The sequence below is a fragment of the Peromyscus leucopus genome, chromosome 3, assembly GCF_004664715.2.
Source record: "Peromyscus leucopus breed LL Stock chromosome 3, UCI_PerLeu_2.1, whole genome shotgun sequence".
Classification (NCBI taxonomy): domain Eukaryota; kingdom Metazoa; phylum Chordata; class Mammalia; order Rodentia; family Cricetidae; genus Peromyscus; species Peromyscus leucopus.
The window spans coordinates 88,935,518-89,075,124 of NC_051065.1; the positions used below are offsets into that span (position 1 = coordinate 88,935,518).

General features: G+C 49.6%; 6 protein-coding genes across 17 annotated transcripts in view; 2 read left to right on the forward strand and 4 right to left on the reverse strand.

Moving 5' to 3' along the window:
* Sh2d6 (SH2 domain containing 6) overlaps positions 1-6,048 on the reverse strand; it is an 8,660-nt gene extending 2,612 nt beyond the window's left edge. Inside the window, exons 1-12 of one of the 4 annotated variants that reach the window (XM_037203820.1) lie at positions 5,759-6,048; positions 4,800-5,663; positions 4,573-4,702; positions 3,879-4,000; positions 3,139-3,202; positions 2,072-2,094; positions 1,651-1,711; positions 1,208-1,286; positions 701-731; positions 549-573; positions 274-351; positions 37-92 (exon numbers count right to left, since the gene is read on the reverse strand). In XM_037203820.1, the coding sequence (XP_037059715.1) occupies positions 37-92; positions 274-351; positions 549-573; positions 701-731; positions 1,208-1,286; positions 1,651-1,711; positions 2,072-2,094; positions 3,139-3,202; positions 3,879-4,000; positions 4,573-4,702; positions 4,800-4,898 (768 nt within the window). In that variant the 5' untranslated portion in view covers positions 4,899-5,663; positions 5,759-6,048. Of the gene's footprint in view, positions 1-36; positions 96-273; positions 352-548; positions 574-700; positions 732-1,207; positions 1,287-1,650; positions 1,712-2,071; positions 2,095-3,138; positions 3,203-3,878; positions 4,001-4,572; positions 4,703-4,799 lie in introns of all 4 variants that reach the window. The other 3 variants (XM_037203819.1, XM_037203821.1, XM_028855169.2) reach the window with 3 other exon arrangements.
* A 19,037-nt stretch (positions 6,049-25,085) lies between these two features.
* Positions 25,086-46,453, forward strand: Capg (capping actin protein, gelsolin like). Its single transcript, XM_028855193.2, is given in 12 exon segments — positions 25,086-25,135; positions 26,622-26,675; positions 38,857-38,892; positions 39,060-39,232; positions 39,333-39,341; positions 39,344-39,486; positions 39,673-39,840; positions 41,257-41,406; positions 41,736-41,828; positions 42,666-42,798; positions 45,075-45,163; positions 46,262-46,453. Coding segments are annotated over 10 exon segments (1,047 nt in total). The 5' UTR covers positions 25,086-25,135; positions 26,622-26,675; positions 38,857-38,869; the 3' UTR covers positions 46,328-46,453.
* Positions 46,454-48,540: 2,087 nt separating this feature from the next.
* Positions 48,541-83,160, reverse strand: Elmod3 (ELMO domain containing 3). Of its 7 annotated transcripts, none has more exons than XM_037203822.1 (13): positions 82,780-83,160; positions 81,346-81,474; positions 78,544-78,834; positions 72,960-73,034; positions 71,912-71,981; positions 67,850-67,918; positions 67,221-67,312; positions 64,949-65,072; positions 64,642-64,764; positions 61,653-61,783; positions 51,062-51,138; positions 50,673-50,800; positions 48,541-49,446 (listed from the first exon to the last, which is right to left on the reverse strand). In XM_037203822.1, exons 3-13 carry the CDS (start codon positions 78,595-78,597, stop codon positions 49,244-49,246), a joined length of 1,146 nt encoding a protein of 381 aa, XP_037059717.1. In that variant the 5' UTR covers positions 78,598-78,834; positions 81,346-81,474; positions 82,780-83,160; the 3' UTR covers positions 48,541-49,243. The 7 variants fall into 7 exon arrangements, with proteins under 7 accessions (XP_037059717.1, XP_028710998.1, XP_028710994.1 ...); XM_028855165.2 differs by lacking the exon at positions 82,780-83,160 and adding an exon at positions 82,180-82,276 and having other exon boundaries at positions 78,544-78,741; XM_028855161.2 differs by lacking the exon at positions 82,780-83,160 and adding an exon at positions 82,180-82,276.
* Retsat (retinol saturase) lies at positions 82,349-93,002 on the forward strand. Its single transcript, XM_028855159.2, has 11 exons — positions 82,349-82,652; positions 85,418-85,600; positions 85,932-86,173; positions 87,113-87,314; positions 88,107-88,304; positions 89,950-90,069; positions 91,067-91,205; positions 91,490-91,599; positions 91,683-91,849; positions 91,980-92,139; positions 92,389-93,002. Exons 1-11 carry the CDS (start codon positions 82,484-82,486, stop codon positions 92,526-92,528), a joined length of 1,830 nt encoding a protein of 609 aa, XP_028710992.1. The 5' UTR covers positions 82,349-82,483; the 3' UTR covers positions 92,529-93,002.
* Positions 93,003-94,206: 1,204 nt separating this feature from the next.
* Positions 94,207-103,208, reverse strand: Tgoln2 (trans-golgi network protein 2). 2 transcript variants are annotated; one of them, XM_028855173.2, is made up of 5 exons: positions 102,728-103,208; positions 101,617-102,491; positions 100,283-100,366; positions 99,465-99,523; positions 94,207-97,809 (listed from the first exon to the last, which is right to left on the reverse strand). In XM_028855173.2, exons 1-4 carry the CDS (start codon positions 103,191-103,193, stop codon positions 99,497-99,499), a joined length of 1,452 nt encoding a protein of 483 aa, XP_028711006.1. In that variant the 5' UTR covers positions 103,194-103,208; the 3' UTR covers positions 94,207-97,809; positions 99,465-99,496. The 2 variants fall into 2 exon arrangements, with proteins under 2 accessions (XP_028711006.1, XP_028711007.1); XM_028855174.2 differs by lacking the exon at positions 99,465-99,523.
* Positions 103,209-116,782: 13,574 nt separating this feature from the next.
* The window catches only part of Tcf7l1 (transcription factor 7 like 1), a 166,455-nt gene continuing 143,630 nt past the window's right edge, over positions 116,783-139,607 (reverse strand). For both annotated transcript variants that reach the window (XM_028855171.2, XM_028855172.2), the window contains 8 exons: positions 124,354-124,486; positions 123,278-123,380; positions 122,982-123,065; positions 122,405-122,548; positions 121,600-121,759; positions 121,358-121,465; positions 120,398-120,473; positions 116,783-118,207 (listed from right to left, as the gene is read on the reverse strand). In XM_028855171.2, the coding sequence (XP_028711004.1) occupies positions 117,771-118,207; positions 120,398-120,473; positions 121,358-121,465; positions 121,600-121,759; positions 122,405-122,548; positions 122,982-123,065; positions 123,278-123,380; positions 124,354-124,486 (1,245 nt within the window). In that variant the 3' untranslated portion in view covers positions 116,783-117,770. The remainder of the gene's footprint in view (positions 118,208-120,397; positions 120,474-121,357; positions 121,466-121,599; positions 121,760-122,404; positions 122,549-122,981; positions 123,066-123,277; positions 123,381-124,353; positions 124,487-139,607) is intronic.

Sequence of the window (139,607 nt, forward strand, 5' to 3'; positions counted from 1 at the left end):
AGGCCTCCCGCACAGTCTGCGCCCAGCTTGGCTCACCTCAGCAGCAGAGGTGCTCAGGGCGGGGGCTATAGAGGGAGCAGACAGTCTCCGGCCTGCTGAAAGGAAGCAGAAAAGCGAGCTGGAGCCACTGCCCTCTTCTGGCCAGGAAGCTGGCCAAGAAGGCTTCACGGGTGGCTGCAGCAGCCGAGGGAGCCACGCCAGTATGTCTAAAGCCCGACATAGGGCATCCGGTGCTCCCTCTGTCCCCAGGCCCAGCACCCTGGGGGGACCCACCAGACACTCCTGGCGTGAATTCCAAATGAGAACTGATCTTGGGACATACACTGGCAGCCTCCCAATTTAGTGCAGACCCTGGGAAATGGCCAAGAGGGTCCTCTCAGGCCCCATCTTGGCAGAAGCCAGAGCTGCAGGGACCCCCATGATGAAGTGAAGTGGGTCTGAGATCCCGGGGTGGGGGCGGGGTGATAATCTGTTGTCTGCAGGGCTGGGGGCAGGGAGTGGGATCTTAGGAGAACAGTCCCATTCGGGCTGGAGATGTCCATGCTCACCTTTCATCGTGGCATCCTCTGCTCCCTGGGACACAGGAGGGCTGGTCAGATGAGAGCTGGTCTTCCAGGCTGCTACCCACAACCTGGAGTCCCACCCTGGGCCTCCCTCCCACCCCCCTGGGCTCATTTCCTCCTGAGCACTAGCCTCTTACATTCCGAGCCTCCTGGTGACCAAGCATGGGCCTGTGCAGAATAAAGTGGGAAACAGAGCTCAGACGATTTCTTTTTTCTTTTTTTTTAATTTATTATTCTTTTATATACATTGGTGTTTTGCTTTCATGTATGTCTGTGTGAGGGTGTCAGATCTTGGAGTTATAGACAGTTGTTAGCTGCCATGTGGGTGCTGGGAATTGAACTCCGGACCTCTGGAAGAGCAGCCAGTGCTCTTAACCGCTGAGCCATCTCTCCAGCCCCTTATTTTTATTTTTTTAATTAAAAAAAAAAAATTCTTTTTGAGACGACAGGGTCTCACTATGCAGCATCAGATGACCCAGAACTCTCTAGGTAAACCAGACTGGCCTTGAACTCACAGAGATCTGCCTGCCTCTGCTGCCCAAATGCTGGGATTTAAGAAAGGTGTTTGCTGCCATGTCTGGCCTCTGGAGTTTCCGTCATTAGTGCACATGGTGTCTCAGGTTGTTCCTACTGCTGTCGCTTACCTGGGCAATCCAGATGTTCTTGGCAGAGGGACTGGGGGGATCAGGGCTTTAGAACTTGTAGTCCTAGTCAAGGCTGGGACTAAAACAGAGAGGGCACACAGGGTTTGGCCGGGGACCAGACAGGGAAGTCTAGGCTGACCAGAAGTGGCTCGGAACAGTCTAGGGGTCTATTACTGTCCCCTCTGACCGGGGCTCTCCTGAAGCCCTTTGAACCATAGGGAGATACCAGCTTGGTGGCCTGGCTGCATCAGATGAGAGGCTCCACCCAGCCCTTGCTCTAAGGGCGTCACCTCCTTTGTAGGGACAGTGTGGGTCTACCTGGGCTAAAGGCAGAAATGAAGGCAGCCAGGTGGGGTTTGGAGGGGACAGAAATGGGGCGAGGTGAGAGTGTGTTCATGGGCAGCCGAGGGCTTCAGGGATGGGATAGGGCAGTTTCCGCTCACGTGGGTCCGGCTCACACTCCAGGTAGATGTCCTCCTCGTTTTTCTTTGCAAGGTCTGTTACCTAAGGTGTGGGATCATGGGCTTGACTAGACCTGTGGTCCTTTCAGGAATAAGAAGGCTGTGCCTCGATTAGTGAGGAAGGGGGACAGGAAAGAAGCCGCTGATTGACAGGGGCGTGGATCAGGCATTGCACTCCTTCCCTACACAGGGGGGGGGGGCCTCTCCTCAGGGGTTTCTCTTTTAGGAGTGCCCACAGAGAATGGAGAAGAGGATCTGGGGGACACCCTCTTATACCTATACCTGTGGGAGAGGGGAGGACTCTGCACCAGACCTTTCCCCCGGCTACTCAGGGGCCCATTCCTCTCCTGTCAGCGTTCTAGAAAAATCCCTGGACTGCAGGATAGAGAAGGAGCCAGCTCACCATTCTAACAGATGCACCTTGCCCTGTAAGGAAAAAGGAGAACCAGCACTCATGAGAATCATCGAGGAGGGGCCTGGGCACCCTAGTCACAGTGCTCCTCAGAGCACTCATGAGCATTGGTGAGAGGCCTGGGTATCCTAGTCACAGTGCTCCTCAGAGCACTCACGAGCATTGGTGAGGAGGGAGCCTGGGCACCCTAGTCACAGTGCTCCTCAGAGCACTCATGAGCATTGGTGAGGAGGGGGCATGGATACTCTCAGTCACAGTGCTCCTCGGAGTCAGCTTTGAAGACCCAGGAGAACACACTTCATCTGCTCATCCTCTCTCTTTGAAACCCTGAAATGTCCCCAGGCTTGATCTCTCACTGAATTTGCTAGGCTTGGCTGCAGATAACTTCATGGTGGGAAAAGAAAAAACAAAAAGAAAAACAAAAAGCCAAACCAATATAGCCACCCTCAAGGTCATGAAGGTCTTCCAGCTTGTGAGGCGGATAAGATGGATTGCACCTCAAGTGAGCTGTGTGACCTTGGGCAGAAAAGTGCACTCCCCTGCCGCCTGTTTTCCATAGGAATGGCTCAAGCGTCCATCCTGTCCTGACATCCTAGGGTTCTGGGGTCACAGGCCTCAAGGCACTGACCATAGGGGCCAGTCTGGATCTGCCGTGGCATGGATGGAATCAGAGTGGTGGCCCCAGGGAGCCCTAGTGATGAGGGATACTATTCATAGGCTTCAGTAGGGAGGGCCTGAGGTTTGACCTCTTCATTCTTGGGTGCCCCTCACCTGATCCAGAGATCACAGCGGCTGAGGACAGGGCCTGGCGGTCAGGCCTGTGCTTTTGAACTGTCTAGGGCACACAGTTCATGTCTCTGAGCCTGTCTCTGCACCCTTTCACTGCTGATAATGACACCCGCCCTGACTGCCGTGGGGGCTTGGCAAGCAGAAAGGATGTGTGGCTGGGAGGTGTGCAGCCAGCCTGGGTCAAGGCAAACCCAAAACTCTGGCCTGTGGAGGAGAGGACTCCCCTGCCCATGGGAAGCCAGGGAGAGAGAGGGGACACTCGGCTTTACCTCGCCTTCCAGAAACAGGGCCCGGCTTGGGGGTTGCAGGCTGCAGACTCATTGCCGGCTTCAGCTGTGGGCAGGAAGGGGGTTAGTGAGGGAGGAGGGAACCGCAGGCACTCCAGGAGCAAGGAGGCTGGGGCGGGCGTGAGCGGGGAGAGCTATGTGCTGCTTTCAACACCGACCCTGAAGTGGAGGCGGGAAGAGCAGGGGTTCGAGGGCAGCCTGGGCTCTGTGAGACCCTCTCTCAACTGCACCTCCCCCAGAAGACCCATCCAAACAAACACATATAAAACATTCAGCAAGAGAGGTGCAGGAGAAGGGCAATGCTTCTCTCAGCCTCTCTTGGGGTCCCTCTCTTTACTGTGAATTTTCCCCTGTTTATTTATTTATTTGTATTTACAAAAGCAAAGTGATACTTCTCCAAATGGATAACCAGATCCTAGTGGGAGTTGGGAGGGATGGCGGCTGACCCCTCTGACCAGAGGGAGGTCCTATGGCCCAGAGCCTGGGTGAGGGCAAGCTGAGCTTACCAACCCCAACCCCAGCAGGGATGGAAGAAAGGAAGAGTGTCCTGCCAAGCAGGGTGGATAGGGGAGGAAGGGAGGACCCTCTTGGCAAGTGGGAGGAGCTGCTATTGTTTATTTCCCTCTGGCTTCTGATGGACCTGGCACCGAGGTGTCTCCTAGAATAGAAATGTGTGTTGGGGGGAGGGGCTTGCATATGAGACGTCGGTAAGAGTCACTCACCGGCAAGTGGTAGCCAGAAGCAGGGCGGGTAGGGAAGGAAGGATTTGTGGGGAGTCCTCTGGCCATGGTGAGCTGAGGCAGGGGTGCTGACGGCTTGGATGGACCCAGCGGCCCAGGACGATCTGAAAAAGACCCTGTGCTTTGTGAACTGCGGGGGTGCGGGGGGGGGTTCCTCCCTAGTCTGCTCCCCGTTTTCAAGGCTCCCCACCTCGCCCCATCTCTCCCTCCCTCCCTCCTCCTGCCCCCTCTACTTATTGGCTTCTTGATAGCCCCGTCTCCATGGCAACTGGAGGCAGTCAGCGTCCCTGCCCCCACCTGGCTGAGCCCAGTGGGTGAGAGATGCCAGTGGTGGGGGGCATCCCAGGGAACTCCCACCCTGGCTGGAAGGATGTGCCGAGATTTGGGGGGGGGGGGGACGCAAGGCCCTGGGGACTGGGTCGGGCTTCCTGCTTTGCTTTGTCGATGTTGCCGTAGTTACTTCGCCCCTCCCTCCTCCTCCTTCCCATTCTCCTTCTTCCCGGTTTATTCTCTCCCTCCTTTCCTCCATCCCTCTGGCCTTTGCTGCCCAGCCAAGAGGCCACAGTGGCAGCCAGTTGAGGCCCTTCCCACCCCAGCTCGGCCCTCCTGGACTCCTCCTTTGTTGGGCCCTCTTGTCCTGACCCAACCTCCCAGCCTCTCCCTCCTCAGCCCTCACCCAGATACAAGGAGTCCTCCTTAGAGCCAAGAGACTGTGCGGGGGCCAGACTGAGGGGTGGAACCTCGCAGGGGGGCAGCTCATATTTATCCTCCTCTTCGACCTCCTCCTGGGCCTTAAAGAAGGGATGCTGGGGGCCCAGGGAAGATGGAGGATGGAACAAGTCAGCCCCGGAGCGGATGGCTCCCGCTCTCCGCCCAGCCCCCAGCCTCAGCAACTGGCCTTACCCTGTGTCTCCAAGTCTCTGGGCCAGGCAGGAAAGAGGGGCTTGGGACATTTTCTCTCCGAAGTGGGGTATCTGGATGGACAGACTGGTTTTGCTCCATCCCACCCACTTCTAGCTCGAGGCTTTACTCCCTCTCTGGTAAATAATAAACCATCTGCCCTTAACTACGGGCTGCAACCCTACACCTAGAGGAACCCATCAAAATGGACATTTCTAGCAGCAGAGGCAATGAGACAGGTGTGTTGAAACATGGGGACCCCAGCAGATGCCTGTTCTACCTAGCAAGTGGTTCCTGACCCTACACCAAAGGCAGGTAAGGGAATCAGGCCTGAGTGCTCAGCCTCAGTGGACAATCGGTGGGACAGGTTATCTAGAGTCACTCAGGGAGATCCAACTGCGGGGGACCCTGGTCTGCTGGGGCCCCATGACCCACACTGGGTCACTTACCTACACATCTGGCAGGTGGCAGTGGTGGCCCCATCCTGTAAGCAGACTCTGCTCAGCTCTGCCCAAGGGGACCTTCCGCTGTGTCGGGGTGACATTGCACTCTAGACTAATCACACCTATAACTGAATGCTCCCGGCAGAAGCTGTGTGACATGGTGGACCTGAGATCCCAGCAACAGAAAGCTAAGACTGGAGGGGGTGGGGGGGCAGAACTGGCGGCCTTTGGTGCACCTCGGCACGAGTTGGTACCCTAGGGGAGCGGGCCACAGTGCTGACAGAGTGGGAGCACACAGCTGGCCGGTCACATGGGGTAGAAATAACGGCTGCCGCAGGGAAAGAGGAGGTCGGTGAAGACCGACGGGGAAGAGCAGGAGAAAGCGGAGGAGTACTCACCGGGCCTTGCTGCCACTGTGCCTGTCCTAGAAGGAGGCAGAAGGGGAGCAGAGAGAGTGGTCAGGACAGCTGGGACTCCCCCTGCCCAGAGCCCCGAGGCTCCCGTGGGACCAGGCCTCACCATGGCAAGGTAGATGAGCTGAATCCTTTTGCCTCTCCAGAGCCTAGGAGCTGCCACAAATGTCCTGAGGGGACAGGGGCCTATTGTTCCTGTTATTTGCATATTCTAAGTATTAGGAAGGTGTCCGCCTCTACCTGTGACCTCCCACCCCAAATGGACTTTATCCAGGACACGCCCAGGAGCCCACTCTCCCTCTCATGGCTGTGGTCTCCAGCCCTCCTGCCAAGCTAGAAGAAAGACCAACGACGGACCAGGTGCAGCTCTCTGATAGCGTCCACCTTTGCAGACCTGGACGGGTTACAGGAATGGACAGATCGCTTGCGGTCACTTTTCCTGATCCTTTACTCCTGTTATCACTTGTTGTGGGTGGTAACCACCAATCAGAGAAGCTAAAGGTTAGGGAACATCCAGAAGCTCCCATATTTCAAGGGACTGCTTTGTTCTTTAACGGCGGTGTTTATCAATCATTTATTTATCAAGCTGGGCGTGGTGGCGCACACCTTTAATACCAGCTCTTGGGAGGCAGAGGCAGGCAGATCTCTGTGAGTTTAACACTAGCCTGGTCTGCAGATGGAGTTCCAAGACAGCCAGATCTACTCAGAAAGACCCTGTCTCTAAAAAAAAAAAAAAACAACCAATCAACTGAACAACAACAAAAATCGATTTATCAGACATCTACTACACTGTTCCAGCCGGTGAGGAGCTACAGAAACCAGGCAAGCCTTTCATGTGTCATTTCCTCACCGGACTCTCAAAATAGCCTCCTGACGCAAGGCCCAGTTTTCATTCCCTTTCAGAGGAAGATGCTGAGTCTCTTAGTCAGCTCTCACTGACGGAGCAATGCCACGACACTGACTGGGCTTAACACAACTGAGATTTTATTGCCTCCGAGCTCAGGAGGATAGAAGGCCAAGACTGGGGTTGGTTTCTGGGTGGCCTCTGTTTCTGCCTTGGATTCCACTCCCTCTCTGTGTGTCTTCACGTGGCCTCATGCCTGTGGGCACAGAGGGAGCCTGAGCTGGGCATTATTCCGTCTTATACAGACAGAAGACTGTAGGATCAGGGTCTTCCTCTTATGACCCCATTTCATCTTAATTGCCTTTCTTCAGGCTCTAGGACTAGAGGTTCGACAGACAAGTTCTGGAGGAGGGGGGTCCTCCATTCAGTTCGTAATACTGAGGCTCTGAGAAACCGCGTTAAGTTTCCTGGGCTGGGGGCGTAGCTCAGTTGATAGAGCACTTGCCCGGCATACGGGGAGCCCTGGCTTTGATCTGAGTGTGGTGGTGGTGCACACCTGTAATCCTAGCAGGAGAATTGGAATTCAAGGCCACCCTCTGCTGCATAGCACATTCAAGCCAGCTTGAGCTGCTTAAGACCCTCTCCATAAACAAACAAAAACCAGATTTTTTTTTTTTTCTTTTTAAAGCCTTGAAAAGCCACTAGGGTAACTCAGTAGAGAGCCCAGGTGGTACCGTGGGAAAGTGGGGGGGATGGAGAAGACGGAGGCTCAGCCCCTCCCCTGGCTCAATGTTCTTCTGTTTGGACCAAGAGTCAAAGGGCAGCTTTCTCACCCAAGGGAGCCTCTTGCTTATACAAGAGGAGAGCAAGGTCTGGAACCACTAACTATGGGGTCAAAGTCCACAGGTCAGACTGAATGGAACATTCTAGATACCACCCCACCCCACGCTGAAGTGATAGAATTTCCCAGTGGTACCACTCTCCCACCCTCCTCTCAGCCATCCCTTCCTGCCCAACCCTTTGCATAGGCAAATTGCAAGGCCTGGGGAGCAGGAAAGGGCCCCAGGGAGGACAGAGTCTGTGTTGTCTCCAGGGGACCCCAGCTGCACAGAGGTGAAGGGGGAGGCGGCAAGAGACCTGCTTCAGCCGGCCTGGGCCTGTCGGAGGGTGGATCTGAACGTCCCCTTTCTCTGACTTTGGGCAGCCCCTCTGGATGAATTCCTAGACTGGGGCAGGGGAGGGGGCGGATTGCAACGGCCCACATTCTGAAGGCTGACTCCCTTACTGGGTGGCAGCACCTGAGTGTCCATTTCATGGTGTTTTCAGAGCACCAAGTGATTCCTCAGATTTCTGACGTCTCAGCTTCTGACCCCCCAATGGGAACAGTCCAGAATTTAGGCCAGGGGAGTCAGCTAACCCTTAGGGAACACAAAGCCGGTTCCTCCGCTTGCCCTGTCACTGGAGAGCTTATTAAAAAAATCTTAGGTCCCCCGATCCTCTCCAAGACTACAAGAATTAGATGCCCTCGGCAAGAGCTGGGGGGCTACACCATCTGTAGTACAGACATCTCATCCGAAGTCAGTAGAAGATCTGAGTATGGCTTCTCGTAGGTCATTTCGGTATCACCTGGAGCCCTTAGCTCCGGCTAGCACAGGGCTACCCTGCAGGGGTGGAGTGGCCCAGCCCAGCCCCTTGGGGCTGCTTGAGTGATGGAGAGAGCAGAGAGAATGTTAGCTTCTCTGAACTTCGGTTTCCTTTGGATGCATGGGAACATTAACAGAAGGATTCACAAGGTGCAGTGGGGGCTCACGACTGCAATCCCAGGCTGAAGCAGGATGATCACGGAGAATTCCAGACCTGCCTGCCCTAGATGGCGAGTTCACCACAGCCTGTACTACTTACAGTGTGAGAGGTTATATCTCAAAACAAACAACAGCCCAAAAGACATCCTTCATTGACAAGGCTTCCTGGGGTTCAGTTAGCTAATGGCGTGGGTTAGCTCACCCGAACTCAGGACACCAGAGTTGAAGTTGTAGTTGCCCCAAAATGGAGGAGGTGGCTAGGTTGGGTTGAGGTCCCTGGTGTCAGCAGAGGGCAGGCAGCATGTGATGGTCTGGGGTGGCTTCTGTGGACCTGAAGGAAGGACAGGGGAACAGGCTGTGGCCCGAGGTCTCAGGGAGTGCAGTGTGTGGAACAAGAGTCTCTGAGGTTCGGGTGTCTGGGCTCCTGGAAGACTGAAGGAACAGAAGCCAGTCTACTGGGCACGCCGTCATCTTTAGGGGTGCGGTAACCTCGCTAGTAATTTTCCCTCCCATTTACAGAAGTCAGACACCTTCCAAACTTGCTACCCAGACAGGTGCTGGCATTGTGCCAGCAGGATGCCTCACGACAGGCCTTAAGCCAGATGCGGGTCCTAAGAGAAATGTCCCCAGGCAGTGGAGTGGCCCTAAGACAGCCAGTGACAGGTAGACTCTCTCCAGAAGCTTCTAGGTCTGAGAGAGTGGTCAGATGGGCAGTACTGGCAAGAAGTGTCTGCACCCAGCATGCCTCTGCCAGGTCAGCTTGGCCAGGACCTTTGGTACATTGCTTCTGGAAGGTTCTCTGGTCTTCCTGGAGATGCTGTGAGCTGTAGAATATTTTTGCCCTCCAATATTCTGAATACAGTGTCCTGAACTTGCTGCTTCAAAACATGAGACCAGCCTGGGCTACCTGAGACCTTGTCTCAAAAACCAAACCAAACCAGCCTCAGGCAGTAATGCATACCTGTAACCCTAGAATTTCAGATGCGGAATCAGAAGATCAGGAATAAGGGTCATCATCCTAGGCTACTTAGTCAGTTCAAGGCCAGCCTAGGCGACATGAGAACCTATCCCGAAAGAGGGTTGTTGAGACGATCCATCCGATAAACTCATCTTCGATAACCTGTTCCATACCTGGGACCCACATGAAGAAAGGAGAGAAATGACTTCCACAAGTTATCCTCTGACCTCCATGTGCCCTCTGGCAGGAACACACACACACACACACACACACACACACACACACACACACACACTCAGGCTGGAGAGACAGTCCATCAGGTAAAGTGGATACTGTTCTTCCAGAGGACCCGAGTTTGGTTTCAGCACCCTCACCAGATGGCCCACAACCACTTAAAAAAAAAAAAAAGATTTATTTGTGTATTTTATGTATATGGGTGTTTTTGTCTGCATGAGCATTGGCCCACCAGAAGAGGATATTGGACCCCATAGGACTACAGTTATTACTTATTTATTTATTTTTGTTTGTATGAGACAGAGTTTCACGTATAGCTTTGGCTGTCCTGGAACTCACTCTGTAGACCAGGCTGGCTTCGAACTCACAGAGATCTACCTGCTTCCACCTCCTAGTTAAAGGAGTAAAGGCATGTTCTATCACTGCCTGGTGGGACTACAGTTATAGATGCTGTGAACCACCACATGGGTGCTGGGATTTGAACTCAGGGCCTCTGGAAGAGCAGCCAGCGCTCTTAACTGCTGAGCCATCCCTCCAGCCCCAGCAGGATCTAATGCCCTCTTCTGGATGGGGACACATCACACACATACACACACACACACACACACACACACACACACACATACACACACACACAGTGTAAAATAATAAAATAAACATTTTTTAAGTCAATCAGGCTGGGCATGGTAGCTCATGCCTTTAATCTCAGCACTTGAGAGACTAAGGCAGAGGCAGGCAGGTATGTGAGTTCCAGGCTAGCCTGAGCTACATAGCAAGTTTCAGGACAGCCAGGACTACATAGTGAGACCTTGCTTCAAACAACAAAAGTCAATCAGTGACTATTCCTCTCCTGGGGCCCCTCCCACTGTTAGGTGTTCTTTCTCACTTTTTCTTAATAAAACTATGCTCGCTCTGCTTTTGTTGTTCTTGTTATTATTTGTGGGGAGTCACACTGACCCGAGACTTTCTCAGCGGTCCTGATGAAGGGACAAAGGGAACTCTAGTTCTGTGTCCTTGTCCGGCTGTGGACTTGGTAAGGCCCGTCTAGAGGAGGAGCCAGTGCCTCGAAGGAGTCAAGGTTGCAGCTTCTGGACCCACCTCTCCCCCTCGGCTGTGGTTGTCAATCCTAAGACAGCTGCGTCTGAGGCATCCTGGGCTCTCTTTGCCAACACTGTCTGACTTCGCTCTCTGCTGACCCTGGCCCGTTCTCGCCCTACAAACAGTAATAAAGTCGCTTGGCATAAACCAGCAGCTTGTGGGAGCCTTCCTGACCCCGCCATGGCTCTTGTCTGGTGTTTCTCATCCCAGGCCCCCCATTTGACGCCCCAGGTCCCCCTTATCCCTGCTGGTTCAGCTCAGCTGTATTTATGGTCATAGCATCTCACTGTGTAGCCCTGGATGGCCTGGAACTCACTATGTAGACTAGGCTGGTCTGGAACTCATGAGATCTGCCTGCCTCTCCTGAGTGTCAGGATTAAAGGTGAGTGCTAACGCACTTAACTGCTTTTTTTTTTTTTTTTTTTAAGTCAAAGTCAGTCAGTAAAGCATAACGGTGTACCTCTACAATCCCAGAGGTAAATGGAGGCAGGAGGTTCTGCTACATAGCAAGTTCAAGGTCAGCATGGGCTACATGAGACAGTGTCTCAAAACAAAACAGAACTCACTCAATAAAGACAGAAAAATAAAATGTAGGCGATGAGGAAGAGGTGATGTGGATTTCCAGCATAAAGAAACCAACACTCAGGCTGGAGAGATGGCTCAGCGGTTAAGAGCACTGGTTACTCTTCCAGAGGTCCTGAGTTCAACTCCCAGCAACCACATGAGGGCTCACAACCATCTATAATGAGGTCTGGTGCCCTCTTCTGTCCTGCGGGCATACATGCAGGCAGAACACTGTGTACATAATAAATAAATAAATCTTAAAAAAGAAAAAGAAAAAGAAAGAAACCAACGCTCTAGGAGAAGGCAGGGCCCTGGGAGTGGGGAGCCAGGCCCGAGGCCAGATCTCGGGGTGAGGAGTCAGCACCAAAACTGTCAATCAAGCCGGAGCCCAAGTGTCCCAGAGGAGGCACGGTGTCCCACTGAACTCTGTCTTCCCCTGGGTTCAGGCTGATGCCAGGGACAGTCCCAGAGGGATGTGGTCTGCATCAAGGAGAGGAAAGGGCCAGCATGGGTGGGTCAAGCGGCCGGTTTATCACAAGCTGCCTGCCGGAGGCCTTTACCTCCCACACCGTTGTCCTCCCAGGCCTGTGACTCAGCTGACTTTAATGAGGTATTTGATGGTCCACAGACAAAGAGACGACTCCCTAGGGAGTCTGTGTTCCCTGCTTCTCCCTGGCACATGATCATTTATCGCTGTGGCCTCAGAGGCTGGTGGCAAACCTTGCCTCCCCGACAGTGGACAGGAGGCTTAGGGTACAACGAGTTTGTCTGCTCAGTTCTTTCCAGGCCAGTTCTCTGTGTCGGTCAGATTCCCCAGAGTCGAGGTTTGGGTCCCTGGTTATAGTGCACAGTGTCACCGCCCTGCTGGCCTCTGCCTGGCAAGGTGCTACATCTGCATTACTCTCCTGCCCTGCCCAGTGTGACCCTCAGCAGAGCTGGCCGTGTCCCTGCTGTGCCTGAAGCCCTGAGTGACTCCTCGCCGCTCCTCTGATGGACACTGCGTTTCTTACCGCCTTCTAAGAGTGGGGCCGACCTACTGCTGCAGCCTCGCTCCTTCATTGTTTCCCAGTGGCTCGTCGACACTAGGCTTCCCCTGTGTTCTCAGAACGCCCTCAGAAATTTAAGTTAGAAAAGACTGAGAACGTCAGTAAGGCTTGGAAGAATACAACAACAACAATAAAAACCCAAAGGAACATAGGTGTGTGTGTGTGTGCCTGCGTGTGTGCTTTGCATGTGTGTGTGTGTCTGTGTGTGCCTGCATATGTGCTTTGCATGTGTGTGTGTGTGTGTGTGTGTGCCTGCAGATGTGCTTTGCATGTGTGTGCTGCAGCACAAGCCTACATGCATATGGAGAGCTGAAGCTGACATCTGGTATCTTCCTCCATTACTCTTGACTTTGCTTACTGAAGTTTTAAAAAGATTTATTTGGGGGCTCGAGAGATGGAGCAGAAAGTTAAGAAAATGTGCTGCTCTTTCAGAGGACCCAGGTTCTGTTCCCAACACCCACCCGGTGGCTCACAACCATCTGTGATTACAGTTCCAGGGGCCCAACACCCTCTCCCGACCTCGGGCCCTGCGCACATGTGAAGCACTTACATACATGTGGGCAAAACACGAAAAAAGAAAATACATCTTTAAAAAGACATGTATGTGCGTCCGTGTCCGTGTGTGCATGTGAACATGTTCTAGCTGCCTTTGGAGGCACCCAGGATAACCTGGAGCTGGAGTTCCAGGCAGCTGTGAGTCAACCCATGTGGGTGAAGCTGACCGCAGTTCCCCTGCGGGAACAGAGCGGCCTCTTGTTAACTGCCAGCTCATCTCTCCAGATCCTTCACTGCCTTTCTGTTTTGCTTTGTTTTTGTTTTCTGAGACAGGGTTTCTCTGTGTAACAGCCCTAGCTGTCCTGAAACTCACTCTGTGGACCAAGCTGGCCTCGAACTCACAGAGATCCACCTGCTTCTGCCTCCCGAGTGCTGGGATTGAAGGTGTGTGCCACCACCGCCTGGCTTGGAGAAGGTGTTCTTGAGATACGGGAAAACGCAGGGGCATTGAGATGTAGCTCAGCTTGTAGAGTGCTTGTCTACCACGCATGAAGCTCTGGGTTTGATTCCCAGCATCATATAAAATCAGGCCTATAAATTCAAGGTTTTCTTAGCTACATAATGAGTTTCAGGCCAGCCAGGGCTACATGAGACCCTGCCTCAAAAACAAACAAACCAACAAACCCGTAAGAAGACAGGGTGAGGCATGTAGTCCACAGCTATCATTGGCACTTGGCAGTGGTAGAGGCAGGAGATTCGGGAAATCCAGGCCAACCTTGGCTACATAGAATGTTGAAGTCAGCCAGAGCTACATAAGAATGTCTCAACTCGCCAGGTGGTGGCGGCGCATGCCTTTAATCCCAGCACTTGGGAGGCAGAGCCAGGCGGATCTCTGAGTTCGAGGTCAGCCTGGACTACTAAGTGAGTTCCAGGAAAAGGCGCAAAGCTACACAGAGAAACCCTGTCTCGAAAAACCAAAAAAAAAAAAAAAAAAAAAAGAATGTCTCAACTCACCAGACAGGGGTGACACACGCCTTTAATCCCAGCACCCGGGAAGCAGAGGCAGGCGGATCTCTGTGAGTTCGTGGCCAGCTGGGTCTACAAAGAGAGTTCCAGGCCAGCCAGCACTGTTAAACAGAGAAACCCTGTCTTGGAGAAAGAAAAAAAAAAAAGTCTCAACTCTCCTGCCCCTTCCCCTAAAGGAGAGAAAAGGAGGAAGCCTCTTGTTTACACACATCACACTTTAAAAATGTTGGAGGGACTAGGACATGGCTTAGTGCTTAAGAGCACACACTGTTCTTCCGGAGGACCTGAGATGGAGTCCAGGTACCCATGCCAGGCAGCCAGTAACTGCCTGTTACTCCAGCTCCAGGGGTATCTAAGACCTCAGGCTTCGGCAGGTCCATACTTGAGTGTGTACACACACACACACACACACACACACACACACACACTTTAAAATAATACAAATAGATCTTTTTTAAAAATCTTGGGCCAGTGAGTAAAGGTGCTTGCCTGATGATCCAAGTCGGGTTCCCAGGACCCATGGGGGAGGAGGAGAAAACTGACTTCAGCAAGCAGTGCTCTGACTTCCACATGCGTGCTGTGACACTGTGACACACATACAGTCGCACACATGCGACACACACAAACGTATATGAGCATGTTTTAATCTTAAAAAAAAAAAAAAAAAAAAAAAGGACCTGTCTCTTTTCAAATGAATGACACCCCCCCCCCCCCCCCCCCCCCCCCCCCCCCCCAGAGTCCAGACCTCCCCCTCCACTTCAATGCTTTTTCTGGGGCTAGTCATACTTAAAACATGACGCTTTTTGTTTGGTTTTCTTGGTTTGGGATGTGAGTATGTATGTGTGTGTGTGTGTGTGTGTGTGTGTGTGTGTGTGTGTGTGTGTGTTTGAGACAAAGTCTCATGTAGCCCAGGCTGGCACCAATCTTTCTTTCGACTTTGCCTCCCAAAGTGCTGGAATTCCAAGGGAGTACCACCACACTCGCCCACAGCTTCTGCTCAGACAGGAAATGGCCCAGGATTCAGGAAGCCTGGGTGAGGCTGCGGGTGGTGGTCCAAGTCGCCTCACCTGGGCCTTCCCTCTGGCTAGCCTTTCCCTGGACAGCCTCTCTTTGTCCTCTCTTCCTGCAGGCCACAGCTTAGAAGAACTTTCCTCAGCAGCCCCCAAGCCCTGCCCTCAATGCTTCCATGGCAATTAAGCTCACAGGCTTGTTCCAGAGCTAGACTGTACCGCCTCCAGGGTGCTGTAAGCTCTAAAAACGGCAGCCCTGGTTTCTGTAGAGTTCACAGCCAAACCCCGGCACCTGGCTCCCGGCTCGGCACAGCTAGCTCCTACTCACTCTGTGGAAAGCCCTGGTCTCTCTGAAAGGCCCATACCTTGCTCCTCTCCTGCCCATCACCAAGCACTAGGCCTCACGGGAAGGCACCGAGTCCTGTCTGCCATTCTGTATCTGTGGGCAACAGTTCCCTTGGCAAACACGGAGAACTGAAGACTGTCTTTCTGGATAGCTTTAACCAACCTCTCTCACTCCGCCGGACCTTCCCCCACCCCCACCCCAACCCCGTTTATCTTCCAGAGGGGGCTAATATTCTCCCTACTGCACTTTCAGCACTGCCAGCTCCCCCCCACCCCAAACACACACCACACACTCCGATTGTCCCACAGGTATTATATGACCCTGTTTAGGAATCTGCAGTTCAGAACCTGTCAGCCGATCATCTTGTCCCGGACTTCTTGTTCCCTCTCTTCTAGGTCCTACCATAGGGGAGAGGAATCCCAAAACTACACTGGCCGGACTTTCTTCCTTCCCTTAGGAGACCCCACACATGGTGGGTCAAGGTGCTTTCCCAACCCACACCCTTCCGCCACAAGTGTTGAGGGCCCTGAAATCTCCTGCCTACCTTTTACTAAAGGAAAAACGGAGACCAGAGAACAGGGATGCTCGGCCTTAGGCCTAGGCCCACTGTCCCCTTGCTTGTGTCCCCGCGCGGCCATAGGCATTAGAGGATTGTTCCTCGGGAGAGGGCGACTCCTGGTGGGGATGAAAAGAACGACAGCCTGTAGCTCAATTCACAGGACCCAGAGGCTGACGGAGGAAGTAGGTCATCAGAACCTGCGGCCTTAATAATCAAGAATGTACATAGAGGAAAGTCCCTTAGCAGGGGAAATCTCTCTCCTCAAACCTTGTCCTCAGTCATGCTCCCCATGATGACTTAATAACACTGCCCCGTGGTTTTAATTGAACCCTAAAGAATGGATCTTCAGGAAACAAACACAGTCATTATCAAATGGTTTTTGGCACCTGGCAAGCCACACAAGCTTTTACGATTCAGGAATCAGGTGCTGAGCCCTATCAGAATGCAGAAGCTTGCATTCTAATAAGACTTCTAGGTCACCACGACCTCAGGGTCCCAAGCGAGCGCCGGGCCGTGCTTCCACAGTAGCCCGCTAGGCGGCGCTCCAGCCCAAAGTCGTCCCTTCCGGGAGTCCAGATCTGTTTCTTACTCTGAAATACAGCTCCCCAGAAATGCCTTCTTGCACCAAATGATAAATGTGTGCCTCCAAGCCTAAAGAAAATATTTCTCTAGCCAAACATGGTGGTGCCCAACCGTAATCCCAGCACTTGGGAGACGGAGATGAGTTCAATGGTCTAGTTTTAATTGGTTTGGGGGTTTTGTTTTGTTTTGTTGGGTTTTTCAAGACAGGGTTTCTCTGTGTAACAGCTCTGACTGTCCTGGAACTTGCTTTGTAGACTAGACTGGCCTCGAACTCACAGAGATCCACCCGCCTCTGCCTCCCTGGGATTAAAGGCATGCGCCACCACTTGGGCTAGTTTTTTTTTTTTTTTTTTTTTTTTTTTATTTGAGTCTGACTTATCACTCCCAAGCTGGAGCTGCAGGCCTCCCTCCACCTCTGCCCCCACCCCAGCTCCTGTTCCTTCTTCCTTCTCCTCTTTCCAACAGTCTCTTAGCCCAAGGAGGCCTTGAGTTCAAGATCCTCCTGCCTCAGCTTCCTGAGTGCTGAAATTGCAGGCATGTACCACCACACCTGGCTGAATTTATAACGTAATGAAATTTGTTCTTTTCTTATGAATTTATAATTTCAAAATGAAGAAAATACATAAAATGGAGAGAAGATAGACTATGCTAGTCAAATAATGGATGCTTGGGTTCCTTTTATTTTTGGACAGGGTTTCGTGTCAGGCTGGCCTTGAACTCACTATATTATCAAAAAGGTGACCTTGAATCTCCTGATTCTTCTGCCTTCAACTCCCCAAGTTTTAGGATGATAGCCATGTACCACCATGCCTGGTTTGTGGTTCTTTTTTTTTTTTTTTTTTTTTAAGTTTTTATGTTCCCTTATAGCTTTAAAACTTTTTATAAGTGTTTGAGATGGCTGAGTGGACAAAGGTATTTGTCCCCAAGCCTGATGGCCTGAGTTTGATTCCCTGGACCCACATGGCTGAAGGAGGATTAATTCCTATAGATGTCCTCTGACCTCTACATAGACAGGTCTCACACACACACACACACACACACACACACACACACACACACACGCACACGCACACGCACACGGGAAATGACTTAGTGGGTACAGCACTTGCTGCACAAGTATGAAGGCCTGAGTTTGAATCCCCCAAAATTCATATAAAACTGGATGTGGTTAGACATGCCTTACATACATACCTTTAGTCCCAACACTTGGGAGGCAGAGGCAGAGGCAGACAGATGTCTATGAGTTTGAGGCCAAATGGTCTATATAGTTCCAGACAGCCAGGGCGACAAGAGAGACTGGGAAAAAAAGAAGAAAAAAAAAGCTGGGTGTGGTAGCACAGGTGAGTAATTCTACTGTTTCTATGGCAAGGCAGGAGGCAGAGACAAGGAGAATTTGGAAGCATGATCCGGCTAGCCCGGCCTAGGCAAGGCTGAAGAGAGGTCAGCCTGAATTACACGAAGTTCAGGCTACCCCGGCCCGCAGAGTGAGAGCCTGTCTAAAGAAACAACAAAGAAGGTGAACTATATACACACTTCAATGATAAAAACCAAGTGATGAAAAAGTGTAAAAACCCTAAAGGAATGCTTTTAAGATGTTTTATTCTGCAGCATGCGTAGTCAGTGAGAGGTGGTGTGCCGGTGCCCACGGGGGCCAGAAGAGGGCGCAATCACTCAGGAGCCGGAGTTACAGGACACTGAGTGTCCAACATGGCTGCTCAGAAACAAACTCAGGTCCTCCAAGCCATCTCTCCAGCCCCACTGAAGGAATTCTTTATGTCCTGAGCATTTTATTTTGATAATGCTTTTGATTTAATCTGGGGTACCTTTAGAAGGCTGCTTCGTGTTTCTTCATAATCTTGCAAGAATTTAGAACTATGATTTCTGCTTGGTTCTCCCTCTCCCCTTCCACCCTCTGTGTGGTAGTGGGGATTGAATCTGGGGTTTCACACATGCAGGTGAGCACTCTGACCCTGAGCTACAACCCATCTGTCAGTTCTCAAACCCAGGACAAATGGATTTCTCCCTCGTATCTACAGTAAACCTTCTCCTCCACCATACCTAGGAACGGCATGTCCTTTCTTTTCAGTTCCTTTTTTTTCTTTTTCTTTTTCTTTTCAGTTCTCTTTTTCATCCACCATCCTCTTTGCATGTCTGACTTTGAGACAGGGTTTCACAATGTTCCAGGCAGGCCTTAAACTTGCAATCTTCTTGCCTTGGCCTTCTGAGAAACTGGGATTACAGGCCTGACTGACTGAAACATTTCTGTGACAGCCCAAAATAAAACAACTACAATAACCCGCCCCCAACAAAAAATTAGTAATAAAAATAAATTCCAACAGTGGGAGAATAGGCTTTTCAAAGCTAGGGACTGGAGCAATGGCTGTCCCCAAACTTTTATATCATTTACCTCTAACCTCTAGTGGCAAAAGTCCATTTAACATGATGGCTTTTTGTTTTGCTTTGCCTTTTGTGGGCGGGGGGGGTAGGGGGTGCGGGGTGGGGGGGGAGGGTAGAGGACACGATAACAGTCTCATCATGTAGTCCAAGCTGGACCTGAACTCAGGACCCTTCTGCTTCAGCTTCCCAAATGTTGATTGTCTTAACAAAAAGACTCAGAACTCTAAGAAGTCTCTGAGAAATTTCCAGGCCTAGATGGACATGCATGGAGACCACCAGGACCCAGCAATACGAATTTCACCTTGCTACTGGAGAATGTGGGCAATCTACTCTGAGTTCTTCCTGGAGTCGTTTCTAATTGCTTCACGACAGCTGGAGTACTTCCAGGAAGTAGCTGCTCTCACCCTAGCAGCAGAAGAGTGAGATCTTTCTCAACAGGGTCACGGCCACACCTTCAGAGCCTGTGTGACTTCTGGATCTACACTGACCATCAGGCATGTAGCTGTACAGGAAGTGTAAAAACTGAAAACGGGGTCGGAGACAGATAGTCCAGGTGTTCCTGGCCACTGCGGTGTCTCTGCTCCCAGTACAGGTGTAACCTGAGTCCCCACTGGGGAGCCAGAAATCAGCTGAGAAGAGACTCCAGGAGAGAGCAGCCCCAGGCGGAGGTGGAGGAAGTGGGGGCCTCAGCTCCGCTCATCCCGTCTAGCTCGGTTTGCACTTGAAGGGTCTGGGTAAGTCCCTTCTCCAGCATCTCAGAGGCTCTTTGGGGCAACCTGGGAAGTTGGGGCAAGAGCTGTGACACATGGGTTGTGGGCAGAGGCCTTGGAGAGAGGGGATGCTTACGAGCGTCTTGGTTATTGCCCCCATAGTAGCCTCTCATCCTGATGCCCAGGGTCAGGACCTCAGATCCCTGGGACCTACATTTAGGAGACAAGGAGGACCCAGGTCTTTCCTGGGTCTCTCCAGAGACTTGCAATTCATACAAGGGCGCTCACAAGCTCCGAGCCGCTGCAGGGTCCGGGCTGACCCTCCTCCCTCCTGTATAGGGAGTTAGCCTGGGCAATGCAGTCAGAGCCAAGGAGGCGCACTGTGTGCCTATCGGCCCTCGCCAGCACCCATCACGGCTGCACCAACAGTCTGTAGTTCGGCCCTTCCCGAAAGGATCGCCACCACACCTGCCGACTCTACTTCCGGAGGAAAACACCGACTCTAGGCCCCACCCAGCATCCCGTTACCTGCTGGGATTTGTAGTTGGTGGCGGCGTCGGGGCGGGCGCATGTGCGTGAGCGTGTAGTGTGTTTGACTTCACCCGAGGGGGCCCTCGACCTGGGTTTGGTTGAGGCAGCATAGGTCCGGCCCTGCAGCCCACTGCCTGCTGGGACTTGTAGTTTGCAGCCTTTTCCCCTGGGCAACGGTGGGGCCTTCCTGTTTGTGATCCTGGGCAAACTAAAGGACCAGACTGTAGGTGGGAGAAGCTGTAGGAGGGGCATTCTCTGGCAGGGTCCATCCCTTCTCCAGTGAGGCTTATCCTGGAGATACACTGCCTAGCAAAAATGAATTAGGCCAAGGGTCCTGTGTCTTTTCTCTTCTGCGATAATGGTATCCCGAAATAATGAACAATCCTGCCCAGGACTGGTTGTATATACAAGTTCATTATCTTTTAAGATTCATTGATAAATATTAATTTCCATGAATTTGCTAACTACTTCACCAAGGAAGGCTTTAATCACCAAGAAATTGGCGAGACACACATTGCTCTTGAAGAACCAGTCTGCCTCCGTCTTAAGGAGGCTTAAAAGCCATCTTATAATAAAGACAAACTAGGTTCATTCCTGTTTATGATTAAACCTCTGTCTCTCAAGGATTGGGCTGTGCCCCACCTGTGAGCTTAACTAGAAATGGTTCTGTACTGCCTGTTCCAGGAAATGGCAATCATGGCTTTGTTTCAAAAAGTTAATAACCATCTTGCAACCCTACCTTTGTTTCTAGAGGGTTGTTATGGCTACCTTGTTATGATTGACTCTCTGTTGTTAGGACCACCTTGTAATCATGTCTTCATTTCAGGAGGTCGTTATGACTAACTTATGTTCTGCTCCTATAACCCCACCTATTTTGCTGGCCAAATCCCCCATTTGGAAACTCCCTACCCCTGAGCTATAAAGACCTTGTCTTCCTCAGGTCCAATGCTCAGGTCCAATGCTCTTGAACCCTGCCTTAGGGGGAGGCAGCCTGTGTACATGAATAAAAAAGCTTTAATTAATTGCTTACTTTGATTAATTTGGCCATGGTAATTTGGGTTGGTGGTCTTTCTCCTCCCATCTTTGGGATTAATACTCGTGTATGCAAACACATTTGTGTGTGTGTGTGTGTGTGTGTGTGTGTGTGTTGTATGCATTGTTGAAGACCATATTAATGTCATTTTCTTCTTCTTCTTCTTCTTCTTCTTCTTCTTCTTCTTCTTCTTCTTCTTCTTCTTCTCCTTCTCCCTCTCCCTCTCCCTCTCCCTCTCCCTCTCCCTCTCCCTCTCCTTCTCCTTCTCCTTCTCCTTCTTTGTTTATCTACCTTTCCAGGTAGGATTTCTTATTGAAATGAGCTCATCAGTTCACTAGACTTTTGTCTTCTCCCCAAGCACTGGGATGTAGGCACTCACTGGCACCAGCTTTTTATTTGATTGCTGGGGATTGAGATCGGTTCATCATGTTCGTGCAGTAAGCTCTTTATGGAATAAACCATCTCCCTAGTCCCCACAGTTTGCTTTGAGGACCAAATAAGTGGATTTGTGTGGGGTTGAGGATATTTAATAAAGTGTAAAGCACAGGGTATGTGAGGTGTTCACACCCACATCAGAGCGTGGTATGTATATAGCTTGATGCTGGTAAGGGTCCTAGGTTGCCAGGTACAATGTTTGGCAGAGGGGTACTTATTATCTGCAGGTAAGGGTCTCTGGCTTCCAAGTACATTGTGAGAGAAGAGGGGTGTGCACATAGCCCAAACAATGAGGAGTCCTAATTCGCTAAATTATTCCCTATGCTTGTCTACCTCATTCGCAGCAATGGGGTTACAAGGTGCCATATCTGAACGCTTTTAAAACATGGGTTCTGCCCAGTCGGTGGTGGCACGCGCCTTTAATTCCAGCACTCAGGAGGCAGAGGCAGGCAGATCTCTGTGAGTTGGAAGCCAGCCTGGTCTACAGAGCGAGTTCCAGGACAGCCAGGGCTACACAGAGAAACCCTGTCTCAAAAACAACAACAAAACCCAAACCACTCCCTCCTCAAAAAACAACCAACCAAACAAAGGCGGGGTCCGAGATGCAACTCAGGTCCTCCTGCTTCCAAAGCAAGTGTTTTCTTGACTGAGGCATCTCTCCAGCCCCATCTGGGGGGAGAGTTCATATTAGAGTTGTTAGATACTGCAGTCTTCCCTGTCAGGCCCTCAGTGAGGAAAGACAGTCCACACTGTACCTCTGGATTGGAGTCGGGAGAGCATCTGTCTACTAAGCTAGGCCTTCATGTCACCGATGAGGAAGAAAGGCTCAGAGAGGGCCACATGTCAGGCTGGGCGTGGTGGCTCCTGTTTGTAATCCTAGCACTTGGGAGGCTGCGGCAGGAGGATTGCTGTGAGTCTGAGGTCTGTCTGGGCTACAGTAACAGTCCTTGTTTCAAAAGATCAAACAAGGCAAAAGGGGGCTGGAGGGATGCTCAGCGGTTAAGAACACCAGCTGCTCTTGCAGAGGACCCGGGTTTGAGTCCCAGCACCCATGGCAGCTCACAACTGTCTGTAACTCCAATCCTTGGGGACCTGATGCCCTCTTCTGGCCTCTGCAGGCACTGGGTACACATGTGGTGCACAGATATATGAATATATAAAACACTTATACACATAAAATACAAATTAAAAAAGGAATCTGGAGTGGTGGTACCTAGCTGCAATCCCAACACTTGGGAGGTCGAGGTAGAAGCATCAAGAGTTCAAGGTCGTTCTCAGCTACATAGAGAGTTCAAGGCCAACCTGGGTTATAGGACCCTCTGCTTCAAACATGACAGAAACAGGGGAGTGTGCCCGGGTAAAATGCTTGTTGTACAAACGTGAAAGCATGATTTCGATCCTAGCAGTCACGTAACAGCAGGCTTAGCAGCCCATGTTTGTAACTCCAGAGCTGTGGGAAGAGGTGGAGACAGCTGTTCCTAGCGGTTTACTGGCCAGCCAGTCTAGCTGAAACCGAGCTCCAGGTTCTATAAGATACCGCTGTCTCACAGTACGCTGGCTCAAAAATTAAGGGAGAGACTGGAGAGATGCTCCGTGAGACTGGAGAGATGCTCCGTGGGTAGGAGCATTTGTTACTCCGCAGAGGACCTGGGTTCAGTGTCCAGCACCCACATCTTGGTTCATAGCTTCTGTAACTCCAGTTCTAGGGGATCTGATGTCCTCTTCTGACCTCCTCAGGTACCATGTATGTCTGTGCATACATACAGGCAAAACACTCATACACATAAAATAAATAAAATCTAATTTTGAAAAATAAATAAGTTACAGAGTAATAGAAGATACCTGACATTGACCTTTGGCCTCCATACACACAAGCCCACACACCTGCACATCCATGAACATGTATACATGTATAACATACACATAAACACATATACACACAAAGTAAAAATCAAAACATATTCTCCCAAAATATCTAGAGAAGAGACTGTCATCCCAGCACTCAGGAGGCTGAGCCAGGTGGATCTCTGTGAGTTCCAGGCCAGCCTGGTCTACAGAGTGAGATCAAGGACAGGCACCAAAACTACCCAGAGAAACCCTGTCTCGAAAAAACAAACAACAACAACAAAATTCCCTTGTTCAGAGAAAAAAAGAAAAAAAAAAAAAGACCCAACAACAACAAATTAACGCACAAAACAGATCCTAACATGGCTCAGGGTCCAGGTCTCCTAGGTGGAAGTGTCAGGGTTTCTGTCCTTGCTTTACGAGGGAGCAGGCTGTCCCAATGCTTATCAGGTGGGGCAGTTCTGCAACCACGGGAGTTTTGATTTCATCTGTTAAGACATTCAGTAAACTTTGCTTTTTTGAGTGTTGGTCCTGCTTAGCATGGACCCGCCAGAGATGCCTGGTGATGCATGGTGATGCCAGCCTGTAGCCCCAGGATTCTGGAGGTGAGGCAGGAAGATCAGAAGTTCAAGGTCATCTACCGATGCATTGGGAGTCTGGGTCAGCCTGAGCTGTATAGGAATTTGTCTCAGAATTTGTAATTTTTTTCAGTGTTATTACTTCCTGAGTGCTATGCTGGGTGCTGACGTTACAGAGGAGACTTGACGTGGTTCCTGGTCCACGTGTGCAAACCGTGCGGTTGGTGAGGGAGGCACACACACAAAAAACCGGCCACAGTGACAGAACCTTCGGTGGTGAATGAGTTTGACGTTTTGGCAGGGATGTGGGTTACATGGGTGTTGCATCTGTCAAAATTAGAAAACTTAAGTGGCGTGTGCCTGTAACTGCAGCCTTCGGGGGGCGGAGGCAGGCTGATCTCCATGGTTTACATAGAATGTTCCAGGCAGACATGTAAGACCTTGTCTCAAAAAAAAAAAAAAAAAAGTCTGGCACGGAGCCAGCCATCTGTCAGTCCAGGAAGGTCCTTCTATCCTCAGTGGGATACGATTGCTTGAGTTGCCCAGCTGGCCAGGAACAAAGTCAGGGTGTGCATTCTTTCAAACCCAGTCAGTGGGCCTCAGAGAATCCAATTCTGCTTGGCCTTGGCAAAGCTGCTTCTCAGAAAACAAGGCAGCTTTGTCGACTGAGTCTGTGGGTGGGTTTGTGTGCCATGTTCTGGAGCCGAGGCAGAGACTGTTGTAGACACTGGCTGGTCTGTTTGGCTGTGATGCAGGTCAGGCCAGCTACAATCCTGGTACCCCTCTAAGCCTCCTGAGAATTCATCTAAGTGAAGATGGAGGATCATTTGGTGTGGGGGGATAATTACATGTATTTATTTCCTTGTGTGTGTGTGTGTGTGTGTGTGTGTGTGTCTGATCCTCCAAGTGCTGGGATTACAAGCACGTACTACCACGCCCGCCCGGTGTTTGTGGTGCTGGTGGTCAGATCCAAGGCTCCCTGCAGGCTAGGCGAGCCCCCCATCAGTTGAGCTGATCCCTGGTCTGCAGCAGCGATCACATTGAAGGCACCGAGTACTAAGTGGGTGCTCCAGGGAACCGCGGAGGAGATGGAAACCCTGATGGAGACCAGGGACCTATGGGTTGAATGGGAAGCGAAAGCTGCCCTCCTCGGCCTCAGTTTTCCCCAAGTATGCTGAACCTCAGCTTTCCTGGCCCTGGGGTCCCTACCAGGCCCCCAGTGCTAGGTCTCTAGGGTCTCATTTGCTGGAAGGGAAGCGCCCCCGGCCCAGGATCGCTCCTAGTCGGCTCCAGCCACTTAGCCCTACCCGGTGACTCACTTCTCCCAGGGGGGTGAAGGCGTGGTCGCCAGCAAAACGACTTTGTCCATTCAGAGCCACCAAACCCCTCGGTAAGTAAGCCGCGCTCCCGGGGATCTGTTCTCCGCGGCCCGAAGCCCCTGCTTTGGGGTCCAGAGGGGCTCTGTGGGTCCCGGGGCGCCCAGCTACCTATCACCTCCACACCTTCCTTAGGGGCGAAAGCTCTGCTGGATTTCCAGACTGGGCGGGTGGAGCCGGCCAAGCACTGTCCCATCCGTGTGGGACAAACTTGAAGCAGGGAATTGGGGGCTAGGGCGGAACAGAAGTGGGGTTAGGGTGAGGGTGGGGGTACCAAGCTGCGTTTTAAAAAGAACAAATTCCTTGTTTTTCTGTTATAACTTTTTTGGTTTTGTTTTTTGAAACGGTGTCTCCTGTAGCCCAGACTTCCTTAAACTCCCACATAGCCAAAGATGACGTCAAACCTCCGATTCTCTTGTAATCTTCCAAGTGCTGGGATTACGGGTGTGAACCACCACACTTCAATTAACCACACTCAGCAAGTCTTTCTTTCGACGTCATTAAGTTATGTGTACTCTGAGTGTGGGTTTGTGCATCCAATTAGAAGGGCAGCGGATCCCTTGGAGCTGCGGTTACAGTGCTTGTGGGTGCTGGGAACTGAAATCGGATCCTCTTGGAAGGGCTGTGAGCGCCCTTAACCACTGGACCACAGCTCCAGCCCCAGCAACTTTCTTTCTTTTTCTTTTTCTTTTTCTTTTTCTTTTTCTTTCTTTTTTCTTTCTTTCTTTCTTTCTTTCTTTCTTTCTTTCTTTCTTTTTTCTTTCTTTCTTTCTTTCTTTCTTTCTTTTTTCTTTCTTTCTTTCTTTTCTTTCCTTCCTTCCTTCTCTCTCTCTCTGTCTTTTCCTTCCTTCCTTCCTTCCTTCCTTCCTTCCTTCCTTTTTTTCCTTTTTAAATACATTTTTCTTCCTGTGGTGAAAAGAACCTCTTAGCTCCAGCGTAGTGAGCAGTGATTTTCATTCATCTTTGTGGCCTGGTGTGTACATAGGGTCTCAGTCTAAGAGCCAGCTAGGTTCTGCACTAGGGCCGCAGAGACCCATAGATCTGGGCATTCCCTGGGCGAATTGGTGGGAGCGGGAGGGGATCCCTGGCTTAGCTTTCTCTCCCCAGTGCCCTCCCACTCAGCTTGGGAAGGGATGGAGATTGCTACAGTGGGTGCTGGCCACTTTTACTGCCGCGCCCCCCCCTGTAAATCATGTCAGCAGTGTTTACAGTCACTGTCGACATGAATGGCAGACTAAAAAAGAGGGTCCATGAGGTGGCCCAGCTGACGAAGATGCTTGTCCCCAAGCCTGAAGCCCTGAATCTGATTCCCAGGACCCCCCTGACAGGAGAGAACCAGCTCCCATAATGTATCCTCTCAAGCCATAATATATACATGCCACCTCCCAAACAAACAAACAAACAAATAAATAGAGTCCAGATTTAGTGAAATTCAATATTTGCTCATTAACTGTAGCATCTTGTTTAACCTTCACTTTTATTTGTGTGCCCACTTTACAGATTGGACACGAGGAGGCTCCAAGAAGTTGGATCTGACCTGCAAAGGTACTACTGGTAAGTTGTAAAGTGCTCGAGACACACACACACACACACACACACACACACACACACACACACACACACGCTTGTATGTAGCCAAGGATAATTCTGAACTTTTCATCTTCCGGCCTCTACCTCCAAGTGCTGGGGCTGTAGGCATGTCTCACTGCTCCAGCTTCTGGAGTCGGATCTCTCTTTCCACCGTGTGGGTCCTGGGAATCGGACCCAGGTCTTCAGGCTTGGTGGCGAGTGTCTCTCCCAGCTGAGCAGTCTCCCTGGTCTTTATCCCATGCTATGATCCATCTCAGGGCTTTATGGACACTGTGTGAACACTCTGCTAACTGAGCTGTATCTCTAGTCCTCAAGGCACACTCCTAACCTTTCTGCCAGGGTCTCTGCCCTGCCTGTGGTTCCGGGATCTCATCTCAGACTACCCTGTTTTTAATGCTGTCATCTGGTCATGGAGACCCTGGGTGCCAACTATAACCTGTGTTCTTTTTTTAACTATTATTTATTTTTGTGTGTATGGGTATTTTATCTGTGTGTCTGTACACAGTTGTGGGTACCTGGTGCTTGAGGTGACCGGAAGAGTGCATCCCCTGGGACTGGAGTTGTAGATAGTTGTGAGCCTCCATGTGGGTGCTGGGAATGGAACCTTGCTGCAGGCTGCAGGAATATATCACAAGAACTCAGCTGGTTATGACAAAGTCACTACCTGGAGGGATCAGGGAATTCCTCCAGAGGAAGCCAAATCCCAAGGAGTTTTTGGTGTTACTTGGCTTGTTATATATCAGCTGTCTTCTGTTATGAAAATCATGTGTGCCTTCATAGCTTTCCCAATTGAATTTCCCCTAAAAAGGACTAACAGTGTAGACTGATCACTCTGGACATACACATTCCAGGTATTTGGAGAACAGCCTCAGGAAAGGCTTTCTCTGGAATCAGATATCTACCTTAGCCACTTTCAAGGACTACAGGAAACATCACCCAGGTGGGCGCCCAACTTCCGAGGACTAACAATGATAACAGCCCACATGCAAGTCTCCTGACTTATGGTAAATTCCACAAGGAGACACCACCTAGGTCAGGTGGACGTTAAGTAATAGCTTTACACAATTTAACTCGGACCCTCCCTTTATATACCGGGACTTCCAGGGCACAGGACAGAGAAGAGAAAAGAGAATGGAAGAACTAGATGGGTAAGAACTTGAGAGGAATGAACTGAGATGGGGAAGAACTAGATTGAAGGGCTAAAAGAGAGGACTAGAGGAACAAGATGGAAGATGAGGAAGAGCCAGATGGGGAAGAATAAGACGAGGAAGAGCCAGATGAGAGAGAAGGAGACGGGAGAGGAGCTGATAGGGGAAAGAACTAGATAGATGAGAACCTAGAAGGGACAGAACTAGATGAAAGAATTAAGATAGAACCTAGAGGGGACAGTAGATAAATATAGAGAGAAATCAGGCAAGAAAGGAGCTTGACATGAGAACAGAACTGAAGCTATGTATAAAGGATGTTATGCCAGAGGAATTAAAACAAGTGGATGATAGAGCTCGGTGTGCTCAGATTCTATTTCCTAAAAATAGTCCTCGCCATTAGTAGTTCTCTCTCTTGAGCCCCTGGGATGTATAATATTGAGGCTGGTCCCTCTAATATTATACAAGAGAACCTGAGTCCTCTTAACCACTGGAGCCACCTCTCCAGCCCCCATTCTGTCCTTTTACTATAGGTTCTGGGGACTGAACTCTGGTCATCAGCAAGTGCTTTTACACACTGAACCACCCCTCAGACTCCATTTAAAGTCTTGAGAAAACGTTTCATTCTCGTTCTGGTGGTATTTGTCACACAGAAGCCATGCATCTGGATGGCATAGTGGTGCACACCTGTAATCCCAGTACTCAGAAGATGGAGAGATGGAGACAGGAGGATCCCAAGTTGGAGGCCAGCTTTGGCTAGGTATTGAGGCTCTGTCTCAAACAAACAAGCAAACACCAACTCCCCACATCCACTCAGTACTCTGTTTTCTCCAGGCTTCCCCCTAGCTGCCTACTGTTAGATTGGTCTGTTGGTCGGATACTTGGGAAGGCCTGCTTCTGGTCCTGTTGTATGACCAAGGCCAGAGCCTTGACTCTGAATGCTGAGTCCTACCTGGAACTGGTTGTTGACCAACACTCTTCCAGGACAGGCCTGCCAGAGTCCCTAGGCACTGAGCCACCCAAGTGTGGCTGCCCACTGGGTGCTTACTCTCCAGGACGTCACACAGACTCTGCTCTTCCTTCCTCTAGGGCAAACGGTTCTCAACCTGTGGGTCACAACCTCTTTGACAAACTTATCTCCAAAAAATATTTACATTACAATTGATAACAGTAGCAAAATTACAGTTATGATGTAACAGCAAAAATAATTTTATGGCCAGGCAGTGGTGGTGGTGCACACCTTTAATCCCAGCACTTGGGAGGCAGAGACAGGCGAATCTCTGAGTTCAAGGCCAGCCTAGTCTACAGAGGAGATCCAGGACAGGCACCAAAACTACAAAGAGAAACCCTGTCTTGAAAAAAAACAACAAAAAAAAAATGGTGTGTGTGTGTGTGTGTGTGTGTGTGTGTGTGTGTGTGTGTGTGTGTGACCACAGTATGAGGCAGCTGTATTAAAGGACTGAAGTATTAGGAAGGTTGAGAACCACTGCTCTAGAGACTCAAAAGGGAATCACAGCTTCCTTGGCTCAGCTTCCTGCTTCCTATGTGACTTTGGGCTGTGCCCCAGGGTCCTTCATGGAGCCAGCAAATTAGACCCGCCTGAGTATGTACTATCTTTCCGTGACTGGGTGAAAGGAGAGATGGTTGCCTTGGGTTCAGCCTGAAACCCTACACCCTCTGTTTTTTTTTCTTTGAGGCATGGTTTTGTTCTATGATTCTGGCTGGCTTGATCATGCTTATTTTTAGGGTCAGGGATTCGGTCTTATTATGGGCTGGCTTTGCTCTTTTTTTTTTTTTGATTAATTTTTTTATATGTTTCTTTGCTTTTAAGAGGAGGTCCAGACAGTGATGTTACCAGGGTTGCTATATTATACCTCTGGCAGTGGTTTTGAACTGCTGCTCTCTATGTAGCCAAACTTCTGATTCTCCAGTCTCACAATGCTGGTTTTACAGGTGTGTGCCACCACATCCGCTGGCTGGCCACGCTAATTTCTATCGATGTCTCCTAGATCTCCAGTGCCCAGACTGTGTGACTGTGGACATCTGGTAAATGAGCAGCAGACTGAGGGGTAGTGTATGTTTTCATTATTTATTTATGTATTTTGGTTTCTCGAGACAGGGTTTTTTCTGTGTAGTCCTGGATGCCCTGGACCTCAACTCGTAGTTTTGGTTGGTCTTGAACTCAGAGATCTATCTCCTTTGCCTCCTGAATCTGGGATCAAAAACGTGAGCCACCCGACCAGCTGAGGGGTAGTCTTTGAGTATTTGGGGCATTTTCGAGATGTTTTTAAATGTGTCAAGGTACCTGGCCTGATACTTTGGTCCAGGGAATCCTAGTGCTCAGGAAGCAGAGACAGGAGGGTTGTCATTAATTTGAGGCCAACCTGGGTTACATATTGAGTTTCCTAACAGCCTGGGCTCCAAAGTAAGACTGTGCTCAGTAACAAACAAACAGATAGACACACAGACAACAACCAAACAAACAGCTGGGCATGGTGGTGCACACCTGTAATCCCAGCACTCAGGAGACAGGAGAATCAGTTCAAGGCCAGCTTGAGCTGCATGGTAATTTAGAGGCTAGCCTTGGCTACATCTCCAAACCAAACAAAATATCAAAATGAAAACATACACACCCCGAAACCGACCAGTCCCCAAACCACTCTCTTGGAACTTTGTTTCAAAAAAGAAAAATAAATAAATAAAAATCACATGTACTCAGGGTGATGAGACTAATTAGTCAGGGGGAGGAGGGAAAAGAAGTACAGAGCCAGTGACCCAACCCAGGAAATGTGACTAAGCAACCACAGCAGCGGGTGCAGCTTCTGTCTGGGCAGTGGACCGGGCTTTCCTCGCCTGCGCGCAGACTGGTGAGTGGAACCGGGGCTTTCCTCGTTGGTCAGACTTGAAAATGTTCAGAACCTGCCTTGCCTGAGGCTGCAGTGATGAGACGGTGGTGGACCCTAGCCCCCCAGTAGCTGAGGAACAGCTTTGGCTTGTTCTCCTGAGTCCTTGGAGACCTCAGAGCACTGAGCCTTCCCTTGGGTGGGGCGCGTGGGTGGGACGACCCAGTGGAGAAGAGGGAAGTGAGAAGCTCGGGTGGAGGGCCCGGAGAAGAGTTTGAGAAGAACAGACCTGTGGAGAGGTCAATGTGGGTGGGGCGTCTACAGATGGGCTAGCTGGACCCTCTTGGGCAGGGCTGGCTGCTAGGGTCTGGGAACAGTCAGGAATGATGTCCCCAGGCATAAGTCAGGCTTGGATCATTATCTGATGCAGTTCTGTAGCTGCAGAGGCTGGGATGTGTTCCAGCTGCAGGGATGTGTTCCAGCTGCAGGGATGTGTTCCAGCTGCAGGGGAGGAGCCAGGAGGTCTGGGCTCATCCTGGTCTGTAGGAGGTGCTGTCAGACCTGAGAGAACCCAAAGGCCTGTCAGGAGGTGAATTCAGATCTGGCAGTGCCTGTCCCCAAGAGAGTACTGTCTGGGGTTGGGGATTTAGCTCAGTGGTAGAGCTCTTGCCTAACAAGCGCAAGGCCCTGGGTTCGGTCCTTAGCTCCGGGGTGGGCTGGGGGGGGGGGGGGGCGGGGATAGTACTGTCCTAGGTCTAGACAACTGGACTGGAGGGCCTTGGGAAGAAGCAAGGTGGGTCCAGCTACTTGAGGGACATTCAGACCGCCCCCAGCCCAGGGTCATCTGGGGAACGGTATGGGGAAAGATGAAGGTAGAATCGGAGATGTGGGAGTGGGATGTGCTTTGGTGTGTGGGGAAAGAGCATTGTCCTGGGTGTCCGGAGCCACTGCCCTCCCGACTTCTAAGGAGCATGGGCCACAGTCCAGAAAGTCCTGTGCTTTCTCAAATGGACAGGTCACTCCCTGGGACTGGTGCTGTTTCAGTTCACAGTTAACGGCGCAGATGGGGACCATGAGGGGAAGTGACCTGTTGAGAATCAGAGTCCAAGGGGGACAAAAGTGGCCCTGGTTTTCCTCAGTGCTGGGTCACTGGTGCACAATTAGGTCACTGATAGGGTCAAGCATGTTGAAGGTAGGAGTAATCCCCAGTGTGTCCTTAAAGATACTCGAAGGGCCAGGATTAGCCAGCAGGGCACACATCCTCTCCCACCACCCAGGACAGTCTGATGGGTCCCTTTGCCCTCTGCCTTTCTGCCTTAGGCGGCTCTAGGCAGTGGCCCAATGTTGAGATCCTAGGCTATCCCTCTGGTTTTATCTAGTGCCCACAATGTTGAGATCCTAGGCTATCCCTCTGGTTTATCTAGTGCCCCCAATGTTGAGATCCTAGGCTATCCCTCTGGTTTTATCTAGTTTAATAACAGGCTCAGCAAATCAAGGCAATTGAACACATCCTTTGGACAGGATCAAGTGTGCAAAGGTCCTTAGACAAACTACTTCCTGCTCCAAAGGTGCTTTATAGCCTCAGGGAGAGGACCAGTCCTTAAAACTCATCACACTGTGGCTGTAGTGCCAGAAAAGGAGTCTTCAACAGAGATGACCAGCTATGATGTAGCTCAGTGGCCGAGCGTTTTCTAGCTGTGCCCCATGGCCTGGGGTTTGGTTCCCAGTGTTCCTGCCACTCTCAAAGGAAGATATAAAAGAGGCTGCCTGTGAAGTGGTGAGTTCCCCACCACCAGAAGCATTCAGCACAAGGACGACGACGACGACGACGAAGGGTGCCCTAGGAGAGGTGTCTGTACTATGTGCCATGAGGTCTATCTAAGCACTAACGCTCTCTCTAATGCTGGCCTGTGATTATGTGACCGGCTTGCGTGGCGGAAGTTGGTCTGTGGTTTCATTGGCTGTGATGGCTCCCCACTTCCCTGAGCCCTCTAGCTAGGCCACAAGGCAGACTGCTCTTTCACCTCTTGCCTCCCCTCCTGCAGCCTGCCCAGTGCTGAGCCCCAGCACAGATCTCGGATGAATGGAAGTGAATAGACTGTCATGGATGCTTGAGGGATGGGGTATCAGGTGTGCCCCTGCTGTTGTTGGCACAGGAAGAAGGCGGGGTGTGCTCTAAGCCTGAGGGGCTGGGAAAGCTCCCGCAGGAGCTAAGGTGCTGGATCATCCCTCAGATAGCCAGGTTGATGCGTGCCCACAGGGATGCAGGGCTGGGACACAAGCACGAGGAAGCTTGAGGAGCCATGGGACCGAGTCAAAGGTCTGAAAGCAGGACACAGGAATGGAAGGTTGTTTGCTGGGGAACACAAGGCAAAACCAGGAGCTGATAAGGGGCAGTGGGAGCTTCATCAGTGGGAGCTGATGGGGGGGGGGGCTTCTCTCACTGCCACCCAGCCTCCACCCATGCAGGCTGCCCCAGCTACCCCAGCGTCCCTCATGCACCCCACTTCCCTACCCTTGGGAGTGGGAATTGAACTCAGAACCTCTGTATGCTAGGCAAGCGCTGTACCACGGAGCTGTACCCCAGCCCTTTCTTAACTTTTTGTCTTGAGATTGGCCTCATTATGTTGCTCAGGCGGGCCTTGAACATACTCTGTATTGTCTGGTCTTAAACTTCTAATACGTCTGCCTCAGTTTACCAACTAGTTGGAATTCTAGGCTTGTACCAGCCTGCCTAGCTTTGTCAGGAGGTTGTTGGTTTTTGTTGTTGTTGTTTGTTTGTTTGTTTTATTTTGTCTTTTCAAGACAAGGTTTCTCTGTTGGTCTGGAACTCTCTCTGTAGAGCAGGCTGGGCTTGAACTCACAGAGGTCTGCCTGCCTCTGTCTCCTGCGTTGGTCTAAGGCGTGCGCCACCACAGCTGGCTGTCAGGAGTTTTAAAAGCCTTCCTCTCCTTTGAAGCGCTCCTGCAGCAGGTGTTAAATTATGCTCTTCTCATAGACCTCACACACTAGGAAGATCACTTTGAACATCTATTCAAAACACTTGCAGATTGTGGGGGCAGAGTCTCCTGGCCTATTCACTGATGCTGTTAAAGGAAAACTCAGGGGCTGGGGATGTAGCTGCTTGTAGCATGCCACCTAACATGCACACAGACCTGGGTTCGATCCCTAGTTCTGCATAAACCGAGCCTGGTAGTAGTACATGCTGGTGATCCAGTAATGCAATTAAATCACTACCAATTCCCAGAAACAGCTTAATGATTATAGGAATTTATTGGGGGATTAACTCACAATACAGAAAATGGGGATTGAGGTATGGTCCAACGCTGCTTTCCGAAGAGTTCTGCCCTGGTCCACACCAGCATCCAAGACCACGAGATAGTGAAGAGAGCAAGCACTCATATATCATCCCGGGTCTTAAGGGGGTCCTTGTTACCTGCTGCCTCACTAGGGGCGGTGCTTCAGGGCACTGACGAACACCCCTACAATCCAGCACTGGGGAGGTGGAGGCAGGAGGATCAGAAGTTCAAGGTCACCCTTGGCTACCTAGTGAATTCAAGACCAGATTGAGCTACAAGAGACCCTATCCTAAAAGAAAAAAGGAAAAAACTTGTTCCCTGATACCTGATACCGTAAGGAAGGCTTTAATGGGACTGTAAGTACAGGAACCACAGCACCAAGGCCTCGCAGTGTGGGAGAAAGACTAGTCTCAACACACACTGTATGTGAGCAAACAAGACTTTCACAGTCAAGGAGCTAGGCAAGGGTCAGTGCATGGAAAATCACTGAAAGGAAGCGCCAGCGGGGAGGGAGGTCCTGTCTAACTTACCTAACAGGATTCTTGTGAAGACAGCCTGGATGATCAGACACCATGGGGGGGGGGTGCAGGTTGAGGAACCAGATCTAGATAAAGGATTATGGGATATGGATTATGGGGACTTTGCAGCTAAACTGATGTTTCAGGGATCTCTGGCAGACACTGGATTTTGCAAGGAAGGCCTAGAAGGTTCAGATGGAGTAATGGAGTTTAGCCTGGTTATTTTTTTACATTTATTATTTATCTGTGTGTATATGTATGTGTGCATGTGCCCTGGCATGCATGCCAGAGGTCAGAGGATGACCCTAGGAAGCTGCTGCTCTCCTCCATCCTGTGGTTCCTGCGGATGGAACTAAAGATATTAGACTTGTCAGCAAGCACCTTTACCACTGAGCATCCTGCCAGTCCTGAGGAGGTGGTTGTCATGAACATCTAGGATGGTGAAGGAGCAGACAGCCGAACCGACCCCCTCATCAGAACCCGGCAGTGACTTGGAGTGGAGAGCACTTGATTGAGTTACGCCCAGTTTCTCATTTTGGTAACACAGAACTAAAAACAATGATGTTGTGGGCTCCGTCTGTCTCCTTCCTGAGCTTGGGTTTGTGGCAGACACATTGGTTCCTACTGACTCACAGGCTGGGCTGCCCACAGCAGGGGATGTGGTCACACCCCACGGAGTATGGGGGAAGTGTCAGGATGAAAAAAATGCCTTCCTCCGTTTGGGAGGTTGATAACGAAAAGGACAGTGGTAACTCCGCTGGCAATTCACATCTCCTAAGCAGACTCTGCTTCCTAAGCCGACTCAACCCTCACCGCTGACCCAGCCACCCTTCAGAGAGTCTCTTCCTCCCTCCAGGCTGCACGGCCTGCTTGCTACCCTCGCCCTCCATTTCCCACGGGGCACCTCTTCCAACAACCTACCAGGTGGAAGCATGCACTGAATTAAGTGCTGGTGACACATGCCCTCTTCTTTTAAAAGCCTTAAAACCAACCAACAAACAAACAAACCGAAAACCTTAGGCCTGAGACGTGGCTCAGTGGGTAGGGGGCACTTGCTGCCAGGGCTGACGGCCTGAGTTTGATCTCCAGAACTCACATGGTGGAAGGGAAAGCCAATTCTTTGGTCACACTTATTTACTTACGTAGTGTGTGTACACGTACACTGGAGCACACATGTGCATGCCCACAGTATATACGTGGAGGTCAAAAAAGAAACCAGCCACTGATGAGAACAAATAAAAGGGCGGGTGAAGTTGTTATGACTGTATTTTTCTGAAATTAAAAAAAGATGGTATATTAACAACAACAGCTTGCCATTTGCATTCTCCCTATACTACAATTTCTTTTGTCCAAGAAATATTTACTCACTTACCAAACAAAGATGGCGTTCATCATTCTGGAACTGGAAGATGCTGGGAACATAGAAAGGCTAGCTAACGCCGAGGATGAGCGAGGATGAGTACACTTCTCCTGGGAGAGAGTTGCCTAGGAGGGAGGGATAAAGTCCCAAGCAGGTTTTGTTTTTAGTAGATTTAAAGAGTAAAAACTCTGCTTAAGGACCTCCCCCTTGCACACACACACTTCTCTCTCCTTCTCCCTGGCTGGCTTGGAACCCACTATGTAGACCAGGCTGACCTTGAATTTATGGAGATCCACCTGCCTCTGCTTCTGAGTGCTGGGATTAAAGCTGTTCCACCTTGCCCAGATCGATCTCCTTTCTCACAGGGTCCCATGGATCCCAAGCTGACCTCACACACTTTGAGAATGATCTTGAACTCTTGCCTCCACCTCTCCCTCCACGTGCTGGGGTTACAGTTTATAAACTGTATCATGCCCGGTTTATAAACTGCTGGGGATTGAACCCAGGACTTCATGCTAGGCAAGTACTCTGTCAGTGAAGCCTCATCTCTAGTCCTTCCTTTCTCTATTGTTTCTCTATTTCTTTAGATGTTAGATTAACAAATACAATTCTTGTTGGTCTGAGTCTATCTGTATGCATTTGTGCATGGTGTAAACGTGGAGGTCAGAGGGCAGCCTCTGGGCATCTGTTTCCTCCTCCACCTTCACTTGGATTCTGAGATCAAACTCAGTTCATCAGACTTGTGCACCAGTGCCTTACCCGCGGGGCTGTGACACGGGCGCCTTTACCCACGGGACTGTTGAAGCATGATCCTAATTCTTAAATATAAAAACGAGGGGTAGATATTGAGAGTGAAAGCTGAAAGATCAGAGAAGCAGAGCAGCAGCCACCAGACTTCTTACCTCTGTGAAACCTCAGATTGAACGGGGGATCCTGTGTCAAGTGGGGCCGAGACCCTGTCTCCACCTTCTTTATATTCCTGTCTCCACCTCCCTACTGCTGGGATTAAAGATGTGCACCACTACCACCCACCACCACCCTCCCGCCCTACCCCCTGACCCCGGCTCTGTTTCTCTTTTAGACTGGTTCAATCTCATGTAGCCCAGGGCAGCTTCCTCCTCTTCCCAAGTGCTGGGATTAAAGGTGTGTGCTACCACTGCCTGGCCTCTATGGCTAACTAGTGGCTAGCTCCTCCCTCTGATCTCCAGGCAAGCTTTATCTGTCAGAACACAAACAAAATATCACAGAACACACTGTGTCCTAGGCCCCCCCTTATTTTTCCTTCCTTTCTTCCTTTTTCTTTTTCCACGTGGTATCTTGTAGCCCAGGTTGGCTTTAATTCACTAGGTAGCCAAGGATGGCCTTGAACTTCTGACTCTCCTGCACTGTCACGCCAGGCATTTTCTGTTTTTATTTTAAGAGAGTTTCACGTAGCCCAGGCTAGCCTGGAGCCAGAAGGTTCCTGAGTGTCTGACCTTTCTGCCTGCCCCTTCCCGTTGCTGGGATTACAGTTGTGTCTGCTGCATAGTTGGCATTTTCCTTTTCTTTCTCTTTTTTTTTTTTTTCTTTTAGTTTTTGAGGCAGGGTCTCCTTGTGCAGCCCAGGCTGACCTAAAACTCATGATCCCCCTGGCCTGGTCTCCTGCATGCTGAGATTGCAAGCCCGAGCTAGCATGTTTGGCTTACTTTAAAAAAGATGTGTTTATTTTTATTTTAATGTGTATGGGTAGTTTTGCCTGCATGTATGTGTGTGCACCATGAGCATGTAGTACCCCTGGAGGCCAGAAGGGGGTGTTTGGCCCCCAGAAGTGGAGTCTGGATGGTTGTTGGCTGCTGGGAACTGAACTCAGGTCCTCTGCAAGAGTAACAAGAGATCTTAAGCCCCGAGCCATCTCTGCAGCACCAGCTGGCTTATTTTTTTGTTTGTTTATTCTAAATCAGGAATGGATGTAAAGTTTTGCTAACTGCTTTCTGTATACACATTGATATGAATATCCATAAGGATACACTAATATCACATATACTTATTAATGTGGTATATTATATTGATACAAATATCCATATGGATATATTAATATCACATATACTTGTTAATGGGGTGTATTATATTGATATGAATGTCCATAAAAATATATTAGTATCACATATACTTGTTATGGGGTATATTGTATTGACATAAATATCCATATGGATATATTAATATTACATATATTTGTTAATGGGGTATATTATATTGACATAGATATCCATAAGAATATATTAATATCACATATATTTGTTAATGGGGTGTATTATATTGACATAGATATCCATAAGAATATATTAATATCACATATATTTGTTAATGGAGTGTATTATATTGGTTAAGTTCAAATGTTGGACTAACCTTACATCTACAACATAAACATTATTTGGTCACTAAGTTTTGCATTTCTTAATTTAAAAGTTTTATTTTGTAAACATTTTCTTTTTCTATTTGTGTGTGTGTGTGGTGCTTGTGCACGTTTGCACGTGTGGACGCGTGTGTGTAGGTCCAATAGTGTGTGTGTGAATATGCATGTGGAGGCCCAAGGTCGATGTCAAGGCTCTTCCTACGTCATTCCTCGTCTTATTCATTGAAGCAGGGTCTCCTAATCAAACCCAGAGCTTGCCGATGTGGCTAGTTTTCTCTTCAGGTTGCTTTGGGGATCCTCTGTCTCTGTCCTCTGAGGCTAGAATTACAAGCCCACCCAACATTTATGTGGATTCTGAGGATTCGAACTCTGGTCCTCACACTTGCCATGCAAGGCTTTAGCCATCGAGCATCACCTCTGCCCCAGGTCATCCTCAGCTACTTGCGGGCTGTGAGGACAGCGTAGGCTACCTAAGACTCCACATCCAAAATCCAAAGGGAGAGTACTTGGCCAACTGGAAGGCTCCCCCGGACCAGTGAGAGAGCTGGTTGTTGTGACTCTCGTGGTAATCATGGCTTCTCTTTTCAGGTCTGAAAACAGCATGTACACACCCATCCCTCAGAGGTAGGCAGTGCGCCCCGCCGTCTTTCCTCTCTTCCTTCTTCACTTCCGAGGGCTGCTCCTCGCCCACTGCTCTCACTGTACCCAGACCTCAGTCTCCAGGCCTGCCCAAGTCTCTGTGCTCGAGCCCACTCCCCACGGAGTCCACTACCAACCTTCTCTTCCTACAGTGGCTCTCCGTTCCCAGCCTCGGTCCAAGACCCAGGTCTGCACATCTGGCGTGTGGAGAAGCTGAAGCCGGTGCCCATAGCACGAGAGAACCATGGCATCTTCTTCTCCGGGGATTCCTACCTGGTGCTTCACAATGGCCCGGAAGAGGCCTCCCATTTGCACCTGTGGATAGGTAAAGGGGTTGGAATGGGGTCTGCGCGGGTTTGGCCACGGCGAGGGATGGAGGTCGCAGTGGTCTCAGGACCTTGCCTGTCCCTCCACATTCATCCTAGGCCAACAATCATCCGGGACGAGCAGGGGGCCTGTGCCGTGCTGGCCGTGCACCTCAACACCCTGCTTGGGGAGCGCCCCGTGCAGCACCGTGAGGTTCAAGGGAATGAGTCCGACCTCTTCATGAGCTACTTCCCACGTGGCCTCAAGTACCAGGTGAGAACCACCTCCAGGCCCTCCTCATTCCCAGGGCTTTTCTCGGGGTCGGGGCCTGTTTCTGGCTATTCTTATCCTTCGGAAGGCCTGGGCGCATTCAGGGATCGGCTTCCACCTCCCTTCATCTCCTAGTGCGGAGGTTCTGGGTGCCTTTGGGGCCACTCAGGCCGGTTTTCTGGGCTGCAGGAAGGTGGTGTGGAGTCGGCATTTCACAAGACAACCTCGGGGACCACCCCAGCAGCCATCAAAAAGCTCTACCAGGTCAAGGGGAAGAAGAACATCCGTGCCACCGAGAGGGCGCTGAGCTGGGACAGCTTCAACACCGGGGACTGCTTCATCCTGGACCTGGGTCAGGTGGGTAGGTGGCCGGGGAGATGGAGGAGTGAGAAGGTCGACCCCGTGTTCTGGTGAACTGTTCCATCCGTGAGAAGACATCCAGCCAGCCAGCCCTTAGGGATTATTTCCCTAATGTCCATAGGGATTATTTCCCAGTGACACACAGACTCCACCGTCCTCAGATGCTCCAACCTCATAAATACAGTACCTGTACATGACTCACGTGCTTCCTCCTGTACAGTTAGTTCCAGGCATGTCCAAGCAATGGCCATTGGCTGCATGTATTCCATGATATGTAAATGGGGCTCAACAGAGAGCTTTAAACTGTCTTCAAGCACGTTTAGGTTTTTTTGAATTTTTTTGTAATTTGATTACATTTTTTTTTTTAAAAATTATGTCTGTGTCTGTGTGGGGGACATGTATAAGAGACTGCAGATACCAGCAGAGGCCAGGAGAGGGCGTTGGAGTTGGAGTTACAGGCAGTTGTGAGCTGCCCATTGTGGGTGCTTAGAACATAGGTCCCATGGAAGAAAATACGCGCACACACACACACACACACACACACACACACACACACACTGAGCCATCTCTCCAGCTCCAGAAGATAATTTATACACAAGATTAAAAAAAAAAAAAGCTTAAATATATGATAATAAGTGATGTGGAATGTCATACAGGCAAGAAGGACTCTTTAAATTTTTTTTTTCTTTTAAAGCTGGGCAGTCCAACACCTGAGAGGCAGAGGTGGGAGGATCTCCAAGTTAGAGGCCAGCCTGGTCTACAATAAAGTTCCAGGATAGCCAGGGCTACACAGAGAGACCCTGTCTGAGAAAATATTAATAATAATAATAATAATGATAATAATAATAATAAATACTTTCTTTTAGATTCATGTTATCTGTACGAGTGTTTTGCCTGCATGTGTTTACGTGTGCCACTGCACCCAGTGCCCTTGACAGTCGGAAGAGAACACTGGAGCCACTGAAACTGGAGTTAGGAAAGGTTGCTAGCCACCCTGTGGGTGCTGGGAATTGAACCTGGGTCCTCCGAGGAGCAGTCAGTGCTCTTAGCCCCTGAGCCATCTCTCCAGGGCAGGAAGCATCCTTGCAGGGCGTTGTTCTTGCCTTTCTCAGAGGCCTCTGGAGAGTGGCCCTGACTTCTTGAGTTTTGTTTGTTTAATTTAATTTAATTTTTTTTTTTTTAAGCTAGAGTCTCAGTGTGGCCCTGGCTGTCCTGGAACTCACTATGTAGACCTTGTCCCAAATATACAGACATCTGCCTGCCTCTGCCTCTTGAGCACTAGGATCAAAGGCGTGTGCCACCACACCCCACACCGGCGCTGCCTTCCTGCCTGCCCTGCCTGTGGGGACAGTTTTTTCAGTGGGGGTACGACACAGGCAACTGGCTGTGACGGGCCTGTCTGATTCTCTGCAGAACATCTTCACCTGGTGTGGTGGGAAGTCCAACATCCTGGAACGGAACAAGGCTAGGGACCTGGCCCTGGCCATCAGGGACAGCGAGCGGCAGGGCAAGGCCCAGGTGGAGATTATCACCGACGGAGAGGAGCCAGCCGAGATGATTCAGGTTGGGGACACTGGGCTGGGCGGCCGGGAGCTGCTGTTTGGATGCGGCCAAGAGAGACAGTGATAAGCCGGGATTATGAAGGAGGCTGATAGAGGACGACAGGGGCTATCTGGGGCCCTACTCAGCCCTGTGACCGCTCATGGGGTACCTTTGTGTGATGGGATAAGGGGTTCCTCTGAGTGGGTACAGTCTTGGGGCAAGAGGCTGTCTGGTGGGTGGGCTGGACCCATCGCTTTACCAAGTCTTAGTGTAGGACACAGGTGGCCCTGGACGTGGTGACTTGGAAAATGTGGGTGCAGAAGCCCCAGTAATCCTGTCTGGCTCCGCAGGTTCTGGGCCCCAAGCCAGCTCTGAAGGAGGGCAACCCTGAGGAAGACCTCACAGCTGACCAGACCAACGCCCAGGCCGCGGCCCTGTATAAGGTGGGCACTGCGGGCTGCTGACTAGGCACCTGCCGGTGCCACGGACTTGGAGCTGAAGGGAGGAGGCGGCTGTGGGGAGGCTGGGCCAGGAATCAGGTAGGTTTGCAGGGGTTGGAGGAGAGATGGGTGGGAAGCAGGCAGAATGGCAGCCCTCTGCGGAGGTCAATGGTATTCACTTCCGGCTCCTTGGTGAAGGTTGAAAGCTAATGCTAAGCTTGCCTTGGTTTGAACCCTGGGCAGTTACTTGTAATGTGACGTCACCTCTTTCCCTAAGACAGCCGTGGCTTCTGAACTGCAGCTGACAGGCAAGAGAGAGGCTGTCTGAAGTTAGCCTTGGGGGGCCTCTTCCCACCTGTTTCTTGGAACTGTTGGGAGAGGCAACTGGGGAGGGTCTGGGTAACCTCATTCACGGTGAGGGCCAGTGTGAGTGTGTGTGTGTGTGTGTGTGTGTGTGTGTGTGTGTGTGAGTGTGTGTGAGTGTGAGTGTGTGTGAGTGTGTGTGTGTGTGTGTGAGTGTGTGTGTGTATGTGTGTGTGTGTGAGTGTGTGTGTGCGTGTGAATGTGTGTGAGTGAGTGTGTGTGTGTGTGTGTGTGAGTGTGTGTGAGTGTGTGTGTGAGTGTGTGTGTGTGTGAGTGTGTGTGAGTGTGTGTGTGTGTGAGTGTGTGTGTGTGTGTGAGTGTGTGTGTGTGTATGTGTGTGTGTGTGTGAGTGTGTGTGTGCGTGTGAATGTGTGTGAGTGTGTGTGTGAGTGTGTGTGCGCGCGTGTGAATGTGTGTGTGTGTGTGTGTGTGTGTGAGTGTGTGTGTGTCACACTGGCGGCTGTCCTTCCTCCCCAGGTCTCTGATGCCACTGGACAGATGAACCTGACCAAGGTAGCCGATTCCAGCCCCTTTGCCTCTCAACTGCTGATTCCAGATGATTGCTTTGTTCTGGACAACGGGCTCTGCGGCAAAATCTACATCTGGAAGGGTGTGTGTTCCTCGGTGTGAGCGTGGGGGCCCTGCAGCTGCCGCTTGGGCCCTGCAGCAGGCTCGGCCATGCCAGCCTGAGGGCCCTGCAGCATCCCTGAAGCCAGCAAGCTCAGCCATTTTGAACATCTCAGCCGGCCTCAGAACTCCAAGGGCCTCTTCAGTACTTGGCTGGGCCCATCCCAGAGAGTCAGACTGACCAGGGCCGGGTTGGAGCCTGAGCGTGTATGTGTTTAACATGTTCCCAGGGCGGGCCTGTGGGGCTCCAGGGACCACACTTTGAGAACTCTCTTGGCAGTCTCCAGGCCTTCAGGGCTCTGGGGTGCCTGACCTTGAGGTTCTGAGTTAACTGTAATAGAGGTAAATCTTAGATGGGCTTAGTAGCACTTTATGTAGTGTGTGGTAAACTCGCGGGCCGTGCTTTGTCAAGAGATTGTGTCTGCTGGAGAGAGAAAGGCTGCTTGCTTTTGCGTGTGCCACCGCGGCCTGGCTTTCCTTCCTTCCTTCTTTCTCTTTCCTCTTCCTCTCCTCTCCTTTCCTCCCCCCCCACCCCCGTCCACACATGCCTATGGGTACCCAAGGGGGCCAGAGGGCATCAGATCCCTTGGAGCTGAAGTTAAAAGCATTTATGAGCCTCCTGATGTGGGTGCTGGGAACTGAACTCTGGTCTTTTGCAAAAGTAGCAAGTGCTCTTAACCACGGGGCCATTTTTCCAGCCTTTTCCCTTTCATTATTTGAGATAAGGTCTCATATAGCCCAGGCTGGCCTCTGACTTATGTAACCAAGGATGACCTTGAACTCCTGATCCTCAAGCCGCCTCCATCTCCTGAGTGCTGGGATCACAGGCATGCACTACCATGCCTGATTTTCTCTGGTGCTGGGGTTGGAACCCAGGGCATGCTGGGTAAATAGTCTACCGACTGAGCTACATCTCTTGCCCTGGGGCTGCCCTTTCCTTCCTGTAGAGGTGCCATATACCATGGAGCCAATGCTGAGACTCCAGAGTCTGTAGACCCCAAGAAAGGAATCATTATAGGAAAAGAAGTCGTGGGACAGGAAGCTTGGGCGGCAGGAGACGGGAGACAAGTGCCCATGGATGCCAGAACAGTGAGTCAGTTGCGGAGGAAGGACACAGACACTCCATAGTTCACAAGATTTTAACACTGGCCAGAGAGCCAACCACCACGCTTGGCTCTGTTTCCTTGTCAAAATGCCTTCAGCTTGTGATTCAGCTTGAATCACAGTTTGTGTCCCAGTGATTGCCAACATAAAGGCCTACATAAATGATTGCCTCCATTGTCTATATTGTGGATTCTGGGTGATCTTCAGCCTTTTAAACACGTCATCAGCAAGCATGTTGGCTTTTGACCTTGTGGGAGTCAGTTTGCCTCTATAAGAAATTTTACTCCTTGTCCAATTGAGTGTCACACACAAAAAGTTTTGATAACAGAATGGTGTTATCGGTCACACTGTACACACACAGAAGGTGAGCAGCTCCAGGGGAGGGTGAGACCCTGGCCATGGAGTTTCTTTTGTATTCTATGTGTATTTTTCTTGCATGTATGTCTGAGAATCATGTGTGTGCCGTGTCCTCAGAAGCCAGAAGGCAGCATTGGATCCCCTGGAACTGGAATTACCGATGGCTGTGAGTGCCAAGTGGATGCTGGGAACTGAACTCAGGTCCTCTGCAGAAGAAGCAAGTGCTCTTAACTGCCGAGCCATTGCCCCGGCCCACTGGCCTTACAGTTCGATGTCTAGGAGGAAGCTTATTCTTCCTAAAAGATGGCTTGGTCAGAGCCAGAAGATTCTGCTGATCCAGGCAGAGGTTTTAATTAATTAATTAATTAATTAAATCTTAGTTTAGAGCTGCCAGCTTTCTGGGGGAAAAAATTAAGGGCATGACTTCATACTCCAAGGGGCCCTCCGTATTCTTGGGTACACTGAGTACATTTGTTAATAAAAAAAAAAAAACTGTCAGGTATTCTGTGGACCCCTAAAATTTCCTCAGGAAAATGGGGTAGAGACCAGAGACTCTCTGCCCCCTCCAGTGTCTCACACAGCTCAGGCTGACTGTGAACTCCCTCTGTAGATGAAGACATGAAGATGAGGCTGCGGTTCGGAGCCTCCTGCCTCCACTTCCCCAGTGCGAGCTTACAGGTGGTCTTCTGTGGTGCTAGAGACAGAAGGCGGAGCTTCACACACGCCGGGAGGGTGAGCCCTCTCCCGTGGCCGCACCCCATCCTCTTCTCCTTCTGAAATCTTGTTCCTGTGTTCCAGGGCGAAAAGCTAATGAGAAGGAGAGGCAGGCAGCCCTCCAAGTGGCTGATGGCTTCATCTCTCGGATGAGATATTCCCCAAACACTCAGGTGAGGACAAAACCACGTCCCCCACCTCCTCCTGGCACCTTTCTGTGGCTCCCTACCCCGAGACCTGGCAGACAGGGCAGCTCAGGAGTTGGGAGCAGACTTGTCTGCCTCAGACCAGTCAGGTGGAAAAGCCTTTTCAATTCTCCAGCATTAAAAACAACAACAAAAACTCCAAACTTATTTTCAAAGAGAATCCTGGGAGCCTGAAGGACAGGGCATGCCTCTGGGGGCCTGTGTCTGTCCCAGCCACGGGTACCCCTTTTAGTCCCAGCACGGTGGCTACACAAGATATTCTCATCTTGCCTCTCTCCCTATGGGTCTCATGTAGCCCAGGCTGGCCTCAGACTGTCGATGTAGCTAAGGATGACCTTGAACTTCTGATCTTCTGGCCTCTACTTCCTAAGTTCTAGGATTACAGGTGTGGGTCACACCTGGCTTAAGTGGTGCTGGGAATTGAACCCAGGGCTTTGTGTGTGGCTAGCACACCCTCTACCAGATGAGCTTCATCCTCAGCTCTCTCGTCCCCCTTTCGGGACAGTGTCTCACTCTGTTGCTCAGATCACAGCAATTCTCCTGCCTCAGCCTCTCCCGTGCTGAGATTACAGGTGTGAGTGACCGTGCCCAGCTCAGAAAACGATTTTATGAATATTGTGAGGTGGGTGATATATTCATGGGATAAAGTGGTCCTTTTCCCTCCTAAATCATGACAGACCAGAAATCCCTTTAGAGTATTTCTTCTCATAATCCTCTAGAAAACCCCACAAAAGTGTGTACGTGTGTGTGTGTGTGTGGCTATCGAAAACCACAGTTCAGGTGGTGTTAGTGATCATGTGTCACTTGAAGATGCAAGCCTTCCGGTCGATGACATGCCCTCGCACCTCAGGCCCTGACGTAGCGAGACAACCTAACTGTAGGGCCATGACAAGATTTAACCGGAAAGGAACATTCTCTCTGGGACATGGCTGGCAAGGCACGCCTGCCATTGGCCTTGGTTACATCCTACCGAACTCTGCCGACCCGTCATGGTACCCCTTGTCCTCCTCCTCCTCAGCAGAGGCGGGTGGGCAGCCTGTGAGCCAAGCTTTTCCCCCACTGCAGGTGGAGATTCTGCCCCAGGGCCGAGAGAGTCCCATCTTCAAGCAATTCTTCAAGGACTGGAAGTGAGGGTGGGTGTGCCCGGCCCTGCTCTCCTGCCTGCCGCCACCTGCCTGCTTGGTCCCGCCTCTGGCTGCTGAGTCAGCACCGAGGTGCCCTCCGGATGCTCAATAAAGGAGACACATTCCGTTCCCAGCTCTCTCTCTCCCGGTGCTGGTGCGCTCGCCCTGGGCTGACTTTGTCCTACCTACTCGCTTGGGCTCGTCCCCATTCTGGGGGCTGAGCAGAACACGGATGATATTCCATGGCTTCCAGGAGCCCAGCACTGGCTCTGCGTGGCCAGGACTCTCAGTGGGGCTGCTATCCAACCCCGCCATGCCCAGAACCCAATAGGGAGGTGGCACGGTGCCAGGCCTGGGCATTGCTTTCAGGCCAGGGTTTCGTTCAAGTCTCACATTCCCAGCTGGGAGGCGGCTGGGGCTGGGGCTAGGGCTGGGGATAGATTTCTGTTCAAACCAGTGTTTCCTCAGCTGCCCCAGTAAGCACCCAGGAGGCAGTTTAAATGGTTACACTCACCCGGCAGCAGAATGTGCCACAGCCCTTGAGTAGGCTCCCTGTTCTCTCTTACTGCACCGGGTTTCGTGTTTGGCTCTCCTGCTTTTGTTTGTTTTTTTTTTTGTGTTTGGTCTCTCCTGCTTCTGGTCATTGGTGTTCTCCCTGGTCACAGGCCTAGTTCTATCTCTTGTTAATGACACAGTACGGAATGTTGAGGAGGGTGGAGAGCGTGTGCTGGGGAGAAGAGAAGCTGAGCCAGGTACGGAGGCACAAGCCTGTAATCCTGACTCACTTGGGAGGCAGAGGCAGGAGGATCATGAGTTTAGCCTTTGCTACATAGTGAGTTCCAGGTCAGCATAGGCTATATGAGACCCTATCTCAAAACAAACAAACTAGAGATGGTGAGGGAGCGTGTCACAAAGAGGCCCCCACCCTGAAGGGGTGGCAAGAGTGGGGTGTCTTGGTGAGCCTGGACCAGAGGCTGAGAGGCCTAGCACCAGCCCCCCGGAGCCCCCCCAGCCCCCCCTCCTGTGTGCTAAGGGTTATTGTGGCTTCTGAGCTCTGACACACTGATTCTTCTGTCCCACACAAAGCCAGAAAGTCTGACCAAGTTCATCTTTTTGGTGTGCCAAGAAGCAAAGGAAGGTGAGCTCCTCTGTGGACCCTCCCCTCAGTTTTCCCTGAGACTTCCACAGAGGAGCTCATGCCGGGAGAGAGGAAGACACACCAGTGATTCTGCCTGTTTTAGATTTATGGAGACTTGAAGGTCTCCTGTGGGAAGGCGATCCTCCCGTGGAAAGCGGTCCTCCCTACCTCCAAGAGAAATGCAGCTCTCAGCGGCCTCTCTCTCCACCTCCACCCCACCAGAACAGATTCCTGAGTTATCCTGGAGCCGTGCACACCCTGGTCTGGATGAAGGGCCCCTCCCTGCTGGGGTTGCTGGCTCCCTTCCAGCCTGACCCTCCTAGGGCCCATGTGGCCTGACATGCTGGGATCCTGTGCTTCCAGCCAATGCTGCCGAGTTAGCCTTGCAGGCTCAGAGCAAGGGAAGCGGCCAGGAAGGAAGGAAGCACCCAGACTGACCTCTCCCAGCCCCGTAACCTCTGTGACCTCTCTGCGGGAGGAAGAGGCCTGGTAACAACATTCTAATTGAGACCCTGCAAATCCGACAGGGCCAACTAACTGCAGGGCATGCCACAGCACACTGGGAAGCCTCTGTTGGTGCCATCTCTGGAAACACAAGCAGAGATGGACACTGGCTTCTACAGCGTCACTTGTGGGAAGCCAGAGGCGCGCAGGGGGCCTGAGGCTCTCGGGTGTTAGGTGAGGGGCTGGGCCGAGGGAGCAACAGCCAGGCCCTGAAGCAAATGCAGAGACAGCCTGGGGTGGACGCCACACTAGTCAACTCTAACAGGAGACATCGTGCTCACTGGCTAGCGCTTGCAAGGCGTCTCCTGGCCTGGGTGGGCAAGATGGGTAAGGAGCTTGCCACAAAAGCCAGACGACCTGGTTTTAATCTCCAGAACCTAAAGGTGGAGAGAGAGAACTTCACAAAGCTGTCTTCTGATCCCCACATGTCACGTCGTGTGTGCCCCACACCCCATATCATACACACAAACAATACTAAATAAGACGTCCCCAGGCCTGCCGGTGCAGCCAGGGGGGCTCAGGTGGCAGGGAGCCCGGGCGCAGGAAGGCCCTGAACTGTCTTGGAAGAAAACACTAGAGACTACAACAATTCCTTTATTCTAAAACTGCTGGTGGGTGAGCGAGTTCCCAGCGCCTCTCAGCCAGGCCAGATAACCAGTTAACCTGGTGCGTGGTCTCCAGACCCCAGCCTCAGGCGCCACGATAACTAGTCTAGCTAGCCGAGTGCCCATTTCTAGATCACAAATCATGGTGGGCAAGGAGGTAGGGGTCGGGGGAGAAAGGTGGAAATAAGTGTCCTGAAAATCGCGGAGGTTGACGGAGAGGCCTGCCCATCATCAGTCAGTCGCCTTTAACTGTGCTGTGCTGCCCCCTGCTGGCCGAAGGGATTGTTGCCTCTGCCACTCCAGTTCCAACCTCAGACTCTGGGGGCAGCGGCTGGGTTGTCAAGACTCCTAGCAGCAGCTTCCAGGACCTCTTCCTCTAGGTGCGGATGGGTAGACTGTTCAGACTGCCCTACTTTGTGGTCTGTTCACTTCCACTGAGGGATCGGGAGCCTAACCCTGTGAGCTGGAGCCCAGCGGGGAACGACAGAAAACTCCTTGCTTCAGAAGCGGCAAGGAGGTAAATTCTAGCTGCCTGAATGGGCTTCACTACGCCCACGTGGGAGCTTCCTAACCTCACCTGCAGAGGCAGGAAGGGCTTTGGTCCAGACACGGTTCTTGGGTTCTGGAAGCTCCGGCGACCCCGGCTTGCCTTTCCAGGAATGGTCCCCGGGGTGGGTCAGACCAACCCCGCACTCTCCAGTGAGTTAGACTGCAGCTCGCACACGCCTGTGAAGGTGAGGTCCTTGGAGTGAGGCCCTTGTGATCCAGAGCACTTCTGTGCCCCCAACAAGGAGGCCTGTCCCTTTGACACCCGGGCTAGGTAGGCGTCCAGAGTCTTGAGCAGCCGTTTGGGGCTCTTCTTGGCCAATACTTCCAAGTCTGGAACAGAGGAGATTGGGAACTGAGGGCTGGGGGGGGGGGGGGGGGGGGGGACACAAGGCCTCAAGTCCAATGGCCCTGTGAACGCCTCCAACCCTGTCCTTTAGAGACAAAACAGTCATCAAAGATGGCAAAACCTGACAGAGCCCAGGGAACGCTTCTTCCTTGTGACAGAGATCTCAACTATGGAGAACTGGGCTAACTGCCAGACCTCGGCTTTCACATGTTTTAGCTTAAAATTTTTTATTTTATTTTATATGTATGGAGTTTTGCTTGAATTTATGTCTGTGTACCACATGTGCTTGATGCCTGAGGAGGCCAGGAGAGGGCGCCAGATCCCCTGGAAGTGGAGTTGTGAGGCCCCATGTAGGTGCTGGGTTAGAGGCCAGTCCTGGGGAGGAGCGGACAGTGCTCTCTCAAGCGCTGAGCCATCTCTCCAGCCCTAGCTTTCATGGTGTTTTGTTCTGTTCTGTTTGAGACAGGGCTCCTGCAGACCTGGAACGTCTTACCTTCCTGTCTCCACCTATTAAGTGCAGAGATTACATACAGGCTTGAGTCACCACACAGCTTGTGCGGCTCCGGGAACTGAACCCAGGGCTCCCGCATGCCAGGCTGGCCTTGACCTCACAGAGAACTGCCTGTTGAGCTTTAAATTTTGGTTCAGAAGATGTGGGGGTTTTGTTGTTGTTTGATGTGATCATGAAGAACCACACATGCACAAGACTGTAATCCCAACACAGGGGGATGGAGCAGGAGGACTGTAGCCTGGCTACAGGATGAGAAGATCTCAAAAATCTAAACAAAAATAACAACAACCACAACAACAACAACCAGTCATCAGACATATATGGCCAGCGTCCACCAAGCACACCGGTAATCTTTGTTGTTTTTTCTTCTTTGAGACAGGGTTTCTCTGAGTCCAGGACTATGGTCCCGGAACTCCCTCTGAAGACCAGGCTGGATGCCTGTAATCTTTGTAGTCAGGAAGCAGAGGCAGATGGACTGCCACAAATTCAAGGCCATTCTGGTCTACGCAGCAAGTTCCAGGTCGGCCAGGGCCTTATAGCGAGACCCTGCTCAGACACGCAAACAGGTAACAGGCAAGGGACAGAAGTGCATGGACAGACAGACAGGAGGGGCGTGGCGGCAGAGAAGGGAGAGACAGCAGGCCCCAGGGGTTCTGGGGAGAGGAGGGAACGCAGTAGTCCACAGGAGAAAGCGCCCACCTTTGAGGACAAAGCCCGAGTCGGAGATGGTCCTCTGCCGCGTCCTCCACTCCTGCGCCAGGTGAAGGAAAGTGGCCGCGTAGAAGCTGTTCACCACCGGGATGACCTTCTGCCGCCGGTTACATTCCCTGCAGGGCAGAGGTGACCCGCTCAGCCGCCGCTGATGAACCCGACTCCAGTGCCCCGCCTCCCAGCCTACCCCGCCAGGGCGCCCCACCCCACCATTCCCCCACCCCAAGCAGACTGGCATTTGGTCAGGTTAGGGAGGCGAGGCGGCTGGTGCGTGGGGACGTGCCCAGATCTGAGACCCAGCAGAGCTGTGGAGAATGAGGCACGGATGGGGACGGGCCAGGCTCTGCCGGGGTCACTCTGATCCCACAGGGACTCACCTGGAGAGACACTCTTCCCTCAGGGCCTGGATGGCAATGCGGGTGATGTTCACCGACATCACACAGAAAGGGAATTGCTGGAACGGAGGAGTGAAGGTCAGCGGCAGCCGCTCTGCCTGATGCGCTGCTTCTGCCGCATGTGGCCGGCAGGAGCGGCTGCCATGTTACTGCCCTGCTGTCCACCTTACACACCAAAATACTTAATGGTAACTTAAGGCCTGGAATCTAGGACTCCATACGAGGTTAGTCCAAACTGGATCTGCATCCAACTCCCTCTTTTTTCATATTGGACCGGGTTTCACAGATCCCATGCTTGATAAAAACTCTCTTTGTAGCCAAGATCGACCTTGAACTTTTCTTTTTTTTTTTTTTTCTTTTACGAGACAGGGTGTCTCTGTAGTTTTGGTGCCTGTTCTGGATCTCAGTCTGTAGCCCAGGCTGGCCTCGAACTCACAGAGATCCGCCTGACTCTGCCTCCGGAGTGCTGGGACTAAATGCATGCGCCACCACTGCCCGGTGACCTTAAACTTTTTAACTACTTATTTAACGTGTATGGTATCATTGTTTTGTCTGCATGTATGTCTGTGTGTACCATGTGTGTACCTAGTGCCTGAGGAGGCCAGAAGAGGGCGTTGGGCCCCTGGGACTGAAATTACAGACGCTTGTGGGCTGCCACGTGGGTGCTGGGAATTGAACCCTGGTCCTCTGGAAGAGCAGCCAGTGCTCTTAACCGTGAAGCCATCTCTCCAGCTCTTGCTCTTGAACTTCCATCCACCGGCCGAATACCGGGATTACAGTCATGTGCCACCATGCCCATTGTGTGGGGCTGGGGATCGAACCCAGGGCCTCGTGAAGGCTAAGCAAGCATTCGACCAACTCAACCACATCCCGTCACTTTCGTGTTCTGACACAGGCTCTCAGTATGCAGCCCTGGCTGTGTTGGCACCTGCGATGCAGACCAGGCTGGCCTTGAACTTGTGTTCCTCCTGGGCATCTTTTTGCATTTTCATTTGCATCCATGTCTTTCTTTTGGGCTTGAATATTTTTGAATACCAAAGCAGGGTGATCCAAGCATCTTTTGAGGCTCAGCTGGCCTCACTCCTGAAGATTCTGGGGTGTGACATGGGTACAACATCCCAGGTGGTTCTGGAGTGCGGTGCTGACTGGGACCACTGGTGTGGACTCTCTTTGTAGCCAAGATCGACCTTGAACTTTTTTTTTCGAGACAGGGTGTCTCTGTAGTTTTGGTGCCTATCCTGGATCTCGGTCTGTAGACCAGGCTGGCCTCGAACTCACAGAGATCCCTACTGCTTCCGAGTGCTTGCTCTGTGCATAATGCTGGACCTCTCAGGACTGCACACACAATGCTGAAGAGACGCCTCCTGGAAAGCTGGTCAATCACTGTCAGCATAGCTACAAGGTGCCTCATTAAAGGAGACTGGCATGTCCCACTTCTCTCAGAGCATCTGCTGGTTTGAGTCAATTCTCTCTTTCCTTCTTTTTTTTTAAGACAGGTTTCTCTGTCCTGGATCTCACTCTGTAGACCAGGCTGGCCTCGAACTCAGAGATCTGCCTCCTGAGTGCTGGGATTGAAGATGTGTGCCACCAGCCCCCTGCTTGAGTTGATTCTCTTTTAGCAGGGGGCATGACAGGCACCTGAAACTTAAGCTCTCTCTTAAGTCCTTTCTTTTTTAAAAACTGTTTTTAATTTTCCGTGTATGGGCATGTTGCCCGTAGGTATGTCTGTTTGTGTTTCATGTGTGCCTGGCAGGTCAAGAGAAGGCGCCAATCTCCTGGGACTGGAGCTATGGACAGCTGCCAGGCGCTGTGGGTGCTGGGAAGCAGCCCGGGTCCTCTGGAGGGGCAGCCAGTGCTCTTCGCTGCTGAGCCGTCGCTCTGGCCATAACAGTTATCTTGATTATACTCATTTACTTGTGTGTAGCATGTGCACACGCTGCGGCCCACATGTCCAGGTCAGAGAACAGTTTGTAGGCATCAGCTTTCTTTCCACTGCGTGGTTCCTGGGCAGCAAGGGCCTTGACTGCTGAGCCATCTCCATGGCCCTCAGCCATCTTTTTAGGAGGAAACAGACATGGCTTCTGGTTCGACATGTCCCAGAGACTGCATCTGGAAAACTCCACGTTTCGGAGGTCAAACTTCACATGGTGCTGGGCAGTGGTGGCGCACGCCTTTCAATCCCAGAGCCAGGTGGATCTCTGTGAGTTCGAGGCCAGCCTGGTCTACAGAGTAAGATCTAGGACAGGCACCAAAACTACACAGAGAAACCCTGTCTCGAAACAAAGCAAAACAAAACAAAATAAACTTCACATTGTTACTTGTTTTGAGACCCCGTCTTACTGTGTAGCCCAGCTGGCCTCAGCAGCCTCCCACCATGCGGATTTCACCCTGAAACGCTGGGGTTATAGTCAGGGGTGGTGGTATACACTTGCTAACATGGAGGGTCACTGAAGCCTAGGAGGCATCAGGTGGCTCAGAGCCACCTTAACTTTAGTGCCAGGGGATCTGATGTCTCTAGCTCAGCAGGCACATCACATGACTCAACATGCACACATAATTATATGCATTATTTTAAAAATAAATCTCATCTTAAAAAGTGGATGGGCTGGAGAGATGGCTCAGAGTTAAGAGCATGACTGTCTTCAGAGGTTTGAGTTCGATACCAGCAACTCTTGGCATACCATTGTAATAGATCTGATGTCTGCAGAATAATGCAGCAGAAATTGTATGCATAATAATAAATAATCTTAAAAAAATAAATAAAAAGATTTATTTAAAAGTGGACATGAACAGAGGTAACAGCATTGCATAACCAAAGTCTTTAATTACACGTAAGGGGAATGAACACAAATGGACATGTGTATGCGACCCATCTTAACCAGGCACCCAGGAAAGCACGTTACATACATGGAGCCACTGTGCCCCAAATGCAAACCTCCAACTGAATTTGGAAAAAAAAGAAAAAGAGAGAGAGAAACCTAAATTGAGGGATAGTCTACAAAAGAACTGAGCATGGGTCCTTTAATGTGTCAAGGTCGTGAAAGACAAAGAGAAACTCAGGGCAATATGAACCCTCCTACATGCAAAAGAGCGACAGCAGAAAATGGAGACCAGAGCAAAGGTCGCCAGATGTGCACCGGGCAGTCACTGTTCGCATAACAGGCAGATGGATTATTGCTGGGGAAGTGGAATGTACGGCTGCTCTCTCTGACGTCCTTTGGCAAGTTTTCTATAACTTTAACATTGAAGGGACACTAGCCCCCTAGAGCATGTGGCTCTGGCAGGCCTTGCCCTTCTCCCCCATTCCCTCGGCCTCACTTTACCATTAGATTACATTCCTGGAGCTAGACACCAAGGTCTAGTCCCTTATTTGGCTGCTTCCTCCTCCTGAGGCTGACTACCAAAGTCCAGCAATCAAAAGTACCCTTTGGTTCACCTAATTAACGTGATCAATTAAAATTAAATACGTCATCCTAACACTTGGTTGCTCCCTTTACCTGTATAAACGGCCATTTTCCTATGTGCCGCATCTGTCTCCTCTCTATCCAGAGGCTGTCCTTTGTCCCTCGGGGACAAACACTCCTACCCCTTTCCCTGTCCCCTTCCCCCTCTCCCTCATCCCCATCTCCTTTCCCACCGCATCCCAGCCCATTCTAACACAGGCCTCCCCTTCTCTTCTTGAGAACGACACCGGCAAGGTCATTTGCTGCTGTTTTTCTGTCAGGGTCAGAAAGCAGCCACTTGAACTTTTCTTCCCTACTTAATAAAGGATCTCTGTGAAAACAGGTGTTTGGGTGTGGTTTGTGCCTAATTCGGGGTCTGGAAGGGAGCCCCCACTGTGTGGGAGTCCCCTTCATAAATCATTACAAAATAAAAAGTTAAAGGGCATTCGTCAGGAAGCAGAAGCAGGAGGCTCAGGAATTCATGGCTAGTGCTGGCTACAGAGTGAGTTTGAGGCCAGTCTCTATAATGGAGCCTATAATGGAGCTGGAGCTGGTGAGATGTCTCAGCCGGTTTGCCACCAAAACCGAAGACCTGAATTGATCCCCAGGACCCACATGGCCAAAGGAGAGAACGAAGCATGTGTATACACACACACACACACACACACACACACACACACACACACACACACACACACACACACACTGGTTCTTACATTGGTTCTCAGCACCCACAGGAGGAGGCTCACAATCTCATTCTCCGTCATGGGATCCTGAGCCCTATTCTGGCCCCCACAGGCACCTGCACTCATGTGAACACACCTGCACACAGACGCATATGTATACAACAAATGTAAAATAAGATGAGGGGCCAGAGAGACGGCTCAGTGGTCGAGAGTGGTGGTTGCTCTTCCAGAGCACGTGAGTGTGACTCCCAGCCCCCACATGGTGGCTCACAACCTCTGTAACTACATTTCCAGGGGAGCTGATGCCCTGTTCTGGCCTCCTTGGGCATATAGACATACATACAGGCAAACATCCACACACATAAAAATAAAAACCAACGTAATTTTTAAAAAGTGCATTGATCCAAGGCAGTGATGATCCAAGTCAATCTGGCCCCGTGATAGGGTGGAGGCAGGGGTCCCAACCACCCGCCCTTCCCTTCATTCTAAACTTGGCTCTTGGTTCTGTGTGGTGGTTCATTTTTGGGAGTTTTTATTTAACTTTTCACACACACACACACACACACACACACACTCACACACACGCGCACACACACTGTACTTTGATCACACCCCCCTCAACACCCTACCCTACCCCGTTCTAACAAGCCCCTTCCTAATTCCCCGTCTTTTCAGGTATCCACTGCATTGAATCAGGAGTGCCGTGTGAGCACACGTGAGGGGAGGTGACATGTATTCTTGACTGTCAACTTGACAGGGTCTGGACTCCCCAGAGACAAGCCTCTGGGCAGGTCGGTGAGGGATTCTCTCCATTAGTTAGCTGAGGTGGGAAAGCCACCCTAAATACTGGTGTTGGGCTGGTGTCCTGGACTGAATAAAAAGCCAGCCGAGCAGCAGCATTCACTGTTTTCTGCTTGTGACCATCGTGGATGCCATGTGACTGCCCATCTGGGTCACTTACGCCCTCCCTCCCTTCAGCTGCTTTTGGGAGTAGTCTGTCTGGCAACAGAAAGATAACAAATACACGTCCACTTATCATCCTGAAAATACCAGGGCCAGTCTCATTCGGTTCTGTTTGTGTGTTTTGCCTTTTAGAAATGGGGTCTCATGTAGCCCAGGCTGACCTGGAACGTACTCTGTAACAGAGGGTGACCTTGAACTACCGATTTTCCTGCCTCTGCCACTAGATGGATGCCTGATCTCTCTCATCCAGCTTCATTTGTTCTTTGCACCTTTTCCTGTGGTTGCCGGAACCCCTTGGCCAGACTCCAGGGCCATGACTGCCTTCCTGCACTCCACCCCAAAGAAGCTCTGTGTAACCCTAGGTCTGTGCCTATCTTTTACCTTTCCCCTACTTCCCAAATGTGCCACTGTGCTCCTGGCACAGCTGTCGTACTCAGTGTGTGATGCGCATAGGACGATGATAAGCATCCGATTACAGCAAATGTTCTGTGAATAAATACTCGCTCTATTTGTGGACCTGGCGCTCTGTTGGGGACAGAGTTTCCAGGTAGCGCCAGGAAGCACTGATGGCCATTTCCTATCCCTGGGGCTGGAGGATGTGTGTATGTGGAAGGGTGGTGCAGCCCGCTTTTAAATCCTCCTCCCCATTTTTCCCTACTGGCTTCTGAGTCGTCATGTAGCTGAGGATGACCCTGACTTGTGACTGTCCTGACTACCTCTGGAGTGCTGGAGTTACAGGTGTGCACCACGATGCCTGCTTTGTGCTGACGATTGAACACAAGGCCTGTTGATACTAAGCAGGCACTCTACCAAAGGACCCACATTCCCGGCCCCTGCCCCACTTTTGAGACAGGGTTCTACTGTGTCACCCTGGCTGACCTGGAACTCTCTATGTAGACCAGGCTGGCCTTGAACTCACAACAGATCCATCTGCCTCTGACTCCCAGAGTACTGGGATTAAAGGTGTAAGCTACCACACTCATGTAAAAAAAATTTCTTTTTATTCCTTTCTTCTTAAACAGGGTGTCTTGGAACCCAGGCTGGCCTTGAACTTGCTATGAAGCTTAGGATGACCTTGATTTTACAGGTGTACCTTAACATGCCAGGTCCCGGGGACCTGTAACACATATTATATTGGTAAATTGTCACGTGCTGTTTGTGCATGTTGAGAGCTGACTCTTGAGGACAAGAGTCTCCTTGTCTCAGACTCAAGCCTGTTTATCTCAAGGGTCCTCTGAGACTCCTTGTCCTGGGGCAGGCTGATGTCCCAGCCCTGTAAGGGGGGGGCAGCAAACAGCTGAGGGCATTAAAGACACTGCACCTCTGAGACCAGCTAGAAGGCAAACCATTTCCAACAGGGGTTACTATTGTTTAGCCCATGGCATTCAACTGCCTGCAGCGGGACTGAGAAGCTGGAAGCTCCTCCATGGAGACCACCCTGCTTTGCCCAGAACGCTCTCCCTCAGGCACTTCAGCACGAGTGTTTGAACAGGGTCTCCCCCATCGTTTCTGCTGGATGTGGTAACTGCTTAAATCAAGATGAGCATTCTTATCTGTTACTTGATATTTATTCTTCTTTTTAAACATTTCTTTATTTATATGAGTGCACTATCTGCAGAAGAGGGCATCAGATCCCACCATAGACGGTTGTGAGTCACCACGTGGTGCTGGGACTTGAACTCAGGACCTCTGGAAGATCAGCCAGTTCTCTTAACCACTATGCCATCTCTCCAGTCTGATAGTTATTCTTTTACTTTTGCTTACTTTATGGTTAATAAACTCACTCATTCAAAACGGAAAATATGACTATCATACACCGTCCTCTGGACAGAACAGAACCGAACCCAGGGCTTTGTGCACTCTACCAACTGAGCTACATCCCCAGGGCTCTAGCTTTGATTTTTTTTCTACATTATTAGAAATATTTCCCACTTATAACTTTTCTGTTCACTTGAAATTTCATGAAAATAACTACTTGTCATGGATGGGGGCTCACACCTGTAATCCTAGCCCTTGGAATGCTGAAGCAGGAGGATCACTATGTATTTAAGGACAATCTGGGCTACACAGTGAGTTCCAGGACAGCCCGGACAGAGTGAAATGCTGACTCAAAAACTAAGAACAAAACAGAACAAAATAAGGGGCTGGAGAAGTGGCTCAGTGGTTAAGGCACTGGCTGCTCTCCAAGGTTCCCAGCACCCATGCCAGGCAGCTCACAACCACCTGTAACTCCAGCTCCTGGGGATCCAGCGCCCTCTTCAGGCCTCCATGGGCACTGCACACATGTGCATATACACACATACACACAAATAAAAATAAAATCATAAATGCAAAAAAGGAAACCGAAACACACACACACACACACACACACACACACACACACACACTCGCACACTCACCCTTCTTGGCTTCTCTTTGCCACGAAATCCTCTGAAAACTGAGTCTACATTTACCGTCTCAAATTTATTCCTCCCACTCTACTCCCTTTTAAACTTAATCCAAGCCAAGGCTCTTTGTCTCTATTTTCGTTCCCAGGGACAGCCTGGCAATCCTTAGGTCTCAACAGCCAGCACCATCTGACCCCAGGCCAAGGCCAACGCTGCATCCTCCTTCCGGTGACTTCCCGGGTGCTTCTGTCTCCTGGGCTCCTACTCAGGTAACTGTCACTCAGTCCCAGGGCATCTCATTCCACCTCCATGACTGAAAGCATGGCCTCTACCACTGACAAATTTTCAGAATCGCTTGCAAGGCTTCTCACAACACAGGCTTCTGGGACCCACAGAGGGTCTGGGAGGGGTGCTGGAATGGCTGCCTTCCCCCCATCATCGTCCTTCTCCTCCCTCCCTCTCCTTCATTCCCTCCCCTCCCCTCTCTCTCTCTCTCTCTCTCTCTCTCTCTCTCTCTCTCTCTCTTCTTTCTAGCTAGATAGCCCAGGCTTGCCTTGAACTTGATATGTAGCCCAGGCTAGGTGCAACCTACTACAGGTATTTATTTTATGGTAGTACTGGGGACTGAGCCTGCACCCCGAGCCTGCTAGGTAAGTGCTCTTTCACAGCTACATTTCCAACCCCTGGAAGTCGCAACATGAGGCCTTGAACTTGTGCCTCAGCCTCTTGAGTGCTGGGATTACTGTTGTGTGTCACCACACGAAGCTCAGAATGTGCACTTATTTTTATTTATTTTTTTATGTGTGTGGTGTTTTGCTTGCACGTATGTCTGTGCACCGGATGCATGCCTGGTGCTTGAGGAGGGCAGAGAGTGTCAGATCCCCTAGGACTGGAGTGACAGACCATTGTGAACCACCATATGGGTGCTGGGAATCAAACCCGGGCTTTCTAAAGAGCAGTCAGTGTTCCTCTGTGTAGCCCTGGCTGGCCTCAGACTCAGAGATCCCCCTGCCTCTGCCTCCCCTGTGTTGGGCTTAAGGCCTGTGCCACCCCCGCCCTGCGCAGTCAGTGTTCTTAACCACTGAGCCGGATCTCCAGTCCCTCTCCTGCTTTTTCTTCATGGTACCTTTTATTTATTTATTTATTTTGAGAAAAGGTCTAACTATGTGGTTCTAGCTGACCTGGATCTCACTCTGTAACCCAGGCTGGCCTCGAACTCCCAGAGATCCGCCTGCCTCTGCCTCCCCAGTGCTGGGATTAAAGGCAAGCTCCACAATGCCTCTTTTTTCCCCTTAGCTTTTCTTAGTTTTTTAAAAAATCACTGTCTTCTTCCTTGTCCTAAGTCCTAACCCTCTGTCCAGTCCATCCAAACCCACACTGCTTCTATTCTTTTCGACGCACACACGAGTCTTATTTTATTCCCCTCCTCTGAAATGTCCCTGTTCCAAGCCCCTGCCTCCCCGAACTGGGGCAACCATAGGGACCTCCCTAGAAACTGCTCTTCACCCGGCAGCGGTGAGGTCCCTGTGCATGTCACCGGCAGCGGTGAGGTCCCTGTGCATGTCACCGGCAGCGGTGAGGTCCCTGTGCATGACACCATGCTGCTCGGGCTCTGCAGTTATTCCTGATGCACAGAGGACAAACCTGGAATCACCATGTGACTGACGAGGCCTACTGCCTGGTCTGCTTCCTCGGCGGCTTCTTCTCCCACTGTGTGCCCTGTTCCTTCCACTCACTCCCAGCATGCTCTGTTTCTTGGGACCTTTGCCTCTGCTCACCCTCTGCCTGGAACACCAGGCACCAGGCACAGGCTTGGCTGCCACGCCACAGCCTTCCAGACTCGGTTTATCCCCTGAGAGTTAACCCCGCCTCCTCCACTCAACACCTAACCAGCCCCCTTTCCTCGGCACTTCGCACTCTCAAATGAGTTCTGGAATTCATTTAGAATATCATCCTGTCATCTCTGCTGGAAGAGTCTTGTCTGTTTGGTTCTCTGACGCATCCCAAGCACCGTGAGAAATAACTAGTGGGGGTGGGCGGGGATGTGGAGGAGATCTTTGTTTTTTGTTCACTGAATGAAGTAATTCTAACCCCGGGTGGACAAATTTGGGTGGACAAATGGGAGGAAGCAGGCTGCATCTGTCTTCTTTTGGAGTGAATACTACCTTTCACTACATGGGAAAACCATCAGACCTATCCCCAAGGAAGGGGCAGGAGATACTAAGGGGCTACCAAAGCCATCACTGGGCTGATGGTTAAGACCATGGGTCACCCCAAACTAACCCTGTCCCTTCAGAGTTGAAAGAAGCTACCAATACCGGAAGCAGCGACCCCTCTGTGTGCCCAGTGCACATGATCATAGACAACTGAATACTCCCAGTGGGCCAGCTAACAGTCATGATGGTCAGTGCTGACAAATGACAGTGTCTGGATCCAGTCACCTGGGATATGGGCCTTGACTAGGTTGTTGACATGGAGACACACATCTTAATTGTGGGCAGGGGATCTGGGGCCACATGAAACGACAAAGTGAGCTGTCCACTAGCATCTTGCCGTTACTGCTGTTTCTTGACTGTGACACAATGTGACCAGCTGCCCCCTGAAGCTCCTGCCTGCTGCTGCGGCTCCCTGGCACAGACACACTACAACATCAAACGGTGAGCAAAAACAAACCCTTCCTTAGCAGGCAGAGGCAGGCCGATCTCTGTGAGTTCGAGGCCAGCCTGGTCTACAGAGAGTGTCCAGGACAGCCAGGGCTACACAAAGACTCTGTCTTGAAAAACCAACCAACAACCAACCAACCAACCAACAACCAAACAACAACCAAACAACCAACAACCAAACAACCAAACAACAAACAACCCTTCCTTCTTCAGTAGCTCTTGCCAGAGACCTTCACCACAGCGACAGAGAAGAGAAAACAAGTCTCCAGGATTTCCATCCAGCACATGAGGAAATCAAGGCTCTGCATGTCTGCTAATGAATGGTGGAGCTCAGATTCCAAGGCCTCTGACAGAGAAGCCATCCTGACACTCAGGGGCACAGTCCTGGCTGCTCAGGTCCTCATCCCGCAGCCTTCCCACCAGAGCCCTACCTGGATGTGGTGGTGAGACAGGCGGAAGATCTCCTGGGCCATCAGCAAGGTCTTCGAGTCCATGACCAGATAGAGCAGGTGCAGCAGGGCCAGGAAGCCTGCCCCCCTCAGGTCCGTAGCTGGATTTGCTCCTGTGCCAGAGACCAGGGTGACAGTAAGAGAGGATCCCCTGACCGCCCAGGACTTGGCGGGGAGACTGCTCTGACACTGGCCCTGCTGGGCTAGAAGAGGATGCGAGGCACAGCCCGCTTCCAGACACACCCAACGGGCTCTGTGGGATCAAGCAAGGCCGTCCTTGTGCCCTGGGGACTGCCCTGGCAGCAGTCTTCTGTGCCCACAGCCTTCTGTAGTCATCTCCCTACACAACTACCATGATCTTCACACCCATGGGGGCTGGGGTGGAGCCTGGCAGGCAGAGTGATTGCCGGCCACACACGAACGAGGCTCTGGGTGCCATCTCCAGCAGAGTGTAAACTGGGCATGTGTGTCAACACGCCTGTCACCCCAGCACTTGGGAGGTAGAGGCAGGAGGATGAGACGGTCAAGGTCATCCTTGTCTGTACAGCAAGTGCAAGGCCAGCAGAGGGACCATCTCCGGAAGGGAAAAAGAGGAAGGAAGACTCGAGCTGACACAGGCCTGTCCTTTCTCCTATATCTTCACCACGTTAAGACCCAGTACGGAGGCTCTCAACAGACACCGAGAGGATTCTGGAGTCATGGTCTTGACTTCACAGCCATCAGAATTAGGAGCCAAGCAAGCCTCTCATTTCCACACATTACCCTGTTGTGATAGCAACAGAAAATAGACTAAGAGTAGATCAAAAAGGCCTCAGAAATCTGGCTCTTTAGCCAAAGGGATAGGAGAAGGGCAGCCAGGAAGACAGATCCAATTTAGATAACATCTAACCTACTCCAACCAAACACTACAGAGACCCATGTGGCCCTTGGGCGCCGCCTCTTCTTTCTCAGCAAATCCCAGTGAGGGCCCAGGTTATCTGACTGAACCCAGGCAGGTCTTAGCCGCATTAGAGAAAGCCAAGTGTGGAGCTCAGCATTTACCCTGTCTAGTGTTAAGGACTCCCCGTCCCCCATCCCCACCCCTCCAGTGGAGGGGACATGAGGGAATGGTAACAGAGTCCCGCTACCGCTCCCAGCTACTGGTATTCATCGGAGCTGAACGCAATGCAGTGAATGATGTCGGCCCTTACTCCCTGGCTCCAGTACTGGAGGAGGCCTGCTGGAAGAGAAGAGATAAATAAGACCCAGAGACTGAGAACGTAATGGCCAGAATGTCCAGGGTACGGCTGAACATACACTGTAGCAAGAACCAGGACAATCTCAACCTGAACAACGCCTGAGGCGAGGCAGATGCTCCAAGTACCCGAGAGATTAGAAAGCTGTTCTGGTGCTCAGAACAATCCCCGCTTCCAGAGACGTCCACACTCTAAACCTCAGAATGCAGGGACACATCACACAGCAAAGGAGATAGAGATGCTTGCAAAATCAAGGCTGCTCTCAGCAGAGAGGCGAGCGACTTGGGGTATCTGGTGGGCTGGGTGCACAGGAGAGGCCATGAAGGCAGGAGGAGGCGGAAACATAGTAGGAGCAAGCTCAGGGATGCCCCTCTGCCTATGAGGTCTGCAGGAAGTTTCTAGAAGGTCAAAAGGTTAAGGAAATGGATTTTCTCCCAGGTCCCTCACAATGAAGTCAGCACCGCTGCCCTCCTGGTCACTCTCTTCATGTCTGAGACAGGGTCCCGCGAGTCCAGGCTGGTCTCCAACCTGCTATCTAGCTGAGCACGACCTTAAACTTCGGAACCTCAGCCTCCGTTTCTCCAGTGCTGGAAGTGTAGGTGCACGGAACTGTATCCTTTTGTTGTTGGCTTTCAAGACAGGGTTTCTCTGCGTAACCCTGGCTGTCCTGGAACTCACTCTGTAGATCAGGCTGGGCTTGAACTCACAGAGATCTGCCTGCCTCTGCCTCCTGAGTGCTGGGATTAAAGGCGTGTGCCACCACTGCCCTGTGAAACTGTCATTTTATGGGGTGCTGGGGATTGAACACTCTAACAACTGAACTACACATCTCTTGGTCAGTAGAAATCTGTTACTGCAACTATAGAAAACTACGGCAGTCCCGGTTGGCCTGGAACTCTTTGTAGAACAGGCTGGCCTCAAACTCACAGAGATCTGTCTACTTATGCCTCCTGGGTGCTGGAATCATGCCCTGCAATATAGTTTCTTATTCTTTACAAATATGATAGGATTTGAGGAAAAAACAGTATAGGGTGGAAGACGCAGCTCAGTGGATAGACAGCTTATCGGGCATGCAAAAAGGCTCTGGGCTGGATGTCCAGTATTATATAAACTGGGTATGGTGGGACTACCAGCTAGGGAGGGGGACGGAAGCAGGAGGATCAAAATTCAAGGCCAGACTAAGCTGGCTATAAGAGACCCTTTGTTGTCTCAAAAACAAACAAACAAACAAACAAACAAATAAAAGCCAAGCGGTGGTGGCATACCCCTTTAATCCCAGCACTCACAGAGGCAGGTGGATCTCTGTGAGTTCGAGGCCAGCCTGGTCTACAGAGTGAGTTCCAGGACAGCTATGGCTGTTACACAGAGAAACCCTGACTCGAAAAACAAAACAAAAAAACAAACAAACCGTGATCCCAAAGCAAGTGCAATAACTGTTTCCATCCTCATTTACAAAGAGGAAGGAACACAGGCAAACCAGATTCAAATGACGTCACTCTGCATACTCCATCTCACAGCACAGCAGGGCTTCCTAACAGACGGCAGAGCTCTCAGCGGCATGTGCTCCGCCCCTCTCTCTTCTACCCTCAGCCATGCTGACACACCCATGTGTGCTGTCCCAGGGCCCCTGACTCTTCTGTCCCCTCCTGGATGTTCCTCACTCAAGACGGCCTCCCCCTCTGGAATCTGGAATCAGTCAGACCAGGAAAGCAAGACAGCAGGCGCTTTTTTCTCACCCTGGAAGCCCAGGTCTTCCCAATGGTCTCCATGAAGGGCGCAGTCGAACTTGGAGCCGGTCAGCTTCTTGTAGATGGTCTGGAGCACTCGGCCGTGCATTGGGTCTTGGCTGTCCAGGCCACCTGCCCCAAAACACACACACACACACACACTTTCTGCCAGGCCGTCCCCAGGGAGAAACCAGTGCTTCCTGGAGAACGGGAAACTGGACTATGATCAAGACATGCTCCGACCATTCCTGTTCTCATGGCAATCCGAACAGGCAGGAGCTCCCGCCTGTGCCCTGGGGCTGCCCCTGGCACTCACACTGAGCAATGGTGAGGACCAGGTCTCTTTCTTCCCGGAGGCCCTGGTGCAGCTTTGGCGGCCCAAAGAGGCAATGTCGGAGAGCGGCGAGTCCAGTCCTTCGAACAGTTGGCTGGATTCTTTTCTGGGAAGAAAAGCACAGACAATAACTAGCCTTCTGTCAAGCAGGGACTCTCCCCCAGTTAGTGTTGGGCCAGGAGGAGGAGTCAGACCGCAGAGACAGGCCCATCCAGCTCCCAGATTCTCTCTACAAGATGTCCCGGCCAGTTCTCTGCACTTGGTCTCTTGGACTTTTTCAGAACTAGTTATTGACGACCAGGGAGGCTGAGCTGTGGCCACATGGAATCTCAGCTATGGTCAGGCAAACACCAGGCTAGCATTCTCAGCAAGGCTGTGTCTACCCTTCATACGGCAACCTGTTTCTTTGAGGATGTGAATTCCAAAATCCGGCTCCTTCCCCGCTTCCATGCTGCTAGGGCCAGTGGGCATTCAAGAGTTAGCTGTCCCTTCTAAACTACATCATGCTGGCTCCTGAAAGTCAGGGCCACCGCAGTGTGCCTTACGAGGCTCTGGGTTGACGTCTTCTGGCCTTGTGTGTCAGCGTCTGTCTCTTTAGCCTCTCTCAGGATCCAGGCTTTAGGCTGACCCCAAACCACATTCTGCTAAACTTACTACAGGTCCCACAAATGCCCTCAGTGTGCTTACTCTCCCAGTCCTCCTTCCCATCCCACTTTATTTTTAGTGTGTGTGTGTGTGTGTGTGTGTGTGTGTGTGTGCATGATGTGTGTGAGGGGCACACGTGTCATGACTCCTGTGTGGAGGTCAGTTCTCTCTTCCCACTTTTCCCTGGGTTCTGGGGATCAAACTCAGGCCATGCGGCTCGTACAGCAGGAGCCTTTACCCCCCCCCCCCCCAGTCATCTTGCGGCCCCACACAACTGTTTGTTTTTCTAGACAGGGTTTCTCTGTGTAGCCCCAGCCATCCTGGAACTCGCTATGTAGACCAGGCTGGCCTCAAACTCAGAAATCTGCCTGCCTCTGCCTCCCAAGTGCTGGGATTAAAGGTGTGCATAACCAGCTCTCAGCTCCCACACAACTTTTTTGAGACACGGCTTCTCTAGGTAGCTCAGGCTGGCCTTGAACTTGTGATCTCCTGCCTCAGTCTCCTGAGTGATAGAATTACAGCTGTGAGCCATCACAACATCCTTTTTAACAGTTGATCTGATGTGTACGAGTGTTTTGCTTGAACGTACGTCTGTGCATCATGTGCGTGCCTGGTGCCTGAGGTGGTCGGAGGAGGGAGCCGAATCCCCTGGCCCTGAAGTAATGGATGGTTGTGAGCTGACATGTAAGTTTGGAGAATCAAACCCGAGTCCTCTGCAAAAACGAGTGCTCTCTACTGCTAAGTCGTCTATCTCTCCAGCCCCCAGCATCTTTCCCAAATTTCTAAATTATACTGCGGTGTGGTGGTACGTGCTAATGCCAATACTGGAGAGGTAGGAAGGAGGATTGCCTGGTGTTTAGCACCAGCCCTGGTAACCAAGTGAGTACTGTGCAGCCAGGGCTACACGACAAGACTCTGCTTCAAACATTAGTGAATCAATTCAATTCCCAAACAGCTCCTGGCTCCTACGGGGACCTGCCTTCACTTGCCACGGATCTTTAGTACCCCGCTCCCGAGACAGTCTGTCCTGCCTCCCCAAGGAGCTGCCTGGTCTTTGACTCCACACTTCCCACCTCTAAGAGGGAAAAGTCAGGAGAATCTGAATCGCAGGACTGCAAGAGCTCCTCAGGCCCAGTCCACCAAAGGCTGCAGGGCCCTACATGGTTCTGGGCGAGAGCTCACGGGCTAATAAGAGCATCTGTTCTTCCAAAAGACCTGCGTCCAGTTCCCAGCTCGAACATCACATCAGGCGGCTCACAACTACCTGTTCCAGAGGACCAAACAGCCTCTGGCCACCACAAGGCGCCTGCACACACACACACACACACACACACACACATACACACACACACACAATCAATCAATCAATCAACCGGTCAATCGGTCATGGGTTCTTAGTTTGGAGCACACACTGTAGCTGGCTGTAAGCATGAGGCAACCCTCTCGCCCAGTGTCTCTATGCTGGGATTAGAGCGTGAGTCACCAAACCTGGCTCTTTGGCTACCTGAGATCCTGTAGCCCAAGCTTTCTTAGGTGAGGAAGGGTCCAGTGCCCTGCGAGTTTAGGAAGCAGGAGCGTGCTGCAGGCCCATACTTTCCTACAGCCATACCTTGAAGGAGGAGAGGTCCACGGTCTGGAAGTGTTGCAGGGCCTCGCTGAAGGAGACGAGCTGGCCAGGCTGCTGGGAGCCGACTCCACTCTCTGGGTGAAAAGAGAAGACACCTGAGGAGTTGAGAACGTAGCTGTCCTATAGCAAACACCCACTGATGCCAGCTGGTCGTCACCTCTGAACCGAGCACTGGCTACCAACTCGTCACTCACTGTGAGATCTCTCCTGAGCTTGGTGAAGCTTGGGTGAGACCCAGATGGTCTCTACCCTTCTCCAGCTCCATCTAAATCTGTCAGAAAAGGACTTGAGGCAATTCTCCTGAACCTTCAGAGACTGCCAGCAGATGGTGTCCACAGGGGCCCTCACCGCCTGCCCCCATCCCTGTCCCTTCAGGGGCTAGCTCTGACCAAGGCTCTCAGCACTGGGTGGAGGGTGGGCGGCCCCGGCGGCCTTGCCCTGTGGTGTTCCTTCCCTACGTCATGTAGTAGGTATCATTTCCGGATCTGTGGAGGAGACTATACTATGTCCCATAACTAAAAATTAAGCTTCTAATCCCAGTCACAGCTGCATCCGCTGTGCGTACGGATTCTGCAGGCAGCTGTGCTGGGCAGCGCCCTCTCCACACCGACCTGTGTCTGGATGGATGGTGTCCACCACTTCCCACTCTTCCTGGGCTCTGAGCACCTCCGGATTTACAACTGCAGCGGCGAGGAAAGGAGTCTGTGAGATCGGGGTCTGTGAGGCTGCTCTCACACAGCCCCTCCCTCCAAACCATAGCTGTCCTTCTGGTCAGACGGCCTTCAGGAGGCGGTCACGTCTGAATCCTGGTGGCTTTGTTAGAGAGACCAGGAAGGGAAACGGAAGTGCTCAGACATTGCAGAGCCAGAGAAAAAGGGTTCGGAAGCACCATGCCCACAGGGATCCCCAGGGCGGCCAAAGGGTACGGGAGCACCATGCCCACAGGGATCCCCAGGGTGGCCAAAGGGTTCGGGAACACCATGCCCACAGGGATCCCCAGGGCAGCCAAAGGGCATGGGAGCACCATGCCCTCAGGGATCCCCAGGGCGGCCAAAGGGTACGGGAGCAAAGGGCAACGGAAAACCAAGTAGTTCAGAGAAAGCTGAAGAAGCAATCTTAAAAGTCAGGTTTCTGGCCTGGGATATGGCTCAGTTGGTAGAGTGCTGGCCTAACACACGTGAAGCCGTTGGCTCAATCCTAATACTGCACACACCAGGCACGTGAGAGGTAGAGAATCGGAAGGCAGCTGGGGACGCAGGAGACCCTGTCTTTAAAATACTAATCAAATAAAAGATGCTATTTCTTTATTATTTATGTATGTGTATATCTATGTGTGTGCATGCAGGTGTCAGGGATGGTCAACAGCAGGTGTTGGAGTCTCTGGAGCTGGCATCATAGGTAGTTTGAGCCACCTGCCCAGGGTGCACAGAACTGAAATCGAGTGCTCTGAAATAGCAGCAAGCATTTTTATTTTTTTTGGTTTTTTGAGACAGGATTTCTCTGTGTAGTTTTGGAGCCTTTCCTGGATCTTGCTCTGTAGACCAGGCTGGACTCGAACTCACAAGAGATCCGCCTGGCTCTGCCTCCCAAGTGCTGGGATTGAAGGCGTGCGCCACCACCGCCCAGTGCAGCAAGCACTACCATCTCTCCAGCCTCAACATTTAAAAAAAAAAATTAAGTGACCTATCTTCATTGGGACAAAAGTCTGGTGTGTCAGATTTTTTTCAGGAAACAGTTGCAGACAGGGCAGAAGTATTTTAATTCTGGGGGACCGCAACATGGATAACAGAAAAGTGAGACAGGCATGGTACCAACCTGAAGCCAAGCATGGGGGTTCATGTGTGTAACCCCAGCACTTAGGAAGACTGCTGTGAGTCTAGGGCTAGCATGGGCTATGGTGAGACCTTGCCTTAAAAATAGTAATAGTGATGGGAAAAATTTTAATAACAAAAAGAGTGAAAAGAATACTAAACAAGTCATTGCTCAGTCTGCATAGAGTCAGACTTTTTTGGCTTATCATGTGTGTTCACGATTTTCAGTGACCTTGTGCAAACAGGGTCTGCTGCTTGGGTATATCTTTTGTCCTCTCCAAAAGACTTCATTTTGACTTTGATTAAAATTACGATTCATATAATTAAAAAAAATGCCAAGCAGTGTGGCAATCTTTAATCCCAGTACTTGGGAGGCAGAGGCAGGCAGATCTCTGTGAGTTTGAGGCCAGCCTGGTCTACTTAGACTGTTTCAAAACCAAACAGGAAGGACAGGAACTAGAAGAGACATTGTGTATGTAACCTCTCTTTTGTCGTGAGATATCCTGCACCAACGGCAGTAGGACACCAGATACAGCCCCTTCTGGACTTCAGTGAACCTCAGGTTGTCTGTTTCTTTCGTTTTTTAGGTAGGGTCTCATGTAGTCCTGGGCTATCTTGAATTTATAATCTAGCCAAGAATAACCTTTAAACTTCTGACCTTTCTACCTCCACTTCCCACGTGCTGGAGATACAGGCATGTGCCATGGTGCCTGCTGAAACCTCTATTCCATATAAAACTACCCAGCCTCTGGTACTTTGTTGTAGTAATGAAGGATGCATTGACCAAAGAGACTTGCAGACTAAATAAAACACTGCCGCATGCTAATGAAAACGGAGGAGAAAGCCGCTGCAAGAGGAGAGGCTTCTCTGCTGCTGCTGCTTACTAGCTGCTTTTTTTTTTTTTTTTTTTTTTTCCAAATTACTTAACCATGTGCGAGTTCTCACAGGACTGTTGTAAGCATGAGGCAACTCTCCAATGTCTTACATGGGTATGCCGCCTAGAGGTAAGAGTTTAACAAATGTTCACGATTGTTATTGACACAGCCACGGTTCAGGCCAGCAGGTTAGTGGGATCAGGGGAAATGATGCAGGGTCCTAAGGAATGGACCAGCCTTGGGGTGGCAGACACGGAGACTCAGAATGACTGAGCTATACAATGTCCACAGGACTAGGTCTTGCACGAGTACAGAAAACGAAGTTCAACCTTTAGCATTCAAGACTACGGATAAAGATAAAAATGAGGGGCAAAGGGGCTGAACAAAGAGACGAATGAGGGTTGGGGATTTGGCTCAGAGCATCTGCCTAGCAAGCGGAAGGCCATGGGTTTGGTCCTCAGCGCCCCTCCAAGAGAGGCCAGGCTGGAGAGATGGCTCAGCAGTCAAGAGCACTTGTGGCTCTTCCAAAGGAACCCCATAGTTCTCAGCACCCATACTGGGAGCTCACAGCTGACAGTAACTCCAGCTTCGAGGCATTCAACACCCTCTTCTGGCCTCCACAGGCACCCAGTAACACACAGACAGACGGACAGACACACACACACACACACACACACACACAAAAAAAAAAAAAAAAAAACAAAAAAAAACAATTCTTTAAAAAAGAGTGTGTGAGCCAGGTGATGCACTCTTATAATCCCAGCACTAGGGAGGCAGAGGCAAGGGGATCACAGCAGGTTCGAGGCCAACTTGATCTACTGGGCGAGCTCTAGGACAGACAGGGCTACACAAGACCTTGTCTCAAAAACCAGAAAACTAAAACAAGTGAGGAGTGTGGAACATAGGAGAAGTGGGGGGCCGAACACAGCCTTCCAGCCTTCGACCCCGACATCCAAGCATCTTTATCATTAATCTCTCACCCCATGCTCCCTCACCTACAAGCAATCTGACCACATCTGTGAGTCAGGAGCAGAAGAAACCTTGGCCAGAGGGCAAGGGAATTGGCCATTACAACAGTTATGCAACCCAAGGTTCAAGAGCTCAGCTAGCCTTATCCAGCTGGTGCCTAAAATCTGGAGAGAGACAGCCAACCCATGTACACACGGTTGCTGTCCGCTTGCAGCCAGGCCAACCCTCCTGGCTCTGAAGATGATCCTGACATAGGAACCCACAGGAGGGAGTGCGTACGTACGTACGTGTGTGTGTGTGTGTGTGCGTGCGCGCGCGAAGCAAATATCTTTAGGATAACTCATGCAGTTCACATTTTTCTCTTTTTTTTCTTTTACTACTTAATTGAATTCTTTATTTTGCCTCTCTTATTTATCCATCAACTAGCACTGATTTAGTCATCCTGTAAATGGAAATCAGCCAAGAGCATTACTTTTGTTGGAAGAGGTGTATCGAGAAAGGGTTTCTCTGTGTAACAGTCATAGCTGTCCTGGAACTTGTTTTGTAGACCAGGCTGGCCAAGAGCTCACAGAGATCTGTCTGCCTCTGCCTCCTGAGTGCTGGCATTAAAGGCATGCCCCACCATGCCTGGCCCCACACTGCATCATTTCAGACTGTCCTTGAGGATGAGCGTTGTTTACATTTCCACTGCTGGGTGGGGAGATGGCTCAGTGCCTCCAAGGCGGGTGACCTGAATTCATCCCTGGAATCCAAATGGTGGAAAAAGGGAACCGACTCCCTCAAGTCATCCTTGGGCCCACATCACCCCCCCATAAGCAAATAAATGTAATTTAAATGTTTTTCACTGTAAACAGACATTATTACATGACTTGCCCAGAAGTACACAGCAAACCACTACCAAATAAACTGGCTCCTAACCCAGCGTCGCTTCTAATTTTTGTTGGGGAATGACAAATACAAAATTCTGCAGCTCTGACCTGGGTCCCACTCAAACCCTAAGGGCCCTCAGAGTTCTTACCACCTGGCTGCCATCCATTGGTTTCTGTGGTCAGGGCCTGGAGAAAGCCATGGTTCTTCAGCTCTGAGATCTGTAGAGGCAGGTGACCTTTCGAGTGAGGGTAGCCTCTCTGTCTCCCCACACACAACTCTTCCCACCCACTGTGTGTAAAATACCCTGGAAATTAGGGGCTGGAAAAATACAGTCTGCTCTGATGGGCTGATTAAAAATGTGTGTGGATGTGTGGCACACTCACGTAGGCCACAAGTCAATCTTGGGTGTTGTTTCTCAGGAGACTTCCCCTTTGCTTTTTGTAACAGGGTCTCTCTAGTACCTGGGGCTCCCTGCTTTGGCTAGACTAGCTGGCCAGTGAACCCCAAGATCCTCCTGCCTCTGCCTCCATGGCACTAGGATCAGGAGCACAAGCCACCATGCCTGGCCTTGATGTGCATCCTGGGGATCAAGCCCAGGTCCTCATGTGGGCAAGACAACCACTTTACAGACTATTTCCTCGATCCTAATTGTGTGTGTGTACACTCACTCACGTGAGCAAATGCTGGGGATTGAACGCAGAGCCTAGTGCATGCTAAGCACTCATTCTACACCGAGCTACACCCCAGTCCCAAATTCAACCCTGTTTTTGTTCAAGACAGAGTATAGCTATGTAGTACAGGCAGGCCTTGAACTCTTGTCTTCCTGCCTCAGACTCTCAAATGCTGGGACTTACAGGCCTACACCACCTCCTCCAGTCTAAAAGTTATTCTTAAAGTGAAGCTCCCGGAAGACCTTGACTGTGAAGTTGCAGGTCTTTAACGCGGGACAAAGGACTGCCCTTGTTGAGTGATAAATAGACACAAATGCCCACAATCCTCTGAGACTGTGGTGTGCCCTTGGCATCCCTAGTGCACTCTATGCTCACCCTCTGGGTGGTAGGAGCTTATCAGGCAGACTTGTGTGGCGGGTGTGTGCTTTCCCAGATGTGAACCCCTGGAGTCTCTGCCCTCCGGTGTCCCCAGCACCCTAAAGCTTATGTTGGCAGGAGAGGCGCTGAAGAGGGGGTGATACGTACAGGAATTCCTCTGAAAGCCATGAGTGCACCGTTGTCCGGGTACAATGAAGAGTGCCCAGCAGAGACACTTTCCACCTGCAAGACAGACAGACAGACAGACAGACCAGGGTCAACTTCCTGCAGCAATCTCCCTCAGACCACAGTTTAAATTTCTCGTCTTTTCCTAGAATCACAGAGAAATGAACTTAGAGAAATCAGACACAATACTATAAAGACAAACCACTAGGCATGATGGTGTCCTTGGGAGGCAGAGGTAGGAGGATCAAGATATCTGAGGCCAGCCTGGGCTACAGAAGAGCCTATCTCAACCCTCAACTCCCACAGAGTGGGTGGTGGTGCAGGCTTTTCCTTGAGACACTGGGATTATATGATCTTAAAATAAGCACGTAGCTAGCTGGTACAGCACTGTGTAGCATGAATAGACTAGGGTACCACCACAAGAGAAAGGAAGGGAGGATAGAAGGTAGAAGAAGGGAGGGAAAAACTATAAAGGGATTACTTAATGTTATTAAAGAAATCACTTTATGTATATATACGTATATATGCTTGTATATATGTATGTATGGGGGACACTGTGCCACGGTATGCGTGTGCGAGTCAGAGGACAATTTGTAGGGGTCAGGTCTCTCCTTCTACCATGTGAGTCTGGGGAACTGAACTCAGTTCATTAGGCTTGGCCGCAAGCACCTTTACTGCTGAGCCATCTCACCAGCCCCTGAGAAATCTTATGTTGGTTTCTCTATTGTTATAAGTCTTGGGACTTTTGTCGGCGAAGTTCATTTAGGCACTTTGCCCAGCCCTTTCATTCAGCAAACCTTTCCCCTAATAGTGTTTAAAAAAACAAAAACAAAAAACAACAAAACAGCTAGGTGGTGGTGGCGGCGGTGGTGGTGGCAGCGGCAGCGCACGCCTTTAATCCCAGCACTTGAGAGGCAGAGACAGGCAGATCTCTGAGTTCGAGGCCAGCCTAGTCTACAGAGTGAGTTCCAGGACAGCCAGGGCCACACAGAGAAACCCTGTCTCGAAAAACCAAAAAATAAATAAATAAAAAGAAAGCAAGCAAGCACATGACAGGGAGGGAGAGTCAGTTTTCTCTAAATGTGGGGCCTGGAAGGTCCCAGTGCCCAGGGGTTCCCTCCACACCCACAAGCACCTAAGCAGAACAAACCTGACTTGAGGTTTGTTTTTTTTAAATTAAGGGGAGGTCATTAATTTGGGAGGGGTTGGAGTGGCTCTGGGGAGAGTTAGGGGCAGAAGTAGGGGGCAAATAGGATCAAATGTATATATTGTATACATATACACAATTCTTTTTTTTTTTTTCCCCGAGACAGGGTTTCTCTGTGTAATTTTGGTGCCTGTCCTGGATCTCGCTCTGTAGCCCAGGCTGGCCTCGAACTCACAGAGATCTGCCTGGCTCTGCCTCCCGAGTGCTGGGATTAAAGGTGTGCGCCATCACCTCGTCAAAATTCTTAAAGAATTAATAAAAATAAATTTTAAAACATACACGGAGACTTTGTCTCAAACCAACCACTCAACCATATTCACAAACCAAACAAATAAAACAAGCCGACAGTGGTAGTACAGCCTTGCAATCCCAGCACACAGGAGGTGGAGGCAGGAGGATGTCGCTTTGGAGACTAGCCTAGGCTACAAAACAAGACTAGAGTGCGTGTGTACACACACACACACACACACACACACACACACACACACACTGCAAAACTAAACCCAGTAGAAAATGCATGATTTACACAAGAGGAACTATTAGTTTGAATAATCTGAAGTGTGAGGTGTGTGTATGCGCACAGTCAGAACCCAACCTAAAGCATCTGTCCTCACCTCCCACCTTGCTTTGAAGCAGGGTCTCTTCTTCCCTGCTGGTGTGCCAGGCTAGCCGGACCCTTGAGGGGATTCCACATCTACCTCCCATCTCTCCATTGGGGTCACAGGCACAGGCCCACCACATCTGGTTCCAGGGGTTCCGGGGGTCCCAATTCACATCCTCATGCCGCACACCAGGTGTCTTACCCACCGAGCCATCTCCCGGGCTCAAAAGCACATTATTTTCACATTTTATCTTGCTTTTAGTGTGTGTGTGTGTGTGTGTGTGTGTGTGTGTGTGTGTGTGTGTGTGTCTTTCTATGTATCTGAGAGTCTGCCATGTGTAGGCAGGTCCTCGGTGAGGCCAGGAGAGGGCTCAGATCCTTCGGTTACGAGCCCTCTGACCTGGGTGCTGGGAATTGAACCCAGGCCCTCTGAAGTGCAGTAAGTACTCTCAACTGCTGAGCCATCCCTCCAGCCCCAAGCATCTTTAAAAACACACAGATGGAAGACTATTCTTGGTTGTCAACTTGACCACATCTGGAATTAACTACAATCTAAGATGCTAGCTACACCTGAGGGCGTTTTCTTGACTGGATCATCTGAAGGGGGAAGACCCACTAAATCTGACCCACACCTGCTGCTGGCAGCCTACATCAAGGACAGGAAGAAGGAAGCTTGGGCTTCGCCCGCCCGCTGGCCCTTGCCCTGGTTGGCAAGTCCACCCCTTCACTGACATTTGACCCACTTTCTCGGGATTCTGGTGTAGACTGAAGTCCCGCTGAGACATCCAGCCTCAGGGACTAAACAACTGCTGGATTCTTGGACTTTCTGTTAGACTGGCAGGTACATATGAATAAATGGTGTATGAATTATTCTGAGATAATGTTTCAGTTGTTAGGTTATCAAAGGTCAAAAAAAGTGATTAATTTTTTTTTTTTTTTTGACTAGAGGGTCAAGGGTTACAATTCACCAGATGCAAGCGTATCTAACCTTTTGACCTCGCAACAGATACTGTCATCTATAAAATTCACACTCAAGAACCACACAATCAAGTTATAAAAAAGAGAAAATTTCAAGAAAAATGTTCTAATGCTGTAAATGTCTTCTTAAAGAATGTAGGGTTGCTGGGCAGTAGTGGCACACACCTTTAATCCCAGCACTCGGGAGGCAGAGGCAGGCGGAGCTTTGTGAGTTCGAGGCCAGCCTGGTCTACAGTGCAAGCTCCAGGACAGGCTCCAAAGTTACACAGAGAAACTCTGTCTTGAAAAAGCAAAACAAAACAAAAAACCCAAAACAAAAAACCCACAAAAGTACAGCTGGGTAGTCGTGGCACATGCCTTTTACCCCAGCACTCAGGAGGCAGAGGCAGAGGCAGGTGGACTCTATGAGTTTGAAGCCAGCCTGCTCTACAGAATGAGTTCGAAGACAGCTGAGGCTACCCAGAGAAACCCTTTCTTGAAAAATTGTGTGTATGAGTATGAGTGTTCTGCCTGCATGTACGCCTGTGCACATCACACATCCCTGGTACCTGTAGAGGCCAGAAGGCATCAGGTCCCCTGGAACTGGAACTGCAGATGGTTACAACCCATCATCATGTGGTACAGGCACTGAATCTGGAGCCTCTGCAAGGGCAGCCAGTGCTCTTAACCACTGAGCCATCTCCCCAGCCCCTTATTTTATTTTTGAGACAGGATCTGATTACGCTGCTCTGGCTGGCATGGAACTTAATTAGTAGCTCAGGCTGGCCCTCCAACTCACAGAGATCCCCCTGACTCTGCCTCCCAAGTGCTGGGACTCAAGGTCTCTATTTTTATTGTTTAAAATTAAGTGTGTGCATCTGTACGAGTGCATGTCATGTGTATGGAGCTGCCTGCCAAAGCCGGACAGGACACCGATCCCCTGGAGCTGTAGGTATAGGTGGCTAGGAGCTACCTGACGTGGGTCCTCTGGAGGAGTAGCGAGTGTTGTTCCCCACGGAGCCATCTCTCTAAGCCTGCTCTTTAAGTCTTAGGACGCCCCTGCATGTAACCCAAGTCTCCCTGCAAAAGGCTCCAGAAGACCTTCTCTTGTACATCTTTGATGTTTTTTTCCACAACCATCAACCTAGTACAAGACACAAAATCCGTCTATAATTTTTTATTGAAATTCTCTCTCAATATTTGGTGATTCCTGGTGTTATATATATATATATAAAAAAAACAGATTCACTTCATTCTTCCCTGTCTACATTTCAGCCCCTTCCAGAGACTTCCCTTTGGAAGAACAGTCTGTCCTCTTCTGAGAATGAGGAGATCTCCCTGGAGAGCTCAGCAAATGCTTTGTCTCTATTCTGGCCCCTGAACCTCATTTTCTGGCCAGCAAGTCAGAGGGGGAGGTTCAGAAAGTAGGTGAGCGGCCAGGCTCACATGGACACACACTGTGACTGTGTGGATCCAGGAGGCCCGAGGGGGTCAGTTTATGCTTATGTTTCTGTCAACTTGACACAAAACAGGTGTCATCGGGGAAAGAGGCCTCCCCTGAGAAAATGCTTCTGTCGTACTGGCCTTTGGACAAGTTGTTTTTGTTGCTGCTTTGAGACAGGTCTCACTTTGTATCCCCGGCTGGTCTGGAAGTCACTATGCAGACCCAGGTGACTTTGAACTCACAGAGATCGGCCTGTCTCTGCCTCCTGAGTGCTGGGATTAAACGTGTGTGCCACTCTGCCTGACTGGTATTTTCTTGACTAACAACTGATGCGGGAGGGCCCAGCCACTGTGGGCGGTGCCATGCCTGGTCAGGTGGTCCTGGGAGGTATGAGAAATTGGGCTGAATGCGAGCCTGAGGAGCAAGTCAGTGAGCAGTGTTCCTCCACGGTTCTGTTCCTGCCCCCAGGTTTCTTCCCTGACTTCCCTCAAGGATGGGCTGTAAGATGAAATAAAGCTTTCCTCCCCAAGTTGCTTTTGGTCATGGTGTTTATCACAGCAATAAAAAAAAACAAAAACAAACAAACAAAAAAAAAAAAACAACTAAGTAAGGGGGCTGAATAGAGGGCTCAGCAATTAACAGCACCGACTGCTTTTCCAGAGGACTCAGGTTCAGTTCCCAGCACCCACATGATAGCTCACAACTGTCTGTAATTCTAAGATCTGACACACAGACATTCATGCAGGCAAAACACCAATGCACATAAAACAAACAAACAAACAAATAAACAAATAAAAGCTAAGTAAGACAGTCAGCCAAAGCCAATGATCGACAGGGAAGAAAATAGTAAGTTAACTGATATGAGTCCAAGCACTAGTGATTTCTTAGGGAATTTCAGACACCATCCACCTCCCCCAACCCAGGCAAAAGGAAACAAGGTTCTCTGAGTCACCCAGAAAACAAGCTACCACCTACAGGTGGACAGAATCTTCTGTTTTTCAGACAGGGTCTCTCTAGCCCAGGATGACCTTGAACTCAGATGTAGCTGAGGATGACCTAGAATTCCTGATCCTTTTGTCTCTACCTCCCGAGTGTTAAGTTCACAGCTGTCCCCCAGGATGGCTTAGCGTCTTCTGTCTCTGCCTGCCTGCCTGTCTGTCTGATCCAGGGAATGGAACTATAGCTGTGGGCACACTAGGCAAGTGCTGTCCTGCCGAACTTACACCTTCAGCCCACTCTCTCCTAGAACGAAGATATATGATCATTTTCCCTAAGTATTTCTAAAACCCCACATTCTCTGGCTCATGAACAGTAGAGCGCCCAAACAGCACCTTCTTTTCCAAGTAGGAGTACTCACCTGTCCATCTCGGAATTCGCTCTCCGTCCCGAAAGAGCAAGGTTTTTCATTCATGACCCCAGATCACTGGTTCCGATGAGCCTTGTCCTCGGGCTCTGGAAGGGTTTGATTCGATGGTCTGAGGTCCAAAGCTACCAGGAGAGCCGCAGGCCCAAGTGCTCTCTCTATCTTCGCCTTCCTTTTTGGCAGTCATTCAGGCTACAAGTAAGAAAACAGTCCCTTTGTGCCATCACCAAGGTGCAGGATTCTGTGAGTCTTGAAAGGAGCCCCTGGGGACCGTGAAGCCTCACTCTGGAAAAACAGAGATGGGGGGAGGGTGGGGGAAGAAAAAAACTGGCTTCATCAGTTACGCCTCTATTCGAGGGGGAAAGGACTTTAAAAATCTTCCATCAACTGTGAATCTATTCTAAATAAACAAGATGCTTAGCCAGATGTCTACTGTTTACTGCCCACACCACAGGATCGGATGGGCCATACAGGGTACTGGGGAGCAGGGGTGGACTGTCAGTGTCTATTCTAAGTAGTGGGGTCTGTTTCTGGCCACGATGTCACTGAGACCTAGCTGGCTTATAGGGGTGAGGCTAAGTGGTGGTTGCACTTTACTGAAGAGCTCTGGCTTTGTTCAGATCTTAGACACAGGTGGAGCTCTGAGGCTTATGATGCTGAACCTGCTTCCTAGAGTGATAGAAAAACTCAAAATGCATGATATCCTAAACTTGCCAAACCAAAATGGTCAACTCTCTGTGTGTGAGTCTGTGTGTGTGTGTGTGTGTGTGTGTAGTTGTGGCGCTGGGGATCAAATTTAGGTCTTCATACATGTTAGGGGAATGTTCTACCACTGAGTTACATCTCCAGCTCAACTTATGTGTGTGCACACATGCACGGTCCTGTGTGTGTAGGTGTACATCTGTTTGTGTGAGAGTTAAGAGGACAACCTCAGCTGTTGTTCCTCAGGGTCCTGTCACCTTAGTTTTTTGAGACAGGATCTCTCATTTGCCTGGAACCCAATAAGCAGGCTGGGCTCGCTGGCCAATGAGCTTTAGAGATCTGCCCGTCTCCACTGTTCTAATGCTTGGATTACAAGTATGTGCTCCCACACTACCACACCCAATTAAAAAGATATTATTTTTATTCATGTGGATGTGTGTGTGTGTGTGTGTGTCTGCCATGTATGCACAGTTGTCCTGTACATGTATGTTAGATCCCCTGGAGCTGGAGTTACAGATCGTTGTAAGCTGCCATGTAGGTGCTGAGAGCCAAATCCTGTTCCTCTGCAAGGGCAACAAATGTTCTTAACTGATGAGCCCTCCCCACCTCTGAGATAGGGATATAGATATACAGAACAGGATAGAGATGTAGTTCAGTCTGGCCTCATACTTGCTATGTAGCTGAGGCCTGCTTCTGCTTCTCAAGGGCTGGGACAAAACGCTGTGGAAAAGCTCAGGACTCTAGCCCTACTCTCTTGTCTGCCTCAGGACTAGGGCGGGGCAAAGATCATATCTTAATCATGAGGGAACCAGACATCATGGATGCCTACCACATCAGATGTTTGTGTCAAGCAGAGATAGTCTTCTTCTCATGGACAAGAGTTTCCAAGATCTTAGTGGCAGGGATTGATGTGTGGGGCTCAAGATAAAAACAAGAGGCCTGGGATATAGATCAGAAGTAAAGCTATTATTGCTTATCATGTGTGAGGTCCTGGGTCCAACTCCCAACACTGAAGAAAAGAAAAGAAAAGAAAAGAAAAGAAAAGAAAAGAAAAGAAAAGAAAAGAAAAGGAAAGAAAAGAAAAGAGAAAGCAAGCAGGAAAAAGAAGATCAGAGATCATTCTCAATATGGATATGGTAGTGTATGCCCCTGGAGGCAGAGGCAGGAGGATCACTGTAAGTTTGAGGGCAGCCTGATCTACCTAGAGTTCCAGGCCAGCTGAGGCTACATAGCAAGGACTTTGTCTCAATGAAAAACAAAATAAGGGCAGGTGAAGTGTCTCAGTGGGTAGAGAGCTTGCCAGCAAGTTTGGTGACCTGGGTTCAATCCCCAGAGGGACCCACCTGGTAGAAGAAGAGAACCAAGTTGTCTTCCGACCTCCACACACGCACCATGGCACACGGCATTCCACTCACCCCCGACTACATAAAATTAATACAGAACCAGACAAGGGACTGGGGAGACCGCTCCGTGGGTGACAGAGCTTGCTTCAGGGGAAGGACCCGAGTTTGGCTCCCTAGCATTATGGGGGATGAAGATAAAATGACTGCCGTTGCTGGGCCTCGTTCCAGCAGAGCCCCAACTTCAAAGGTTGAAGGCATAGCACAGGGCACCTGGCAGTCCTCCTCTGGTCTTCCTGTCTCTGCATGGGCACGCACACTCACACCCACACACCGAAGAGTCAGGTGGAAAGGCTGGCATTGGCGTGCAGTGGCAGGACACTAGGTTCCACTCTTAATACGGAGGGAAAGAAAATGTGGGTGGGGGGTTTTCACACAATTGACAAATCACACCTCTCACAGGCTCAAAGGGCTAAGGCAGGATCTCCAGAGTCAGCGCTCGCTCGACTGGGGGAATATGATCTATATTCTCCAAGGAATGGCTGTCAGTAACACACTGGGATCATTGTCAACTTTTGGGCTGGACACCTGACTCTCTGTGATCTAGGAAGGATGTGGTAATCCTTTACCTGTAGCACCCCAGGAACTAGCTCTCTCTCTCTCTGGAACCTCAGCATCTACCTCTCTTTTCCTTTCCTCCCATCTTGCCCCTGGATGACAGCCAGCACGGGATGAAACACACACATCAGCTAACCTGGCGGAGTAACAGGTAGGTAGGGCAGCGGCAGTCTCAGGAAGGCTTTCCTCTTACTGTGTGGGAAACAAACCAAGTAGCACAGAAGCATGACTTGCTTTACACAGTTGACTGGAGCCCTGCTGGGATCTGTAAAAGGGACAAAATACTCAAAGTTATGAAGTCACTCTTCCTGATAGTTGGTATTTGAGGAAATGAACTTCCTATAAAAAACAATCAGTCTCAAGTCAAGTACTTATTTCAGACCTACTTTCTTCAAAGGGCAACGTTAAGAGGGTAGGATATCTAGACTGTCCGCTGGAGCTAACCTAAAGAGGTGATTTAGAAGCTGGTTTATCCTTAAAAGGAAATGCACACATAGGTATGATGATCCTTGACGGTCTTTCTTGAGGCTTCTTCCTAGGTGGCTCTGTACTTTGAGGCTCCTAGAGAGTGACTGAGATTAGGGGATCCAGCTAGGGGCAACTTCAGGGACCAGTGTTCGTTCGGCTGCCAGCCCTGGGGCAGTGACAGACAGAATCAGGAGAGCGCCTGCGCAGTTCTCAACAGGGGTCTTAATTCATCAATAAAACCCAAACAGGCGGAGGCTGTGGGGACTTGAGGACAGAAACTTTCTCATTGCTTGTAAGGGGAAAGTGGAGGAAAGCAATGAATTGCCTCCGAGGTTTCAGCGAATCCATCGCAGAACTGGCACCAGGACCCAGGTCTTCTCTGCCTCCCAGGCGGGATCTCTCTCAGACTTGCAACTTTTAGCCTTGTGTGTCCCCGCGGCGACCATTTCCATCCCACATCGTCCCCTTCACCCTCATCTCCCTCACCCCAGCCAAGGCTCACCGGACGCGTCCCCAGCGTTCCGGTAGAGATCCCACATCCCCTTCGGGGCCTCATCGCGCAGGCGCAAAGCGCCTCCTGTCCCGTGCTAGAACTACATTTCCCAGCAGGCAATGGAAATCTCGTGCCTCAAACGTCATATGAAGGGCCAGGATGGACAAACTTCATCCGTTTTGCGAGGGCATTGGTCAAAGTTCCTGGACCCTCCTTTGGTGTTCTTCCAACAACAAACTAGTGGGGCGGAGCTTCAGTCATAAAAACCGAGCTCGGACGGAAAGGACGCATTCTTCCGAGCCCAGGAAGCGAGATGTGGGTCGCCGTAGTGCTGCTGGCCGCGCTGCTGCTGGCGGTCCTCCTCAGAGTTTACGTGGGTCTCTTCGGCGGAAGCTCCCCGAACCCCTTCGCCCAGGATGTCAAGCGGCCACCTGAACCCCTGGTGACCGACAAGGAGGCCAGGAAGAAGGTTCTCAAACAAGGTCAGCTGGAGGGACTGTTGTGGGTTCCAGGACTGCTCTCTGGCCTTCTGCTCATGCAGGGCACGGACCTCCGTCTGCCCATTAGAAAAAAAAAAAAAAAAAAAAAAAAAGTATTGGGAAAACTCACTTGCACACGGAGGCTCCACATCTCAGTGTTCTTTGCTCCTGAAGGTTTGGGTGCAGGCATTAATTACCCTTGCCACGCCAAGATGTTGGCATAACCTAGTCCCAGCTCGTCCGGTTGGAATCTGTTCCGCTAACAGCTCACACAAAATAAGACACCTTTCCCCTACTTGGTTCTAGAACCAACTTTTTCCTATGCTCCTGTGTAAGCTCGGGGGTATTGGAGAGCAGCACAGAAAATTTTCCCAGCAAGCGGTTTGACAGGAAAAGTGTAGTAGTCTCAGTTAATAGGATTGAAACTTGACTATAAAACTTCAGAGTTTCACTACTGCTTCGGGATAAGAATCTTACTCTCCAGTCAACCAGCCAGCGATGGTGGCGCACGCCTTTAATCCTAGCACTCGGGAGGCAGAGGCAGGCGGATCTCTGTGAGTTCGAGGCCAGTTGTGGTCTACAATGCGAGATGCAGGAAAGGCTCAAAGCTACACAGAGAAACCCTGTCTCGAAACCCGCCCCTCAAAAAAAAAAAAAAAAAAAAAAAAAAAAAAAAAAAAAAAGAAGGAAAAGAAAAAAGAAACAAAAAACAAACCACGTGTAGAGTTGCTTTCAAACTCACTACGAAGCCCAGGGTCAGGCTCAGAGCAGTCATTTGGCTTTTGCCTACAGGATAGTGGGATCACAAGCATGCATCAACATGCCTGGCCATCAAGGTTTTAAGGAAATGTTGGAGCTGGGAAAAGTGGTATAACTTTTTAATTCCAGCCTGGACTATACAGTGAGACCTGTCTCTACAAACACCAAAACAACCAAAACCCTCAAATGTAAAACCTTAAAAAAACAAACAAGGATCTCTTGTTTGACCTCCAGGGGCCTTTTGCTTGTAAATTTAAGCCTAGGCCAGCCTCAACTCACTACTGGGGACTGACCTTGAACTCCTGGTCCTTGTGTGTCTACTTCCTAAGGCATACCACACCCAGTTATTTTATTGTTACTGTTTGTGTATTTGGGGAGGGGTGAAGATCTTATACTTGTATTCCAGGCTACCTTAGAACTTGTTATGTTGGCCAAGCGTACCTCAAACTCACAGTGATTCTCTTGCCATCAGCAAGATTACAGACAGTGGGATTACAGATATAAACAAACCACCATGGCTTGAGCAGTGATTTTTTTTTTTTTTTTTGAGACAGTGTCTCTCTGTAGTCCTGGCTGCCTTGGAACTTGCTATATAGACCAGGCTGGCCTTGAATTCACTGAGATTCTTCTTCCTCTGCCTCCTGTGTGCTAAGTCTAAAGCTGTGAGCCCCTATACCTGGCCTTGGGTAGTGATTTTTTTTTTTAAACACTGAGAAGACTTTTTTATTTTTAAAAGTTTATTTAATTTATCATGGTGGTGGCAGTGCATATCTTTAATTCCAGCACTTGGGAGGCAGAGGCAGGCGGATCTCTGCCAGCCTGGTCTACAGAGTGAGTTCGAGGACAGCCAAGGCTACACAGAGAATCCCTGTCTCGAAAAAGCCAAAAACATTTTTTTAAAATTTTATTTTATGAACATTGGTGTGAAGGTGTTGGATCCCCTGGAACTAGAGTTACAGACAGTTTTGAGTTGCAATGTGGGTGCTGGGAATTGAACCCCAGTCTTCTGGAAGAGCATCAGTTGCTTTTAATGGCTGAGCCATCTATTCAGCCTGACTTTTTTCTCTTTCTTTTTTTTTTTAATTTTTTTTTGCAATTGTAATGGGGCAGTGATTTTTAATGAACAGGTTTTGCTGGACATAGTGGCACATTCCTGTAATCCCAGTGCTGAGGAGAAGAGGCAGGTGGATTTCTACAATAGGGAGTTCCAGGCCAATTAGGACTAATTGTGAAACCCTGTCTCCAAAAAACCCGAATCAAGGAAAGTAAATAAATGGGGGAAATGAAAGAAGAGAACAGGAGAAGACGACAAAAACCAAGTCTTGTGTTGGGTGTGCGTCCCAGTTTGGTTCTCTTAGGTGTCCTGCCACACCAGCCGTCCTCCTTTTGTGGCTGGTGCCGTGTGGCTTCTCAGAATAACAGCTCTGAGCAGCCCTGCCTGCTCCACCTCCACTGGCATTCATAGACCTTGCCTCTTCCAAAGAAACTCAGTTCCCTGAGCCACCACCACCAACACACACACACACACACACACACACACACACACACACACACACACACGTCGTTTTCTTTCTGGTTTTGTTCTACAGTAGTTAGCTGACTTCTACTTTCTTTGAAAGTTATGAAAATCCCCAAGTACATAGTACGGGTTAAGACCCAGCTCATCACTGTTTATTTTGCCTGCCGGGTCCTGTGTATTCTCTGATAAAGTGTTTTGAGACATCTTAATCAAGAATTCTGTGCTGAACTGCCCTAGATGGGTCTGTCCTGTTTTGAGACTGTGTCTAATGAGCCCAGGCTGACCTCCAGTTCCGCTGTATAACTAAGGATGACCTTGAACTCCTAATCCACCTTCCAAGTGCTGGGATCACAGGAGTGCACCACCATGCCCAGCTTGCCTTAGAGATTTCTTACACAGTGCAAGCTAGAGAAGTCCCCTCCAGCTTCTCTGACACCTCTGCTTTCCTGTTCTCATTTGAGAAGCCCACTCTGTCTCCTCCCTTCTACAGCGTTCTCAGTCAATCGAGTACCAGAGAAGCTGGATGCCGTGGTGATTGGCAGTGGCATTGGGGGGCTGGCCTCAGCTGCGATTCTGGCCAAAGCTGGCAAAAGAGTCCTTGTACTGGAGCAACATAGCAAGGCAGGAGGCTGCTGCCATACCTTCGGGAAAAATGGCCTTGAATTTGACACTGGTAAGGCTTATTTGGAAAAGGGTTGGGATCATGGCTCTGTCTTTCGAAGGCTAGGAATGGGCACTGTGGAGTGATATGGGGCACACACAATAGGGTAATATGGGGGCACCTCTATGTTTTGGATGTCCCAGCTTCTTTCTGGGCATCTCCATTTCTGTCTGGCCTGGCAAGCACTGGGTGGTATATGTTCTGGCACATTCCTATAGAAAGGGTGGGCAGCCCTCTCTGGGCATGAACTTGGCCAGGCAGGGAAACCTCTTCCTTACTGGGCACATTTCCAGGGCCCGATCCCCTTATCTCTGTGCCTCCTTTTCTTTCCACCTCCCCACAGGAATCCATTATATTGGAAAAATGCAGGAAGGCAACATTGGCCGTTTTATCTTGGACCAGATCACTGAAGGGCAGCTGGACTGGGTCCCCATGGACTCCCCTTTTGACATTATGATACTAGAAGGGCCTGGTGGCCGAAAGGAGTTTCCCATGTACACTGGGAGGAAAGAATACATCCAGGGCCTTAAGGAGAAGTTCCCCAAGGAAGAAGCTGTCATTGACAAGTACATGGAGCTAGTCAAGGTAGCGTGCGCCATGATCAGCATCCCCAGTTTATTTCCAACAAGACTGACTTTTTCATTGGTGAAGTAACTGGTTGGGAGGGACTGAGTTGGGGAGGCAGGTAGGACTAGTCATGTCTGTCTTGAATCTAGTGTACACTTGTATACGCCTGCACCCTGCCAGACTAGACTCTTCAGCTGCTACCCTCACTCTGACCTCTAGATGGTACCCCTGGGAAGTCAGGCTTTGAGGGAGTCTTGAGATGAACCAGACTCTTTGTTTTGTGATTTTTGAGACAGATTCTCACAATGTAGCCCTGACTGGCCTGGAACTTAGAGAGATCCCCCTGCCTCTGCTGGGTGTATGCTATCAATCACACATGGACCAGGGTGTTTGAAAGGAATTTGAGGGCTGGAAATGGCTCATGCTTATTAGCGTGTACAGAACTCTGAAGTAGATCCCAAGCACCCCTTAAACTGGGCCTGGTGATGTATCCTGTAATCCTAGTACTCAGGAGGCAGAAGCAGGAGGATTAGGAGTTCAAGGTCACTGGGATATATGTGGGTCTCCATATGAAAAACCATTTTTTTTTTCTTTTTTTTGACCAAGAAATGGAAGAGCAAATATAGTCTCATTTTAGTGTGAAGAATGAGAAAAATTTAGGGTCCATTTATTTGCTGTTACTGTTTTATGGTGCGGGAGACAGTCTTGCTATGTAGTCCTGGCTTGGGTGTCAGTGTGTGGCTCTGGTTGCCCTTGAACTCATGGCAGCCCTCCTGCCTTAGCGTCTCAGCTGTTGGGATCACAAGCCTGAGCCACCATGCCTGCCCAGCTTAAATTTTTTTAGGTCCAGAAATTCAGACACGAGTAAGTGTTGCTGGGCCTGCAGTCAGTGCTGGCTGTTGGCGTGGTGCCTGGGCTCCAGCGGTTCGAAGACTCACTCTGCCCGTTCTTCCCCAGGTGGTGTCCCGCGGAGTCTTCCACGCCATCCTGCTGAAGTACCTCCCGTTGTCCTTGACCCAGCTCCTCTACAAGCTTGGGCTGCTGACTCGATTCTCCCCATTCTGCCGAGCATCGACCCAGAGCCTGGCCGAGGTCCTGCAGCAGCTCGGGGCTTCCCCCGAGCTCCGGGCTGTTCTCAGCTACATCTTCCCCACGTACGGTGGGTGGCTACTGGCCCAGGCTCTTCTAAGCTGCTGCCCTCCCAACGTTTGGTCTTTCTTTCCCATCTGCCTAGCTGACAAGCCAGGGTAGACTAAGGTCTGCTGGAGTTTGAAGATAAGGGCTGAGAAGTCTGACCCCTGCTGGACTCTGGTAGAAATTCTTTTTTCTTCTACTTTCTAGATTTTTCTTCTCCCTTTTCTTTTTTCTTTTTGTCTTCTGGGCAAGCTTTGCATTCTTGTAGTCAAGAATGCCCTTAAATTCCTGATCCTTCTGCCTCCACCTTGCTAGTGCTAGGATTTTAGGTATTTGCCACTATGCCTGGTTTATGTGGTGCTGGAGATCAAATCAGACCTTCCTGCATGCATCCTGCTAATTGAGCTACATCCCCAGTACATTTTCTCCCCCACATCCCTCACTCCTCTGAGACAGGTTCGGACTTGGTTCAGGCTGGTCTGGAACTCTCCGTAGCCGAGTCTGGCTTTGATCCTTCCTTCCGTTTTAGCTTTTGAGTGTTGAGATTGTAGGCATGTACTGTCACACTGCTCCAGGGCGATTTTTCTCTTTAGCCAACAGTGTTAGTGACTTCCTTGGTCTTGGCAGGGTAGTGGTTTTCAGGGAGTATTATTTATATTTCCAATAAACTTGCTATTTTCCCTGGGCCTTCGGGAGCATTTGGATCCTAGATTGGACTCATGTGACCCTTCACAGGAAGCCCTGTTTCTTCCTGCATGGCGCCAAGTGACTGCTTTTGCCTGCTCACCTTTTCTTTCCTTCTTCCTTCCTTCTGTAGGAGTAACCCCCAGCCACACGACCTTTTCCTTGCATGCTCTGCTGGTTGACCACTACCTACAAGGGGCATATTACCCCCGAGGAGGTTCCAGTGAGATCGCCTTCCATATCATCCCCGTGATTCAGCGGGCCGGGGGTGCAGTCCTCACCCATGCCACTGTACAGAGTGTGCTGCTGGACTCTGATGGGCGAGCCTGTGGTAAGAGAGCTGCACTGAGCCGGGGGGGGGGGGGGTCCGTGCTGTGGGCCAGGGTGAAGGAGACTTGGGGTCTCCCTATAGATGAGCCAGCCTGTTCATGCAGGCTAAGAGGCTGGAGTCTAGGCTGCTGAGATAGCTCAGTGGATAATGTCCCAGCCACTAGACCTGATGACCTCAGTTTGATTCCTACAGTCCACATGTTGGAAGGAGGGAACTGACCCTGTAACCTGTCCTCTGAGCTCATGTGGACTGCAGCACCTCACCCCCACACAAAATAAAAGAAGAAAAATACAATTTTTACAAAAGATCAGGTTTGGCATAATGGTTATATGAGAAGGGCCAGAGATAACGCTGGACACACAGGCCACAGCAGATCACAGAAACTGTGGTGTTTCCTGAAGGTTGAGTCATCTGGGGAGGATTGTGGACATAGAACTTGGCAGCAGTGAAGGAGGGCCTGGGACTCCTTAGAACCAGTGTTCTTGGACGGCAAGGCATGATAAGCAAGTCCATAGGGGTGGGCAGGAAGAGCTGGAGAAGGCAAGCACAGACGCAGCTGAGCCAAGGCCCGCTTTGCTGAGGAACTTCCAGGGCTGAGAAAGTAGGGTCTGCCCTAGGAGACATCTGGATAGTGTGCCTATAGACAGAACTCATCTTTTTTTTTTTTTTTTTTTTTGGTTTTTCGAGACAGGGTTTCTCTGTGTAGCTTTGCGCCTTTCCTGGAACTCACTTGGTAGCCCAGGCTGGCCTCGAACTCACAGAGATCCGCCTGGCTCTGCCTCCCGAGTGCTGGGATTAAAGGCGTGCGCCACCACCGCCCGGCAGAACTCATCTTTTGAGGCAGGGTCTCATGTGGTCCAGGCTAGCCTCGGATTCACTAGCTAGCTGAGGCTGTCCTTAGAACTCCTGATTGTCCTGCTTCTACCTCCTAAATGCTAGGATTACAGGCATATGTCACCATGCCATGGCTACAACTGTAGCCTTGAGAGAAATGTATTTGAGGCTTTCCTGGATTTTATTTGTTTTGTGGGGTAGGGGTGCACTGGACCTAGGTTCTCACACATGCTAGATAAGGGCTATACCACTGAGCTACATCCCCAGCCCTTAAGTGTTTTTCCATCGGCACAGAGGCTACGCTTGAATCTGCTGCTGTTTTAGCCAGCAAACGTGTCTCCGCAGTTACTGGCCCTCTTCTCTGGCAGCATCCAAATACAGCGTTTACCTAAGTCTGTATCCTTCTACTTACCAGTGAGACTCGGGGGTCAAAGGCTGGGGTAAGCTCAGAGAGGTTGAGGAGCAGCTAGCCGACCTTCTCTCTTTGCTGGCATCTCCACAAAAGAGAACATTCTTCTGCTCTGCCAAAACAAAAGAACCCACGCTACACTAAGCCCCTCCTCCTACTTCCCCTGCCTTTATCCTCTTACAGACACCCTGTGACTCTCTGTGATGACTTTCTGTCAGCTAGTGGCTAACTCAGCCTCCTGACCCAAGGTTGATTTTATTTAATTAATGCAGACGCAAACTCGGGCCTCACAGTATGATCCCACAATATACATCCCGCCACACTTAAGAGAGATCTGGAGAAGGGTATAGGCCCTTTTCTTCTTGAACTCCCAGCAGCTCAGCCAACTTCTGGTGCCTGCAGGTGTCAGCGTGAAGAAGGGACACGAGCTGGTGAACATCCACTGCCCAATTGTTATCTCCAGTGCAGGACTGTTCAACACCTACCAGCACTTACTGCCGGAGAGTGTCCACGGTCTTCCAGGTAAGAGGCTGGTCTTCCCAACTGACATTTCATCTGTGGAGCTTATAACTCAGCCTGGGTTATAACTCTTCTTGGGCACTCCTCTGACTGTCTATCTCTGGTCTGTGTTACCAGCACCATAACATTTACATTTGGGGGACCCAGGACCACACAGGGGAAGAGGCCCTTCACAGAGGCAACGGCAGAACTCTGAGGGCCCTGTTCTGTCAGATGCAAATGTCTGGACTCTGTACTTCAGGCTGAGAAACCAAAGCCTGTATATTTGCCTTCCTTTGCCTGAGAAACTGGGACTTGAACAGAAAGGGACTCACTTAAAGGGCGGAAGGGGGCTGGGGATGAAATTCAGTTGAGGAGAGTGCTTGCCTAGCATGCATCAAGCCCTGGGTTTGATCCCCATAACCAGGCAAGACAGCAGTGGTGGATTTGGCACCCTGAAGGTAGAGGCAGGAAGATAGGAAATTCAAGGTCATCCTTGGCTCCATGAGACCCTGCCTCAACAAACAAAACAAGGGCCACTGAGATGGTTCAAAGGGTAAAAAAGTATTTGCTGCTAAGTCTGGTAATTTGAGTTAGATCCTCAGAGTGGAAGAAGATAACCAAGTTGTCTACTGACTTCACCCTGCATATCCAGACATGCACTTAACCATGCACACCTACAATTTAAAAAAAAAAAAAAGAAAAAGAAAAATCTAAACATCTAAAGAAGAGGATGGAGACAGCCTGATTGTCCAGAGGTGCTGTGAGTTAGCTGTGCTGGGAGCCAGCACCTATGTCTAAAGGTGCACAGAGCAGAGGTGGAAAGAGTCTGAGGCTGTTTGACATGGTCAGGAAGAGACAGAGAGCAGGGCCCTGGAGAAATAGCTGTACAAATGGCAAGGTCTCTACCCTAGCCGGCAAGCTGCAGATCAGAAAAGGGAACATCCGGAGGCTGTCCTGGCAGGGTGTAGCGGTCTGGCCACAGCTCCTGCAGTGCAGTCCTCACTGGCTCTCTCTCCAGATGTGAAGAAGCAGCTGGCAACGGTACGGCCCGGCATGAGCATGTTCTCGGTTTTCGTCTGCCTGAGAGGCACCAAGGAGGACTTGAAGCTTCCGTCCACCAACTACTACATTTATTTTGACACAGACATGGACAAAGCGTAAGCTGGGAGGGGTTGGGGAAGACTGAGGGCACTGGACCTTAACCACAGGACCCCGCTTCCACCCTTGACCCGGTTCTAGGTAGAAACAGGATGTGTTGAGGGAGGAGGTGCACAGTCCCCGTGTACTCTCCTAGGAAGGCTTTTTATCCCAAAGCTGCGTCTGTTTCACCCAGTCGGGAGTTCCTGGAAGTGAACCATCTTTTGGGTGGTGCTGGCTTTGGGCAGGGGTGGGGTAGGGCGGTGGCCTAGAGATTGGCAGTCACACACCCCCTCATTCACAGGATGCAACGCTATGTCTCTATGCCCAAGGAAAAGGCTCCAGAACACATTCCCCTTATTTTCATTGCCTTCCCATCAAGCAAGGACCCAACCTGGGAGGACCGATTCCCAGGTAGGACTCTAGGTCCCGGGGGAGTTGGGTGTGGGGCAAAGGAGGGCCAGGCTGCAGTAACATGGCCTTCCTTATACCTGCAGACCGGTCCACAATGACTATGCTGGTACCCATGGCCTTTGAGTGGTTTGAAGAGTGGCAGGAAGAGCCAAAGGGCAAGCGGGGTGATGACTATGAGACACTCAAAAGTGCCTTCCTGGAAGCCTCTATGTCCGTGGTCATGAAACTGTTCCCACATCTGGAGGGCAAGGTAGGGCTGACATACAGGGTGCTTTGTCTTTTCTTGGGTTCAGGGATAAAGCCTGAGGTAACAAGTCTCAAGGAAGGGGCAGCCCTTGCAATTCCCTTGCTCACTCTGCCCGGCCCTTTTGCCTCCTTAGGTGGAGAGTGTGACTGGAGGATCCCCACTGACCAACCAGTATTATCTGGCTGCTCCCCGGGGTGCCGTCTATGGGGCTGACCACGACCTGGCTCGTCTGCATCCTCGTGCGATGGCTTCCCTACGAGCCCAAACCCCCATCCCCAACCTCTACCTGACAGGTACAGTGCCTCACTTTGCTAGAATCTGGGCTTCCCGGGCACAGTCTTCTGTCCCCATCCTCAGGGCTCCTTGTCCCTCCCCTTCAGCTCCCATGCCAGGAGCTGGGCTGCCTTGGCTGACTACAGTCCTGGGGTCGAGCTGAAGCTGTTTCTCTGTGGGCGGCCTTGATGTGGAGGGATGAACACAAGGACCCTTGCTCTATCCTCATATGGGTAGACATTTCATGGGTCACCGTTTTTGCCTTCTAGGCCAAGATATCTTCACCTGTGGGCTGATGGGGGCCCTACAAGGGGCCGTGCTGTGCAGCAGCGCCATCCTGAAGCGGAACTTGTACTCAGATCTGTGGGCTCTTGGCTCAAAGGTCCGGGCACAGAAGAAGAAGAAGTAGTCCACTCGGAGCTAAGCCAGAGCAATGGCCCCTTCCCCAGCGCCTTTCCCATGGCCTCCTCCTGCACCGCTTCCTTGTGCACACCCAAACCTCTTTGTTTCTGTAACTGCTGTAAAAAAAAAAGGAGTTCTTCACCTTTGCACCCTGCACTTCTACTTAAGGCCTAGTGTGGGCTGCATAAAATACATCCCTGCTTGACCCTGTAAACACACCTAACATTACTACAAGTTTGACTGTAATGTCTAACTACTAACTTTCCTTTCTTTATATCCTAGTAGTTGGTAATACTATCATTCAAGGATTAGCAAATTGCATTACACTGTTAAATGAACTGTGTAGGTACAATATCTTGCACAAGATTAGAAATACATGTACAGCATTTTCTAACAAAATCAATCTCAAACTTGTATAACTATATATAATTTCTATGCAATATACAGAAATCCAATCCCAAATAAAATACCTAAAAAACTAGCAGCTCTTCTCCTCTGCACCTTGTATTTCTACTTAAGGCCTAGTGTGGGCTGCACTGTCTCACGATGAAGAATGCCCCCACGCCTTCCGCACACAACACTGAGCAAGGGTCAGGCTCCCAGGACCCCTGAGGGTGTTGGCTATTGGGAGTAGGTTGGTCCAGTCCTCCCTGAAGTTTTTTGCTCCTACCCTAGTGTTGTGCAGCTGTCTGTCCTGTCAATGGGAAGGATGACTAGCGTGGGTCTGGGTGGCAACTCTCTCAAAGTGAGCCAAGAAACTCTCAGCCTTAAGCTTCATCCTCTGATAGAAGCAGGCTGAAGGAGCGTTCCAATCAAAGACATACCAAAAGACACCACTGCACCAACAAAATGAGATTTTGACTAGAGAATGGCCAGCCTGGTAGGGAGGGGACAAGAGTGGAAACATTGGGCCCAAATACAGGAAGCCCAATGTGCACAGAACCTAGAGATGGCATTTGTAGTTGCTGGCATATAGTAAAAACTAAGTATTGGCTGGGCGGTGGTGGCGCACGCCTTTAATCCCAGCACTCGGGAGGCAGAGGCAAGCGGATCTCTGTGAGTTTGAGGCCAGTCTGGTCTCCAGGAAAGGCGCAAAGCTACACAGAGAAACCCTGTGTTTCTCTGAAACACAAAAACTCGAAAAACAAAAAACAAAACAAACAAAAAAAGAGGATTGTTTTCCAAAATGCTTGGAATCAGAATTCCTTCAGATTTTTTTTTTTTTGGTTTTTCGAGACAGGGTTTCTCTGTGTAGCTTTGCGCCTTTCCTGGAACTCGCTTTGGAGACCAGGCTGGCCTCGAACTCACAGAGATCCGCCTGCCTCTGCCTCCTGAGTGCTGGGATTAAAGGCGTGCGCCACCACCGTCCGGCTCCTTCAGATTTTATAGTATTTGCATATATATGAGATAACTTGGGGAATGGCATCCAGGACTAACCTCAAATTCAGCTGTTTCATATACAGAGACCAGGCATGATATCTTATGTAATACTTTGAAAATTTATGAGCATTCTATGACCTGTCATATGAGTTCATGTTATTAAAAAAGCTTGCTTTGGATTTTAGAATAGGGATTCTCAACCTATATGAATAAATGGGAAAGTGAGGAAAAGTCTAAAACCTTTTACTTATGTTAAACAGGTACCAATTTTAGTTCATTTAAATATAGTATTAATACATGTAATGTTTCAATGCTTTGATATTTGAAGTTTATTTTGGTTTTTGTTCAATAATGACATGAAACTACACTGAGATGCCATTTACAGAAGCTCAGTAAAATATACTGAAAAATACTTATTATACCACAATAAGCTTTAAAAAAATAAAATTAAACCATTATAGTTAAGTTACAAAAAAGGTGAAAATACAAAACATGACTAACAGTGGGTAAACCAAACAAGGAAGATAATTTCAACAGTCACTCATTTATTTAACATGGTGGTTTGAATTAAATTTCGATCACAGTGTGAGGAGGCCACCTTCATGGCTAGTTTGCTATGTTACGCAAGCTGAGGAGTTTCTCAAACTACAGAGTTTCTAAGCTAAAATACTTAGGAGAGTCACATCTGAGCAGGGAACTAAAGGAACTGAGAGTCATCCTGATGTAGCTAGATTAAACCTCACCATCTCTTTACAGCTTTCTTTTGCTTTTTTGAGACAGGCTTTCACTGTGTAACTTTGGCTGCCTTGAACTTGCTATTCTAGACCAGGCTGGCCTTAAACTCACAGTGATCCTCCTGCCTCTACTTCCTGAGTGCTGGGTTTAAAGCCTTCCTTCACCACGCCCGACTCCTCACAGGTTTCTTAGGGCAATGCCAAACTGAACCTTTCTAGCAAGAGTTTGTCAGGGAACAATACAGTAACACACTTAGTTTGGTCCAGAAGTGGTTTCTATAATCCACAGCAGGAAAATAAACTATTACCATCTAGGACAAGCAGGTTCCCCTTAAGAAATTGCCCTTCAGTCAAAAGCTGAGCAGGAGAGCAAGCTCAGAATAGGCTACAGGAGTGCTACTTGAGGCTTCCTGCATGCCAGCCCAGCTCCTGGTGTGGAAGCCTCAGCTGGGCCATCACCATCTACAGGAAAATATGCTTCAAGTATTCTACCTTTAAAAAACAGTCCTGAAACTGACTTTTCTTTGGTGGGAGCCATCTCCTTACAGTACAACTTTTCAAGTGAAACAAATTCCACTGTACTCTGTCAGTACAAGAAACATTTGTCTGCAGTCCAGGGGAGGCTCTGTAGACTCTGGCAATATTTCATGTGTATGTCCACTTGCTGGCATCTTGGATCCTGAAAATCAATCTTTCTTCTTGCCTCTCAAAAGCAAAGTCAACAAGTATAATAAGGTCACAGAACCAGTAACCAGGAAGAGCTGTGTGAGGTCCGGTTTCACTTAAATCTCCAACAAGAAATTTGACCCCTGAAGTCCCTGGGAGTTTTCACAACACTAGACAGATACAACAATGACAGGGCTTAGTTTTCTTGGGGAGATCACAGCAACATCAGAACTAGTCATGCTGAAGTTCCAAGATGAGGGAGACAGAAAGCTATCAGTGTGGAAGGAGAAAAGCCAATCCACCGTTGAAGCCAGGAAGGAACATAAGCATGTGAGCTGAGTCCTTCAAAACACAAGGCCCTGGGTGAGCTGAAAGGAAGGGGAAAACCTAATCATAGAGCAACCATGAGAAGCTGGAACACAGAGGCCATGAGGAGGGTAGAGGCAGAGGAGTGTGGGCCTGAATGATGAAGCCAAAGAATCTAGTCTAGAATACAACTTCAGACAGAAGCTTCAGACCAGGGCACACATTCTGGAAAGGTCAGTTTCCAAAACTGGCATGAGAAAAGGTCAGAAGGACAAAATGGAGAGTATATTTAGATACTTTCTTAAAAAAAAAAAAAAAGGGGGGGGGACCTTCTGTGATAAGAAAAATGTTATTAGTTTGCAGTGTGGAGTTTTCAGATGATTAAAGAAACTGAACAATAGGTAGAGGAGCTTCATAGATATAAGTGAGAAGTTCTGGATGGATGAAAACCAGACAATGTAGCTGAGTTACTTAGCATATAGCAGAAGTGGGTTCTTGGGAAGTAGGCTTTAGTAAGATTCTAAAGATAAAGATGAATCAGAAAGGATAAATGGATGGATTTGTTGAGGAGACAGTCAAAGCAATAGAGACCTGGCTTTGGGCACCCTATTCCCTTCCCACCATAGGGCCAAATTTGTGAGAGACACCCAAACTGTCAACATGCATGGACCCCAGCATCCACTATTCCCAAGTGTAAGAACAAGCTGAGTATGAGCTGTTGAATTTGGAGCTCTGTTAAGTGAGTAACCTTGAGAAACAGGAGGAAACTAGACCAAGGCCAGTCTAATGTCAGGAGGAGGAAGCAAGTGATGGAAGCAGGAGCAACTGGGACAGGACTAAGTATGGGCGTGCAGACAGGCTGGAGGGAAGCCTGCAGAGGCGCACAAACAGGTCTAAAGAGGAAGAGAAAACGGGAAGGGGGAGCTAGAGAGATGTTAGGGAAAGCTGAAGGAGACTGAGAAAGGCTTCCTCGGCTTGGAAAGTTAATAGTAGACCTGTGCGCAGCTGAGAGAATGGTAGCAATGATCTTATTTCCCAAAGGCAACCTGCCAAGAATACAAACTTGTACTTCAAGCACAAGCTGCAGTCAGCACAGGGAAAGAACTCCAGACTGTTTCTTCTTCAGACTGACTTCTCCCATCGTATTTTCCCTCTTGCCATTCTTTCCACATCCCTGAGATTAGCTGAGACTCTTCTTTCTTTAGGCATGACCATATAGACTGGAATAAAACTTCAGACAGCATAATCCAAGACATCCTTAGTTACGTCAGGGAACCTGCTTGGTTTCTTACAGTTTCATGACCAGGTGTCACAGGAGAGAAAAGATTTTACTCATTACCTTGGCGTCTTGGATGGGAGGACCATTAAACCGAGCAAGGAAAAATGTGGAGAGTGTAGTTAGTTCCTAAATATCTATCTATCTGCTGTGGGCAATAAAGGCAAATGGAGTTTGTGGAAACCCTCTTTCATGCAGACCAAATCCCTTCTATGTATTTCCTTCCACAAAGCATGAACCTGCCCCTTTCCAAGGAGTTCCTTCCTATTGGGGTGACTGTATGCAAGAACATACTGGTTCAATGACCATCACCTTATTAAGCAAAACAAAGCGAAAGCCCATGGAACAGTGTTTTTACTTTCAGAAACCCCAAGTTCCCTCTAATGCTAGTACAACCAAAGAGTGCAAACTTTCAGAAAAATATACAGACTGTCAGATGGATCAGACTTTAACACTCTTTAAACTTGCTATCTGGTTTGCAGCTGAGGCCTCTGCAGAGGATAAGTGTTCAAACCCCTCTCTGCCCATAAGCATCCCACCTTCTACACCTTGTCTAGAAAGTACCTCTTTGCAGCTTCCTCCTACAGTTGCAAAGATAAAGAGGCTATGGGAGGGTGGTCCATCGTGTGGCCTGCCTAGGGTGGGGTCTTCCTTTGTTCACAGCCACGTTTCCACATGTTCCCTCCTCACACTCCAAGAAAGAAAGGATGATGGAACACATCAGCATAAAGGGAACACAAAAGTAAATAAAACATCACCAGAATACAATGTCACCAAAGTGCAGGTGCAAAACCTGAAGCAATCCCGTCTCTGCCAGCCCAGACTTGCCACCAAACCCCAGAGGAGGTCAGTCTTTTCATTTCTCTTGATTCGGAAACAAATCAGCAGGAAGGACAAGGTTCTTGCAGACAAGAAAATAATCAAAGCTGAAATGAGAGCAACACATTCCATTGGTAACGTTCACCTTTTTCAGGGAAATATACTAATGTTGTGATTTTGAAACTGAGGTGAAATGTCAGAATTGGCTTTTTTTTTTCTTTTTCTGGAGCTGAGGACCAAACCCAGGGCCTTAGCAAGCGCTCTACCACTGAGCTAAATCCCCAACCCGAATTGTCAGAATTAAACTCATCCACCACCACAAAACAGAGTGAATAAAAATACAGGAGTCACATTAGTGAATATTAAAATCAATTTGAAATAAAATATGTACTAGAAAGTTAGACATTTAGCTAATGTGGTGGCTCATACCTGTAATCCCAGCACTTAGGAGGCTGAGGCAGAAGGATTATGAATTTGAAGCCAGCATAGATTACATCATGAGTCCTGAGATACAGTGAGAGACTGTCTCAAAAAAACAAAAACAAAACAAAATAAGCTAGTGATTGACAGGAGAATGAGAGATACTTCCTTCAGCAGGGCAGGCACTGGTAAGGTGACCATGCTCCTGTGACCAACTCCTAAGGCAACTCCCTGGGTCATTTTAAAAAGTGTACTGGGGGGCTGGAGTGATGGCTCAGAGGTTAGGAGCACTGACTGCTCTTCCAGAGGTCCTGAGTTCAATTCCCAGCACCCACATGGTGGCTCCCAACCATCTGCAATGAGATCTGGCACCGTCTTCTGTATAATAAATAAATAAATAAATAAATAAATAAATAAATAAATAAATAAATAAATAAATAAATCTTTTTTAAAAAAAGTGTACTGGGAGTTGAAGAAATGACTCGGTAGTTAAGAGCACTGGCTGTTCTTCCAGAGGTCCTTCATTCAATTCCCAGCAACCACATGGGGGCTCAAAACCATCTGTAATGGGATCTGATTACCTCTTCTGGTGTGCCTGGAGACAGGTCACTCATATCCAATAAATAAATAATTTTTTTAAGTGTGCTGCAAAGACAGTTGAGCAGTTAAGAGCACATGTTGCTCTTGCAAGGAGTGGGGTTTGTTTCCTAGCACCCACACAATAGTTCACAATTATCCTTAATTCCAGTTCCAGGGGATTCAATGACTTCTACTGGCCCCAGGCACACCTGTGGTACATATACAAACACGCAGGCAAAACACACACATAAAGCGAAATAAAGAAACCCCCAAAATGTTACAAATGTAGAGGGGGACAAGAAAGGGTAACAGGGTGATGGTAAATATTATCTATACCACACACACACACAAACATGTAGTAAAACTGTGAATTAATACCTGCTAATAAAGAAACAAATGATGGCAGGTAGATAGAATTAGGGCTTCTACTTTATACTCTCCTGTATTGTTCTGAGTAACTTTCATGTGTATTGTTTTCTTTCCAACTAAAATAATATTCAGCAGGAAAAATCCTTAAAAGTCAGTTATCAAGGAAAGTAGCAGGCTAGAGCTAACTGTGAAGTTGACCTAGTTATGACAGATCTCTGAGCAGTGACTTAGTCTATGGTGCTGTGAAATGGACAGGTGACCTGTTCCCTGCAGGAAGTCTCAGAATCGTTCCTGTCTGGGTCACCCACTCTTCTTTGCCAATATCCTTCCTGTTGCTTAACAGAACAGGGCAGGTGCCTGTGGCAGCAGCTAATATGACTGACTATACAGTTACCTGTGGGGAGAACCTTCCTCAGCTCCTGCTGCTCAGGGATAGAAGGAAGGCTCCTCTCCCTGGGAAAGACAGAGTGGCCACAATAAGGAGGTGAAGCCTGTAGTGCTGACCTGCGTGTGGGATTACGTGAGGTCTATGTGCTTCTGGGCTCATCTGCTTTGAGAGAGTTGTGATCTGGGACTTTGCTGCCTATAGTGTAGTCTGGAAGCATCTGGTGATCCCCAGAAATGAGGACATAGCCCACACTTAGTGAATCAGATCTGGCTTTTTTTTTTTTTTTTAAAATTTATTTATTTATTATGTATACAGTGTTCTGCCTGCATGCCAGAAGAGGGCACCAAATCTCAATACAGATGGTTGTGAGCCACCATGTGGGTGCTGGGAATTGAACTCAGAACCTCTGGAAGAGCAGCCAGTGCTCTTAACCTCTGAGTTATCCCTCCAGCTCCAGATTTGGCTTTTTATCACAATGCTCAATGTCTATCGCAATGCTCATGTGTCAAAAGCTAAAATAGTACAAAAGTGTTTAAAAGTATATGGAATTACTATCAGGTGCTGGTGTTGCCTCTGAGTGGAAACTCAGGACAAAAACAAATAAAAGAAACAAACAAAATCACATTTCCAAGCAGATCTGTTTATCTGTCAAATGTGAGAAGTACTAAAAGGCCTCTTCTAGCTCTAACTTTGTAAATAGATATATAGTCTATGGATGGTCCTATTTGCAGTCTCCAAGGGCTGGGGACATTGACAGCAGCATCCCCAGAATTGGTCCAACTGAAGTTTCACATCCCTCCTAGGCCTGGCTCCTCCTTCCTTACCTTTAAGTTCAAACGTTGGTAGTCACTGGCCTTTGGCCTCCGAGTGACTTTGGATCTTTTTCCTTCTAGGGCAAAAGCAATAATCTGAGGAAAGGAAAAAGAAAACAAATTAACACTTGGTTCTGTAATGATGTTCTTCAGTTCCTGAAATCAGAGGCAACTACCTAGATCCACAGAGGCCTATTTAAACTGTCTATACGTTCTCCCCCTCTCTCTCTTTTTCATAGCTGGAGTTCAAATAAGGCCTTGTGCATACTAGGCAAACGCTATATCAAACACGGGATGTAGCACTGTAGTAGAATGCTTCCTAGCATGCACATACCTGAGTTCAACCACCAGCACCACAAAAGTAAGAAAATTGTAAAGATTTTAAAAGGAGCTCAGTTACAAGAAAGTCCTTTATACTATTTAATAGGGATCAACAGATGGAGGGTGTAGCCTATGGGCATCTGAATGATTTAATTGCAGGTATAGAATCAAAGGTCTGTCAGTCTTCTTGCCAAAGAGCTCTAGGTCAGGTCTTGGGGGGGGGGGAGAAGCTCATAATCACTGATTGCTTCCTATATACAAATACATGTTTTTATCCTACATGCTGCTTCAACAACGTCACTCTGATTTACCAGGCTCATCATAAACATTTGGATGGAGAATGAATAATGCATTTTTACCAATGGTCTTCCCTCGTTTTTTATAGCCATATGCCCAATGGCCATCACAAATTGAATTCTCTAATTAAATCAGGTTACTGAAATGATCTAAATCTCATGGCTCATTAGGAGATCCAATCATTTTTTCATCAGAGTTGTTTCTAAAGGACATGGTGCCACTTTAACCCCAAAGACATTTAAGCAATTTCTAGGTTTGCTTCTAACTCTTGCGGGTTGCAGGAGAGCCGTCCGTTGGCTTTATGCTGCTGGTATCAGAGCCTATGTAACTGAACATTTCTTTCTGTCTACAGATGGAAGACAGTTGGGATAGAAACTAGAAATGGTAAACTGTCTCAAGCATGGAAAGAAGGGAAGAGGTCTTCATATCAAGAACTCAGGTCCACAAAGGCTGTGAAAGATCTGAGTTCCAAGTTATGGAGGAGAATCTCAATTAGGTCAGGTCATGATTCATGTCCAACTTGGCACTTTACAGCAGAAGTCACAGGAAACAGGTCACATGATGAAAACACATGACTTACAAAACTAGAGTTTTGTAAGCCCTAGCAGGGTCTGAGGAAAAACTGAAGTTGCTCTTCAAATCCTCAGAGCTCACACGCAGATGAGTGACAGATAGCTGCCCATGCACCAAGCTCTCTCAGGGTTAGGGACATCCCAGTCTCCTCTTACCTTCCGTTTGTTGTGGTAAGCAATATAGAGGACAGCAACAAGAACAGCTGCGGTCACCAGATATGCAAAGAAATGGCTGCTTTCTGCACTGGTGTTTCCAGAATTGTCCTTATAAGAGTCATCCTTCTCCCCATTCATAGAATCCATAAGTGTCCCCTCTCGGTTCTCACTGGAGGAAGGGTCCAACACCTTTTCATTCTCTTCTTCAAGTGGTGAGCCCTCTTCTGGCTCTGTATCACCCTCATCAGTCTCCTTGGTTTCCACATCTTCAGTAGGCTCTGAAGACTTGTCTCCTACCTCTGGCTTTAAAGAGAAGTCCGAGTCCCCTGCCGGTCTCTCCCCAGATTCAGTCTTGGAAGTAAGCGTTGGTTTCTGTCCTTGTTCAGCTAGGTCGGTTTTGTCAGTCTTGGGAGTCTCCTTATCTGAGGAGGGTTTGGAGATGGGCTTGTCCGAATTAGCTTTTGTGGACTTGTCTGGATCATCTTTTGCGGGCTTCTGCTCAGGCTCCTCCTGTTTGGGGTCGGTTGGCGGGGGCTGCTGTGCAGTCCCAGTTGGCTTGGTTTGTGCTTTCTCGGGCTGATTTTGGGGACCAACCGGCTTTTCTGCGGGGGGAATGGCTGCAGCGACCTGCTGTCCAGATCCCGCCGAACTGGGAACTGCTGTGGCAGTCGGCTTCTCTGGAGGCTCCGGGCCTAGGTTAGCGGCAGGAGGCCTCTGCGCAGTCTGCCCGCCAGGCTCTTTCTGCTTAGAAGACGCTTCTTTCTCAGGAGGCGGGGGCGCGGGGGGCTGACTGGAGTCGTCTCCTGTAGAAGGCTGAGCCGGACGATTATCTTGACTTGGGGTGGCGTGTGTCGTAGAAGCAGGCGGCGAGTCATCTGAAACAGAAAAGACAGTAAGTCCTCGGAAGGAGAGGCCGGGAGAAGAGAAGGGGGCTTGACGTCTCAGAGCGGGAAGAGCTCAGTGGTGATGGCCCAATGGGAGAAGAGTGGAGATGGCCAGAGTCGGGTCGGGCAAGGAGGACGCCAGCTCCGGTAGCGACCCGCCAAGGTGAAGACGGGGGAACCTAAGGGAGAGAGTGCGATGAGCTTGGGGGGCTCGGGGGGGTTCTTACCCGCCACTGCGACACTTAGCAGGAGCAACGCAACCAGGAACCGCATCCTGTAGTCCGCGCTTCCGCCCTCTACTGCTGACGTGAGAGCGGCGCAAGGGACTTGGAGCGCGTGGCCCCTCCCCTTCCGGTGGGCTGCCCTTTTCCGGCGCAGCCCCGCCCCCGGGGTGGGGCTATGGGGTACGGGCTGTCGGCGGCTGTGTGTTCCGGGACTGTACCGGGCGTCAAGTCCGCCCTGCCTTCCTCTTTTTCTCGGCTCCGTGACGGGCCCCGTAGTCTCTTTCCTGTTTACTCGTCCACGTGCTTTGGGAACTGTTCTCACCCGCAGGCACCGCGTCGCCCCTCGTGGCTCGTGGTGTGGGGTCGCGGGGCCCGGAGCCGCTTCGCTGCGTCGTCTGCCGGTGTTTCTGTCTTCTCCACGAAAATGTAATCTGTTCGGGTCTTTCCCGTCTGGAAACAAACACTTCATCACTTTCGTTCCCGGTCCTAATCCCTTTCTTGATGGTACCTAGGGCCCTCGGAATTTACCACGGATTTTTTTTTTTTCTAAATTTTTGTGTATGAGACCGTATTGCTATGTAGACAGGCTAGCTAGCCTATCCTGCCTCCGAAGTGCTTGGGATTACATGTGTCTCACCACGCCCTTCTCGGGCCATTTGTTTGTTTGTTTGTTTATGACATACGATAGCAAAAATTTGTTTTTATTTGTGTGTACCACCTGTGCGCGGGTACCCTTGGAGGCCAGACAAGGACGTCGGATCCCCCAGAGCTAGAGCTACAAGTGGTTTCAAACATCTCCGTGGGTGTTAGGAACTGAACTCTGGTCCTGTGGGAGAGCAGCAAATGCCCCTAACTGCTGAGCCATCTCTCTAGTCCAGGACATAAGGTCTCTTGTTAACCAAACGGAGGAAGACTTTGATCTTACCTTCCTACTAGATTACAGGCTTGTATCCCCAAACCCAATTTATGTGGTACTGGGGATCAAACTCATAACTTTGTACACTAGACAAGAACTCTGCCTCACCCCAGTAACTTTTTTTTTTTCTTTCCGAGATAAGGTTTCTCTGTATAGCCCTGGTTGTCCTGGAACTCACTCACTCTAGACCAGGCTACCCTCAAACTGAGAGATCCACCTGTCTTTGCCTCCTGAGTGCTGGGATTAAAACCATGTGCCATCACTGTCTGGCAGTAATAGATTCTTAATAATTCAAACAACAAAGCAGAATTTTAAAAGAAATATACTTTTAAGTACAAAGTCAGGATGTTTGAAGGACTATCTGGTAGCAATTGATTAACCACAGAATGTCCCAATGCCGGAGGTAGTCTATAAAGTTTGACAAACAACTTTAAACTACATAGTAAGATAACACAGAAATTCTGGAAAGCCCCTAAAACTTGAGCCAATCAGAATTGTACCTGTACTAGCACCCCTAAATGATGTAACCTTATGGTTTTTGCCTTTAAACTGAGCTTGCAGAGGGGCAGGTACCTCCTTCAGCCTCTACTGTGCTGGATGGCTTGACGAGGTCCCTGCCACGTAGCTTGAACTGCTTCAATAAACCTTGCTTTTGAATTTCTTTTAGGGAAAAAATTCTTTTAGGGAAGCTTGGCAGCATGGTGCATGATTTTAATTCTAGCATTCAGGAGGCTGAGGCAGAGGGATCTCTGAGTTCCAGGCCAGCCTGGTCTAGTTCCAGGACAGCCAAAGCTACACAGAGAAATCCTGTCTTGAAAAATAAATTTATTTTAGAGGCTAGAGAGATTGCTCAGTGGATAAGAACACTAACTGCTCTTCCAGAGGACTCAGGTTCCATTCCATTCCCAGCACTCACAACGGTCCAGTTTCAGGAGATCTGACACCCTCTTTTGACCTCCACAGACATTGTATGCATATGGTGTACAGACGTACATGTAGGCAAAACATACATTTTTAAAATTCTTGCTGCTTGCTCATCTATGGATTACTATTTGCATTCATTTCTTGTGTCTTCATCTGTTATAGTGCTGGGTTGTTTAAATAAGTTGCTTGAAATCATTTATGAACATCTGCCAGGTTAGGTATTTTGTAAGCAGTGATTTAACAAATTGTTATTGGTTGTTTTTACTCTTTTTACTCTTAATCTTTGCTCTTTCTGCCACCCTGTCCCCAAATAAACCACACATGGAGGATTATTATTACTTTAAGTGCCTGGCCTTAGCTTGGCTTGTTTCTTGCCAGCTTTTTAAAAATGATCCCTTTGGCCTCTGGGCTTTTGCCTTTCTCTCTTTCTGTATTTCTCTCTTCACTTCTCACTCTGTGGCTTGCTGTGTAGCTGGGTGCCTGGCCCTGTGGGGTCCTCCTCCTCCTTCTCTTTCTTGCTCCTCCTTGATACCTCTTCCTGTCAGCTGGTTATTGACGCAGCCTCCCGACTCCAGGTTAATTTCATTTAATCAAACAAACGTAACACGTCTTTGCATCATTAAACAAATATTCCACACCATAAACGAATGTAACACAGATTAATATTCCACAACAAACCGTAGGTCCTAGCTGAAACTAAAAGTCCCAACAACTGTGTTCATTTTGTTTTTGTTGTTTTGAGAGAGGCAGCCATCGCAGGCCTGGAACTCACTCCGAAGAGCAGCTGACCTTGACTTGCCATCAATCTTCCTTCCTCTGCCTTTAGAAATGCTGAAATTACAGTTGTGTGCCACCCTGCCAGGTTCTATGGTCCTTAATACCCTGGAGGTTTAAGACAGAGGCTATTTTAAATAAGATTATTATGTTATTCTTTTATGTGTATGAGTGTTTTGTCTCCATTTATGCCTGTTCAGCATGTGCCTGTCTGGAGTCCAGGGAAGCCAGAAGAGGGCATCAGAACCTTTGGATCTGGGGTTAAGAGATGGTTGTGAGCTGCCATATGGGTGCTGGATATTGAACCTGAGGCCTATGGAAGATCAGCCAGAGCTCTTAATCTTGGGTCCATCTCTCCAGCCTCAGAGGCAAAGGATCTTTTGAATTACCAGAATCTGGAGGCCAGTCTGAAGAAAAAAAGTAAGAGTTAGTCTTAAAAGTACCTAAATAGCTGTTCATGGTGGCACATGCCTTTAATCCCAGCACTCAGGAGGCAGAGGCAGGTGGATCTCCGTGAGCTGGAAGCCAGCCTGGTCTACAGAGTGAGTTCCGGGACAGCCAGGGCTGTTACACAGAAAAAGTCTGTTCGAAAAAGCAAACAAACAAACAAACAAACAAACAAACAACTCAAACAAAAAAGACTTAAATAAATATGAGTTTAATTTCATAAAGCATGCAATCTGGTGAGGTACATAAATATCACAAAGATGTTTGTCCATGTTTGCTGGAATGGTTAATTTTTATTATCTATTTGATGGGCTTTAGAATTACCATGGAAAGAAACCTCTGGGCATGCCTGTAAGGGATTATCTAGGTTAGGTTGATCGAGGTGGTAAGACCCACCTTGTATGTGGGCATTAGGATTTCACAGGCTGGAGTCCTAGACTGAATAGAATGTAAACCAAGGTGAGCACAATATACAGTGTTCCTGCCTCTCTGCTTCCTTACCATGGGTTCAACGTGACCAGCCAGCCACCTCCTGCTCTTGCTGCCATGATTTCCCTGCCACGATGGACTGTGTATTCCTGGGAACTGTAAGCCAAAGGCAACCTTTAAATTACTCTTGTCAAGTACTTTGCAGTGACATCCAGAGAAATAACTAATAGAATACATTCCAAGAGCTGCCAAGCAAAATGTGAAACGTGTGTGTACGCTGAGGAGTGAACCATAGGACTGAGGGCCAAAGGTTGTAGATATTCCTGGGGAATAATGAAAGGAGAGAGGGATGAGGAGTCCTGGCTGAGTGACTAGCACATGCAGTTGTGAACGTGGCGTTATGGGTAAGCCTAAAGAGCAGGCTTGTTGGGTAACAAGAATGGGAGAGAAGGAGGCTGGAACAGAGCCAGACCGAGAAAGTAACGAGAAACAAACAGTTTACTGTTCAACCACTCCAGCCAAAGAGGACTATAGCCACAGGAAAAGGAGCACTCTGTGAGAGACCCGAATGTAATGTGATATGACGTGTAGTCCTGGGTGGCTGAGAATTTTCAAAATTTCAAGAACTAGTACATGACACAGTTTCAGAAACAAGTGCTTTTGTCTGTTATTTGAATAAAAATCCCTTTCATGTGCTCCTCACCCCCCCCACCCCCCACCCCCGCTTTCCCTCTCTTCCCTTCTTACATTACTGAAGAGGGAATAAAAATGACAGAGATGTGAGAAGTCTACCAGATTATTTCAGGAACCGGACTATAGCTCAGTGGTAAAGTGCTGCTTGCCAGGCGTGTGAAAGGCCCTGGGTTCAGTCTCCAGAACTTAAAAAACAAACCACTTTAGAATGTTGACTCTGCCTTGGCTAGAGGAAGTGAACTGGTAAATGAACCTTTTTTCTAAAAGAAAATTCTGTCTGCCTGCCTTTAAGATAAATGTTTGACTAGCATTTAAGGATATTGGCTTAGTGAGGGTGTGGGTGGGTGGGGAGGGTAGTGGCAAATTATTAAACCTGACCTGGTGTCCATGTTGCTAGGCAGGGGAGGAAAAAAGTTCTGATCACACAGAGTTCTCGGGCATTTGTATGTTATCTAAACAGTAAAAGAAACCATTGAAGAGGTTTACGTAGGGGCAAGGTGTAGTCAGTGGAGAATGTTTGGACATTACTCTGTGTGTATCAGAAAGAACTGACTTGGGCAATAGGGAAAAGATCTGGGTGTTAATCATTGAGGAGACTGTTGCAATGGTCCCAAGCAGCGCACAGGCCCAGAGAGAATGATGGGCAGTGGTCAGACTGGAGACGAAATTGGGAAGCAGTACCAACATGCTTCCGAGGTAGACTGGAGAGGAAGCAGAGGAAAGCTGGGGAGGGAGAAGGAAAGGTGCTTTCTCACTGAGGTAGGAACCACCGGTGGAGAACCAGGTGTAATGGACTGGGGCATAGGAAATGAATTTGCTTCTGGTCAATTACTCGTTACTTTGGTTTATCTTCACTTAAGATGATTGTGATGGCCAAGAGGAGAGATGTTGGCATGGTAACTGAAAATGTGAGCCTGGAGTTCAAAGCAAATATAGGAACCATTTTCCTCAGTATTTTGTTTTCAAGATGGGGTTTCTCTGTGAAGCCTTGACTGTCCTGAAACTCAAGAGATCCTCCTGCCTCTGCCTCTGAGTGCTGGGATTAAAGGCATGCGCCACCACTGCCCGGCTTCAGTATTGTTTAAAATATGCTCGCTAATGGTTTCATTAAAAAGTAATTTACATGTTTATCATAATTGTGACAGTTTCCCAACGGTTGGGCACCTGGATTTTTCTTACCTTTCCACTACTAGCAGCTATTTGTTAGCAGGTAGTGGTTAGGTTACATGCCTTCTAAGATGAGGAGACAGTTACTCAGAAAGATTGAGCAATTTGCTCAAGGCAGGTTATTTTTTTTTTTATCAAACTTCGGATAACAGGGAGCTTTTCTTTCCTTGGTCATTCTCCTGACTTTCTCTTCCTCCCTGCCTTTCCTTTCATCATTATGTTGCCTACACTTCTCTCAAGCTCCTGGGCCCGGGTGATCCTCCACCTCAGCGTCCTGAACAGCAGCAGCGGCGGCAGTGGACAGCAACACTGACTATTGTCCTTGCTTGCTCTTTTACATTCGTGTTAGCATACAGAGAATCCAGTTACATTGTGGCATTTTCAAACAGAATTTGTTTTAGTTGTTTCTCTTTCCCCCTATTTCCCCAGCCCTGAGAAGTCTTAATGTGTCAAATTGGTAGGAGAAAAAGAGCTCTTGACTTCCTGCATTTGTATGCATGCATGCTTATTTGCACACTCGTGTGTGTGTGTGTGTGTGTGTGTGTGTGTGTGTGTGTGTGTGTGTAGGCCAGAGGACAACCTCTTGTGTCATTCCTCTGGCACCATCTGTCCCTTACAAGGTCTTGCACTGGCACAGAACTGGCTGAGTGTGCTAGGCTAGTTGGCCAGCAAGTTTCGGGAATCTCCCCTCCCCCGCAACTTCCGACGCAGTGGGGTTTCAAACACACCCAGCTTTTTAACGTGGGTTCTGAGGATCAAATTCCAGTCCTCCTGCTTGTAAGGTAAGCAGTTTACTGATTGAGTCATCTCTCTCGTTTATTTATTTATTTATTGAAACTTTTATGTGTATGGGTTTTTTGTCTGCCTGTATGTCTGTGCACTCTGTGCATGCCTGGTGCTGTGGAGGCATCAAGTCCCCTGGGCTCGATAACAGACCGCTGTGAGCCGCCCTGTGGGTGTTAGGAATTGCAGTTGGGTTTTTAGAAGAGCAGTTAGTGCTCTTAACTGCCGAGCCATCTCTTCAGCCTCTGTTTGTTTGTTTGTTTAGACTAGGTCTTACTAAATTGCTCATACTGGCCTCCTGATCCTTCTGCCTCAGCCTCCTGAGTGCTGGGATTGCAGCATAAGTCAACATGCCTGTATGTTTTTATTTAGTACTGAATTCCTGCACAAATAGTTTGCATGAATGTAGGTAATTACTTAAATATTTTAAGTGTCAGTTTCCTCATTATGAATTAGAGATAAAAGTGTTGACTGTTAGGGCTGGAGAGACGCCTCAACAGTAATGATGAGTAAGTAATTAATGAACAGTAAGACGGCTCCATAGCATGGGTTGCTATGACAGAGGACCTGGTTTCAGTGTCGTGCCCCCCCCCCGCCCCCCCCCCCCCCCCCCAAGCACATAATGGCTCACAACTAACTGTAACTCCAGTTCCATGGCATTCAACAGCATTTTCTGGCTTCTGTAGGTACCAGGCATGCACATATATGCAGGGAAAATACCCATACACACAAAAATAAGATAGAAATAAAAACATTTGGTCCCGTGGTGGTGGCACATACCTTTAATCCCAGCATTTGGGAGGCAGGCTGAGTTCGAGGCTAGCCTGGTCCACAAAGTGAGTACCAGGATAGCCGGAGCTGTTACACAGAGAAACCCTGTCTTGAAAACCAAACAAACAAATAAATAACATTTGAGAGTTAGATAAATTGTGTAAAGTGTTTAACAGTTCATAGCCTATAATTAAAGTTCTAAGGTTATAAGTAATATACTCTGTAGAAAAGCTAGAAAATGAAGATAACCCAAAGTGTGAAAATTATTTTTTTTATCTAGAGCCATGTTACAAATATCTTTTTAGTCATATATATGCACATGACAGTTAACTGAAAATATAGCAAGTTATAAAACCATACATACAAATCCCACTGTACAGGTCTCCTTGTGGCTATTAGAGCTACAATAAGTCATGTCACTTTATCATCTGGGACATCATCTCCTTGATTTCCACTAATTTCTTTCTTCTCTATACGTCCTTAGAAGGCTCTGATTTGTCACAGAATGTAGTGCTTCTAGAAGGAAAGTGAAATGAACAGTATCGAACAGCACAGGGCTGAAATAAGATTTCAGATTAGATGCTGTGCTGGCTGGTTTTATGTCAACTTGACATAATCTAGAATTATCTGAAAGAGGGAACCTCCACTGAGAAAATGCCTCCATAAAATCTGACTGCAAGGCATTATCTTAATTAGTGATCAATGGGGGAGGCCCCAGCCCATTGTGGGTGGTGTCATTTCTGCTCTATAAGAGAGCAAGCTGAGCAAGTCATGTGAAGCAAGCCAGTAAGCAGCACCCCTCCCTGGCCTCTGCATCAGCTCCTGCCTCCAGGTTCCTGTTCTGTTTGAGTTCCTGTCCTGGCTTCCTTCAGCGATGGACTACAGTGTGAAAGTGTGAGTCAAATAAACCCTTTCCTCCCCAACTAGCTTTTTGGTCATAGTGTTTTATTGCAGCAACAGAAACCCTGACTAAGACAGATGCTTTCGCCAAAAGGTGAGAGTTTGGCTGCAGAGGCGTCAGCGGTGAGGAAGGTGGATACAAACTGTGGGCATGAGAGGTGGATCACAGGGATCCTCCTGTGAGAGAACTGAGCTACTTTAGTGACTGGGGGAAGGAGCGGGGGAGGGAGGGAGGGAGAGAAGGAGGGAGGAAGAGCAGAGATAATATGATTAACTGAATAACATACAAAGATATGAAAGGCTAAGGTAGAGCTGAAAGTATAGAGTTGAATTTGAGCCAGTGTGAGGAGCAAATTTTAGGTAAGGAGCAAAACAGCAAAATCACATCATTCCTGTTGACCTCAACTTTCTTCCTCCCTCCCTCCCTTTTTTCCCTGTGAGGTTTATTTGTTTTATTTTATGTGCATGAGTGTTTTGTCTTCATGTACGTATGTGCACATGTGCGTGCCTGGTACCAAGGAGTCAGAAGTAGGAACTGGATCCTCTGGAACTGGAGTCACAGATGACTGTGAGCTGTCATGTGGGTGTTCAAAATTGGGTCCTCCACTGCTGGGTGATCTCTCCAGCCCCCCCCCCCCTTTTTGAGACAGGGTCTCATGTATTTCAAACTGGCCTTGAACTAGCTTTGTAGCTTGAGGATGACCTTGAACTTCTGGTCCACCAGCTCCTACTTCCCGAGCGCCTGGGTTTAAGCAGATAGAACTCTGGTTTCATGCATGCTAGGAAGTGCTCTACCAACTGAGCTACATCCTCAGCTCTCAGTTTTCCAGATATTCTGAGAGGCAAGCCTTCTTTCAAGGGGGGCGGGGAGAGACGATGTTGGGGCTGAGAGGGAAAATGAACAGAGCTGCTGAATGTGCCAGGAGGAAGTTGACACAGGACAGTGCTGAAGAAGGAACTAATCTAACGGGCTCATCCTCACGCCCTACTTCTTCCTGGCACAGGCTCAGAGGAGGCAGACTCCAACACCGACTCCTAGCTCACCACAGTTGCAGTTGAAGGAAGAAATAGAAAGGAATTCCCTTTTCCTTTTGAAGTGGAGGGTCTTATGATGTTGCCCAGATTGGCCTGGAACTCCAAGGTCAAGCCATCCTCCTGCCTCAGTGTGGTAGCTAGCAGTATAAGTGTATGTCACTGTACCCAGCTGAAAGTAGATTAATAAGTCTTAAATTTTCTTTGTATCCCTTCATGATTAAAAGTAACAGCAACAACTAAGAAAAGGTAGAAATTTTGTTCAACCTGAAAAAGGGTATGCATGGAGCTTACCACTCACATACTTGATGGAAAGAAATTGGATACCTTTTGCCCCCCCCCAAATAAGGAACAGTTTTCTCAACTGTTTTTTATTTATTATGTGTGAGGTGCAGTGTGTGTGTGTGTGTGTGTGTGTGTGTGTGTGTGTGTGTGCGCGCGCGCACAGGTCAGAGGACAACTTATGGCTGTGGATTCTCTCCTTCCTCCATGTTGGTCCTGGGAATCCAATGGAGACCCTCAGGCTTGGTAACAAGTGTCTTCCCAGCCCTTGACTGGATTTTATTTACTGTTTTCACATTTTAATTATTTTGTGTGTATTTGTGTGAGTGTGTGTATGCCATAATATTCATGTGGAGGTCAGAGGCCAACTTGCAGGACTCAGGAATCAGTTCTCTCATGAGTCAGTTATATGTGTGTGGGATTGAACTTGAGGCTTGTCCTCAGGCTTGATAGCAGGTACGTCTGCACACAAAGTCCACCCCGTTCTTTTAAAGATTTAGTTTATGTATATGAATGTTTTACCTGCATGGATATATGTGTACCATAAGCATGTCTGGTTCTTTTGAAGTCAGAAAAGGTTTTCAGATCCTCTGGAACTAGTTATGGATGGTTGTAAACCACCATGTTGGTGCTGGGAATCAAACTCAGGTCCTCTGAAAGAGTAACAAATGCTCTTAACCACTGAGCCATCTCTCTAGCTCTTCCACTAAGCCATCTCAGTAGTCCAATTTATGGGATTTTATGGTGATCTAGGAGACACCTTGAGGAGTGTCTGTGAGGTGTTTGCAGACAGGTTTAGCTGAGCAGGGAAGACCCATTCTGACTATGGGCAGTACAATCCCATGGGTTGGGGTCCTGGCCTGGATGAAAAGGAGAAAGTAGACTGAGCACCAGCATGCCTCTGCTTCCTGTCTGCAGACATGATGTGAAGAGCAGCTTCACACTCCTGCCGCCATACCTTCCCACCACGATGAACTTGGATCCCTTCTCAGGCTGTGAGCCAAAACACAGCCTTTCTCTCTCCATGTGCTCTGTGAGGCATTTTGTCACAGCAATGGAAAAAGAGGCTAATATGGTTTCCAAATGGATGCACCAACACAGTCTTTGGTAAAAATCTAAGTTGGCTTCTTTGCAGAATTGATCAGTTGATCCTAAAATTCACAAGGAAATGCAAGAGACTCAGAAGGGCCAAGCAGTGCTGTAAAAAACAAACAACAAACAACAAACAAACAAACTGCCAGAGGACTCACGCTTCCTAAGTCGGTTGATCTTAAAGATGTATTTTATTATTTATTACATGTATCTCTATGTGTGTGCATGCACTTTTAGGTACTCACAGAGGCCACAAGAGGGCTTTGGTCCCCTGGAACTGGAGTTACAGGCAGTTGTGAGCTGCCAGATGAGGTGCTGGCAATCAACCTTGGGTCCTCTGAAAAACCAGCAAGTACTCTCTACTGCTGGGCCATCTCTCCAGCCTCGACCCTAAAGCTCCTGAAACACTTCAGTGGACAGGACGATATGGTGCTGGTATAAGGATGGACATGGGGATGACCAGGACAAACTGAGTTTGGAAACAAGCTTGCCCATTTGTGATTAATTCATTTTTGATGAGGGTACCAGGATAGCTCACTGGGAAGGGGGGGGGGAGACTGAATAACACCAGGGTAGCTAGCCCACAAGTACAAAAAAAGATGCCATGTATCATTAGTATTAGGGAAATATCAATCAAAATCAGTGAAATACTATTTCAGAAAAACTAGAAAATAAATATTGCTGAGGTGAAGGGGCTCTCAAGAAGGGATGTACCACGGTACAGCTGTAGGAGAAAGTCTACGGCTTCCTTAAGAAGTTAAAATAGCTCCTTATGTGACACAGCAATCACACCCCTAGTTATGTGTCCCCAAAGAATTAAAAAAGAAAAAGTCAACATTTACTTGTATGAGACTCTTCTTTTGTTTGTTTTTGTTTTCAAGACAGGGTTTCTCTGTGTAGGCCTGGCTGTCCTAGAACTTGCTCTGTAGACCAGGCTGGCCTTGAACTCAGAGATCTGCCTTCTGATGGCTGGAATTAAAGGCGTGAGCCACCACTGCCTGGTTTATTTTTGATTTTTTTTTTTTAAACAGGGTTTCACTATGTGGTCCTGGCTATTTTGGAACTTGTTATGTAGACCAGGCTGGTCTAGAACTCTCTGCCTCTAGAATGCTGAGATTAAAGGCATACACCATCATGCCTTGTGATATTTTGTTTTTTGAGATAGTGTCTCAAGTATCCTAGGCTGGCCTCCAACTCCGTATGTAGCTGAGGATGACCTTGAACTTCTGATCCTCCTGCCTGTAGCTCCCAAGGGCTGGATAGTAGGCATGGAACACCGTGCTCAGTTTCTGCTGTGCTCGGGATTGAGCCTAGGGCTTTGTGCATGCTGGGCAGGCACTCTGCTAACTGAGCTCCATGCCTAGCTCTTCAGGTACTGTTGAATCAGGGCTCAGTCACTCTTTACACAGTTTCCAGTTCTCCACCTTGTCCTAGTTCCTCAGCGTGACCTATCTTATAGCTGCCAATATGACCGTCTCCTGGTAACCACTTCCTTATGAGGCAAAGAGCAAACAAACTGAAGGCTAGGCAATAGAAACCGTTCAAAAGTGTCAGAACCTGACTGGCCTTAGTCTTTGCTCAGAGTATGACAGCAATTAAGGAAAACACACCTCCCCTCACTTCTTGCTCTTTTTCAAAGCACACCTTTAGTTCCAGTGGAGGCAGAGGCAGGCAGATCTCTATGAGTTCAAGGCCAGCCTGGTCTAAGGAGTGAGGTCCAGGCCAGCCAAAGCTATGTAGCAAGATTTTATCTCAAAGAACCAAATAAATAAATAAAAAAGACATGTGTGTATATGTCTATAGGTATGACTGTGTGTGCAGCTGTCTGTGAGGGTGTGTGCCAGGAAAGGGTGGCCAGCGTTCTCCACAGTCATCCTCGGCTTAATTCTTTGAAGCAATGTCTCTCCCTAAACTTGGAGCTTGAGTTTTCTAAGCTGGGCTGAAAGGTGTGTGAGGGTCAGCTGTCGTGTTAATGTGGGTGTTGGGACCCAAACTCTGGTCCCCATGATTGTACAGCAAGTGCTCTTAAGTCCTGACCCACCTTTGTAGCCCAGCTGGAGAAACGGATAGTGGTCATGATCGCAGTGTTGTAAATGTATTGAATGCTACCTAAAAGTGGCTAATTGGCTTTTTTTTTTTTTTTTAAAGCAGGAACTCATGTCACCTAAGCTGGCCTCAGGCTGAATATGTAGTCAAAGAGGAAAACTAACTTCTGATCCTCTTGCCTCTACCTTTCAAGTTCTGGGATAACAGCAGCACCACACCCCTGGGTTTATGGAGTGCTGGGCACTGAAACTTGGGTGTTGTGCCTGCCAGCCAAGTACTCTAGCAGTTGGGCTATATCCCCAGTCTTAAATATAAAAATGTCGAACTCGTGTTAAATGCATTTTACTACTGTTAAAAAAAATTGATACAAGCCGGGCGGTGGTGGTGGTTGGTGGTGGTGGTGGTGGTGGTGGTGGTGGTGGTGGTGGTGGTGCACGCCTTTAATCCCAGCACTCGGGAGGCAGAGCCAGGTGGATCATTGTGAGTTCGAGGCCAGCCCGGACTACCAAGTGAGTTCCAGGAAAGGCGCAAAGCTACACAGAGTAACCCTGTCTCGAAAAACCAAAATAAATAAATAAATAAATAAATAAATAAATAAATAAATAAAAAAAAATAATAAAATAAAATAAATTGATACAAGGTACAACACGGATAAACTTGCGAACATGACACAGAGAGACCTTGGTGACAGAAGACCTCATGTTGAATTATTTTGAGTAAATACCAGGATAAACAAATTTATAGACAAAATAGATTGCTGGCTGGCTAGTGCTGGAGTGGAGAGGATGGGGGGCGACCTTCAAAGGACAGAAGAGTTTCTCTTGGGAAAAACTTAAATTCTCTATAATGGGCAGTAGCAATGGACACATGGATACACAGTTCATCATGCTAAAATCCAATAAGATCGTCTTCTTTAAAAAAAAATCCAAGACGGCTCCGTGGACAAAGGCACTTGCCGCACAAGCCTGTAGACCTGAGTGTCATCCCTGGAAGGTGGAATTGGTTCCATAAAGTCCTCTGACCACCATAATAACTTGCGCTTCCCTGCCAGACACGATGATAAATAACGTGTCACTTTTAATTGGCAGGACTAGTATCAAACTCGAAGCCTCCTACAGAGGTCATTGAGAGGTACCCCCAGCCCTGTCCACTGTTCTGAATGGGTAAAATGTAAGTCTAAATTGGTAAATTATATCTCAAGAAAGCCTTTATGAATAACACCAGCCACAGGGCTGGAAACCACGAAAAGCTCAAAGGACATCCAGTGCTCCTTGGCAATTCTAATAAGGGGATGGGGGATCAGAAGCATAAGCAGAACATTCCCAGATTAGAAATCTCTTTAAATCAATTATAAATTGTAAGATTCATACTTTGGGGGTCTCAATGGTCAATACTGACTGGGTTATGTATCTTTAAGACCAAGTTGGGGGCTGGAGAGATGACTCAGTGGTTAAGAGCATTTGTTCTTGCAAAGGACCTGAGTTTGGTTCCCAGCACCTACACAGTGGTTTACATCCCTCCATAACTTCAGTTGCAGGGGATTCTAAGCCCTCTTCTGACCTGAGGGCACCAGGCACACACATGGTGCACATATATACATGCAGGCAAAATGTGCAAAATGTTCATGCACGTAAAGTAAAATAAAACAACTGCCGCGGAAGAAAGATTAGAAGTTGCTTGGGTTTTTCTAAGCTCAGCTGGTATGATTCTACGATGAGTGGCCTGCAAAAATTTAACCCAGGGCTTGGCAGGAAGGCAGCGGCTTGATTCAACGAAAGGTCTAAAGAAACACTCAGAAACAGTCTTGCAACTGTAATTTTTATTTTCTTTTGTGAAAATAAACTGGGAGTTTAAATTGCTCCAAAAAAACCATAAAAACAAAATGAAATACACACAGAAGAAGCTTGTGAGGTGGGCGGGGCAGAGGGTCTTAGAGCTTGGGCAGATTGTACTAGCACAGACTGAGGCGACAGGAGCCGGACCGTGGGGACTGGGCCCTGCCAGCCGCTCTGAGGCTGCGAGGTGGGAACGCCCAGCTGGGCACCAGACAGAAACGCAGACTTCTTGGAGGCACCTGGAGTCCCTTTGAGGGGTGGGGGGGTGGGGCCTTGTCAGAGGAAGGACCTCGTTCCCCACCGTCAGCTGGAGGCTGGCCCCTCGGGGCCCGGAGAGGGAGAGGGCAAGGCTGGTGGGACCCGGTCAGGCCAAGATGTCATCACACACGGTCATGGCCTTACGCTGGGCAGAGGACAAAGGGCATGCCCCGGTGGTGTGGAAAGCATGACAAAAACTTGCGCTAGGGAACAGGAGTGACCCGGAGGAAGGGGAGCCAGGCTAGAACTCCGGGCCACGCAAAGTTGCAGATGCGGTGGGGGGAGCTGGGGCAGGCGGGGGCTGGCGAGGACAGGGGAGGGCAGAAAGTCAGGAAGAGAAGAGGTAGAGAGGCATCTTCCGCCCAGGTACACCTACCACAGCGCACGGGGAGAGCGCGAGCGAGACACACACTGCTTTTCAGTGCTTTCTGGTGAAGATTTTTTTTTTGGGGGGGGGGTAAGGAAGATTTTGTTTTGTTTTTTTCTTTTTCCTTTTTTTTTTTAAAAAAAGCCTGAAGATCAGCTATTGGTTACATCTACACTCGTAAAGCACTGCGGTTACCAGTCACTTTACAGAACAGTCCAGAGTGGTCAAATATTGACCAATAATGTTTCCTTTTTTTCTCCCCCCCCCTCCTCTTGTCTGAATCGTGACTACTTGGAGTCCCAAGACAGCCTGCATAGAACAGGGGGCAGCTTAGTGGGCGGACTTGGTGACCAAGGAAAGAGGCTGAGCCTGTAGCACGGGGAGGGTCTGATGGGCATGGAGGGTGGCTGGGAAGGAAGGGGGAGAGGTCAGCAGAGCAGCGGGCACGGAGCCCAGGGGCAGGGGCCTGGTCAGCAGCGGCGGGGGCTGGCTGCCCATCTGGCTGGAATGGCTGGCCGCCGCCTTAGCTGACAGGAAGGCAGCTGAATGGACAGCCAGCTGGGCTCGGGCCTCCGGTTTGGTGGTGAGGGACAGGGGCTGGGCTTGCTCCGAGTGGGTGGCCGCGGGGGCAGCTGGCGATGCCAAGGCTGTGGAGGGAGTGGCAGGGGAGTCCAGCGTGCTGCCGTGGGAGGAGGCAGGGCTATCGCAGGGCTTCTCGGGGGGCAGGTACTGAATACATGGCTTCTTGCTCTTAGAGGCCAGAGCACCTAAAGGTAAAAGACACACGGAGAAAGGATCAGCAGCGGGAGGGGCAGAGGAACAAGCAGTGGCTAGACACCGGTACAGTGAGCCGCGTGCATCTGTGGCTCCTACTCTGTGGATGCAACTCAGAGCCCATGAGAAATACTCAGGGAAAAAACCTTGTCCACACTAAACGCATTTTTTTCGTGAAGCAAATAGAACCTAACAGCTATTTGCACAGCACTCACTGTGCGGGGCGTTCGTTATAAGCCATCTAGAGTTGGTATCGGGTAGACGGAAGAGAAGCATAAGCTATATATAAATACAAGGCCACCTCACTCAAGGGACTGGGGCACCCAGAGATTAGCTATCTCAGGAGTGGAGTATGGTGGGGCCCTGAACTAATCCAAAGGATATTGACTGTACACTGGAAATGTTAAGATTACTTTAAAGATACTTGAAAAAAAATTATATTGTGGGGGGTGTGTGAAGGGCAGGGGTGAAGTCTGGGCATCTTTTATTGCTTTACACCTTATTTTTTTAGAAAATTATTTTATGTGTATGGATGTTTTGCCTACATGTATGTCTGTGTACTAGGTGTGTGCCTGGTACCTGTGGAGGCCAGAAGAGGGCATTAGATTCCCATAACTGGAGTTACAAACGGGCACAAGCACTCTTCACTGCTGAGCCAACTCTCGAGACCCTCCCGCCTTTTTTCGAGTCTCCCACTGGATATGAAGCCTGTTGTTTTTAGTAGATAGATGACCAGGCTGCCATGGTGACGTTCACGTGGGTCCTGAGTGTCTGAACACAGGTCCTCATGCTTGCCCAGACTCTCCACCCAGGTATATCTCCAGTCCTTGGTTTATACGTTTGCTTGAGACAGGCTCTCATGTATCCCAGGCTGGCCTCAGACTGAAGCCAACCTCTGGAGGGTGGGGACAGACACTCAGTACCACCCCTGTTTTAGGTGGTGTTGGCCATCAGGCTCAGGGCTGCATGCATGCTAAGGCAAGCATCCTTCCACTGAGCTGCATCTCCAGGCTTTTTAAAGATTCCAAGATTAGGAAACTACACTTAAGGACGCCCAGAGAAGGCACAATCCAAAGACCAAATACCCACACTGACAAAGACCCACTTACAATATGATCGGAAAGAAATGACTCAACGTCTTCCTCCTTTTCATCCCTGCCTTAAATCCCTTAACTGTTGAGACGACTCTCTGCTCCGTTTGCCTTCAACTCCTTGGCTAATGGCACAGAGATGGGGCACTCACTCCTGCCGAGCACCGTGGCACGTGACAGATTTCGTATTGTCTCTGTATTTCACTACCGTGTGCTGTACACAGGAATACACAGATTACGCGGCAGAAAGGAGGGCCGACGCACCACAAATGGCACAAGCATCTGCACACGTGTTACCTATCGGCTCTATGCTGAGATGAGCATGAGATGAAGGCCAGGACCTAAAATCCCGTCACCCAGGGCAACGCTCGGTGCTAGCCATCATCCAGCTCAGCTTCTTGTGGGACGTGGTTCCTGAACAAAGGCGAACACTGTTCTTCTGGCATGCCACCAAAGAACACCTAATCCCGGTGAATTCACAGATAAGTGGTGTGATGGGCAATCTTCAGCGTCACCATGGAAACACACCTCTAAGTGTGTCCATCATGTTTCCAGAGAGTTTTAACAGAGCCAGGAGGACCCACCCTGAACAAAGGCAGTGTCCTAGACTAAATCCAAAGGAGAAAGCAAGCTGGGCACCCATTCACCTCCCTGCCTACCGACCGAGAATACAGGGTGACAGCTGCCAGGTCCGCCCACCATGAGGGACAGTCCCCTCAGCTCTGAGATGGATCAAATCTTTCCTGACGGGGCTTTGTCAGCTATCAGGTATTTTGTCAAGGCAACGAGAAAAGTAACTAGTCCAGGCACCGTGTTTACCTCTAGCCCGCCACCTTTGGAAGGGATTTTAATTTCAGAGATTCATTCCAGCTAACTCCTGTTTTTACTGTATACAGGACATAACCCTTAAGGGACAACTCAGTGGGACTGAGACATGCCTGAGCTTTGAAAAGATTGTCGGCCTCTCTCCATTTAAAATGCTGATGATCTTAAGGAGAGGAACTGGGGACCCTCCTCCCCCAAACCCTCCAGAGTTTCACATGAGGCGGGCTGACAACAGGGCTCTCCCGGAGGACCCAGGCCAGGACTCACCCTCCGCCTCGTGGATTGGCTGCTGTGACTGTGTCTGTGACAGCTGCTTTTCTCTCTTCCTCTTCTTCTTCTTGCCCTGAAAAATATGGTCGCAGGACAAGATGACTAGGGACAGAATAACACCAGCCTGGCAAGAGGATCCCAGACCAGGCCGCCTCAGGACACAGGTGCCAGCCTTTTTCTCTTGATTGCTCCTGGTGAGGGTGCTGGAGGACTGGGCTGGGAAAGGAGGCAGAGCGACCCTGCCCTTCTTTCTCAAAAAGTCCCTCTGGTTGGGGCAGCCAGGCCTCTTGGTCTTGAGGGCCTTCAAGCTATTCTGTTTAGCCCCTACCCGACTGTGTGTGTGTGTGTGTGTCTGTGTCTGTGTGTCTGTGTGCATGTGCATGTGTACAATGCATATGGGGACCAGAGGACCAGATGTCATTCCTTAGGCACTGTCTACCTCTTTTGGAGACAAGGTCTCTCCACTGGCCTGGAACTCGCCACACAGGCTAGGCTGGTTAGTGAACCCCGAGGATTTGCTCCCCTTCTCCGGTCTAAGAACACAGCACCACGCTCTGCTTTGTATGTAGGTGTCAAAGATTAACACTCGTCTGCTTGCAAAGCAAGCATTTTATCTACTGAGCATCGCCCTGGACTGGTTGTTGATCTTTTCTGTGGTGTCCCAGGTCCCTCTGAAAATTTGATGCAGCTATGAACCCTCTTACCAGAAAAAAAAAAAGAAGAAAATCATATATTCAAAAATCTGACAAGTTTCGAAGAATTTCTAGACATGGCTTCCCTAAGAATTCAAACTTGGCTTCCTTATTTCTAGAGAACAGAACATGGCTTCTCCTCTAAAAGCAAACTGAAGCTGCTTGCTTTCTCGCCTCTGCATCCTGAAGATGCGCCCGTGCAGCTCCAGGGGGGTGGGGTGGGGCTGGGGAGGGGTCTGGGTGCTGGCACAGCGCGAACACTTACGTAGTTGTCCCGAGCTGACCAGGTTGGGTAGAGTTGAGCGTGAAGCTGCCGTTCTTTCCGGGCAAGCTCGTAGTATTTGGCCTGTTCTTCTCTAGACAGGTTGTGCCACTGAGGGAGAAAGGGGTAAGACACACACGCAGTCAGGGTAGGGGACATGGAGGCGGATGCCAGGGCAAGTCAGCCGGGGGGGGGGGGGGGGGGGGGGGGGGGGGGGGGGGGGGGGGGGGGGGGGGGCGGCTCACCTTTCTTCCCAGGATTTGGTTAATGGCTGCACTTTCCTTCAGGGTACACTCAGCGACCACCTTGGCCCTCATCTCCTTCATATACAACATGAAGGCGTTTAGAGGCTTTTTCACGTGCGGCTTCTTCTCCTCCTCCTTTTTCACGGTAACCGGGGATTTCCTGTGGAGGAATGTGGCTGTAGGTTAGGTACCCCCATAATCCGGCTCCCCATCCCTGCCTTCACTGAGGCAGCTGACCAAGGCCTCTGGGAGGAGAGGCCTGTTTGCGTAGCCATGTATGACTGCTTTAAGGGTCTGGGCAGAGAGAGAGAGAGGAATAATAATAATAATAATAATAATAATAATAATAGGAAGAGGTGGAGGAGAGAGAAGGAGGGCAGGGCATGGCTCTCTGGGCTACTCAGCCACGGTGCTAGTGGTGTGGGCTTTCCTGCTGTCTTTGCAGCAGAGAGGATAACGTCTGGGTCTCTGCTCTGGCATCAGCTCTCACGAGTCCTCGAGAGAATTTCCTTCTCTTCTCCGGCCTCATATTTTATGGGGATGACAGGGCCAGAAGGGAAGCTGAAAGCTTCCTTCGTTCCTCACAGCCGCTAGAACCTGACTATGAGAACGGACGCATCAAGTCTTAAAGGAAGGGTCGCAGACACTCGACGAGAACAGCCTCCAGGAGAGAAGACGGGGCTAAGATGGCAAGCTGACACCAGGAGAGAAAACCAAGCGGCATGGGCTGTGCAGACTGGCCAGTCGCTCACCCCCCCCCCCCCCCCCCCCCCCCCCGCCTCCATCCAGACGGCCTCTTACTTACGCGCTCACTGCAGGACTCAGGCTGGGAGGCGCTGGCTCCTGCTTCACAATGGGGGAGACGATGGCAGGGTGGGGGATTCCTGAGGTGGGCAGGCCAGGATGGGCAGAGGCCACCATGTGTGGGGAGAACCGGCTTGAGACCAGGCTGCGTCACAAATGGAAACAAATGAGAACGGAGAGGCAAGGGCTGTGTGCCACCCAGATGGTTGTCATCTGCAGAGCTAGGGTGTCGGTTTTGGGGGCTGCCTAAGGATGCTTGCTATTCCTTCCCTTGGCACACACAAGGTACCCAAGCCTGGTGCTGGATGCGGGTGGAATGACAAACAGAGGTGTGTGTGTGTGTGTGTGTGTGTGTGTGTGTGTGTGTGTGTGAGTCCTGGGGTCCATATTCCATGGGGTTATGGTGTAAGGAGCATTGGGCAAGAGGTAGCCCCTCATCAAAGAGAAGCGAGGACCGGGGAACCCCATACCTGCTCACTAACCTACAGGGGACAGGCTGGTTCACGGCCAGAAGTGGCAGTCGCTAATAGACAAATAGCCCAACACTTCCTGTTGACAGCCCCAGCCCCAAGACTAACCTGGACATTGAGGCATTCATGGCGAGGGCAGGGTAAGGATGCCGGAAGCCACCAGGCGGGAGGGAGTACATAGGCTGTCCTTGCCTGTGAGGGTGAGGAAGGAGCGAGATAATTTAGTCAGACTGGGGTATTTAAGGCCAAGACTGAGGGGGCTGGAGAGAAGTAAGGGCAGGAAGTCAGAGGAGCTGGGAGGAAGCTGGCCAAGGCGGGAGTGAGGGTGTCTAAGTTCTGGGGTGCAGAAGGCAGAGCTCAGCAGAGGGGGCAATGAGGGTAGGAGAGGCGGTGGGTCTCCTTACTGTGGGACAAGCCAGCCGAGGGGATGGGGGATTTGTCCAACAGCTCCTGGAGACAGTGGGTAGTATGGCGAGAGCTCAGAGGGATGAGGAGGCCGGGGGATTCCTGCTTCCGAAGAGAGAGGTGTCAAGTGCTTCCCTCACACCCAACAGGAGCGCCTTCCCCTGCATGCCCAGGTTGTCCACACCCTGGGAAGCCTTGTCGCTCCTCATGTCTGCCCTTTCCCCCTGCTGGCAGCTCTGGGCTGCCACTCAAGGGCACCCAAGGGAGGGAGGACCCATAAGCCTTCTCTCTAGTGTCTTTGTGGTTGTAACTTTCTGTTGTTGACTGGACAGGGATGCATACAGGGTCCAGGACATACCCAACAGGGAGCAAAAAGTACCCCGAATCACCTTTAACTAATGTTCTAGAAAACCTGCTTCATTCCCAGTACAATAAACTTGTTCTGCCAATCAACCACCCTGCCTCTAAACTCTGGATTTCCACTCTACGTTCACCCACCCCACCACCCTGCAATGATCATTATTTCTCCAAACAAGGGCTCTGAAACGTCTTAGAACCACAGTGACTCAGTAGGAAGGTCATGGAGACCTTGGCTCCCAGGGATGGACAGGTATGGTGGGCAGTTAGTTATCACCAACAACACATCACGTCAGGCCCGCCCTCTGTTTTATAGATATTTTAAAGTCTGTCCAGAAGGCTCCTATTTGAAATGTATGGTGAGGGCATACATCCTGGTTTATGGAGGCACAGCCTCGGATAGACAGGACAGCACTCTGAATTTACAATGGTACCAGCCTCTGTACTTAACTGGTCTCATTGCTTCTAGTCCTCACAATGGCCTCTTAGTGTGGAGAGGTGGGAGGGCATAGGTTAAAACCAACCAAACAAACAAAAAAAACCCACCAGACCAAAACAACAAAACACTACTCCAGCGAACCGGCTAGGCGAGCAACCTTTTGAGAGCTGCAACAAGACCTGAACACAGATCTTATTCATCCAAGGACTCTTCGGTACCCCACCCCAAAGGAAAGCTGGCCGCCCCATGGATGCACAGCCCGTACCAGGGACCACTCACCTGTCTTTGGATCGATCTCCGGGGAGAGATGCGTGGGAGGGGATGCAGGGGAGAAGTGGTCGTTGCTGTAGGTGATGAGGGGTGTCAACGGGTGCATGTGATGAGGGTGCTGGACAACAGGAACCTTGTTGGACTGCAAGAGAGAGAAGACGGACTAGGCCCAGAGCCAGGGAGACGGTGTGTACTGTCATGCACCGTTGGAATGTGTGCCACGCCCTATCCAGTCCTCATAACAGGCCTAGAGAGGAGGGTGAGAGGACGGCGAACGCCTCTCTAACCCCGCACTGCACCTCTTCCCAAGTGCGGTGGGCACCCGCGGGCCGCTCAGTTCTAATGGGCTATGGCACCGCTCTAGGTGGGAGAGGGCTTGGCACACTTTCTAGACCCCTTCCATGGAAACGGGAGATCTCAGGTTCGTCACTGAGTTCAGACTTAGAGATGAAGGGCGCTCTCAACTCTCTGCCACTTCCTGTAGCCCTTCTGTTCACCCGGGGTTCACACCACAAACCCTCATCTGCTCAGTCCCCGGAGCTTCCTAGGCTCACAGGTCTTTCTGCAGAGAAGGTAGCAGAGCAAGGGGTGGAAAGCCCATCCCCATGATGAGCCGTGCTGCTGGCCTTGGTGGTGGACACGGGCTTTACAGTGAGCAACTTCCTAAGTCCTCTGGGCTTGTTAGATGCAGTAGCATGAGGACTGTTCTCACTTTATCCACGGGCCGTCACCAATGGTTCTCCACCCACAAACGTACCGCACAGCTAAAAGCGTAAACGATAATTCTAACATCAGATTGCTAAGAACCCAGTGCATCCAAAGGATGAACTTGGGTTTCTTGGGGATGGTTTGTCAAAGGGTGACTATTGGTATCATAAACATAATAGGACTATTACCAAAGAAAAGTAAGGGGTAGAAGAATTATAGACAATGGTCAGATGGTCCAGTGGGTCACGGTGTTTTCTACCATGCCTGACATGTGAGTTCTATACCTAGAACCCACATAGTAGGCCCTCTGACCTCCGTGAGAATACCATGGAACAAGGATGCCCCCCCCACAATAATAGTGAAAAAAAAAAGAGAATCACACAAAACCATCTCAATTGGGAAAACACATTAACTATGATTTTAAAAAATGGATGCTACACAATCACACCACTTAAGCCAGCCTGCCACCAACTTCTCATGTCATTTATTATTTTTGACATCATCTCATTATATGGTCCAGGCGAGTCTCAAACTCATGGTCATCTGTTCCAGCCTTCATGCCTCAGTTTTTAGTTTATCCTTATTTGTATCATCTTGTCATTTTATAGCAGAGAAGTCTTGGGCTGGGGTGTATGCCTTGGTTTTTAATTTTCACTTATTTGTATCATCTTGTCATTTTATAGTAGAGGAGTCTTGGGCTGGGGTGTATGCCTTGGTTGTCTGGCATGCTTGAAGGCCTGGGGTTGATCCCCAGCACTGCATGAACTGAGTGTGGTGGCATGTATCTGTGATCCAGGCACTTGCACTGGGCAAGTGGAAGAAGAAAGATCAGGAGTCGAAGGTCGTTCTTTGCTACATAGCGAGGTGAAAGCCAGCCCGGGGATGTAGCACTCTCTGTTACTCTCTCTCCACCTCCTTCCCTCTAGTAAAAAGTCTCAGTGGCCCACATGCCATTGAGTCAAAGAACACAGAGCAAGGAGTTCAATTTGCCACCTAGGTATAAAACCAACCTAGATGGCCTGTGGGCTACTATTGGCCACTAGGGGGCAACATTGTTCAGGAAATGAACTTCAAGGGGCCAGACAGGAAGTAAACGCTGCTAAGCAAGAACTGTTCTAAGTCTGGCCTCTTCTTTCAGGCCACAGTCCTACTCTGCTCTCCTCCCTCTCCTCCCTCTCCAGCTGCCCCCAGGGCTGATGATCACAGCTGAGGTCATGGATCAGGAATGCACAGCCTCGGTGGACAACCTCGGTGGACACAGGTGCTTGCTCCGGGAGGAATGCACCCATCCAGAACAGAGCCAAATCCTTCCTGCAAGCTCCACGGCCCGGGCACTTCCCTAGCCCGGGTGTCTTGTCCATTTTAAAGTTTTGTGTGTATGTGTACACATAGGGAGGCCCAAGTTGACATCGGGTTGTCTTCTTTGACCATTCTCCTGACTTACTGAGCAGGGCTCTTGCTGAACCCATCGCTTTCTGATTTGGGCTAGACTGCTTGCCTAGGGAGGGGTCTGTATCTACCGAGCCTGGAGGAGGCCGCCACACTGGCTTAGGTTTTATATGAGTTCTGAGGACCCCAACTCCCTCTGGTCCCCACACTTTCAGAGCAAGCCCTTTATCTGCTGAGCCACCTCCCTGGCCCGTCTTTACCTTTCTAGGGCATGGGTTTAACTGTAACCTAGGCCGGCTTGCGGCCACCACAGCCTGCTTCAGTCTTTCCCAGGTTGGAATCTCTTCAAACTCCCAGCTCCTAGGGAAGTAAAGCCCTACCTCCACCTCATACTTCAGGGCGTGTTTCAAGCCCAAAGTAAAGGGAACCCCTAATGGCTGCCCCATGGAAAAACCCTCCACCAGAGCCCCCTCCTCATTATTTTCTCCCCTTCTTAACCTGATCAAAAATCAGGTGCATGGGAGCGTATGGCTCAGGAGAGATTAGCGCCTTCCCTTTTTCATCCCTCACAAAGGAGTTGTGGACTTCACGATGGCTGCCCAGGAAGGCACCTAACACTCCAGGAGGCAACTAACAGTGTTCAAAACGTGAGTCCCACCCACCATCAATGATCTGTTTGCTGACAGAGACCACCTTTTCTTGATGGTGGTGGCCGGGGTGCTGTTCATGAGAGACTATGCAGAAAGGCAGGGAAGAACGAAAACCAAGAATGTTCGCAGTGCCATGGGCTTCTCTGAAACATCACAAAGCCCCTGGGAAGGAACGGGACAGGAAGCGGTTGGGAGAGGCTCCAGCAGACCGTGTCCCTCCAGGTACAACCTACTGAGATCATAAAATGTGGGGCTGGAAGGAGAGCCCCAAGGAGGACTTGGAGGCTCCGCTACAGCATCCCGCCACACTCCAGCTCTTCTATCTGTCCCAGGTGATCAGCAAGCCAAGGGTGGCTCCATGACTTCTGTCGGCCAAGCCAGGCAACAGAAAGTATCAGCTCTGCCGCGTCCCTTCAGTTTTAACCTCGGGTTTGCTGCAGGAACAGCCCCCAAGCTCCTTGCGTGTTACCTAAGTGCATTCCTACGACCCAATGGCTCCTTAGGTGGGCTCGGCTAAGCCGAGATGTGTTACAAGACAAGAACCAGCACATAAGTGTGTTGTCACACCTCAATACGAAGCTTCCAATTTCCTTCGGCACACCTCACATTTCACGCAGTAAGGCTTCATTCCTTTTTTTTTTTTTTTTGGAGACAGGATTTCTCTGTGTAACTGCCCTGGCTGTCCTGGAACTCACTCTGTAGACCAGGCTGGCCTTGAATCACAGAGATCCGCCTGCCTCTGCCTCCCTAGTGCTGGGATTAAAGGTGTGTGCTGCCATTGGCCCTAATTTGAAATTATTTTAAACATTTATTTGTGTGTGTGTTCATGTGTGTGCGCACACACATGCTACAATGTGCTTGCGGAAATCAGTGAATTGGTTCTCTCCTTCCATATGGGTTTCAGGACTAGAGCCTCAGATCACCAGGCTGAGCCATTATGCTGGCCCACATACATAGGTGTCCATGACAGTGAGCGTGTCCTACTGTCCATCTGTCCAGATCTTCTTTTGTTTTTTGTTAATCCACTGCTTAAAGTTTTATGACAGAGAGCAACTTCCTCTGCATGCATCCCATTACAGATGCCGACAAAGCTCTTCTTTAAGCAAATTCATGAGATGCCTCCTTTCTAACTCCACATATGTCTCTGTCTCTCTCTGTGTTTTGTTTGTTTATTTGGTTTTATTTTTGATACAGGGTTTCTCTGTGTAGCCCTGGCTGTCCTGAAGCTCGCTCTGTAGCCCAGGCTGGTCTTGAACTCAGAGATTCACCTGCCTCTGCCTCCGAGTGCTGGGATCAAAGGTGTGTGCAACCATATCGGCCTTATTTCTCTTTAATAAATGAATTCTGTTTTAGATTTTGCTTTTCTTTTCTTTTTTTCTTAAAGATTTGTTTATTATGCATATAGCCCTCTGTCTGCATGTACGCCTGTAAGCCAGAAGAGGGCACCAGATCTCATTATAGATGGCTGTGAATCACCATGTGGTTGCTGGGAATTGAACTCAGGACCTCTGGAAGAGCAGCCGGTTAACTCAGCTCTTAACCGTTGAGCCATCTCTCCAGCCCACTTGTTTTAGATTTTTCAACTTTATTTTATGTGTATGAGTGTCTGCCTGTATGTACGAATGCGTACCATGTGCACATCTGATGACCGCAGAGGTCAGAGGCACTGGATCGACCCCCCCTGGCACTGGAGTCAGGACGGCTGTGAACCACAGTGAAGGTGCCAGTCCAAACCTGGTTCCCCTGTGAGAGCAGTGCGTGCTTCTGACTGCTGGCCCAACAGTGTCAGAGCTACTGCTCCCAAATTTCCTACTTCCCCCACGCCACAGTCTCTGGATTCCTCTCCAATTTCTGGCCACCTGTTTCTAAATTACTCCCAAGACTATCTTCAAATTAGCAAAATATTCCAGAAGGAGCCAGCTGGTGCAGAAAATAAGGGTGAAAGATTTCCATGCAACAAGAAGTGAGGCAAAGACGAGGAACTTAGTTAAAATTTGGACAAGAAGGACTGGTGAGGCAGCTCAGGCGGTAGGGGTTTGGGTCGCCGAGCTTGACAACATGAATTCAATCACAGGAACTCCCAAGACGGAAGAAGAAAGCGGTTCCTGGAAGTAGTCCTCTGACCCACATAAACCCACCAGGAGGCATGTGCTTCCCCTCGGCCCCCAGTAAATAAACGTACAAAAGAAAACAAAAGAAACCAGCCCAGGCGTGATGGCACATGCCTTTGATCTCAGCACTCCGGAGGCAGAAGTAGGTGGATCTCCGTGAGTTCAAGGCCAGCCTGGTCTACACAATGAGGTCTACACAGCCAGGGCTTTGGAGAAAGACCCTGTCTCAAAATGCCAACCAAACAAACCCTAAACAGATAAAATAAAATCCAAAATTGGACATCTTCCTTGATAGACAAATACCTCTCGAACTCTTCAATGATTTCTTTCCTTCTTCCATCCCCCCTTTCCTTTTCTGAGACAGGATCTCATGTGCCCAGGCTGGCTTCAGATCTACTATGTAGTGAAGGATGACCCTGAACTTCTGGTCCTCCTGCCTCCACCTCCTGAGTTCTTCAGTTACAGGTGTGCATCATTACGTAGTGCTAGGGATGGCACCCAGGGCTTTGTGAGTGTGTTAGGCAAATGCTACCAACGGAGGCACATCCCCAGCCCAACAAAAGACTCTCAGCTCACACTGTAAGTAAGCTCCTTAGCAACCCCCTACCCCAGCCTGTCAAGCAGAGGAAGCATGTGCTCCCACATAGAGTCTGTCTCTACTGTGACCAATGCAATGACACTTCTGTTAATGGGTTACATGACTGTGGAGAATCTGCACGGGACAGGCACTGATTTGGACAGCCACAGAGCTGGAGCTGACAGAGCAGGGAACAACTGGCCTCACAGAAAGTTAAGGGTCACAAAAATAAATAAGAAGTGCTTTCGTTTTCACTCTGTGACGTGTTCTAGGTCTTACTGAGGCAGTAAGAGAACTTTATCTGGGGCTGGAAAAATGACTCGGTGGTTAGGAGCACTTACTGCTCTTGCTGAAGACCTGGGTTCGGTTCCCAGCACTCACATGGTGTCCCACATCTGTCTGTAATGTAAAGCTACAGGGGATCTGATGCCTTCCGGCCTCCAAGGGCACCTGTACATAAACTCATGCAGACACACACACACACACACACACACACACACACACACACACACACGCACACGCACACACACACACGCACACACAAATCTCACCAGAAGAGAGAACCTGATCTATTTAGACAAAAGTACTTGTCCTCATGGTATATGAAGAGAATACGGAGTGTTTGATAAACACCAAGAAAAAGTAAACTGGAAAGACAGATAAGAAATGCGGGTGTTTGTCCGGCTGTTCAGGGAGGCCACAGAAAAGGTCCCCAGGAAAACGACTTAAATGACCGAAGGCAGGAACTGGTCAGACACGAAACAAAAGGTGGGGGGGGGGGGGGACTCTGGCAAAGCGACCCTGGTGTAGTGGCTTGAGGTGGGCAGGGCGCGCGGTGTGTTTGGGGCGCTCCCAGAGGCCAGGGGAGGTGCGAGAGAAGGAAGCGGGGTCCCTGTCAGCGTACCCACAGCAGCCGAACACCAGGAAAGCCCTGGGTTCGAGCTCTAGTGCCTCCAAACAGGCTGGGCACGATGGGTCACACCTGTGACCCTGGCTTCCAGAAGCTTGAAGAAGTTGTTGAGGTTAGGGAGAGAGTTCAGCAGCCAAAGGCCCCCGAGCCTGACGGCCTGAGCTTGATGCCTGGGCCCCACGTGGTGGAAGGAGAGAACTGACTGCCACAAGGTGTCCTTTGAGCTCCACACGTGTGCCATAGCACATCCCCCCCCTTCCCGCGTGCGCTCACACACACACAATTTTTTTTTTTTTTGGTTTTTTTTCGAGACAGGGTTTCTCTGTGTAGCTTTGCGCCTTTCCTGGAACTCACTTGGTAGCCCAGGCTGGCTTCGAACTCACAGAGATCCACCTGGCTCTGCCTCCCGAGTGCTGGGATTAAAGGTGTGCGCCACCACCGTCCTGCTCACACACAATTTTTAAAAATTAAAAAGAAATGAAGTTGAGGCCAATCTGGGTTCTATAGAGAGACCATGTTTCTAAAACAGCTGAACACGAAAATCCATACTGAAACTTTCCAACCCCTGAGACCTGACCAGGACCACGATGCAGGCCAGGAAAGATGCACAGATAAGACAAGAACCTGCGGGACAGCGAGAGATAAAACTCTGGGAACTGGAATGCGCCTGCGGGTCCTTTTATGCAATGGTCCATCTGGAAGGCTTTGCAAGCTGGAGCACTAACAGACTCCCTTGGACAACCCCTTCCTGACCAGAGCTCTCGCTTCCCCATTCTTGGGAGTGGGAGACAAGGAGAAACGACGGTTACTTCATCTTCAATCACTTGCTGCCGCCATTCCTTCCCGTGTGTGTCCGAGGGAAAACCGGTTCGAGACAGGGTTTTGCCTTGTAACCTAGGCTGGCTTCAAACTCATAGCACTCTTCCCTGATGACAGGCCTCTGTCACTGAGCAACGGAAAACATTAAAAAATCCTCGCAATTCAGACTGTTGTTAGAAAATACCACATCCCCACTCAGTTGGACAGAAGGAAGTGGTTTTGGATTTTTAAGTATTTATTTATCATGTATACAGTGTTCTGTCTGCTCGTATACCAGTGCTCCTGACCTCTGAGCCATGTCTTCAGCCCTGGTTTTTGTTTGTTTGTTTTTGATTTTATCACTAAGTTCACACTTAGAGTCCACCCATTTTAGCCAGCACAATGGATGAGTGAGTTTGAGACCAGCCATGACTAGAGGGAGACAATGTCAAAACCACAAAACCACTGTGTGTGCGTGTGCGCACGCGCGTTTGTGTACATGTGTGTGCCATGGCCTGGATGTGGGTGTCAGAAGACAACTTGCCGTGGTAGACTCGGTCCTTCCATGGTATGGGTCCCAAGGACGGACCTCGGGTCATCAAGCTTGGCGACTTGGCGAGTCCCTTTACCTGCCGAGTCATCTCAGTGACCCCCCCCCCACTGATCCGTTCAGCTCTCTGTGTTATCAAGGGCACACGTTTGATTCTCTACATTGTTGATTCTAGTCCATGTGAAAGTCGGAGAGGGGGAGGGGCAAGGTTTTTCAAAGAAGCCAAAGTGCACTTCTAGAAAGGAATAGAAACATGGTTCTCAACCTGTGGGTCACGACCCCAGGGGCAAATGGCCTTGGGGGTGGGGGTGGGGAGTCGCCCAAGACCATTGGAAAACATTAGCTTCAGGCCAGTAGCAAAATTACAGTTATGAAGTGGCAACGAAAATAACGTTAGGGTTGGGGGGTCACCACCTCACGAAGAACTGTGTTAAAGGGTCGCAGCATTGGGAAGGTCGAGAGCCACTGGACTAGAAGGAAGGATGCAGTTCCCGCTTTCACACTCAGTGGGTAAATATTTGGTGAGAAAGCACATGCAACCTCCAATCCTCTCCCCACAGAGCACTCATTAGCCACCTGGGGGGGGGGGGAAGCAGCAGCCCCGCAGTGGAAACACCTGGCCCCAGCTAATCCCAGCGCCAACATCTCCAACGTGGGGCCATATTGACACAGTGGGCCTGCTCCTGACAGGACGAGGAGACGGCATTAACACAGAGGTATTCTTGCCTAAGACGCGCAAACCCAGCTGTGAGGGACCATCAGACAGACTCTAACTGAAGGGCAGCCTACAAACCGCTGCTCTGGCTGGTGATGTAGGGCAGGAGGCAGAGTGCTGGAAGACCCGGGTTCGATCTTGCCCACTGCATAAACTGAGCACGGTGGCCGGCGCTTGTAATCCTAGCACTTGGGAGGCAGAGGAAGGAGGGTCAGAAGTTCAAGGCCATCCTGGGGGAAAATCCAAGTCTGAGGCCAGCCTGAGCTATGTGAGGCTCAACAAACCAAAAGCAACAGAAAAGCCGGACAACAGAAAGGCTGGCTTGCCTGTGAGAGTCAAGGAAAGAAGAGCAGGGCTGAGGCCGTGTGCTGACTGGAAACCAAAGGCACACCGATGAAACCCAACGGATGAGCGCAGATGGGACTTGGGATGGAAGACAGGGCCATTCTTACTGTGGGCTAGCGTTGAAAGAAAATGGTCCCCAAAGGGAGTGGCACTGTTAGGAGGTGTGGCCTTGTTGGAGGAAGTGTGTCACTGTGAGGGTGGGCTTGGATGTCTCTTTCACTCAAGATTCCCTCAGTGGGGCTGACAGATGACTTCCTGCTGCCTTCTGGTCAAGATGTAGCCAACACCACATCTGCCTGCATGCCGCCATGCTCCCTATCATGATGATAATGGACTGAACCTCTAAAACTGTAAGCCAGCCACCTCAATTAAATGTTTTCTTTGTAAGAGTTGCCGTGGTCATGGTGTCTCTTCACAGCAATAGAAACCTAACTAAGATGGCTAGGGAATTGTGTGAAATGTTAGCTTTTCTTCTTTCCTTTTGTTTGTGTGTTATATGCACAAGGCCATGTGTGCACCGAGGTCAGAAGAGGACCTGGGGTGTCCCAGTGCATCACTTTCCACTTTATTCCCACTGAAACTGGAGCTGGTGTAAACTGGGGTTCCAGGAACATATGCATGGCCCCATCTTTCCCCTTTTTAATGTGGGGGCTGGGGATATGAATTTGGGTTGTCATGTTCGTACAGATACACTCTTACCGACTGAGCGATCTCTTCAGGCCCTAATGTTCCTTTCTTGATGTTTTGATAACTCTCTTGTGGTTATTTAAGCAAATATTTTTGTTCTTAAGAAACCTAAGGTGTTCAGAGATCACATTTCTAAGTTACTATCAGCTTATCAGAAATGGAAAAGGGGAAAACATACACAGAAGGAGGGAGAGGAAAAACCCCAGGGGCTGGATTTGTAGATCCAGATGAAAAGTGGTGGGAGCTTCAGATAGGAAAGTCTGAAGCTCCAGACAAATCAAAAAATACTATTAAGTAAAAAGAAGTACAGTCAGTATGGAGAGGAATGGAGTGAGCCACAGACGTATGGATTTCGGAGACTTCCAGGTTTACACAGGTCGTCTGGTGAGATGGAGAGGGAAAACATAAATTTCATTTATTTATGAACCCATTATTTATTTGCTTATGAATAGATAGATAGGGTTGCACATAACCACATACAAATTTTATTTATTTATTTATAGGTAGCTAGATATGGCCTCACAGAGCTCATGCTGGCCTTGGACTGACTAAGTAGCTGAGAATATGACCTTAAACTCCTCTTGGCCATCCTGCCCCTAACTCTTCAAGTGCTTGGATGACAGATGTGTGCCACCACACGCCCTCTGCAATGCATGATACTAAAAGGGAAAGCCCATCAAGTGACTCTGAGAGCGTTCACCTGCTCGGCAACATCAGGCTTCTCAGCGTGGGGCTCAGGGCTCGGGGCTTGGGCAGTGAGATTGTGGTCCTTAGAAGGAAAGTATCCAGGCACTGACTCGGCCACTAGCCATCTGACACGCAGCTCTCCAATTTGCTTCTGAGAAGGACTCAACGTACAATGATAAAATAGGGTATTCGCTGCCTAAAATATCAGGGTGACAGTGGCCATGGGCTGCAGGCTTTATTCCGGGTACTCACCAGCCTTTCCCCCTCGTTCTATTAGTGATATTGCTCTTTTTTAAAATGTTACTACGTTTTTATGGGTTTACTTGTCATGTGTGTGTGCATGTGAGTGGAAGTCAGAGGCAACTTGCGGGAATCTCTTCTCTCTCTCCACCATGTAGATTTCGGTGATGGAAGAACTCAGGTTGTCGGGCTTGGCAGCCGGCACCTTTACCAGCCGAGCGTGCAAGGGGCCCTGAATTCAATCCTCAGACCCTCAAAACCAAGTACGGTCGTGAATGCCTGTACACACACACACACACACACACACACACACACACACACACACACACACACAGGCACGCACGCACACGCACGTGCACACACACATGCGCCAATGACATGTAGCGGCACATAGACCAGCTGTCTTCCTCTATGTCCTTTGGCACTCTCTCAAGCAACACAGTATATATAACACCCTGTGTGTCATTTTTGTGTCTTTTGAGAGAAGGCCTTGCTGTGTAGTCCATGTTGGCTCGACCTTCTGAGTCTCCTGCCTCAACTTCCTAGGTACTAGGATTATAGGTGTATGTCTCCACAGCTGACTCATGCACGGCATTTATCATTTCTGAATGAGAGGAAGGAGGGGACCCTGGAGTAAGGAGATGTACACAAGGACTGTCCATCTTCTCACAGACCATCCCCCACTCCCTTAACAAGTTCTCCTCTGCATATGGAAGATGCTGGTAAATGTTTATGAACAAAGCAGAGACGGTTTTTTTTTTCTTTGCTCGGCACTCTGGGAACAGAGTGGCGAAAGACAGTGCTCGGGCCTGGAGAGTAGAGTCAATGTGGGGGTCAGCACAATCTCGCCCCCAAGCAGTGAGATTATGGGAACAAATACCATAAATAGTTACACAGGGGACTGGCAAGATGGCTCAGTGGTTAAGAACACAGGCTGCTTTTGCTGGAGACCTGGGTTCAGTTCCCAGCACCCACAGGGTGGCTCCCAACCATCTGTAATTATTTCCAGGGCAGTGGTTCTCAACCTTCCTAATGCTGCAACCCTTTAAGACAGTTCCTCATGGTGTGGTGACCCCCAACCATACAATTATTTCATTGCTACTTCATAGGTGTAATTTCACTAGTGTTATGGATTGTAATGTAACTATCTGTGATTTCTAATGGTCTTGGGCAACCCCTGGGAGAGGGTTATTTGGTCCCAAAGGGGCCGTGAGTCAACAGGTTGAGAACCACCGCTCTAGGGGATCTGACACCCTCTTACGTCTTACCTAGGCACCAAGCACGTGCATAGTACACAGACGGGGCAGGCAGGCATTGGTGCACATAACATAAAAATAAAACCTTTATAACAAAGCAAAGCAGGAAAACCAAACAGTAACAACACAGGCGATTTCCCCATTTTCCACCCCCAGCTTGCCTTAAAGGTGTAAATGGAAGTCATAGTGGCACTCAGCCCCGCCCCCACGGCAGCGGCCGGGTTAGGACTTGTTTGGACACCCTTCCCTGACAGACTCCACATGACTCACCAAATCTCTCCAAGTATGCAGCCTGTTTTCTTCATTGGCCCTACTCCCCGGGCAAACGTCTTCGAATATTTTACTTCTGATCTAAGCTAAATTTTTCATAATCTGGAGTGTTTTTATTTCTCTAATTGAAAGAGAAAAGAAGAACCAATGCCCCAGCTTCTGTGCCTGCGACCTGAGAAACTCCAGGCTCCGCTCACACCTCTGGCCTGACAAGGAGTCATGCTAAGTCATTCGGGATGTGGGGAGCGCCCCTTTCCCCTGCCTCCGGGCTTGGATTTGCAATTATGGGAACGAGTCTCAACTCTGGCTGCCCCTTAGAGTCGCCGTGGGGAGCTGAAAAAACGAAGATACCAGCCCCACCCCAGCCCAATTAAATCATATCCTTGGGGGATTACGATGTTAAATTCTATGGGCTCATTATCTCTATTACCTTCGCAATCTGTCCATTTGTTTTGGCACCTAATTCAGGTCCTCATTACCTCTTAGTTCTGCTAATTAAACGGGATGTTAATTGTTCATTCCCCCTCTTAATTTCCTAACAATAGCAAGGGCGCAGTGGCGGTGGCAATGATGGGTAGCGTGGTGACGATGGTTTGGAAAGCCCGGCGTTAGTGAAGAGATACTTTGTGTGGGGCACAATGCTGAACTCATTACAACCCACTGGCTCATTTCTGTACGACTCTATGACGTCAGCGTTCCTCTAATCCCCATTTAATAGATGAAGAAACTGAGGCAAGGAGCGATGACGTCATTGGCCTGAAGCTTGGAGAAGAGAAGGAGGCAAAGCCAGGATCCAAATCGGCACTGCTTCCCAGCCCCAGTCCCCCCCGCCAGCCCCAGCACCTCCTCCCCAGACACCCTAGGCCCTCCGCCTCTTAGGAGCCTGCATGAGCTGCTGGACTCCAGGTTCATACTGAGGGCTTTCCCCTTGTCTGTGCCTTTATCTTTTTTTTTTTTCTTTTTTAACATTCAGGTTTAAACTTTCACTTTCTATTTAATTTAATACAAGGTCTCCCTTTGTAGCCTGGTTGGTCTGAACTTGCTATGTAGACCAGTCTGGCCTAAAATTTACAGACACCTGCCTGTGTATGTCCAGCCCACCAGGTTTTTTTTAACATTACATTTATCCTCTCTCTCCCCCCTTCAGATTCATAGTCTCTCTCTGTCTCTGTCTCTCTGTCTCCGCCTCTCTCTCAAGTTTGCCTGTGAAGGTTGGAGGATAACTTGCAGGGGTCAGTTCTCTACTACTAAGTAGGTCCTGGGAATCAAACCATGAGGCGTGGCAGCAAGCACCTAGAGACAGAGCCATCTCTTGGCTTCCTTGCTTTGCAGTATTAGAATACAGAGTACGATAACATAGAAATCATTGGGAAAATTCTGCACCTATAAAGCAATCTGTACCGACAGTTCACGCTTCTCTGCTCTCGGACAAAATCAGCGTGTGCCCCCCCCCCCCCCCCCCGCCCGTGCTGTGATATGATACACACAGCACTCATCTGCAGTGGCCAGATGACTGACAGCTGCAACTGCAGGCAGCTCCCTGAGAGTTTAGGAAATTCATACACTTTCCAGTCACCCCAAGAAAGCCACGAGCAGCTGGTTTATTTGAGGGGAAGGGACCAGAAAGAAAAAGGCCAAGAGCCAACACTCTGTATTATTATGATAGTGTCCTGGAGCCAAGGAGGTGGGAGCAGTCAACACTGTCAGATGTCACCTAGATGATGCCTAGAAATCACGGAGATGAGCGGACAGGGCAGGTAGAGCTGAGTCAGGCTGCCACGGGTCGGCAGGGAAGATGTGGTAATTAATGGAAGCATGGGAAGCTGGGCTGGGGATGTTAGAAGGCAAGTATGGTGATTGATGCTCACAAAGAAGACGGGACATCCAGAAATATGTGTTAGATTTGAAAGGGAAATCGTATCCCTGAAAAGGAGCCTGTGAAAAGACCGTCTCACACAGGAGAGAGGGCAGCAAGCCCTGACATTCTGGGGTCTGCTGCAGGAGGCTCCGAGGTGCCACGGGATGGGTGAGGGTAAGGATGGGTGAGGGTAAGCAGAGAGGGAGACAGCAAATGAAAGGTAAGTGGATCAGGACTAAAGGTCCATCACTGTGTCTGATTCAAGCCACTAGAGGGCACCAATACCTCATGCTCACCATCCCAAGCCAGAACCACCAGCATGGCCCATCCAGGGCACAACTGCTCAATGCTTTGTAGGAACCTGCCACTGGTTCCGTGCATGTCGTGGGACAGCCTACCCTGGGTGGCTGGCTCTGCCCTACATGGTTATTCCTGCCCACCTCCTGACAGATGGCTGTGACAGTCATCTGAGAGCCACACATGACATCATGTTGTAAACTACCACGGGCTCTCTACCACTCTGAGCTGGTCCCGTGATCGCTGGAAACCACACAAGCTCACTGCACCTCTATTTATATTCTGTGTACATCTTCTTCCTCACAGCTAGCCTCTAAGCTTTTAATGAGCAAGGAGTCTCAGTGTATCTTAAAATGTCCTGAGTGAGAAAATATGTCTGGGATTTGCTGTAAAATCAGAGTGGCAAGAGAGGGATGTGAGTGATGGCAATATGGGAGTTCATTTTACATAATACACTCTCCTTTCATAGATCTTTAAATTGGTCTCTAACAGTTTCTAAAATCGCCATGGATCCCCAAGGCTTTGTAGCTAGTATGGCTGGCAGTGAAGAAGCCCTCGTCTCCTGTCTGTAAAGTGAACAGGCTGAGAAAGGTGAAGGTCCTCTATGACTCTGAGACTCACTGGACAGGACAGTGACCAGATAGCTTGGCCGGCATCCACTCGGAGCCTTATGTCCTTCCCGGAAGATGGAAAGCAAAGGTTCTAATCGAGCATCGTTTCTTACATGCTTTGGACTTCAGTCATGGGGAGGTGAGGCGCCCTGCTGGGACCCCACTGCCCTTGTCTCCCAGGACTCTCTCCCCTTGCCTCCAAAGCCCAAGGTTGCCACAGCTGTGCTGAGGGGCCACTGTCCGTGTTTTACGGGATGCTTCCCTGAAACAGCTGGTAGAGAGGAGCGCCTTTAACTGCAGCCTCGCAGCTATGGGGAGAAGAGGTGTTCTGAACGAACACCAACGGGACAGAAAGGCCTCCTTGTTCTTAGGAAGCGGAGACGGATTTGAAGCAGGTGTCCAGGAAGAATGGGGGGGTTAATGGTCAGGGCCATGTGTCTTCAATCAAGCAGTCCAGGTGGTGCATGCCTATGTGCTGAGGTGGACGCAAAGGTGAGGCTGTCGAAGACCTAACCTCTTTGTTAACCCCTGGCTGTGCCCACACAGTGTCAGGGTTAATCTTCATGCCCAATTAGGCTGGATTTACAATCACCATGGAAACCCC

Bases quoted from the DNA above. Each gene is read 5' to 3' on its own strand.
- Elmod3 (XM_037203822.1), bottom strand. From the start codon at position 78,597: ATGAATGAAAAACCTTGCTCTTTCGGGACGGAGAGCGAATTCCGAGAT. The intron at 71,982-72,959 runs GTACGTATCACC...CTGCCTCTACAG, and splicing joins TGGCTTTCAGAGGAATTCCT to ATCTCAGAGCTGAAGAACCA. The intron at 51,139-61,652 runs GTAGGGCTCTGG...CCTCCGTTCCAG, and splicing joins TGTCTCACCACCACATCCAG to CAATTCCCTTTCTGTGTGAT.
- Retsat (XM_028855159.2), top strand. From the start codon at position 82,484: ATGTGGGTCGCCGTAGTGCTGCTGGCCGCGCTGCTGCTGGCGGTCCTC. The intron at 87,315-88,106 runs GTGGGTGGCTAC...TTCCTTCTGTAG, and splicing joins CTACATCTTCCCCACGTACG to GAGTAACCCCCAGCCACACG. The intron at 91,600-91,682 runs GTAGGACTCTAG...TTATACCTGCAG, and splicing joins CTGGGAGGACCGATTCCCAG to ACCGGTCCACAATGACTATG.
- Tgoln2 (XM_028855173.2), bottom strand. From the start codon at position 103,193: ATGAAGTGTTTGTTTCCAGACGGGAAAGACCCGAACAGATTACATTTT. The intron at 100,367-101,616 runs GTAAGAGGAGAC...TCCTTTCCTCAG, and splicing joins CTTACCACAACAAACGGAAG to ATTATTGCTTTTGCCCTAGA. The intron at 99,524-100,282 runs GTAAGGAAGGAG...TGTCTTTCCCAG, and splicing joins ACCAACGTTTGAACTTAAAG to GGAGAGGAGCCTTCCTTCTA.